At 39.5% G+C, this 144,179-nt stretch overlaps 1 protein-coding gene across 2 annotated transcripts; it reads right to left on the bottom strand.

Moving 5' to 3' along the window:
• Positions 1-78,582: 78,582 nt before the first annotated feature.
• On the bottom strand, positions 78,583-140,660 carry UBE2U (ubiquitin conjugating enzyme E2 U). 2 transcript variants are annotated; one of them, XM_053592204.1, is made up of 10 exons: positions 140,595-140,660; positions 139,017-139,098; positions 137,916-138,008; positions 134,354-134,451; positions 128,102-128,222; positions 104,561-104,615; positions 100,458-100,546; positions 92,721-92,802; positions 82,248-82,342; positions 78,583-78,752 (listed from the first exon to the last, which is right to left on the bottom strand). In XM_053592204.1, the coding sequence occupies exons 1-10, from the start codon at positions 140,658-140,660 to the stop codon at positions 78,583-78,585; spliced, it is 951 nt and encodes a 316-aa protein (XP_053448179.1). The 2 variants fall into 2 exon arrangements, with proteins under 2 accessions (XP_053448179.1, XP_053448180.1); XM_053592205.1 differs by lacking the exons at positions 100,458-100,546; positions 104,561-104,615.
• Between the last annotated feature and the right edge of the window lie 3,519 nt (positions 140,661-144,179).

The raw sequence follows: 144,179 nt of genomic DNA, 5'->3' as shown, positions 1-144,179 counted from the left end.
TACCATTACTGAGTTTCTAGCATATTTTGAAGATATAGGTAAATTAGCAAGGTCCAGGGGTCTGCACACACCAGTGAGACATGAGCTCTGCCTCAGTGAGTTCACCCTCAGAAGGGCCAGAGAACGATAGTAACCAACTGAACACATGGCCGTCATCTGTGACTGTCACATTTGTCTACCCAAATCAGCAGCCTTTTTCCATGGCCAAAAGGTCTGCATAAAATAATAAGGATTCTCCTTTCTGTGAATAATTTACCTAATGATGAAAGATTATTAGACATGAAAAAAATGGTAATAGAAGAAGGTGAGTACACAGAACAGATGTTGAGGCCACAGCAGTATGGTGCAAACCCCCACTAAATTAAATGGATAGCTTTCTTTGGAAAGTGTATTTGTGAGAATTTGGGAAAATTTGGACTTAAGTTTTCTAAAATGATGATAACAAAAAGCTTTTATTGAGTGCTTACTATGTGCCAACTACAGTGATAAGGATTTTGCATTCATTAAAAAAATCCTCTTGGATTTTGGTAGGTACTATTTATTATTTTCCTTATTTTATATCTGAGAAAATTGAGGCTCTGGGAGGTTAAGCAATCTTCCTAAAATTACACAGTCAGCAAATACTTTTGCTGTCACTTTCATGGAGATAGCCTGACACTTAGATCTGTGTTCCTAGTCCAAACACATAAATTCAAAGATTTCTTTCCCTTTAACTCCCATGTTTCTGAGTGAGTGAGAATGCAATTGGCTCAATGATTTTAACAAGAAGAATGGTTTTGAAATTTTGTTGACCAAATTTGTGCTTTGCGTCTAAACAGTTGAATGTTCAGATCAGAGCCCCTTCTCCTGGTTCTATCCTCTGAACTTGAAACCACAGGATAGAATCTCAGCATGGGAAAATTTGCCCCCAGGTACTCTAAACAATGACATCTGTTAATTATCTTCATCTAGATTCTCTTGGATACTAAATTCCTCTCATAGGAAAAAATTTTCTTTTTAAGGTTATGGAATTGCTCACTAGTCCCTGGCACAAAAATTTACTGAATGATATTGGAGTGTTTTTCATAGTCACATTTTGTTCTTATGTGGATCACCATTAATAGAATATTCCTTCCTAGACAGTATTTTAATAATCCTTGTGTAATTCCGTTGAGTAGGTATTGTTAATATTATCTCTATTTTTAACTGAGGGCCAGGGAGGCTGATAAACGAAGATGACAGAAATGGGCAGGAGAGGTGTCTCACTCTGTGGTCCCAGCATTCTGGGAGGCCCAGGTGGGCGGATCGCCTGAGCTCAGAGTTCCAGACCAGCCTGAACAAGAGTGAGACCCTGTTTCTACGGAAAATAGAAAAATCAGTTGGGTCTTGTGGCAGCTGTAATCCCAGCAACTGGGGAGGCAGAGGCAAGAAGATTGCTCAAACCCCAGAGTTTGAGGTTGCAGTGAGCTATAATGCCACAGCACTCTTTCTGGGCAACAGAGCAAGACTCAGTCTCTCAAAAAAAGAAAAAAAAAGACTTGCTTCTAGACTTCCAGTCATGCTTTATGCTAAGTGCTTTCTCTGCCCTCCTTCTGCCACGACCCCAGCATTGTCAGCTATATTAAATAACAGAGAAGCCCGGGGATGGGGTGGGGTGGCACATGCCTAGATAATACAAATACTCACACACACCTGCCTACACATAAAACAACAAGAACAAAAAAGGACATTTAGGTGAGGAAATAGGGAAATAGAATAAAAATTCAATGATGAAAAAAATTCAAACCTTTGACTCCCTATAAAACAAATAGGCAGTTTGTTAAAGTAATTTTTATTTTCAGCTGGTTGATCTGAACTTTTTACAGACAGCTGAAGTCTTGTGAAAATGTAAAAAATAGCTTATTACATTTTTAGGCTCTTTCAGACTCAGACTCCTTCAGCTCTCTGCTCACACTAATGCTTGGTGTAAAATCGGTTTAGAATGGAGTTGCTGCTGAACAAATGGATGATGGAGGCTGGAAAATTCCCAAAGGACGGCCAACTCTTTTTGCAGAACCACATGGCAACACCAAAACCCTGTGGTAAAGATGCATGTGTCTGAGAAGGCGGCACAAACTAGCACATTATGGGGAAACCGGGGGTGGGGAGGGGGTGGTGGGAACAGGGAGGGAGACCAGAGATTAAAAGAACTCCAAGGTTGGAGGCAGAACCCTAAAAGAAACCAAAGAAAAAATAAAAGCAAATTCTAAACAGCTCTCCTTACAAATGACTTTCATATGCATGGTAAGAAGTGAGCTGAAAGAAAGCAAACACCAGGAGATATAATAGACACATTATGTAACAAGGCTTACCAAGGAGAGGCTAAAACCAGAAACAGACTCAGAATAATTTGGATTTGGAAAGTTTATGCAAGAGATAGACACAACAGGCAGGGGGGAATTATGCCAGTGTGGATCAAGGCGGATGTTATGTCTGTAGGGAGAAAGAATGTCACATAATAAATAAGTTGGCAGTGGGACAAAATATGTTTGGATGGAAATAAAAGATAAAAAGGACATAGGATTAATCATAGGAAATTATTATAGACCATCTGGGTCAGATAAAAAGGCAGCACAGAATGTTTGTGCAGATAAGAATGCCCAAGAAAAATACAATATGAGCTAGGATAGCTGAGTTGTGTTATGTTACAAAAAAGTGATGTACGGGCTCCATTTCTGGAGAAGACAATGGATTTGACCAGAGCCCAGTTTTTGCATATCTTTTGGAGGCTAGAAACCTAGAAAATGGCTAACAGCGATATCCAGAACAATTTGGCACAGGCTGCGCACAGACAGAATCCATCCCTTCTTTTATAAAGCTCTCTGCCTGTGACACCGCTGCCCTGGTGACCTGCTGCAACTGGACACCGTCATCTCACAGGCTTCTCCCTACTCTAGCCACTCTTGTTTCTCCTCCCATATTCAAGTCCAGCTCTTGAATTCATGCCACCAGTGCCAGCATAAAACATGATTGGCCTAACCCAGCAGCATCTAGCCATTTGTCAAGAGGTCTGTGGCCTGGAGGCCTTAGCTAGGGTAGCCTTGGAAAAATGGAAATTAAAAAAGAGACAGCAGCTGAGATTCTGGCCCACTTGCTCTTGGACCCGAGAACTCCACTGACAATGACAATAGCAACAAACAAATTGTGTTGTTTTGTGTACAGTGACAACTCTATTTTCTTCCTGACAATGTGGCCAGAATTTTGAGAACGTTCATAGCAGGGCCAATACAGGCAGATCTTGGAGACATTGTCAGTTCTGTTTCAGAACACTGCAGTAAAGCAAATCTCTCAATAAAACAAATCACGCAAAATGTTTTGGTTTCCTGGTGCGTATAAAAGTTATGTTTACACTACAGTGTAGTCCATTAAGTGTGCAGTAGTATTATATTAATAAGACAATGAAATTCTCTATTTTAAAAATACTTCCTTGCTAAAAAGTGCTAATGATCTTCTCAGTCTTTCATGAACCATGATCTCCTTGCTGGTGGAGGGTCCTGCCTTAGTGTTGACAGCGGTTGACAAGGCAGTGTGTTGGCTGCTGAGGGCTGAGGCTCTGGTGATTTTATAAATAGGACAACAGTGTAGTTGGCTGCATCAAGTGGCTCTTCTTTTCACAAAAGATTTCTCTACAGCACACAATACTGTTTGATAGCATTTTACCCACGGCAGGACTTCTTATAAAATTGGAGTCAACCCTCTCAAACCCTGCCACTGCTCTATCAGCTAAGTGGATATGATATTCTAAACCCTTTGTTGTCATCTCTAGAAATGTTCACAGTGGGGTGGAGACAAGATGGCTGACTGAAGCCAGCTTTCCACAGAGGCTCCCATCCAGAAGGAGAGTTAAAGGACAGAAATTTAGCAAGTAACCTGGTGGATTAGAGCTGCACCAAGAGAGAAGGTTGAAGAATGCACATCAACCCCACTGAGGTGAGCTGTGACCCCAAGGATATAAACAAAAGGTACAAAATCCATCACCAAGTGGACAGGAGTCCCCTCCCCCATGAGAACGGCTTGGAGTGCCCCACAAACAAACAAGCAAAGTTCAAAAGTCCTCCCACTACACTCCACGGGAGAGACCCTCTAAAAAATGGACCTACCTCCCCTACTAGGGTGCCATGGGGTTCTCCTGCCAGGCATAAAACTGTATAAAATTGTATATATTCTCTACCTGCAACTCTGAGCTCCCAGCACTCCCCTCCGCTCTCACTCTGAGGTCTGGAGGCCTGTCCCCCAGGAGTCCAGATTCTTGGGTGATTTCTTGAGGAGTGTGGACAGGGCCTAAACTGCAGCTGGTCAGTGCTGACTCTGTGGCATGGGAGTGAGGAGAGGATAGTGGGCTGAGAGGGAATCACACTGGAGTGGCGGTGCCCCAAGGTGCAGAGCAGCAGCTGTCTTTTGGCAACAATAGGGCTCATTCCTGGATATTCTGAAGCCACACACCCTGTCTCCCTGGGCAACCAGAGGAGGCCGGGCATCTACTCAGGTGGCAACCACCATGGAACAGATCTGGGATGTAAATGCAGGCCCAGTAAGTAAAGGGTTTGCCTGAGGCGGTACCGGCCTGGGTGGAGCACGGGGACTAGAAACGCACGCAGAGCTGGGAAGCTCCCAGGGCAGGGCTGACCCAGAGGACCGCTTTACTGAGCCTAAGATGCACCCGGCCCTCAGGGCATCGTCAGCCTATAGACAAAGGAAGACAGGTGGCTAGAACTGACAGCTAACTGAATACAAACCTGTAGGAGCAAAGACAGGGCCTGAGGCGCAGGCTCTGGGAACTCAAAACAGCTTCTCTTCTGCAGGGGAATTTAGCAAGGACAGAAACAAATTCCTGCAAAGTTGTTCTGTTCTGTTCAGTCAGTAGCATCAATCAGGGGTAGGGCTGTAACTGAGTAAACACCCTCCAGCCTCCATAAAGCACCTGAGGTTGTCAGGCCTCACCTCCCCCTGCTAGATAGAGGCAGAGCTCGGTGGCTTGGCTGAGCAGAAATAGATTTCCTTGTGATTCAGGCAGGTGCAAACCCCTGGAGTATCTGTTCACTATAGGCAACTGGGTCACAGCCCTGCGGGGCTATAAGTGACTGGGTGTGACAGAGGTGCAAGGTGGGGAAGGAGGCATCAACCTTCCCAGACTGATCTATTTGCTGGGTGGTCCTCCTGACTCCATGGAGCACCAGAGCAAGCCATATCTGAGTAGTCACCAGACCCCTGCAACCCGGTTGCCAGAGACCTTTTAAACTCTCCCACCTGAGACAGGTGCTGACTGAGACAATTGATTTGGACCTTTTGAACTGAGCCAATCACCCGAGGACTATTCAGGTGGTGCTCTGGGTGTGTGGTTGTAGGAAGGTTTGATTTTCCTTTTCCAATTGTTGCCTCTGTGTGTGTGTGTGACTTAATTGCTGGTATTTCTCCACAGCTGAGACTTCAACCCAGAGTAACTGTTTCACTAGGGTTGAACAGAGACCAGCTGAAAATAACACAGAACCACTTAGCCCCACTACACCAAATAGGTCCCCAGTTTCTCAGGCCATAGCACTGTATGGGTCCTCGACAAAGCTCCAGGGGAAAAAATCAAATGGTATAAAACAATCATGGGGCAGAATCAGTGGGAAAAACTCTGGTAACATGAATAACCAGAATAGATCAATCCCCCCCAACCCCCAAGGAAAGATATGATAGATGTAACTGAAGATCCCATTCATATACAGCTGGCCGAGATGTCAGAAATTGAATTCAGAATTTGGATTACAAACAAGATTAATAGAATGGAGGAAAATTTGGAATTAGAAATTCGAGGAGCAATTCAAAAGTTGGAATTAGAAATTCGAGGGAAATTCAAAAGTTGTCTCAAGAATTTAACGAATTTAAAGACAAAACCACAAAAGATTTAGATGCACTGAAGCAAGAATTTGCAGCCCTCAAAAATCTGAAAAATATAGTAGAAACCCTAAGTAACAGAGTGGAGCAAGCAGAAGAAAGGATTTCTGACATTGAAGACAAAGCCTTTGAATGCTCCAAACTCTCAAAGAGGAAGAGAAATGGAGGGCAAAAATGGATCATTCTCTCAGAGAGCTCTGGGATAATTCGAAGAAGGTTAATATCCGCCTCATTGGAATCCCTGAAAGTGATGAAATGGCCTCGCAAGGCACAGAGGCCCCTCTCCATGAAATTATGAAAGAGAATCTTCCAGACATGCCAAGAGATTCTGAAATTCAGATAGCAGACAGTTTCAGAACCCCAGCACGACTCAATCTGAATAAGACATCCCCAGGCATATCATAATCAACTTCGCAAAAGTTAATATGAAGGAGAAAATTCTGAAAGCAGCCAGACATAAGAAATCCATTACCTACAAAGGGAAGAATATTAGAATGACTGCAGATCTCTCTGTTGATACTTTTCAAGCCAGAAAAGGGTGGTCATCGACTTATAATCTCCTAAAGCAAAATAACTTTCAACCCCAGATCCTGTATCCAGCTAAACTGAGTTTCATTTATTATGGAGAAATTAAATACTTTAATGACATTCATATGTTAAAGAAATTTGCCATAACCAAACCAGCTCTTCAGGATATTCTCAGACCTATCCTCCATAATGACCAGCCCAATCCTCTACCACAAAAGTAAACTCACTCAGAAACTTTTGATCAAACTCCAACTTCCACACTGGCAAAAGGGTTAAAAATGTCCACTGGACTTTCGAAAAACTCGATACCCAAAGTTTTACCAGACTTCTCAATATTCTCCATTAATGTGAATGGCTTAAACTGTCCTCTAAAGAGGCACAGGTTAGCTGACTGGATGCAAAAACTCAGGCCAGATATTTGCTGCATACAAGAGTCACATCTTACCTTAAAAGATAAATATAGACTCAGGGTGAAGGGATGGTCATCCATATTTCAGGCAAATGGTAATCAGAAAAAAGCAGGTGTTGCAATTTTATTTGCAGACACAATAGGCTTTAAAACAACAAAAGTAAGGAAGGATAAGAATGGTCACTTCATATTTGTTAAGGGTAAGACTAATATGATGAGATTTTAATTATTAATATTTATGCGCCCAACCAGAATGCACCTCAATTGATAAGAGAAACTCTAACAGACACAAGCAACTTGATTTCCTCCAGCTCTATAACAGTAGAAGATTTTAACACTCCTTTGGCAGTGTTGGATAGATCCTCCAAGAAGAAGCTGAGCAAAGAAATTTTAGATTTAACACTAACCATCCAACATTTGGATTTAGCAGACATCTACAGAACATTTTATCCCCCCAAAACTGAATACACATACTTCTCATCAGCCCATGGAACATACTCCAAAATCGATCACATCTTAGGTCACAAGTCTAACCTCAGTAAATTTAAAGGAATAGAAATTATTCCTTGCATCTTCGCAGACCACCATGGAATAAAAGTTGAACTCAGTAACAACAGGAATCTGCATACTCATACAAAAACGTGGAAGTTAAATAACCTTATGCTGAATGATAGCTGGGTCATAGATGAGATTAAGAAGGAAATTGCCAAATTTTTGGAAAAAAATGACAATGAAGACACGAATTATCAGAACCTCTGGGATACCGCAAAGGTAGTCCTAAGAGGGAAATTTATAGCACTGCAAGGCTTCCTCAAGAGAACAGGAAGAGAGGAAGTTAACAACTTAATGGGACATCTCAAGCAACTGGGAAAGGAAGAACATTTCAACCCCAAACCCAGTAGAAGAAAAGAAATAACCAAAATTAGAGCAGAATTAAAGGAAATTGAAAACAAAAGAATCATACAACAGATCAATAAATCAAAAAGTTGGTTTTTTGAAAAGGTCAATAAAATAGATAAACCTTTGGCTAACCTAACCAGGAAAAAAAGAGTAAAATCTCTAATCTCATCAATCAGAAATGACAAAGACGAAATAATAACAGACTCCTCAGAAATTAAAAAAATCCTTAATGAATATTACAAGAAACTATATTCTCAGAAATATGAAAATCTGAAGGAAATTGACCAATACTTGGAAGCATATCACCTTCCAAGACTTAGCCAGAATCAAGTGGAAATGTTGAACACACCCATATCAAGTTCTGAAATAGCATCAACCATACAGAATCTCCCTAAAAAGAAAACCCCAGGACCAGATGGCGTCACGTCAGAATTCTACCAAACGTTTAAAGAGAGACTAGTACCCATATTACTCAACCTGTTCCAAAATGTAGAAAAAGAAGGAAGACTACCCAACATGTTCTATGAAGCAAACATCACCCTGATCCCTAAAACAGGAAAAGACCCAACAAGAAAAGAAAATTATAGACCAATATCACTATGAATATAGATGCAAAAATATTCACCAAGATCCTAACAAACAGAATCTAGCAACACATCAAAAAAATTATACATCCTGACCAAGTCGGTTTTATCCCAGGGTCTCAAGGCTAGTTCAACATACGTAAATCTATAAGTATAATTCAGCACATAAACAAATTAAAAACCAAAGACCATGTGATTCTCTCAATTGATGCAGGAAAAGCTTTTGATAATATCCAGCATCCCTTCATGATCAGAACACTTAAGAAAATTGGTATAGAAGGGACATTTCTTAAACTGATAGAGGCCATCTACAACAAACCCATAGCCAATATCGTATTGAATGGAGTTAAATTGAAATCATTTCCACTCACATCAGGAACCAGACAAGGCTGCCCATTGTCTCCACTGCTCTTTAACATTGTAATGGAAGTTTTAGCCACCACAATTAGGGAAGAAAAGGCGATCAAGGATATCCATATAGGGTCAGAAGAGATCAAACTTTTGCTCTTCGCAGATGATATGATTGTATATTTGGAAAACACCAGGGATTCTACTACAAAACTCTTAGAAGTGATCAAGGAATACAGCAGCATCTCAGGCTACAAAATCAACATTCATAAATTGGTAGCCTTTATATATACCAACAATAGTCAAGCTGAAAAAACAGTTAAGGACGCTATTTCATTCACAGTAGTGCCAAAGAAGATGAAATATTTGGGCATTTATCTAACAAAGGACGTGAAAGGGCTCTATAAAGAAAACTATGAAACTCTAAGAAAAGAAATAGCTGAAAATGTTAACAAATGGAAAAACATACCATGCTCATGGCTGGGAAGAATCAACATTGTTAAAATGTCCATACTACCCAAAGCAATATACAATTTTAATGCAATCCCTATTAAAGCTCCACTGTCATACTTTAAAGATCTTGAAAAAATAATACTTCATTTTATATGGAATCAGAAAAAACCTCGAATAGCCAAGACATAACTCAGAAATAAAAACAAAGCAGGAGGAATCACACTACCAGACCTCAGACTATTCTACAAATCGATAGTGATCAAAACAGCATGGTACTGGCACAAAAACAGAGAAGGAGATGTCTGGAACAGAACAGAGAACCAAGAGATGAATCCAGCTACTTACTATTATTTGATCTTTGACAAGCCCATTAAAAACATTCAGTGGGGAAAAGATTCCCTATTTATTAAATGGTGCTGGGTGAACTGGCTGGCAACTGTAGAAGTCTGAAACTAGACCCACACCTTTCACCATTAACTAAGATAGACTCTCACTGGATTAAAGATTTAAACTTAAGACACGAAACTATAAAAATACTAGAAGAGAGTGTAGGGAAAACCCTTGAAGAAATCGGTCTGGGCGAGTATTTTATGAGGAGGACCCCCTAGGCAATTGAAGCAGCTTCAAAAACACACTACTGGGACCTGATCAAACTAAAAAGCTTCTGCACAGCCTAGAACACAGTAAGTAAAGCAAGCAAACAGCCCTCAGAATGGGAGAAGATATTTGCAGGTTATGTCTCTGACAAAGGTTTAATAATCAGAATCCAAAGAGAACTCAAATGTATAAGCAAGAAAAGAACAAGTGATCCCATCGCAGGCTGGGCAAGGGACTTGAAGAGAAACTTCTCTGAAGAAGACAGACATACGGCCTACAGACATATGAAAAAGTGCTCATCATCTTTAATCATCAGAGAAATGCAAATCCAAACTACTTTGAGATATCGTCTAACTCCAGTAAGATTAGCCCATATCACAAAATCCCAAGACCAGAGATGTTGGTGTGGATGTGGAGAAAAGGGAACACTTTCACACTGCTGGTGGGAATGCAAATTAATACATTCCTTTTGGAAAGATGTTTGGAGAACACTTAGAGATCTAAAAATAGACCTGCCATTCCATCCTATAATTCCTCTCCTAGGTATATTCCCAGAAGACAAAAAATCACATCATAACAAAGATATTTGTACCAGAATGTTTATTGCAGCCCAATTCATAATTGCTAAGTCATGGAAAAAGCCCAAGTGCCCATCGATCCACAAATGGATTAATAAATTGTGGTATATGTACACCATGGAATATTATGCAGCCTTAAAGAAAGATGGAGACTTTACGTCCTTCATGTTTACATCGATGGAGCTGGAACATATTCTTCTTAGTAAAGTATCTCAAGAATGGAAGAAAAAGTATCCAATGTACTCAGCCCTACTATGAAACTAATTTATGGCTTTCACATCAAAGCTATAAACCAGTTATAACCTAAGAATAGGGGGAAGGGGGAATGGGAGGGGAGGGATGGCAGAGGTGGACAGAGGGAGGGTGATTGGTGGGGTTGGTGGGATTACACCTGTGGTGCATCATATACAAGGGTATATGTGAAACTTAGTAAATGTAGAATGTAAATATCTTAACACAATAACTAAGAAAATGCCAGGAAGGCTATGTTAACCAGTATGATGAAAATGTGTCAAACGGTCTATAAAACCGTGTATGGTGCCCTGTGTTCACATTAATGTACACAGCTATGATTTAATAATAAAAATAAATAAATAAAATTAAAAAAATATAATGTTCACAGCATCCTCATCAGAAGTAGGTTTCATCTCAAGAAACCACTTTCTTTGCCATGAGATGGACATTCTCTTATACAGCTGGTGGGAGTAACCAGCTGTATTAGACTAACCTCTCCAGAAAACACTTTGTAACATGAATTGACAGATTTTAAAATATTTATAATCTTTTAATGCAGTTCTACATATATAGATTTACATGTATGTGTCTGTATACATACAAATACACACATATCCCTACAAATGTGAAATTTTAGTTTACATGTTATTTATAAAATGGTCATTATAGTGTCATTTATAATGGTAATGAAACTGGAAAAAGAGTGGCCAATTAAGAAAATTGTAAGTATGTTGTGTAACTTTAATGTAATGGAATAGAAAACATATTTGTTGAGCGGCGCCTGTGGCTCAGTCGGTGGGGCGCCGGCCCCATATACCGAGGGTGGCGGGTTCAAACCCGGCCCCAGCCAAACTGCAACCAAAACATAGCCGGGCGTTGTGGCGGGCACCGGTAGTCCCAGCTACTCGGGAGGCTGAGGCAAGAGAATCGCTTAAGCCCAGGAGTTGGAGGTTGCTGTGAGCTGTGTGAGGCCACGGCACTCTACCGAGGGCCATAAAGTGAGACTCTGTCTCTACAAAAAAAAAAAAAAAAAAGACCTTCAACTGAATGGACAAGGCCCACCTTGTCCAATTAGGGAGGGTATAAAAAATAAAAAAGAAAACATATTTGTTGGAAGTGCTTTTATTGATTTGGGAACTTGCTGTCACTATGTTAGATGAATAAAGTAAGGTGCTATCATCTCAATATCTAAAACACAGAGAAAAAGGACCAGAAACATACATTCCAAAATGTTAATTTTGTTATTTTGAGATTATGGATGTTCTCCTTCCTTTTTAAATTCTGCAATCTGTGTATTTTTGGGTAGATTTTTGACATTTACAGGAGGCATATCTAAAATCATTGTTAATCCTCAAAATACAAATACTTTCACTTTCTCAGACTTCCTTAGTTTTTCTTTATTGCAATCACTGGCTTTATCGCCTTTCTTCTCATGAACATTTTTGTTATATCACTGGAGTTATTGTAAACTTGATAGTGAGAAAGGAATAGTGAGCTGTGGATGCAGGGTGGTTCTCCAGAAGTAAATCCAATAAAGGGTAGAAGCCTCTCTTTCTAAAAGTCCCCTTCCAAGACACTCAATTAATAACAATAAAAAGGGATTCTTTCATATGAATAATTGACATTCTCTGATTCTTATGTAATGAGTGAATAAATGTATCTTTAATAAGTGTTGTTAAATTTTTCTTGATTAAAGTTAATGTCATGTTGTTCAGGCAACCCCCATAAACCAGAGTGGAGTCCCTAAACTTCTCCTATAAAGAAATTTGGGGGCCACCACTCTGTTAGGCTCACTTACCAATAATCCATTTTGGTTTTACACCATCTGCAAAGTTCTCATGATCAAAATTCATGTTAAAGCAAAAATACCAACTACCAGGTCACAGAACTTGACTCTTCTTCTTGAGTAAACCAAGGAACAACAAATTATTGAATGCCAAAGTCTATGTCAAAATTGGAGGGCAGTAGAGAGCAATGGAAATGATGAGAAAGAGGAGGTAAATTTGAGGTGGGCTAGAGCAAGTGTGATTTTCATTAAGTATTCCCAGGAGAAAAATGTAATTTTCTTTATTTCTCTGAGTCTGAAAGTAGCTATACTCAGTCTCCACTAATTCATGCCCCACAAATTTCTTAATCAGATGATAAAAATCTCAAAATTACCATGTGTTCATTTTTTATTACTATGTAAAAAAATTACTACTGTGGAGAAATTGAAATCCTTGTACACCATTGGTGGGAATGCAAAAGGATGTAGTCACTGTGGAAAAGAGTTTGGAGTTTCCTCTGGAAACAAACAAACAAACAAAAAACAAATAGACGATAGAACCACCACACTATCCAGCAATCCCACTTCTCGGTATTTATCCAGAGAACTGAAATCAAGATCTTGGATTGATATGAATGTTCATTGCAGCACTATAAACAGTAGCCAAGAGATAGAAACAACCTAAAACAAGTCCACTGATGGATGAATGGATAAAGAAAATACAGGAATATTATTTGGCCTTAATTAGGACGAAAATCCTGCAATGTGCACCAACATGGACGAACCTTGAGGATGTATGCTAAATAAGCCAGTGGCAGAAAGACAAATATTGTCTGATTCCACGTACATAAGGTATCTAAGCTAGTCAAATCATGAAGTGCAAAGTAGAATATGGCTGCAGGGGATGGGGGAGGGTGAGATGAGGGGTTGCAGTCAAGGGGTACAAAGCCCTAGTTGTGCAGGACTAACAAGCTCTAGTGGTCACAGTGCAGCATTGCACCCGTGTTAGCAACACTGTATTCTGTCAAAAATCTCTAAGAGGGTAGAACTTGTGTTAAGTGCTTTACTACAATAGAATACAAATTAAAAAAAAATCATAAACTTAACAGATTAAAATACCACACATTTTTGATCTCTGTGATCTCTGGTGGGTCAGGAGTATAAACATGGTTGAGGGGGCTCCCAGCAAGGCTGCAGGCAAGGTGCTGGCAAGAGCTGGGCTTTCCCCTAGAGGCTCAGGTGGACACTGATCCACTTGCAAGCACTCAGGTTGTTGGCAGAACACACTCCTGTGTGGTGTGAGCCTGAGAGCCCTGGATTCCTGCTGACTGTCAGCTCCCAGAGGCTACCTGAAACTCCTTGCCACGTAGCTCTCCCCATAAGCTCTGCACAACAGAGCGTCTCATTCCTTCAAGTGAGCTCCTTCAAGTGAGAGAGAAAGAGTGAGCTATTAGCAAGATGGGGCATTGTATAAGTACCACAATTACAGAAGTGACATTCTTTAGCCTTGTTATATTTTATTGGTTAGAAGCAAGTACAGGATTATGTGAAATCACATGCACCGGAAGTGGGTAAGCCTGTTCAACACCCAAGCTAACTTTGTTATACCAGTTTTAATTTAATCTGCTGGTTAACTCCAGGCAAATTCAAATTTCTTCTTCTTCTCTTATCCCTTGGCTTTGTATACATAATATTATACATTGAATTGTGTTCCTCCAAAGATTATATGCTATGCTGAAGTCCGAATACCAATACCTTCGAATGTGACTTTATCTAAAGATGGATTATTCATAGGGCTTATCAGGTTAAAATGAGGTCATTAGGGTGAGCCCAAACCCTCTAAATGGGTGTCCTTATAGAAAGAGGGAATTAGGAGACACAGGGAGAGCCCCTTGTGAAGATGGAAGCAGAGACAAGTAGAGATGCTTCTATAAAGCAAACAGCATCAAAGATTGCAGCAGATCACCAAGAGCCAGGGAGAGGCACAGAACATTGTCATGGCTCTAAGAAGGAGCCTACCCTGCAGACACATTGATTTTAGACTTCTAGCTTCAGAACTGTGAGATAACATACAGTTCTCTAGTATAAGCCACCTAGTTTTAGCTGCTTTGTTATGGCAGCCCGAGTAGATAAACGTGTGTGGTATTGGGGAGGGCGTCTGGGCTCATGTGACATTTCTGGGTTCTCTGGAGGTCCAGGTTCCTGTCTGGTCTTTGGACATTGTCCTCTGTGCCTGCTGTTGAAGTACAAGGCTATATCCTGGTTTTTAAACTTGCATGACACACACAGTCTACTGACCAGTCTCCATGTGGTGCCCATGAAATCTCTTTCATCCACTAGGCTTCTCTGCTTCCTGCAGAGTGGAAACAATTGGCTGCTGGCCTGTGCCACTCAGGACACCCAGGCACCTCTGAGAAGGCCCAGGTCCATCCCTTAGCCCTTCTTGCTCAACTGCTTTGATGGCATGCAGGTTGTGGAGCTACCCCAAGGGGTTAAATTATCCTCAGGGAGGTGAGGCACACACCTGCTGCTCTGAGTTCCCCCCAAACTATTATCTGTGGTTGGTACCTCCAGGAAAGATCCCCAAAAGGATAAGGGACCAGAACCCTACTCCCACCTCTAAGCTCACTCTCTCCTCTTTTCTTCCATATGCCAATTTCCCTACCTCCACAGCTCAGGAAGTTTTCTCATGTCCTATGTGTGACTGCATGTCACTATGCATCTTCCCACCTATTTATGGTATAAACCACATCATATGAGTCCTCTGACTGTTTCTTTTGGTATTTTGGAACTCAAGGCCAAAATTTTTGACCTCTACTGTTTGTTCTTGTTGGAGCAACAGGCTTAGTGTAATAGTGGAAGTTCTGGAGAATACAAAGGAATGACTAAGAGAAAACAAAATGAGTCTATATTTCAAGACTTCATTTCAATTGTAGTAGTTGGCACTAATTTATTGAAGAGGTACTAATTTAATTGGATGTTAGAAGGATAGGCATGATTTCAGCGTATCTAAAAATATTCCATCCATCTCCTCATGATAGTCCCACTTTCTCTTCTTCTTCAGACTTATTTTTCTTCATAGGATTTCTTTCTGCCTGACAGTGTGCTAGTTCTTTACTGCATATTTCCCCGTAGAAGATGTACACTCCTCAAGGGCAAGGCTTTTATCTTTCTTTTTTGATGCTATGTCCCCAGTGCCTACAACAGTGCCTGACACACAGCAAGTGCTCAATAAATGGGTATTGAATAAATGAATACACATGTAGTGGGAGGTACAATATATTCTTAGGATGAGAAACACTGTAAATAAAGATACAGAGTAAAAAGTGGTTTAATAAGAGTTTAAATCAACATAATTTCTCCTGTTGTATTAAATAAAACATGAACCACATATACCTTCCTGCTCTTATGTTTAAAAATACTAAGATCAAGCAAAATAAGTTAGCTGCTTTCTTAAGGAAATATTTGCTTCTGGCACTGTGAAGCAGCTAATACAGTTACTACAAGTCCTCCTCTCACTGTGCCACCAATATAAGCTGTTATGTCACAAACTCTGCCAAATCCCAGTAAGTTTCTTGTCTTACAAGACCTTTCTTAAAACCACCTAGTCTAAAGCCTATGTGCTTCTTCCCTGACTCTCCCTTTTGTACATAGATGCTATCAGGGCTGTGGGTTTCTTTTTTCTTTTGTTCTTTAGTAAGTCTAATAAACTTGGTTTTGCTTGATCTAAGTTGTTTCTGAACGGCCTTTTTAGAGAGGTGCCATATGGTTTACATAAAAAGGAAGCAGGTAGAGTGTGACTAGAGCATATGGGTGAGAGGTAGTGCTTGATTTTAGTGGTGAGCTGGAGGTAAGATTGGAAAGATAGGTTGGAGTCTATTAGTCAGGGCCCTAGTGAAGAAAATAGATTATGTCTCTAAATATTTCAAACAAAAGGAATTTAATATATGAAAATGGGTAATATGTAATAAAAATGTGGAGAGAGAGGAGAGAGAGAGAGAATTAAAAACAAAAGGTGGGTGGCTAGTAACCCACAGTGTGAAACAAGAATTGCTAGGGCTGAGAGACAGAAGGATGGAGACAGTGTTGCCAGAGCCCTGAAGTGCAGAAGAGAAGGGCTGCATAGCTGTTCTGGAACCATTCAGGAGGTGCCTGTGACTGATGCTGCTACCATGAAGAAGGTGGAGATAGCAGATGGATGTAGTCACTTGCAGAGAAAGTGCTAGAAGCAGAGGAAGAACAGTGCCCCTTTTATTTTCTATGTCCTTCCAGTGACCCCTACTGGCAGAAAACAACAGCCAGCCAGCCTCAAGGAATCCTGGGAAAAGTCACATGCAGACCCTCACACTCAGGATAAAGCAGATCAGAGAAAAGCGATTTGGGCTGAAAGATTACAAGTCTAAATTGAGAAATGTAGGTGAGGGATTTGGACTTTGAGAGAAATTTTAAGGACCTGTAATAAGTGGAATTATATGAACAGATCTGGGGAAAGAAGTGGGCTAGTTTTTCAGTTGCATATTGAGCTACCCAACTCCTTCCCTCTCAGCTCACCAAGCTACTATGGGATTTCCTTTCTTTACACCCCTGAATTGGAATAAACTTAGCTTTCTCCTACCCACCCTTTAAACTTAGTCCATGGTCAGAGAAGAAATACAGGGACTAGGAAGAAGAAACTTTATTATGGCACTACTCATTGTCAGAGGATGTGAGGACAGCTGGGACGGGAAGAGGCAGAATGCATCATTTTAGCATAATAACAGCCAGGATTATTATTGCAGAAGAAATAGGATCAAGATCCTTAATATTAGCAATGTGAATCTCCCACTTTGGGTAGAGGGGTTCATTTTCAGAAAGTAAAGTAATTTTTGTAGTTGCATGCTGTGTTGGTCTTAGCTATAATACTTCTGCAGAAAAACAGTTTCAGCCTAGTGAAAGTCCCACCATTTTGCCTTTTTTTCTACAGGTCACATTTGGAATGCACCTCTTAATCCTGCCTTGAATGTTCTTCCCAAAGCTCTGGGATTAGTTGGAATTAGAGGAATCTTTCTCTTCATCTCTGGAAGGACAGGAAGTTGTTATGATAAATCACCCTTTTCCCGGTCTGCACCTACATTTTGTATGTTGGTTGTGATATAAATGTGCAGTTTGGTATAGTTAGTTACCTTTTAAATTTAATTAATTGTACATATACATGTATATTATAGAGATGGAGCCTTGCTCTGTAACCCAGAGTGGAGTGCAATGATGTGATCATAGTTCACTGCATGTAACCTCCATCTCCTGGACTAAAGTGATCCTCCCACTTCAGCCCCCTGGACAATTGGGACTATGGATGCATGTCACTGTGCCCAGCTAATTTACAATTTTTTTTTTATAGAGATGGGGGTCTTGCTATGCTGCCCAGGCTGGCCTCAAACTCCTGTCCCCAAGCAATTCTCTTGCTGTGGCTTCCCTAAGTGCTGGAATTAAAGGTATGGGTCACCACACCCAGCCTTCCATAGTTGGTTATTTTAGACTATCTGGAAAGTCACAATTCTGCAACTAAACCAAATCTTTGGGCCCAAGTATGGTATGGATATATGCATGTGCTCCCTGCCCTGGTCTCACTGTAAAGTTTCTCCTAGTCACTTCATCGTGAATAGCACCAGGCTCAAAGGCTTGTCTCTTAGCACTAGTCTTCTCTTCCAACCACTGATAGGAGAGGGAGCCATTTAAGTCATCTTGCCTCATACACCTTAATATATTAGAGAGATAGGGGGGCAGGAAGGCGGATAGGCAGCCCTTATTTGCAACTCACATCTCCTCCTTCTGCACCTACAGAAAGAAACAGCAGGGCCATGGCATGTAAAGGTTTGGCCAGAGGTGGGTGGTGGTGGAGATGGGCTCAGCTCAGGCTAGGAAGAACACTATTGCTCCCTTAGAATGTTAGCTTTGAGACTCAGAATGTCCCACTTAGGTGATGGTTAGAAATGTTGATCAGATGAAAACTTCAAGGCTTCTTCTGGGTCTCAAAGTATCATCTTCATTTGGGGAATTTCCTACTTAGAGAACTTCAGGCCAGCATCCCTCAGATCTCTGCAGCATTGAGGGAGGGGTGTAAAGGAAGAGGAACATGAAAATTGGCCAGTCTTTCCCTGAATTTCTCAGCCCTTTGTTTGGAAGAGACTGTCGATTGTCCTTAAGGGAAAGAAGATAAATCAGCTCTGGAGAGGGGAGCAAAATCAATAAAAAAGGAAGGTGCTGCTGGTATTTCCTCCAGATCCTCCTTTTAGGCCTCAACAAACCCTCCCTAGATGCTTGAATGTTGACTGCTCACAGCTGAGAGTTACTTCCCTATTCCTGGGAATGACCCATTCCCATGTGAGATTACCCAGTAGGTGATGCTCTTCTCTTCATTGTTGCCATACCCAGTGACCAGCTGCATCAGAGTACCAATGGCTGCCACCTGGCCCCAACACTGGACAACTCTTGGTGCCATTCAGACTCCAGAGCTCCCTGTAGGATAGGCTGAAGTCACACTTCAGCTGAACTACATTTGTGCTCCATTTCTGCCTGGACCTTCACTTCACTGCCTGAGAACAGTCTGTCAATAAATCACTTGCACAAAAATCCCTGACTTAGGTTCTACTTCTAGAGGACTTTATCTAAGGCAGGTTTGGTCTTTATTATCCCAACATTTTAGGATGCAGGATGAAGGCTTGAAGAAGTTATCAATTACTAGGCATCTACCCAGAAGAAAAAAAAAGTCATTTTATTAGAAGGCATTTGCATCTGAATGTTTATAGCGGCTCAAATTATAATCACAAAGATGTGGAAATAACACAAGTACTCATCAATCCATGAATGGATTAATAAACTGTGGCATTTGGCAGCTGCGGTGGCTCATGCCTATAATCCCAGCACTCTGGGAGGCTCAGGTGGGAGAATCACTTGAGCTCAGGAGTTTGAGACCAGCCTGAGCAAGAGTGAGATCCTATCTCTAAAAATATCTGGGTGTAGTGGTGGGTATGTGTAGTCCCAGCTACTTGAGAGGCTGAGGCAAGAGGATCACTTGATCTCAAGAGTTTGAAGTTGCTGTGAGCTATGATGCCACAGCACTCTACCAAGGCTTGAAGAAGGGTGTCAAAGTGAGACTGTCTCAAAAACAAACAAACAAAAAAACCTCAACCAACTGTGGTATATGTATACCATGGGATACTACTATTCATCCATAAAAAGATGGAAACTTTGCATCTTTTGTATTTGCCTCTGTGGATTTGGAGAACATTCTCCTTAGTAAAGTATCTCAGGAATGGAAAAGCAAATATCCCAGACCAATACTTATTTGAAACTACCCTGTTTCCCCGAAAATAAGACATCCTCTGAAAATAAGACCTAGCGCATCTTTGGGAGCACACCTTAAAATAAGACACTGTCTTATTTTCAGGGAAACAGGGTAGTAGATGAACAGGCCCACATGAGGGAAAAACATAATTAAATTCAGAAGAGGAAGGGGATTCAGTAAGTTCCCAACTAATGGGCACAATGTAGGGTATGTGGCACACCTCCTGGGTGAAGGACTCAACTATAACTTGGACTTTGCCTTACAAAAGCAAACAGTGTAAACCTAATCATATGTACCCTAATGTTAAGCTGAAATAATAAAAAAAGATGTGTCAATTAAAGTATTCACAAATTATACATCTGATAAAGGCCTAATATCCAGACTCTAAAAAGAATGCAAGAAAATCAGCAAGGAAAACCAAACAACCCCATTAATAGGTGGGCAGAAGGCATGTACAGAAGCTTTTCAAAAGAAGACAGACAAATGGCCAATAAACATATGAAAAAATGCTCAATGTCACTAATCATCAGGGAAATGCAAATTAAAACTACAATGAGATACCACTTTTACCCTGTTAGAATGTATCTTATTAAAAAGACTGAAAACAATAGATTTTGGCATGGATGCAGAGAAAAAGGAATGCTTATACACTGTTGGTGGGTCTGCAAATTAGTGCAATCTCTATGGAAAACGGTATGGAGATTACTTAAAGAAATAAAAGTAAACCTATCATTCAATCCAGCAATCCCACTACTGGGCATCTACCCAAAGAAAAGAAATAATTTTATTGAAAAGACACCTGCACTTGAACATTTATTGCAGCACAACTCAGAATAGCAAAGATGTAAAATCAACCCAAGTGCCCATCTATTCATGAGTGGGTTTATAAAATGTGGTAATGTCTACCATGGAGTACTACTCAGCCATAAAAAGATGAATTAATGGTTTTTGCCACAATTTGGATGAAATCGGAGACCATTATCCTAAGTGAAGTATCCCAGGAATGAAAAATCAAATACAATATGTACTTACTATTAAACTGAACATTTATTGCAGCACAACTCAGAATAGCAAAGATGTAAAATCAACCCAAGTGCCCATCTATTCATGAGTGGGTTTATAAAATGTGGTAATGTCTACCATGGAGTACTACTCAGCCATAAAAAGATGAATTAATGGTTTTTGCCACAATTTGGATGAAATCGGAGACCATTATCCTAAGTGAAGTATCCCAGGAATGAAAAATCAAATACAATATGTACTTACTATTAAACTGAAACTAATTGATAAGGACACATGTGCACAGAAGGAAATAAAACTCAGTGGAAAACAAGGAAGGGGAAAAGAAAGGAAGGGAGGGCCAAAAATCTAGCAAACAGGTATAGTGAACACTATTTGGGTGATGAGCATACTTATAGCCATTACTCAAGCATGACAAAAATGATCCATGCAACCAATAACATTTGTACTCCTTAATATTCTGAGTTTTTTTTTAAAGGAGTGCAGGTTGGGTGTAGTGGCTCACATTTATGATCCTAGCACTTTTTTCAGTCAAGGCAAGGGGATTTCTTGAGATCAGAAGTTTGAGAACAGCCTGAGCAATATAGTGAGACTCCCATATCTACAAGAAATGTTTTAAAAAGTAGTTGGGCATGGAGGTGGATACCTGCAGTTCCAGCTACTCAGGAGGCTAAGGCAGGAGGATCACTTGAACCTAAGAGTCTGAGTTTACAGTGAGTTATGATGATGCCACTGTTCTCTACATTAAGCAACAGAGCAGTACCCTGTCTCAAAAAATATGTATAAATAAATAAAAAGGGCCCAGTATGATTGGCAGACTATAATGCCCTGGGGATGAAGGCAGGTTTCCACTGCTGGAAATGGGTTGTATTCTTAAAGATTGCCTGCTGTTCCTTCTGTATGTTTTGCAGTTTCCACACCAAGTGGGAAGGATTACTGGGCCCATGCCTCTTCTCAGGTGTACGAATACTGTTTCCTCTGTGTATAAGCCAGGACTCCCTTTTCTATGGCTTGTTACTTTAATTAAAGGTCAACATCCATGCAAGCAGCTTCTGGGCTTTGAAGTCTCTCATTCATTCATTTGTCCATTCCTACTTGCATTTATTCATTCAAAATTATATGTTACGTGTGTTCTGTGAACCAAGCACCATGCTAAGCCCTAGGAGAAAGCGGTGCACTATAACTTAGGTCCTGACTTCAGAAGAAGCATACAGTCAAGCAAATAGGCAAGGCCAAAATAATGTGATGTTCACCAGAGTGAGGCATGCAAGAAGGAGCATGCTGCCTGGAGAAGAAAAGTGGATGCCTGAGTGCAACTTTTAGTGCTTATATGGGACAGTATTGTAGACTTTTGCCCTGAAATTAAAAATAGTGCCCTTCACATGAAATCTCAAGGGATCCCAAAACAATTTAAAAAAGAAGAGTAAAGTTGGAAGACTAATTTTTCCTTATTTCCAAACACATTACAACACAGTAGTAATCAAAACACTGTGATACTGGCATAGAGACAAACACACCAGTCAAATAGAATAAGAGCCCAGAAACAAGTCATCTCATATAAGTCATCTCATATGTGGTCAAATAATCTTTGATAATGGTTCCAAGATCATTCAAGGGGAAAGGGAAAGCTCTTCAACAAATGGTGCTGGGCAAGTTGAATATCTATATTCAAAAGAATTAAGTTACATCATGCCCCAAATTTAACTCAAAAAGGATTAAAGACATAAACATAAGACCCAAACTATAACACTCCTAGAAGAAAACATAAAGGAAAAGCTTAATTACATTGGACTTGGCAATGATTTCAGGATATGACATCAAAAACACAGGCAACAAAGAAAAAAATAGATGAAACTAGCAAACTTTATAGCACACTTAAAACTTTAGTGCAGGGGTCCTCAAACTTTTTAAACAGGGGGCTAGTTCACTTTCCCTCAGACTGTTGGAGGGCTGGACTATAGTTTTAAAAAAAACAAAAACCTATGAACAAATTCCTATGCACACTGCACATATCTTATTTTGAAGTAAAAAAACAAAATGGGAACAAATACAATATTTAAAATGAAGAACAAATAAAGTTAAATCAACAAACTTACCAGTATTTCAATGGGAACTATGGGCCTGCTTTTGGCTAATGAGACGGTCAGTGTCTGGGTCCATATTTGTCACTGCTAGTCATAACAAGTGATGCAAGTGTGCATCAGTTAGTCTAGATCTGGTTGGAGATTTCAGATGTTTCATTCTGGAAAAAGTCTGTTCACAGATATAAGTGCTGCAAAATATGGTTGCCATTTTGAGGGCATGGTTCCTGAGATTAGGATATGTCTCAGAGGGGAGAGATACATAGAAATTAGGAAGGCTGCTTGACTTGAATGCATCTTTCAGAGAGTCATAATTCTGCAGTTCAGCCAGTTCCATTTGGTAAATTGTATCCAACAGAAAATGGGTTATGGAAAAGCTGTATGTCCTGTTTGTGGAGGTGAAGCTCTTTAAATCTAAATTGGAACTCCTTTTGCAACTTTTCCAGTGAATCCATGCATATTTTGTTTGGGAATGCAACCATTGGTTTTCCCGCTAATAGATTTTGAGTTGTGGGGAGATGGCAGAAATTTTCCTCCTTCACTTGTTTGATGAGGAGGCCTTATTTTACTTCAAATGCTTTCACATGCGATTGCATATCACAGATGAGCTTCCCCTTACCTTGAAGTTGCACATTGAAACTGTTGAGTAGCTCTGTTACATCCGTCAGAAAGGCAAGGTGCCATTTACATTCTGCATCATTGAGCTCTGGTACTTCTTTGTTTTTTGAAAGCAGAAAAGCAGTAATCGGTGGAAGTAAGTCATAGAAATGTTTCAAAACTTTCCCTCAACTCAGCCAATGGACTTGTGTGTGGTACAGAACATCTTCATAGGCAACATTTAGCTCAGACGGAAATTCCAGAAATTGTTTCTGGTTTAGTGCATTAGCTCTAATGAAGTTAACACAAGATACCACAATTTTCATAACAGAGTCCCACTTCACTGATTTATTACACAGCACTTGTTGGTAGAAGAGGCAGTATATGGCTATTGGATGAGAATGGTTATGTTTGTCCATCTCTTGGTTAATGCGAGCAATTACTCCTTTCTTAGACCCCACCATGCTAGGACCATCTTCAGTTGTCACACTGGCTAGTTTAGCCCAGTCTAGCTCCAAACCATTCACATTTTGGCAAACTTTTTCATAGATATCCTCTCCTGTAGTTGTTCCTTTGATGCTTTGTAGTGCAGCAAGCTCTTCTGTGACTTTGAAATAGTCATTCGTCCCACAAATAAAAATTAGAAGTTGTGCAGAATCATGAACATCATTACTTTCGTCTAGTGCCAAGGAAAAATAGGAAAGTTTTTTTCCAGAGTTTTGCAAATGCTGATACAAATTGTCTCCCATTTCTTCAATCCTTTGTGTAATTGTAGGTCCTGAAAGACTCACTGTACTAAATAAATTGGCCTTCTCTGGACACATCTCTTTGGCAACAGAAAAGAAGGCATTCTTTAACAAATTCTCCCTCCACTAACGGTCTGGCAGTGCATGTTATTAGCTTGGCAACTTGAAAACTTGCTCACAGTGATGAAATATTTAGCTGCTTCTGCTTCACAGAAGTATTTTGCTGAGTTGTCAATGTATTTTTCTGTTGAGTTGTCAATGTATTTTTCAGTTTTAATATTTTATCTTTTTTCACTTATCTGATCAAACAATCATATTTATCTTTATGTTGATTTTGATAGTGTCGACACAAATTGTATTCTTTGAACACCAACATTATATTCTGGCATATCAAACACACAGCTCTTTCCTTGTACTGCATGAAAAAGTAATCATAAGTCTACTGTTCTTTGAATATCCTACATTCTGACTCAATTTTTCTCTTTCTTGATATCATTGTTTCCTAGGGATTCCAAATTGCTATTAGTAAAATACATATATATATATATATATACACACAGTGCTACAAAAACAATATACCAGTAATAACTTTGCCCACACAGAGACATATAGACTGCACTGCCCATCAATGGAGTCTGATCAGTGCCCATCAATGCAGCTTTGCCAGTCCATATCATTTCAGCCTCACCAGTGTCCACATTGGTGGAAGTCTGCTTTTACCTCAGGCTCACACTGGTGCAGTGTGGGAACTGGCACGATTATAGAGCCGGTTCCTCCACCACCTTTCCAGTTCACACTCCCCTGTGCAAACCACACTGTGATCTATGAACTCGCACAGGAACTTGATTGCATGGGTGAGAACACCCATGCGATCAGATTCCACTGCAGGAAAAAAGAAGACATGTATGCCTTTTTTTCTTCTGAATCTAATGCGATTCAGCCTTATAAGCATATGCTCAGAGATCGCGACAGTGTGAACCAGGGTTTACACAGCACACAACATACAACATCATACACAACTGAATAGCCATCAGAATATAAATGCACTTACTGTCAGTTAAATTGGGTTTCCTACTCCTTGGCTGTCTGCAGAGCCGGATTAAGTTCCCATGGGGCCCTAGGCAGATTAACAGTTTGGGGCCCCCATGCAATAACACTGAGCACTGACCATTTGCAATAACACTAATCACTGACAATTTGCATTAATACTGAGTGCTGACCATTTGCATTAACACTGAGCACTTACAATTATCATTATCACTGAACACTGACTATTTGCATTACCTCTGAGCGCTGACCATTTGCATTACCTCTGAGCACTGACAATTTGCATTAGCACTGAGTGCTGACTATTTGCATTATCACTGTGATGCAACCCCCTAGAAACCATCCCCAACCAATTAACCAACTTAAAAAAAAAGGCTCTCCTAACTTCAAAAAAAAGACACCCCTAACTGCAAAAAAAAAGACCTCCTAACTTCAGAAAAAACGGCCCCCCTTAATTGCAAAAAAAGGCCCTACTTATTGCAAATAATAATAATAATAAACTTCCTAACCTCCAAAAATAATAAATCCTAACTTGTTTTTACCTTGGTCCTCAGGCAGCAGCAGGCTCTACACAGGCAAGCTTGAGACTTCTCCAATCGCACCCGAGACTGAGAGGAGGAGTCGAGATACAGAGAGAAGGAGAGGAGTCAGAGAGTGCAGCGCACATTCCACACATGCACACTGCTGGCCCGGGATGAGTCAGCTGCTAAGCCGGACAGGCAGTGGTGGCAAAAACACCTGGCGGGTGAGATAAATGTCCTGGGTGGGCTGCATTTGGCCTGTGGGCTGTAGTTTGAGAACCGCTGCTTTAGTGCATCCAAGAATGTAAACAACAGAGTGAAAAGGCAACTTACAAAATGGGGCAAAATATTTGTTAATTGAAATTTGATAAGGGGTTAATATCCAGAATATATAAAGAGCTCCTAAAACTCAACAGCAAAAGATAAAATAAGCTGAGTTTAAAATGGGCAAAAGTTTTAAATTTCTTCAAACATGATATAAAATAGCCAATAATCACATGAAAGGATGCTCATCATTACTAATTATCAGAGATCCAGTCTGCTTCCAGGGTTAGGTTAAAAACTGTGGAAGGGCCAGCTATTTTCCACAGCCTCAGGGTCGCCCCCACCATGTGGTTCCAAGTGGCTCTGCACTAGTGAGTTAGTCAGAAGTAAAGCCTTTCCCTGTACACAGGTTTTGGAACCCAAATCTATGTGCCTAGTTAATAGGATCTTAGCCTCAAATCACAAAACATTCCTAAATGTTTGTTATTTTGCTGAGATCATTTCCATTCTTCTAATTTTTATTCTTTTATTATTAATCTCAAATGTTCAAACCAAATGGGATCTTTGAGTTATACTAGACCAGAGCTCAAACAAACAAACAAAAAACCAAAAAAGCTGTTGACCTATGGATCTCGTCTTGAATAGCTGTCAATATTTAATTAGTTATCAATATTTGATCAGTTCCTTGTGGCTCCTACCTGAATTAGTTGTCAACATTTGGAAAACATGAGTTTTTACCACACACATACAAAATCTGGATTTCTGCTTTTCCTTGAAAAGTTTAGTTTGTCAGAGCAATGGCTGATCAGAAGTCACGTGGGAACAAACTCCTTTGGCAACACTTTCCACCCTAACTTTTCTGTTTATTTGACCAGAAAAGCCTCTGGAAAGATAAAGGCACATTTCTGAGAGGCTGTTTAGTGAATCACGATTGTGAACCATACTTAAATAGAAGTTTGCTTATGATTCCAGCCATGCTGGATTTAACTCCAGTTCTGGGACAGACATGGGCAGGTATAAGCTTATTTTTCTATGCCAGTACCTCAATTGTCAAGGAACATACCACCAATTCAATATGAATATTAGACCATAACAATCAAGGCTAACTATAACTTTGAATATATCACCAATTCAAAAAGCACAGTAGACCATAAAGAGCAAGACTAGCTATATTAGTCGGTTTGTGAGATGTGTTATGAAAAAACATATGCACAAAAACTTGCAGCTTGAAAAGTTGACCAAGGCAAAGAAATAGCTTCAGCAACCACAGAAACAATCCTTTTTCAGGCAAACATGACGCTAAAACATTTATTGAATATTTACCATTTGCTAGGTTCTGTCCTAAGCAATCTGTATGAATTTTCATATTTAATATACAAAGATGCTAATGAGGTAGACACCGTTATTGCTCTTGTTTTACAGATTAAGAAACTCAAGCTCAGAGAGATTAAGTAACTTGCTCAAGGTCACACAGCTATTACAGTAAAGTTTGACAATAGACCAGCTGAATCTCAGAGGCCACCCTTGGACCTCCCACAAGTTCAAAACCTATTTTGCAGCTCTACAACCTGACATAGTTTCTGAAATGATTCGGAGCTCCTCAGTTCTCCAACGCACTGATGACATTTGGTTTCGGAATGAAAACAATTGGGATGTGGATAACAGGTGACCGATGTTCAGTTCAGGGCTCAGTGAGTATTGAGGGTGTAGCTATCAGAACAGATCCCTGTAGGGTGAGGAGCTGGGTGCTGTCCGGTTCTGCACTTACCAGCTGCCATCCTAAGGAGGTCAGGCTCAGTTCCTACCTCTCCAGAGAGATAGTAGGATCCACCTCCCAAGGTCACTGTGAGAAACAAATACCCCAACATATGTGTAAGTTTCAACCTAGTTCAATGCTAGTTTCAACCCCTTGCATTTTTATCCTAACCCGAGTTTAAAATATTTTGCTACTAAAAATATATGTTTGGTGGTGTGTATGTGTTTCTTGCTCAGAAGAACCTCCTGATGGGGCTCTGGAAGTAGCTGTCAGCAAGTCTCAACCTGTTTCTCATGAGTAGTTAAGGATGCCTTCTTTGGCTCCTACTGGTTTCCTTGGGTGAATTTCCTGGAGTAGAAGGCTAATAATAACCCTTAATCCCTTTACTGGAGAGGCAACACCCTGTCAAGTTGAATTGGACTTGACATGTGGAAACATAGGAGATTGGACTATCTATAAAACTATAATATTACTTTGCTCCTTAAAAAAAAATAGGCTCTTGTCTGATTTGGGGTTGAATTCTGTTGTGTTTGCTTGCATTGGGAAAATTCACTCATGTACATCCCTTAGTCCACTTAGGCCCCAGGCTACCTAAAAATTAAACATGGAGTTTCCCCCCAAGGATATTAATTCACCTATAATTGTTTCTTAATTTTTCTGAGGGCCAAGCTCTGCAATTTCTTGTGTCTTGTCTGCTCTCACAAGCAATGATCATGCTTAAAGTGAACAGCAATCTGTCTGTCCATTTGTTCTATATATATATCCACCTTCCACTGACTAGTTAATGAAATTCTCACTTCTGAATGAGAGGACCCTGGCCAATCATTTTATTTTCGGGAAGGTGGGCACAGAGACTCTGAGGCCTCATCTCTGTGTACCCTAACATATCCCCGGACCGGGGACCTGGCCTCCTTGTCTCTGGCCTAGGGCTCTTGACACCCTACAGACTGTTGATGTAACACTGTTTGCTTTCTAAAAACCTTCCTACTGTCTGTACAAGAGCGATGACGATGACACTTTAGGTTATGGTGGAACTTTGATCAGACTCCAGGAGGAGGAGTCCCTGCAGGGAGAAGTCTGGCTGAGGGCGGGGGCCAGGCTGGGCCTCCAGGAGGACTGTTTTCCTGGTGTGACGGACTGATTGTAGACTGGAAGCAATTCCACACAGACAGCTTTTATTGCAGAAAAGAAAGACACTAGACAAAGCGAAAACACGGTCTAGAGAGTGAAGAAAGACGCAAGGACGCCAGCGTGGTTCCCTTTGACTGGCCCGGGCTTGCGGGACGGCGGGATGTGGTTGGTGCAGGATGGACAGGCGCTCTGCGTTTTTTTCCGCAGTCCCTTCTCCTGATTGGTCCCCGGCCTCCTGGCCTCCCCGCCCTGGGAACTGCCCTGCTGGTTTGGTCCCTAACACATACACCAACTCTAGAGGTCTTCAAGTAGGACGTTAGCTTTCTCACCAGAAATCTTTAAAAGCCCAATAAGTGGGTCTGATAATTGTCACCTCCCCATGCAAGGAAAATTACTGCCAGGTGGTTTAGGGCACCATACACATATACTGGACCTGTCTGGAAGGTATCCAGTCATATAATATGAATAATAGTATTGATAGTATCTGATACTTTCTGGACAGGCCTCACATACAGTTGAAACAAATGTACACCAAACCAATATTTCAAGAATGGAAAAGTATCTGATGTACTCAATAATAATATGGAAGCAGTAGAAGAACAACTACACACCCACAGGAGAGAAAAACAAATTCAAGAGGGAGGGGAGAAGGGAAGGAAGAAGGGGGTCCTGGTGAGCTCTCACCTACTGGGCACAATGTAGGGGTACATGGCACACCTCCTGGGTGAAGGGCTCAACTGCAACTTGGTCTCTAACAAACACAAACAATGTAACCTAATCACTTGTACTCTCATATTAACATGAAATTTTAAAAAAAATCAACACTTCCCCTTATGTAGGTGTCCTCTGTTGTCCTCTATTTTTTATTGTTGAAAATGCTGGTATCTTTCACAGAGTTGATCTCTCCAGTGGGATTGCTGCATGATTGTGACCCACTGGGCCAGCAAACCAGGGCAGAGTCAGGTGTGGCGTTGGGCAGACCTGGCTTCTCTTCTCTGCTCTGTCTCTCACAGCTGTGGGATCTGGAATGGGTCCATGACGTCTCTGAAACTCAGTCTCCTACTGGGAAATGGGAGCGGCGTGCCCAGTTTCGGTAGGGCTGTGTTGTGCAGAGCACACAAGAAAGTGTGTGTTCTCGTGTGTGTGTGCTCAATGCATGGAAATGTTTCCATAAAAATAACAACAAAAGCAAGAGGAGCTCTTGTTCCAGTTGCATATTAATTTCTGGTCCCTCCAACCTGGGTGAGAGAAAGAGACAACCTCCAAAGAACTACTGAGGACTGACAAACTCTATGGCATCATTTTCCTTTCTTGAGATCCGAATCAAACCTAAAGCTGTGTATCAACTGGCGCGGAGCAGCCCTGTGCCAAACAGGTGGAGGCACCACCCTTCCTTTCCTGCAATCCCATAGCCATTGCAATTGTCAATTATTCCATTTTGTGGGAAGGTGAGAGTTCCACTCAAGAAAGCTAAGCATACTTAGACTATCCCAGGTGGAAACAATATTTCTCTACACCCACATCCTTTGGCAAAGGAAAATTTGGTCTTACTTTCTGGAGTTTTTCACATTTGTCTCCCTAGTTGCACTTAATCCTCTCAGTGCCTCAGACTGATGCTTATGTTTGCACCTTGAAGTTTATTTCTGTTTAGTGAAGAAAGTTTCATAGCACTTCATAGAGGGCAAGTAGGACTGGATAAAAACAAATTATGGGCCAGGCACAGTGGTTCACACTTGTAATCCTTACACATGGGGAGACTGAGACAGGGGAATTACTGAGGCCAAGAGATGGAGGCTGCAGTGAGCTATGATGACCCCACTGCTTTCTAGCTCAGGCAACAGAGTGAGACAAGAAAGAAAGAAAGAAAGAAGGAAGGAAGGAAGGAAGGAAGGAAGGAAGGAAGGAAGGAAGGAAAGGAAGGAAGGAAGGAAGAAAACCAATCCCCCCCAAACCATATCATGCTCAAAATTTGTCTTTGCCCCATTTCCTTTGGTTCTCTAAAGTTCAAAGGGCATGTCTTCAAGTCCCTTGAAGACTTGAAGAAGCATGGCCTCTCTACTAGAGTTTTGTCACCCACCAATTTTCACTTTGAGTTACAGGACCCATAAACCTCACGCAGAGTTCAAAGGGAAAAGCAAGTAAACCCAATCAGAGTTAGTACCTTTGCTGCCAAACGTACTTTACCCCTTTCCCTCATGACCAAACACCCTACTCTGGGACTTCTGGAGTTGGTATCCCCACCATCCTGGGAGCTCTGCTGTCTCAGAAACAACAATCAGCCAGACTCCTCACCATGGTGACTTCTTACACCTATGTCTGATCAAAGTTCCATCACAACCAATCATTTCATTCTCACCACTCTTACATAGATAGTAAAAAGGAGTTTTAGAAAGTGGATAGTTTCTGAAGAAATTCCAAATCCTGGTTGTGGGAACCTGAATAAGCATAAAGGGAGTAATTAGGCAGCCCCTCTGTGGACTATGCTTATATGGAGGGACACCTGGGCCTTAGCCCCTACAGGACTGCTCCAAGGACTCTGCAGTTATAAGGCTTGTGGAAAGATGTTCCTTTTCCTCCTCTACCCCCCTGGCCTCTCCCTGGAAAAGGAGGAGGAACAGTAATGTTCTACTGACTGTTCCATAGACACTTGTTTGCCTTTCTGGTAGAAATGGTTTATCCCGTACAGATTCTTCCATGTCTTGGTTGGATTCTGGGCCATTGTCAATTGACTTGATACATGGAAGAGTGAATTTTTACATTGTGCAGAATAGGGTTCCAGTTCCAGCTCTGCCAGTCACTGAATGACCTGGGGCAAACCATTTCACCTGTATGGGCCTTAAGGCTCTCATAACATAAGATGCTTAGACCAGCTTAGGTTGGACACCAGTGGCAACTCCAGTTATATGGTAATGGCTGCTGGGCACATTGTATAGAAAAGATATGCTAGGCTACATTTTGGCCCAATATAGTAGAACCTCTGTAAGTTGATCACCTGAGGAACTGTCACAAACTGGTCAACATATGGAGCTGGTCACCATAAGAAACTTGGTCTACTGTACTGACACATACACATGGCGGATGTTCGATCTGTAAAAATTAGGTCAACTTAAGGAGGTGATCAGTATAGGGAGGGTATTGAAATCAGGAAATGTTAGACCAACATTGTTTTTTTTTTTCAAGGTTGTTTTGGTTATTTGGGACTCCTTGACATTCCATATGAATTTTAGGATGAATTTTTCTATTTAAGCAAAAACATTGAAATTTTGATAGGGACTGCATTAAATCTGCAGATTGCTTTAGGTGGTAGTGACATCTTAAAAACATTAAGTCCATGAGCATTGGATGTCTTACATTTATTGGTGTAGTTTTTTTGCAGTTTTTGGCTGGGGCTGAGTTTGAACCCACCACCTCTGGTATATGGGGCTGGTGCCTTACTCCTTTGAGTCATAGGCACTGCCCTTTTTCTTTCTTTCTTTCTTTTTTTTTGAGACAGAGTCTCACTTTGTCGTCCTCTGTAGAGTGCTGTGGCATCACAGCTCACAGCAACCTCAAACTCTTGGACTGAAGCGATACTATGCCTCAGCCTCCCAAGTAGCTAGGACTACAGACACCTGCCACAACATCTGGCTATTTGTTTTTAGAGACAAGGTCTCGCTCTAGCTCAGGCTGGTCTTGAATCTGTGAGCTTAGGCAATCCACCCACCTCAGCCTTGCAGAATGTTAGGATTACAGGCATGAGCCACCAAGTCTGGCAGGAATTGTTTTCTTCATTTTCTTTTTAGTTTCTCATGTTTGGTGTCTAGAAATGGAATTGACTTTATGTGTTGACTTTGTATTCTGCAACTTTGCTGAATTTATTATTTCTAATAGTTTATCATTATATTTTTGTGTACAGATGAAAAAGGCAAGTGTATGTCATTTCTCTTTTCTTTTAACTAAAGACACAACTATGAAACAGAAATGACTGATCTCTTTTTGTTGTTTACACATGATTAGCTGTGAAAGTGCCAAAGGAGTCCTTGCCATGAACCAAACTTAAGGCTAAGAATGTCCACCATGATGTTGTGAGGCTGATGTTGTTATATACTCACTTTATCAATGAGAAAGCCAAAGGCTCAGAGAAGATGAAACTACTCCTAAGAGACAGTTTAAAATCCAGGTCTTCTGCTTGGGTTAAGCCAAGGGAGCAGTCCCAGAGTTAAAACAGAAGATGGCAGATACCATCATGCAGACCAGAGAAGTAGGGAAGAAAAATACCTTAGGCCAGTAAAGAAGTAGGAGTGCTTGCATAAATTTGCGAACCACTTGTTCCCAGAAAAATTACTGACCTGAGTCTAGAATGTTCTAGATACAAAACATAAGAACAGCTGTCAGGCAAAGGTATTAATATTTGGTGCCCCTGGTGATGGAAAACAAGATAGATCATTGATCTTGACCAGATGTCTATATGGTTCTCTGACTGTAAGCTGTTACTTTTTTAAATTTATTGCAGTTGCTGTCCCTGGTTGTTAGATGGTGACTACCCTGGAAGCTAGTTTAATACTTCTAGAGAGAAGCAAGGCTGCACAAGGTTTTCATGTATTAATATCTTAGTGGCTTTTCTTCTGCCGAGTTATTTTGCTATGACAAAGCCAAGACTTTCAAAGATGGCTGATGAGTTTTGCAGAGGGAGGAATCTACCTTTATTATTTTTTCATGTCTTAAATGTAACGTGGCTGCAACATGGGCTATCCTGCCACATATCAGGGACCACAGTGTGAGTTGCAAGTCCCCAGCTGAGTATTGTAGTGTATGACTGTCATGGTCCACTTCCCACCTGTAGGGTGAGTCTCCAAGGAGGCAGCTGAAAAAATGTCCCTTATGGATTTCAACATACTACTGTGTTGACTTTTTTTTCAGCTTCGAGCTGGCAGCAACTAAAGATTACACTGAAACCTCAAAGGGAGAGTGCAGTGAGAAATAGGCAGATAGTTCCTAGCAGACTTCTGACAGGACTTAGAACTTAGGATTTGTTTTCATGATGGTCGTGACTGAGTGGGAGGAGGGAGGGAGAGAAATAATTAAATACAGATCCAAAAGAGATATTATAAGTAGGTAGCTTTAAACCTGACTTTTGTCTATCACTCCATTCCTGGGCAGCATTGTTACCCACATTATACGTAATACTGATGAAATGTTAGTAAGCCCTGGAGCGCCAGCTCCCATGGTAAAAGGTGTCAGTTGGTTTAGTTTGGTCTCGTCAGCATGAAGAAAACTGAAAAAATGATCAACTCACATGACATCATCTCTGTCCCTGTTGATAAAAGATGGCTTTCTTATAAGCATTGACTATATTTTAAGGAGTAAGTACTGACAGGTGGACTAATTCTGAATACTGGATTCTGTAACTTAGTTATTGTTTCAGAATGACAGCTGCTTGTGTATGTACATGTGTCTTCCCTGGAAGGTTGCGAGTTTCTTGAGTTTTGGATCATTTTTTTCTTTCACCTTTACATAGTGGGGCCTTGCATGTAAACACTAAGCAAACTCACTCATTTATTCAACAGGCTTTTTTTGAGGGTTAGTGAAAATTTACAGAACCAAAGATGAAAGATTATTCTGAGGTGTGAGACGAAAGGAAAACAGGCCCAGTTTGTGCAATTAAAATGGCTTTATTCCACCTGGGTGCAGGTGGGATAAGATTTCCAACCCGGTTGGGAAGAAATCCACACGTGGGTAATGGCAAACAGAGGGTGGGATGGTGGCCGTGGGTTGGGGGAGCGCGTTTAAAGGTCAGGCAGGTGGGGTTTGGAACATTCATTTTCCTGGGTTGGACATCTGTTGCAAGGGCAGGGGTTGGTCCATTTACCTTTCCCAGGTGGGAGGAGAGAGGGAGGAGGTAGGGAGAGAGGGAGGGAGTCAACTTTTTCTCCTAGGAATTTCCAGCAGTGTTGCTTTATTTAATCACCTCAACAATGCTGCTGGGAGACTTACTATTATTGCTCATTTTTCAGAGCCAATAATTCATTAATTCATAAATATTTATGGAGTGTCTCCTCCGTAAGGCACTGTGGGAGGCCCTCAGACTCTGTTGAGCCCTGGTGGGGAAACTGAGGCCTGGGAAGGCAGGCATTGTCCAGTTGCCTGGAATTCTCACCCTGGCAGCAGCATGGGGCCCTGAGTCATTACCTAGGCTTGCAAGCACATGCAAGGGAGGCATTTCTCTCCTGCATGTGAAATCCCCCCACCAGGCAGATATACAACCTACTGAGGCCTGGTCCTTGAATATCCATGGAAATGCATGTGAAAAGGGACAGGAAGTTGAGCAGATTCATGAGATTTGATTTCATTTTTATTTCAAAGCTTTGTTAGTGGTCGGGTGGGGCCTAGATAGCACTACTCCCCAACTTCCTATCCCTCTTCCCCAGCAGGGAGGAAGCAGGAGTGGGCTGGAGTGGGCAGGGCAGGACCCAGAGAGAGCTGGGAAAGATTACCTTAAGGTTTTCTTTGAGAACTGAATTTTATTTATTTATTTATTTATTTATGAGACAGAGTGCCCTGGTGTCAGCCTAGCTCACAGCAATCTCAAATTCCTGGCCTCAATAGATTCACCTTCCTTGGGCCCTGAGTAACTGGGACTACAGGTGCGCACCATAACACCTGCTAGTAGAAATGGGATCTCACTCTGGTTCAGGCTGGTCTTGAATTCCTGGGCTCAGGCAATCTACCTGCCTCAGCCTCCCAGAGCACTGGATTACAGCTATGAGCCAGCATGCCCCAGATGGCAAAGAACCAAATTTTAAATAACAAAAAAGTAAACTCAACAAATCTTTTTAGAACCAAACCTGTAGTGAATTACTTATTGGAAATGAACAGGCATTAGGATAGAGAGGGTGGCTACAAAGGAATTTATAAGCATTTAGAGCTGTTGGTGACTCTGCCTACAGGAACATCTCAGCTCAGATATGGAACTGATCCAGCTGTGAGTCCAGGTTCTGACACTTACTTAGAAAAGTTTGGGTGAATCATTTGACTTCTCTGAACTTGTTTCTCATGAAAATTAGAATAATAATACTTATTCCAGGAGATGTTATATACATTTATTGTAAATGCCTCTTAAGTGGTCTCTCTTTTGTTCACCATTCTTTGAAACTGAAATTAGATCATCATACTCATGCTGTAAAACCCCTGATGTCCTCCCATCATGCTTGGAATAGACAAATGTTCACAGCCTAACAAGCCCCAATCCTTCCAAGTTATATTTAATATTCTTCCCACCGTACCTGCTCTTTTTCTTCTTGAGGTTATCACTGCTTTGTCACTGTCTGCCTCCCTTATGAAAGTGCAGTCTCCAGGGAAGCAGGGACTGCTTCCAAGTCTGCTCTTTGACCCACCGTGTACTCACACGACATGTGAACTTAAGTGCTCAGTAAATATTTATTCAATGTATTAATAAATGAATGATAGAGGAGTGAAAAGTGTCTGGTAGATAGCAAGTAGTTAACATATGGCAGCTCTTTTCATTCTCATCATTAGTTGTAATGAGAAGTTTTATACATAGTAATTTTGGAGAGAAAGACTCCTATACATGAAGTGACTGGAGTGCAGGGAAATTCATAGCTTAACGAGTGCTTTTGTCTTTTTTTTTTTTTTTGTAGAGACAGAGTCTCACTGTACCGCCCTCGGGTAGAGTGCCGTGATGTCACACGGCTCACAGCAACCTCTTAACTCTTGGGCTTACGCGATTCTCTTGCCTCAGCCTCCCGAGCAGCTGGGACTACAGGCGCCCGCCACAACGCCCGGCTATTTTTTGGTTGCAGTTTGGCCGGGGCTGGGTTCGAACCCGCCATCCTCGGCATATGGGGCTGGCGCCCTACTCACTGAGCCACAGGCGCCGCCCTTAACGAGTGCTTTTGTAAGTCATATCTCATTGTCATCCACTTGACTCTCCTCATGACACTTTTAAGAGATAGGTAGCCCAGGTGGCATAACCACATTTGACCAACAAAAAAATTGAACTGGAATAAAGGAAAGTCCTCAGCTTCAAAGCCAGTGAAGAGTCATGTGCTGGTGCCACTGCTGCTGGGGACCCCAGGACAAAGACTGGCACATGCCCACAGGAGCCATAGTTGTCACGTGTGGGGCCACTGAGAGGGCTGCGCCCATCTCTGCCCCAGGGCACACACCATGCATACACCCTCCAGATGTACACATGCACACAGCACACACAAATGCACCATCACACTGACATACACACTGACATACACCCTGCAGTAGCACACACCACACATGCACACACATACCACATATGTATATAATCCACACATGCACACAGCGCACACACCACACACACATGGCCAGCATACCCAGGGCATGTCTCGTGTTTACTGCAACTTTCCTCCCATGGGGAACTTTCTACATCGCCATCCCAAGACAAGAGCTTCACTGGGAAATAGGTCAGCAGCTTTTCCCTGCAAGTAGGAAGACAAGAGATTCACTTGCCTGTGACCTGGGACAAGAGGCCCGTCCATGAACCATTTTCACTATCTTTCATCTCAGAACCCAAAATACTTTGGTTCAGTGCTAGGAATGGAAACCTCCACATTTCATCTTTCTCTGCCTGTCACTGTCACCCCACATCACCCCCTTTCCTTTTTTATTTATTAAAGGCTTTTCTGACAAGTAGATGGAGCACCACAGCCCTCAAAGTTCCTATCTCATCTCTAGGGCCTCATTTTCTGCATTCTGAATGAAATCACTGAGTCTCATAAAAAGTCACTGCCATGTGTGCAGATGTGGAATGATGGGGATGGTGAACAGGGGCACCCCTGCCCCACAGACCATACACATTCCAGACATGCAGGGCTGGAGGGAGCCCCAGATTCCAGAAATCGGTGGGTAAAGTGCTCTAGAATGCTCATCCCATCTCTGGTGATGTCCCTGGGCTCCCCAGATCCCTGCCCCAGACTTGCTACAGAGAGCCAGATGAGCACCTCCTTTCTTAGCATATGCCCAGGACCAGTTTCTCCTTGGCTCCTAAACCTGTCTTCCTTATTCTCCTGGTGTTTAAAGGAGCTCAGGAAATTTTACTCCAAATACTATTTTGAATTACAGACCCTTCAAGATCAAAAACCATAGGCAGGAGCTTTCCCTCTACCTGCATAAACCCATTAAAAAAAATAGACTTCCCTCTTCTTGTAATTTCAATATATTTCAGGAAAAAAAATGATCAAGAACTCAACCGGACCTGGCCCAAATCACTTTAACATAACACCTGTTTTTCAGGTTAGTTTACAAGTTGATCTGTTCCCCCCCAGCCCCACCCCATTCATTCTCCCAAGTATCTACTCATGCACCCTAGCAACTGTTCATACCACTAAACAGAATCATCTGTGCTCATCTTCCCCTTCCCCTTTAACATGCGTGTATAAAATGTCTGGACTCCACTGGGATATTGAGTAATCACTCTGATTCTCCCCATGTGTATGGCAAATAAACTTTTCTCTTACTAATCTGCCTTAATTGTGAATTGATCTTTCCGAAAGCTTTGGAGGGAAAGGACAAGTTTCCCCTTACTCCTTCACTTTATACTTGGACTTTTGATATGTAGGTTTTATCTTGGTTTAAATTTCCCCACAAGTAGAGCCTGAGCCAGTAGTTTATTTGAGAGGTACAAGGAACTTTGGAGGAAGAGTCACCAAGGGGAGGGAAGACATTTGACAGTGTGCAGAGGATGGCTGGAGACCACCCTGTGGGGACCCTGAGACAGAGCATAGCAGGCATCAGAATTACTCTCCCCAAGGAGCCAGGCACTTGGAGTATTTATCCACCAATTCCAGAAAGTCCTTGTTTGAGGGCTATTCCCAAGGGCTTAGAATCAGAACTGCTAGGTTCCACTCTCTGGGACACATTGGCCTTCAGGGGTTCAGGAGGTAAAGCCCTCAGGCACGGGGACACAGATGTTGGCAGTTGTGGCAGGTTTAAGGGTTTTGGGACCAGTGCTGACAGTGTCCACAAGGGGCTGTCAACGTTGTCTCCTTCCTTAGCTTTCCCTACCTGCCTCCAGGTGGGCCAACCACATACCTTTCCTGGGATTTTGGAACTTGGGAATAAAGAGGCAGGGCAAATGTCACTTCCAAACTTCCTCTCACTATTTGAATAAATCCAGACTATTAGGAGAAAGTGAGACAGACATATCCAAGGCAGTGGACAGAAGGGGAGCAAAGAGTTCCAAGGGTTTTAGCCATGGTTCCAGTTGCCTTGAGACCCAGCTAAGCCCCATTCTGAGCCTTTAATGAGTTCTTTTCTGCTTAAGCTAGTTTGAGTTGGGTTTGGCTCACTTGAACCCAAATGAGTTCTGACTATTGCATCCTGGCTGGTTTTGTGTTACCTCTTCCTTGCCACTATCCACAAATGATAATAAATAAAAATCACAATCACTGCTGCTAGGTGTTTTCTAAACACTTTGGTATAAAGAAAGAAGTTCTTATTCTGTGAGCAGAACCAGCCTATGATCCTAAATATTCCTTCTTTGCTCTCTCAAGCTTCTCTAAGGGCCCTTATTAGGGCAACAACCCTCCCCACTGGGCCATGTATTTCAAATGTCCAGTTCCTAGTCCACTCCTCGGTCTCCCTCCAGCACTATTAGCCAGTGTGTGATGCTGCAGCATGCTGCCCTTCCACTGCCTGCCCTCCTGTGTGTGCCTCCATTTAACAAGTAGCCTCTATAGTTCTCTTAAAATTTAAGAGAATTTAAATTAGCAAGGCATTGTGATGGGTGCCTGTAGTCCCAGCTATTTGGGAGGCTGAGGCAAGAGAATCACTTGAGCACATGAGTTTTAGGTTGCTGTGAACTGTGATGCCATAGCACTTTACTGAGGGCAACAAAGTGAGACTCTGTGTCCAAAAAAATTACATTTCCTTTGACAAAGAGAGTGAACATCCATTCAAAAGTTGAATTTGTTTCCATTATGCATGCAAACTTTTGGTCACAAAATAGAAATGTATTGGCTCATGTAATAAGAGTTTCAAGGGTAGTGAACTTCAGGCATTGCTGGATCCAGGAGTGTGGCATGGCCATTATGGCTTAGGGTTGTTGTTTCTCAGCTCTTTTTTTCTTGGGTGCTGGCTTAATTCTTGAATGAGCTCTAACCACAAGATAATCTCCTTCTTCATCCCCAGAAATTTAGGATGACATCCCGTCAATCAAAGTCCTAAGGTTGATGTTCCTTAGCTCTCAGTGGCCAGGTTGGGTCTTGGGCCAATCCCTCACCACTGTGGTCATGGGCATGTGGTGCTCTCCTTTGTCATGTCAGAATAACATGCCTATCTATAAATTCCGGGAAAAGTTAGGACTACCTTATGCATGTGGCTGGGGTTGAAGAGGGTGGGTCTCTAAAGAAAAATAGGGATGCCATTCCTGGAGAAGCTGGAACAGGGCCTGCAGTATATAAAGCTCTGGCACCTGGGGTTCGGCATCTGGCTGAGAACACATTTAGAGTGTGGGAGCTTCAGACAAAGTGTTTTCAGCCCATTGATAATGTGATGCCTAATAGTAAATCTTTCTTCGTTCTTCTAGAAGAAAGGGATGTGAAGAGGAAGACGATAGAAGGCCCCTGAAGTGTGGAGAAGGTTTCCTGGGATCAGGGAGAAGAGGGGATGGGAAAAGGCTGGCAGCGGTGCTCAGGATGTGATCTGAGGCCCAGTCTATTTTGTATAAGCTGCTGTGTTCTTTTGACAACAGGCTGGTGCAAGCAGTGTTCAGCAGTGTCATGGTCACAACTCTCAATGCTGTACCTTGTTTAGCCTGATTTTCTCAAGATAGTGTGTGTGAAGGGTGGTGTGTAACTGCTGGCATTCTGTAAAGGAGTTTTTCTCCTGGGGCTTTTTAATTGGAAGATTGCTCTGTACACACATTTGACAAGATCCCGTGAGATAAATAAGTTACCTTTGCTCTGGGAACCATTGTCCTAGGAGGTGTCATTAAGTTGTTCTGTTCACCAGAGACCCAATGGCATTTAAGCAGCTCCTTTCTTTCCACATTTCCCAGGAAAGGGTTCTGCCCAGAAGCACTGATGCTATTGTGTTAACTTTCTCTTTAATAACTGGATTTAATCAAGGTGTGGATTATTTGGCAGAGGGAGACTAGCTGAGACCTCAAGCAAGTTATGATCTGTTGATACTGGAGTAGGTGACTGTGTAGGCAATAGGAGGCACTTTCTGCCTAGGACCAGGAGATGAGAAGGGTCACTCTCCATGAAAATAATAACCATTTTTTTAAACAGTTAAACATATTTAATAGAAATATTAAAATAATCATTACATCTCCTCTTATTGCTGAAATTATGAAAGAATATGCCTTTTGTAATCAAATTAATAATTTCTTATCATGCAAAAGATATTTTTGTTATTACATTCAAATAGAGACTATTTCAAAACAAGTTTATATAGATTTTAAAAGGCTACACTCAGAGAAAAGTGAAATTCATTTAAATACTATTATAGTTATACTGTATGCTGTTGGCATACTCATATTCACAGTTTATAAAGTAAAAAAACTAAATTCTTAAAGTTAGCTCTGAAATAGATGCATTTTCATTAATACATTCACTAGTTAGGTCTGTTCTAAGACAAGAAGAAAGAAATACTGAAATATTTTTTAAAGAACAAAACTTAATATGTCAGCAGCAAATTTCAGTTAAACTAAGTTGGAAACCAATATTCTATGTAACCAAAGTACAAAGTTCTCCAGTAAGACTGAAAATCAAGAGTGTAAGTGGAAGGTTTAAGAGAACTTCCTAGAGCATACTGTATGGTGATTTATTAACAAATATTAAAAATAGAATTCTAAAAATTAAATTCTTTTGATTTAAGAGCATAATTTTGATCTAATCATTAAAACATATTCAGAGGCATCAAAGGCAAGCAACATTATTATCTAGGCTTATTCACAAAAACCATGAAAATGTGGCACTGACTTTCTAAAGTACATCTGATGGAAAGTTTTGAATGATATTATCTGCCAAAACATTAGAAGCACAAATTTAACAGTTAGATACAATGTTGAAAAATTCAGTTGCTACTGTTGCATGTTTTTATTTGGGGATATGGGGTGAATTCTTAAAACAGATGAATACTATGTAGCTTGAAAGTACTGGTCCCACACCAAAAGCCTGGAGAGACACCATTGAAAGCACCCAACTATTTTTTTTTTTTTTGAGACACATTTTTACTTCCCTTTATTTAACACAAATTAAAAAGTATGATATGAAATCACGCAGGTGGGAGAGGAGGAGGGGGTGGTGAAATCATACCTTTTGGGTACAATGAACGCTATCTGGGTGACGAGCATGTTTATAACCCTAACTTGAGCTGTACAAAAGCAATCCATATAACCAAAACATTTGAACCCCCATAATCATCTAAAATTAAAAAAAAGTCTGATAATCCCAAGTATGACTAAGAATGCCTGGCTTTTCCCTTACTACCTTTAGTCCTTTGCTTTTTTTTTTTTTATTAATATTAAATCATAGCTGTGTACATCAATGCAACCATGGGGCACCATACATTGGAAAGCACCCAACTAGGTGGTGGTCTTTTCTATTCTTAGTGTCACGCCAGCCAGTGCTAGGGCTTCTGACAACATAATGAGTTCTGAGAAAATGTATTTTAGAGGGAAAAAAACCTTAGTTCATTTTAAACTAAATAACCAGTTTTTGCTGAGGGCTTACCAAGATTTTATTAAAGGAATGTTAACTAGTGTGCAGAATTGTCACCAGGATTAAATGAGGCATTCTTGACAATTGCTGCATGCTGGGTCCTATTAGCATCACTGTTTTACAAATAAGGAACCTAAGGCACAGGTAAGTAAATGACTTTTCTAGCATTACAGAGCTAGTATAATGGCAGAGTTGGGATTTGAAACCAGCTGTCAGTCTCCAAGGCCCATGCTCTCCATTGTTAATCTATCCTCCAGAATCAAACTCAGCACACTTCACCTTTGCAAGGCATAAGAAGCATATCACCTCCTACCTGTCAACTGATTGCAAGAATTTCTGATGGAGACACCGTCATCCACCCTCACTACTTCAATTGCTCAGTGAAGGGACAGCTCACTATCTCTAAAGGAAACATTTAGATGCTGGTGAACTGTAATGATTAAGTATCTCCCTATACTGAGCTCAGACCACCCTCATTATAGTTTCCATCCTTGATAACAGTTACAGTGGCCCTAAACTGAGTATTATCTTATTATCTTGTTTAATCTTCACAACAAATTTATCTTACCTACAAATACAGAGAAGAGACTCAGAGAGGTGAAGTAACTTGCCCAATGTCACAAAACATCAGGATTAGAATCCCAGTCATCCTAATAAGCAACAATGTCTCCCAGGGGGCAGATCTTTGCCTTCAGAGCACTTCATTTTATTAAAACTGCCATTCAACATTTTTCTTCTTTTTTTTTTGAGACAGAGGCTCATTCCATCGCCCCAGCTAGAGTGCAGTTGTGCCCAGATCTTGAAATCCCCCACAAAGACCACCAGGGAGCTGAGTCCGATGCAAAAGCAAAAGGGCCATTTATAGCAAGTTTGAACTTGGGCTCCCGGGGTCTCCGCTACAACGGATCTGAGCCAGGAGCCCCGAGCTCTGGAGCAGGGGGTTTTTATGGTCCCACACAGCAGGTGGGTGTGCACAGCTTGAAACAAAGGGAGCGCTTCTGGATTGGTCAGGTGTAGGGGTCCCTGATTGGTGGGAAGTTGTCTCATGATTTCGGGGAATTGCCTAGGCTTGCCTGGAAAGTTAAACTTACTGACTGAAATGGTGGGGGAGATCAAAACTTAACTCCTAAGATGGCGCTGGTCTGGTTCTTTCACAGTGTAGAGCTCCCAGCAACCTCAGATGCTGGGGCTCAAGTGATCTTCCTGCCTCAGCTTCCTGAGTAGCTGGGACCACAGGCACCCACCCCAACAACTGGCTAATTTTCTTCTATTTCCTAGTAGAGATGGGGTTCTGCCCTTGGTGAGGCTGGTCTTGAATTCCTGAGCTCAAGTGATTCTCCCACCTTGGCCTACCAGAATGCTGGTATTACAATGTGTGAACCATGCCCAGCCTTGCAATTCAGTTTATTTACTGAGTCACTATTGTGGTGGTGGGGGGCCCTGGACCAGGCTTTGGGGACATGCAAAGATATATTTGCCAGGAGTTCCTATCTGAAAAGAGACAACAAATGAGGATGGCTGGGCCACGTAGGTGGGGACTACAGGCACCCACCAAAATGCCTGGCTTATTTTCCTGTTTTTAGTAGAGATGGGGTCTCTCTCTTGCTCGGGCTTGTCTCAAATTTCTGAGCTCAAGTGATCCTTCTCCTTGGCCTCCCAGAGTCCTGGGATTATAGGCGTGAGCCACCGTGCATGGCCTTCCTCATTATAATTTTTCAAGTACTATCTGTGTAACATTGACCTCTCTTTTAAACAATGATCTACTATTTCAATAAGCCAATGAATCAGAAAATATATGATAAAATCAATATTGAAAAAATTTAAATACCACTTATTTAGAATAGAGAAGCTTCATTGAGTATGTTAGGATGTTACAAGAGACTCTTCCTCCTTTCTTGGAGTTTCAGTAGAGAACCAAAAGACTAAAAACACCCTCACATCCTAGAGAGATGCTAGAACACCTGTGCCTCACTTGCTAAGAGGTTGTCCTGACACTAGGTCATGATATGCCTCCAGCCCATAGAAGAGCAGGTTGAAGCGATCAGTAGGAAGGACTGTTAGGGAAGGGATTATAGGTGTGCTGATCTTCACCTCTCCTATCTTAACTCATCCTGTGGAACTTTCCTCTGACCTTAAGCCATGTGAGGGAGGGTTTCCAGAAAATCATTCAGACAGATCTATGTGTTTCCTGAAATTTGGTGGACCCAGCAAATCTCAAGAGATAAACCAGAAAGCTGTTGGATATGGCTGAACAAAACACAAAAAGGTCTGCACTGACATACCAGTGACTGACACACTGGTGACTGGCACACTAAAGATTGCACTTCTGCCTATAAGCGGTATGTTCTTGTGTACTAGACAAAGGTCTCAGCAGGGGCCAGTTGGGGTCTCATTAAAAGGAATTCATCCCAAGATGACTACCTGCAGTGATGATGTGGCCGGCTGGAGGAGGTGCCCGCCTATAGAAAGGATGCCTCCAGCAGCTGGTCTCCAAGCTACCAAAGTGCCTCAGGGAAAAAGGGGCAGCAGCTGTGCCTCTGCCACATTAGGACACCCCAGAGCCTGGTACAACCATCCTATTCCTTACATTTCCTTCCTGATTCCTTCCTTCTTTCTGATCTGAGAGGGACTGAGAGCAGATTCCAGCTAGAGGGAGCAGACAGACAACGAGCAAGGAGGGAAAAGCAGTCATGTTGCCCTCTTTGCATCCCCAGCTCTAGGGCCGAGGAAAAATCCTCAGTGGGTGAGTTTGGGGCTTGATTATGTGCTGGGTTAGGGTGGCCTGGCCTTGTGTCACCTCAGAAAGACTGGAGAAGCTGAGATGTAACTTTGATACCCCCTTGAATTGTGGCCTCACTGGACTAGTGTTCCTTGGTACAACCTGACCCTGCAGCAGGGACACCCTGCTCCCGCATCAGCCTGACCATGCTGTAGTCATCCTTCAAGACAACTCAAGAGGCATTTCTTCTGCCTCAGCTGCCTCGGGTCCCACGTGCTGAAGAAGGCACCACCGTCTGTGTTTCAGTGGCACCTCACTCATCTGGTGGAGAAGGTCCACTGCCCATAGCATATCTCTTCTCTTCCCCGTAATAGAGAGGCAGTTGGACACTGCCCAGCTCATGCTGCAGTCAGATGTGTTTGTGTGACTCAGCTCATGCCAGTGTCATGTCAGAGGTGTGCTTGCTTCCACTCCTGGGCCTTAAAGTGTCCCATCACACACTTTCATAATCTTTTCCCTTCCTGCAAGTGGGGGCACAGATGCATTGCCACACAGTTTCAGGTGCAGATGAGGAGCACTACCGGGCCTTGGAGAATAGCAAAATGGAAGGAAGCTTGTCATGAATGATAGTGGAGGGCAGAACTTTCTTCCCTCGAGACTGATTATGTGAAAGAGGAATACACTGTTGCTTAAGTTTATTGGTTCTCCTTTTGAGATATTTAGACCTTTATGTAACTAATTCAAGTCATGGTTCTAAACAGTACTCACAACTATCTGTTTACCTGTCTTCTCAGGAGACTCCAAATTCTCTGAAGTTTGTTTCCCTAGAACTTAATGCAGTGCCTGTAAATAGCAGGTGATCAACATGTGCATACAAAATGGAAGAGGGCAGTTGGATTATAAAAACAACAACAAAGTCTGTGCCCTGTGAAATATCCAGTTTGGACAAGTTCTTTCTCTGATCACAGCTAAATAGCTGCCATGTTTGGCTGCCATGGCCTTGGGTGAGTAAAGGACTTTTTCAGTTCCACTTTGTAAATCTGGCATGACTCCTTTCATTGCCAATGGGAAAGGGACTTCTGTGATATGTAGTTCATATTCCTAGACAGATGTGGCTGTGCCCAATCAATGACAGGCAGCCCATCTCAATAGGTGGCAGGGGAATGCCCCAGACAAAGGAAACAGGGAGAGTGGAGGCTAGGAGGTGAGACAATAGCTGAGGAAGGGAAGAGAGCTAAGAAAGTCTCGGATGCAGAAGGACCACGGGTTGCTCAAGTTGTCCTTGGGACCTTGTCATGAATTTTGAAGCATTTTTTTTCTTAGCGAATTGGTAAGTCATTAATGGATTTCAAGCAGGAGAGGATCAGATTTCCATTTTGAAGAGATCACTCTGGCTGGGATACAGAGAAGCATTGGAGGGGGACATGAGTGATTCTAGGGGCTGCTTAGGGGGTTATAGTAGTCCTTAAGGCCAGTGATGGCATTGGTTTGGGATAGGGAGAGGGTAATAAGGATGGAGAATTGATAGGAAAGATAGTTTGTAGGTAGAGCAAAGCTTCTTGGCCATAGTTTTAAAAAGCAGCTGCTTCTTGGTTGAACCATATGAAATTGTCAATGTTTGGCCATTTTTGACCCATAAAATGGCAATTTCTCATGACTCAAGAATTTCTCTGATGCTCTATGACAATTATGTTACTGACAAACAACATCAGTGCCCACCCACAGTGGCTTCCCACCTATATCAGTGCCTGTGAAGAAACATAACCCAGGAAGTTTTCAGGTACAAGCAAGAGCAAATCTAATTTAAAAAAATTTAGCATTAAGTGGTATTTGTAGGCATGTGAAATTGAAAGGCCTGAAGTAGGGAGGACTTCAGGAACAGTTTGCTCAGGGATTTGGTTTCACTTCTCTGGCATTTTCTCCATTCTGGCCACCTGTGAGAGGCTGCATCATCATCGGTTGGCTCCCCTCAAGGCAGGAAGAGGCTGCTGGCAGCTCCCAGTTTTAGGTCCAGAGTTTAACCCTATAACCCTTAGTTAGAGGGAGAGTCACACTTACCTCACAGGGATTATAAGAACACGAATTGTGGTATAATAATCTGTCTTAGCCATATAAGTGCTGTCATTAGAACAGATCAACTTCCAGTGCAGACTAAGGCCTGTACACTAATTCAGGAAACACAGACTCCTAGAAAGTTAATATGCAGGGGAATGTTAGTGGCCGCTCAGCCCAATGTTCTCGTTTTACATAAGAGAAAATTGAGTCCTGTCAAGTTTATGAGGCTTATTAGACCAGGCTGGAGCTGGAACCCCACGTCCTGTGCCTCTCTTCTCTGGGCTGCAGTTTTCTATCAGCACTATTGCCTTCAGTGGGACTGTTCACTCAGGTTTTAGAAGGGGTGCTCGTTCTGTGGTGGTGGTGGTGGAGTCCGGTGACCAGGGTGTCCCCAACACTGGGGCTTCTCATCTCTCTACACCCTCAATAAATGTTCATTCAACTGAATCAGTAACTCAGGATGCCCCTAAGGAGATGCAAAGCTGTCAGGACTGAATAGAGCCAAGCCTTCAGCCTGGCCTTCCTTCTTTCTCACTCTTCCCTTCTGACGGAAGTCCACTGTCAGGTCCGTGCTCAGGATGCACAAGCTTGCACAAGCTTGTCAGGTGAGAGAGCAGGTGTTCCAGGGAGGGCAGCGGTGGCCCAGGCCCACATACCAGGAGTACAGAATATTGCAAGGCTGGTGATGAAGGACAAGCTCTGGCTCTGTGGCAGCCCAGCTGGCTGATGGTCACCAAGTCACTCACTTTCTCTGAGCATCATTTTCTAACTTGCAAAGGGGCAAAAAGTCCTGTATTTGCTTACTTTATGGGAGGGGGAAGCCATCGGGATTGAGTGAGTTTTCTCATTCCCTCCAACATAACCAGTATGATTGGCAGCCAGCACATAGTGGAGACAAGGCCAGACTCAGGAGCCAAGGTTCCCGGGTTCGAATCCAGATCTTGGGTTTACCTACTAGCCGCACAGCATGGGTATGTTACTATCTTGTACCTCATTTTCCTCATCTGTCATCATAAAATGGTAATGTGTTATTTATTTCATAAAGATATATCCACCTGGAACCTGTGAATATGCCCTTGTTTGGAAAAAGGGTCTTTGCAGATGTAATTAATTTAAGGATCTTGAGATGAAATAGTCCCAGATTACTTGAGAAGGCCTTACATCCAATGAAAAGTGCCCTTATATAGAGGGAAGAATGACACAGACATACAGAGGAGAAGGCCACGTGAGGATGGAGGCAGAGGCTGGAGCTCTGCCCTCAAAAGCAAGAGACATTTAGAGGCACCGGAAGCTGGAAGAGGCAAGGAAGGAGCCTGCTAGAGCCTGTGGGAGGCTGCAGCTCCATCCACAGCTTGGTTTTGGCCTCCAGAGCCATGAGAGAGTAATACCTGCTGTTTTCAGCCACCCAGTGTGTGGCTGTTACGGAGCTCTGAGAAGCTAATACCAGTGTCCACCCACACTTAGAAAGATTGTCAGCCTCCTGCACCCCACTGTGCAGACATTAAAAGCCTATTCCCCACCAGCAGGAAATGCCGAAAAAGGACAAAACATGCCCTGTCAGTCACAAAGTGCTCTACATAGAAATGTCTATCATTATCTGTTATGATGATTGATTTCATAGAATCTGACTCTTAAAGTCAGGCTGTGCATTTCTTAAATTCAGTCAGTTCTCAAAATTAGCTTTTACTTCAGCTGTTTGTGCCAGGCACTGGTCTCTCTGTGTCATTTCATATGACCTCACAGCCACCAAGAGGCAGATGTTACTAAGATCCCTGTGGCAGGGATGGTGGGTTTCCTGTGCAGGGAAATCAGACAAGTTGCCCCAATTCTACAATGGTTAAGTGCAGACACCAGCTATCACTGGGCATCCATAGTTACTCACCTGACCATTTGACCACAGAGCTTTGCCCGTTAGTTATCAAGAGCTGAGTTATGTCTGGGCCACAGACATAGGTATGAGTACAGGGCAAACTATGCCATGGACAGCAAAAGAGATAAAATATGTAAACAAAATATAATGTGATTATCCAAGTTCTTTGTGGGTAAAAGATAAGAAATGAGTCTGGATGTTGGCTGGATGCTAGGTAAGGGAATGCTAGGGGCAGAGGAGGGCCACAGAGAGCTTTCAGGCAGGGTTTTGCAGAGAGCATCTTGGCTGCAGGGCACCACACAGGCCTTCATGGAGACCTGGGGGAGGACACAGATAGAACCTCCTCTGACTCCACTTGACTTGGCCTGTGAGGATGGCTAGGGCGTAGCTGCTGCCTGGCTGTCTCCTCCCCAGCCTGGTTGCCTCATAGGCATCTCACTCTGACCCTGGGCAACACACGGTCCCTTTTCTCTGGGTTCCTCCTGGCCTCTCAGCAAGTTCCTCATAGGCCAGGTTTTCTTATAGCTGGCCTCTGAATGCAAGTCTTTTCTTCCTACCCTGTCTCTCAGCTGGTGTTCTACTCCTAACTCCCTTCACAGTGTCTTCACCCAGGACCAAACTAGTGTTCTGTCCAGGTCCAATTTCCTATTCTCTGTCTCCTTCTCCCTGGAAACCTGCTCTCGGCTGTGCAGCTGAACTCACACAGCTGTGGCATGATTTATCACCTGATTTATCACTTTTCCTGCTGGCCACCAAGAGCATGAACAGATGTATCCATCTCCTCCACTTGCCAAGGTCTTATCTTTTTCTTGTGTCATTCTGACCCCTGACTTTTAGAAGATGCTTGATAGTTGGTGAATGAATGAATAGATGAATGAAGAAATAGTTTCTGCCTTTGAAAAGCTCATCCGCTTGATAGGTATGACAGTTTCTTTCTCATCTGATGTCATTGGGGAATAAAAATTCTAGATAAATAAATTTCCCAGATAAATGAAACTTATTCCTTTAAGTATGAAACTACATTTCTTAGACATTTTTGCTGAGAAAATTTAACTTTTTTTCTTTCTTGTCTTCTTATATCACTTCGGATTCTTTGTGTTGAATCTGAATTGAAACTGGCTTCAATAATAGAATTTTCTCATCTGAAAACTACAGGTTCCCACTTAGGGTTGTGATTTATTTCAGAGCTCATGCAATGTGATCAGGATATAGTTTTCTTTCTTTTTTCTTCCTTCCATTTCTAGCCTTTCCTTCCTAAATATTTGCTTTGCCCTCAGATAGGTTCCTGAAGTACAGGATGGTGCCAGCTGCTCCCAGGGTCTGCATTTCTTATTCATATCCAGCAGGATGAGAAAAGTATCTCTGTCACTTTCAATAAAAGAGGGCAGCTTGTCTCCCCTGTGGACTCAGAAGCCAGCTCTGATTGGGCCACACACCCATCTCTGAGCCAGTCTGCAGTAGGAAGCTGGATGCGGTGATTTCTTCTGGCCAGTCACATCCGCTCCTGGGGTGGTGTCACACACTCACCAGGGCTGAGCACAGGAAGGCAGAAGCAGGAGAGGACACAGATGCTGAGAGCAGCCAGTCAGCATCTGTAGCTCCCTCCCTTTTTCCTTTCCTCTCTCTCTCTCTTCCTTTCCCTTTCTGCCCTGTGACAAGTGTTGTGTTAGGAAACATGGAAACATATCCCTGCCTTCAAAGCCCTGCTGTGCTAGCTGGGGAGTGACATGTGACAGCAGTAATGATAGCAATGGCTGAATGCTAGTAACAGAGAGATGGGGACACAGAGGACACATGGACAGCATTATTAGCCTAGGCAAGACAAAGAAGGCTTTCCAGAATTTTTACCTCTTTGGCCTATTTTGTAGGCTGAGTAGGAAGTCACCAAATAGCCCTCAAAGAGGGGAACTGGCTTTCCTATAAGAGGGAAGATAAAATGTTATAATGCAAATAGATATGAAAGACAAAGGTGAACTCTGTCAGGGGATTCTGTATGACAGGAAGAGAGGTGACATGGGGCCTGGACAAGAACAGAAGGAGCTAAGATGGACTGGATGTTTATCATCACTCTGCTGGGCACTGTATCTCCTTATCTAATTCATACAAGATCCCAATGTGTTATGTGGAAGGATAAACTTATTCACTGCTGTCTCTTCCCTTTTGTGCACTCAGCATCATTCTCCAGCCCTCTTCCCCCATCTCTATGGATAGAAAAGATAAAAATGGCAGAAACAGATTTTTCAGAGAACAGCAATGAGAACAGAAATAAAACAGTCTCTGGACAGGCTGTTCTTTGTGACAAGAGATGAAATGTCAGGCACCATGTCATGAGGGTAAAAGGGGTGCAGGTGTGACCTGATGGAGCAGGAAAAGCTGATGAGAAGGTTCTTCTAAGGGGTAAGGGCAAGAGATTCCCAGGAGTGAAGCACTGGAGGAAGGGAGAAATTGCATCATTTCTCCAAATGGAATTTTTGGGCTGATATAACTCATCTATTGGAATATAACTAATTACTGCAAAAAAAAAAAGTGGCCTAAAACAAACACTTACCTCCCCATTTCATTACGTAGCTCCCTTCTTCTCCTTTCTTCTCTATCTCCCACTTTCCCTCTCTGCTCTGTGCCAATTGTTGTGTTGCTGGGTGGTGTAGGCTCAGGGTCTGTCATAAGTTTGCAGTCAAGGTGTTGGCCCAACTCAGCTGGGCCTAGAAAAGGCCCTTCCATAATGGCCATTCATAAGGCCATGGGCAAGATGAACACCTCAGCCTATGAACGTCCCACTGAACATCCGTATGGCATGCCAACTCAATTTCCTCAGAGCCTGTAATCCAAGCAATGGCAAGGTAGATGCTGCAAAGGGGTTTGGTAAACTCCCTCCTAATGGGTACAATGTAGGGTATATGGCACACTCCTGGGTGAAAGGCTCAATTACAACTCAGACTTTATCTTACAAATGCAAACAAAAGTAACCTAATCAGATGTACCCTCATATTAATCTGAAAAAGGTCATCTCGTTAGAGAAGCTGTCCCTGGCTGCCATGTACAAAGCAGCTCCCATTACTCTAGGTCCCTTTAGCCTGCTTTGCTTTTGTCATAGCACTTATCATCACCTAGTTTATTACATATTTGCTTTTTGATTGATTTGCTGTTTCCCCTCAAACACACCACTAGAATGTAAGCAGAGACTATATCTATCCACCAGTGAATCTCAATGCTAGGATAGTGCCAGTATACAGTGGCATCCAAGACATGTTTACTGAAAAATACATGGCTATTTGTATTGATTTGAGGAAAATATGGCAAATTCTTGCCATTTGTAATTTTAAAAGCTATTCTGTAAAGCCAAATGGAAATAAACAAATGCATTAAAAAATAAAGATAGGCACTGCCATGTCAGAGAGAGCACACTCATTTTAGAAATATCCCATAGGTGCACAGATCAGCCTTCTTTGGTGTAGGAGGAGCCTGTACTGGGCATGAATACCAGAAAGGAAAGGAGAATTAAAGGGTGCCATCTGGGAGACCAGCTGTCATAGGCACCCTTAAACATATGAGGAAGACAGGAAGAAGGATAAAAAACAATCCCACTCTAGGCCACATTCTTTAAATGCTTTGCTGCTCAGGAGGTAAACAATTTTGAGCGCTGCTTTTATGTGCTAATTTTGAAACCCATTTTACAGATGGAAAATGTTACCCTTTGTCAACAACCATTAAGGATGGGCTGATCTCAGTCCATCCAAATCCAAAACCCGTGTTGACCCAGGGTGAAAGTAAAGTTATGGAAACTCACTAAAAGGCACTGCAGAGCCATGGTCACCTGCCAGATGGACTGTAGAGCAGGCCAGGAGCCCAGCAAGATCGTGCCCTCTAGTTCAGACTCATTCTATTGCTTTATCGTGTATTATTGCTTCTAAATTTCCCTCTTTCTCTCATTGTTTGTATTTATTTATTTGATGAATATTTTAGAAGCATAACAGCATAAATGCTTCAAGGGAAAGGATTATTTCTTTTCTTTTTTTTTTCTTTAGAGATGCAGTCTCACGTTGTTGCTTTCGGTAGAGTGCTGTAATGTCATAGCTCACAGCAACCTCCAGCTCTTGGGCTTAGGCAATTCTCTTGCCTCAGCTTCCCTAGTAGCTGGGACTACAGGCATCTGCCACAATGCCTGGCTATTTTTTGTTGCAGTTTGGCCGGGGCCGGGTTCGAACCCGCCACCCTCAGTACATGGGGCTGGCGCCCTACTCACTGAGTCAAAGGAAAGGGTTATTTCTTATTTATGTTGCTATTCCAACTTCAAAACAGTGTCTTGAGCTTAGGTAATCCATATATACTAGTTTTCTGATTACTTTAATTTTATGAGTAATGACTTATTACCTTGGATAGTGTACCAGTCAGATCCTGTGAGGAAAACAGAAGACACTGAAGGTATTTTAGGTTGGAAATTCATTTACTATAAGGAGTGCAAAGCTTATACAAACTTTAGAAGTGTTGGGGAGCAGAAGTTGGGAAGCATACTGCTCACCACTGACACATCTGCCAGTTCAGGAATCTCAGTAAAGCTATGAGGATCTCAGCTGCCAGGAGCACCTAGGGGCTATCTCTAAGGAGGACGCCTAAAAACCCCATAGCTGCCTCCAGAAACCAGCATCTTATTCTTGCTCATCTTCTGAATCTCATGCGACTGTATCGCTGTAAGCCTAACTAAAGCTGGCAAGGGGTTCTGGAAAGCAAGGGGTTCTCAAAAGAGAGTGGTATAGAGTGTACTCGTCATCAAAAGACATTATCAGTTTCTTTCAGATTATCATGGCTACTCTTCAAGGGAACTTGCATTTAGTTATTATAATGCAATGTTGTTTGGAGGGCTAACAAGTCAAATGATAGCTAGCTGAGGTCTTTAAAAGAATTATTAGTCTTATCTTCAAGAGCAGTAACTACTAATAGTAATTATTGTTCATAACGACAATAAGGGCATGGTCAGTCATTGTGGTTATGGGTTTCAGAATTCTAAAACCTTGGTATGAATGTTTGGTCTGTGACTTTGGGGAAGTAATTTTACCTCCTTACTTCTCAATTTCTCCTCTGTAGGATGGAGGAAATAATAGAATCTTCCTCACAGGCTTATTGTGAGGATTAAATTATGTAAAATATATAAAATAATTGCGACAAGTTGGGGGACCAAGGAAATACCTAAGAATGGAGCCCTTTTTATCTAACATAGTATATTATAAAATATTTCCACATACACGGTTGCATGACTAGCCCGGTTGGGAAGGAAAACGTGAAAAGGAGGAGAAGGCAGTGAGAGTTTAGGAAAGGGTCTAGAAGGCTGATGGGAGGAGGCCTGTGGGCAGGACCCCAAGAAGCAGGGTGGAGTGGCAGGCAGGCAGGCTATAGGGCTTGGAGGTGGCACACCTATCGTCTTGTCAGCAGCCTCCCTCCCAGTGGCTCTGTTTAAATTGGAGGACAGGAAGTATAAACAAATGCTGACAGTCTATAAAAGCTCTGAATGCTAACATCTGAATGACAGCCATAGATTTAGATGTCTAGAACAGAACTTGTAAAGGCCAATGCTCTCCCTGGGCCCCAGCTCCAGACCCGGAGGCTTCTATGGCTCCATTTATAACTAACAGATGAAGAGCAGGGACTGTGGGCTTTGTTGGGCCATTAGCTTGGCTTAATTACTTGGGGAATTTGGATTTTTTGGTAGTGATTAATCACAAATGAAAAGTTTCAACTGACCATGTGACTTTTCCCTTCACTACCTTCATGGGCGCATGCTTAGGCCCTTGCACACTTCTTTGTGCCTGCCCTTTTCTCTGGGGGCAGACCTGGAGGAACATGTGCTGTCTGAGGACAGCGGGAAGTCATGGTCACACTCCTGAGAGGGATGTACCCTGGTCCTCAGCATCTCCAAAGCCACGACTTTGGGTGTCCATAATTTCTGATATGAGCACTTGATATTTTCTTAATCTTTTATAAAAGTGAATCAAAGTATTTGGAGAAATATGTTTTTCCATTTTAATTAATCCAGACCACATTCTAACTTAAAGTAATGTGTTTATTATACACACTTGGATTCAAGTCAAGTTCCCAAGAACTCCTTCACAAGCCCTGATCCAAGATGGAAACTGTGAAGCTGGCACTGTCCTTGTTAACTGTGCAGTTGGGTTGTCTATGTCACTTTTGTGAGCCACAGTTGCTTCTTCTGCAAATGTGAAGTAATCACCCCTATTTCCTAGAGTTTTTTGTGGATATTAAATAAAGAATATATAAATCATATAGCACAGTATTTGGCACAAAGCAAATGTTTGGTAAATAATTATTATTATCATAACTAACCAGCATTAGTGCCAATGTCATATGATTAATAAAAGGAAGAATCAAGATTTGACCCTGCTTTTTTCACAAGATGGTGCCAAAAGTGAAGAAGGAAGCTCCTGCCCCTCCCAAAGCCAAAGCCAAAGCCAAAGCCAAAGCAAAGGCATTGAAGGCCAAGAAGGCAGTAATAAAAACCATCCACAGCCATGAAAAAAAGAAGATCCAGACATCACCCACCTTCCAGTGGCCAAAGACTCTGAGGCTCCAGAGGCAGCCCAAATATCCTCAGAAGAGCGCCCCCAGGAGAAACAAGCTTGACCACTATGCCATCATCAAGTTCCCCCTGACCACTGAGTCTGCCGTGAAGAAGACAGAAGACAACAACACACTTGTGTTTATTGTGGATGTCAAAGCCAACAAGCACCAGATTAAACAGCCTGTAAAGAAGCTCTATGACATTGATGTAGCCAAGGTCAACACCCTGATCAAGCCTGACGGCGAGAAGAAGGCATATGTTTGACTGGCTCCTGATTATGATGCTTTGGATATTGCCAATCAAATCAGGATCATCTAAACCAGTGGTTCTCAACCTTCTTAATGCCATGGCCCTTTAATACAGTTCCTGTGGGTTGCAGCCCACAGGTTGAGAACTGCTGATCTAAACCAAGTCGAGCTGGCTAATTCTAAATATATAACTTTTCACCATAAAAAAAAAAGATTTGACCCTACGCATCTAACTAAGAAGTTTCTGCAAAGCAAAGGAAACAAAGGATAAAATGAAAAGTCAATCTATGGAATGGAAGGAAAATATCTGCAAATCATATATCTGATAGGGGGCTAATATTAAAAATACATGGTACTCATACAACTCAAAAGCAAAATTAAAAAAGTGGGAAAAAACTGGAATAGATATTTTTCCAAAGAAGATATATAAATGGCCAACAGAGATATTAAAAGGTTTTCAACACCACTAGTCATCAGGAAAATGAAAATCAAATCCTTAATGAGACACCACCTAACACCTGTTAGGATGTCTATCATCAAAAAGTCAAAAGATAACAAGTGTTGGCTGGAATGTGGAGAAAGGGAAACCTTTATACTCTGTTGGTATAGATTGTTACAATCATATGGAAAACAGTATAATGCTTCCACAAAAAATTAAAATTAGAATTACCATGAAATTTGGTGGCGCCTGTGGCTCAGTCGGTAAGGCGCCGGCCCCATATACCGAGGGTGACGGGTTCAAACCTGGCCCCGGTCAAATTGCAACCAAAAAATAGCTGGGCGTTGTGGCGGGTGCCTGTAGTCCCAGCTACTCGGGAGGCTGAGGCAAGAGAATCGCTTAAGTCCAGGAGTTGGAGGTTGCTGTGAGCTGTGTGAGGCCACGGCACTCTACCGAGGGCCATAAAGTGAGACTCTGTCTCTACAAAAAAAAAAAAAAAAAGAATTACCATGAAATTAATCCAGCAATCTTCTTTCTGTGCATATATTGAAAGAAAATAAAATCACTATCCTAAAGAGATATCTGCATTCCCATGTTCACTGCAGCATGATTCATGATAGCCAAGATAGGAAAACAACCCAAGTGTCATCAACAGATGAGTAGATAAAGAAAATGTGGTGTGGTTATCAATTATAACTCAATAAAGCTGGAAGCAACAGTACAAAGTACATACAAACATATGTTAATACTTGTTTAGTACACAAGCCAGGGAAAAGAAATCCATATGTGGAACAGATTATTACTGTGTTAAAATGGTTATTATTTGATGGTGGAATGGTGAGATGAAGAACATTTTTATTTAATATGTTTTCATATCATATCTTAAAAGCTTCCCCACAGCTAAGGCCAACAATAAACAAAGCAAAGAGACAACCTTCAGAATGGGAGAAGATATTTGCATGTTATGAATGTGAAAAAGGACTAATAACCAGAATCTACAGAGAACTCGAGCAAACCAACAAGAAAAAAACAAACAATTCCATTTGTCATTGGGGATGATAAAGGAATAGAAACTTTTCCTAAGGAGACAGAAGAATAGCTAACAAACACATGAAAAAATGCTCATTATGGGCGGCGCCTATGGCTCAGTCGGTAAGGCACGGGCCCCATATACCGAGGGTGACGGGTTCAAACCCGGCCCCGGCCAAACTGCAACCAAAAAATAGCCGGGCGTTGTGGCGGGCGCCTGTAGTCCCAGCTGCTCGGGAGGCTGAGGCAAGAGAATTGCTTAAGTCCAGGAGTTGGAGGTTGCTGTGAGCTGTGTGACGCCACGGCACTCTACTGAGGGCCATAAAGTGAGACTCTGTCTCTACAAAAAAAAAAAAAAAAGAAAAAATGCTCATTATCCCTAATCATCAGACAAATGCAAATCAAAACCACCCTGAGATGTCGCCTAAACCCAGTGAGAATAGCCCACATTACAAAATCCCAAAGCTAAAATGCTGGCAGGGATGTGGAGAGAAGGAAACACTTTTATGCTATTGGCAGGATTACAAACTGATACAGCCTTTCAGAAGGAAGTATGGAAAATTATCAAAGAGCTAAAAGTAGACCCTCCATTTGAGCCCACAATCCTATTACTAGGTATCTACCCAGGAGAGAAAAAAAAAATCATTTTACCACAAGGACACTTGCACTAGAATGTTTAGCACAGCTCAATTCACAATTGCCAAGATGTGGAATAAACCCAAGTGCTCATTACCCCTGGATGGATTAATAAACTCTGGTATATGTATAGCTTCGAATATTATTCAGCCATAAAGAGACGGAGATTTTATATCTTTTATATTTATCTGGATGGAGTTGCACATTCTCCTTAGTAAAGTATCACAAGAATGGAAAAGCAAGTATCCCATGTGCTTAATACTAATTTGAAACTAGTAGATGAACAACTACAGGCCCACATGGGAGGAAAAATACAATTAAATTCCAAGAGTGAAGGGACTCTGTAAGCTCCCACCTGACAGGTACAATGTAGAGTGTATGGCACACCTCCTGGATTTGTTCTCAAGGTTGCTGGACAGCCTGGAGTTACATCTTCCTTTTGAACTAGAATACGGGTCTCATTTAAAGTTCTGGCTGTGTGCAGTAGCAGCTGTGAGAATTTGTGGGATCATCTCCCCTCCTGAGGTTAGGAGGGATTTACGACAAGACTCTAGGAATATGTACCTCACTTTGACTCATGAGTGGGAATGCATTCTGACCTTCTAACTAGAGAGAGAGTTGAACATTGTCTCAACATTTCTCTCTCTTTAACTTGTCCTGGTGTCTCTTTTTCTAGCTATGTGTCTGCTCTTCTCTCTTGTCTCTCTTTGCAAATAAGACCTCTCTGCTTGCTCTTCAGCACACCCTACCAAAACACCTGCCTTGGCTCTCAAGTTTACAAGACTTCACCGGAATATCTCCTTCAGTGCATGAACCCAATTTGTACCCAATTCTACTATCTTGAGATCTGATTGGCTAGCTATGGTCAGAGGTGGCTTCTTGGTCTGATAATCTGTGGGTAATGATCCAAGGGTAGAGGGCAGTCCCTGCCTCTGCCAGGATGTGGTGAGAGCAGGATAGAAAAGCCACTCTGGTGCTCATTTTCCCCAGAATTGTATTAACTTCAGTTATGTTTCTCCCAACAGACTATAAGCGTCTCATTCATCTTTGGGTCTCAAAGATTCACAGTATTTGTGGAACTGAGAGAACACAGAATAAAAACCAACTCCAGGTGACCATCTGGGCATTTACAGTTTAAACTGTAGTTTTCACACATGTGATCTCATTTGACCTTCACAGAACTGAGGACTATAGGTGTTATTATCCCAATTTTATAGCTGAAGGAAATGAGGTTAGCCCAAAGTTACATAGCTATTAAGTGGTAAAACCTAGGACTCAGATATAAATATCATGGCTGAAATCCCAACATCTAACAACATGGTTACTAAGAATCCTCTGATCCTAGTATTTGATACAAATATATTGATTGTATCATGTTTTCAAGCCCCCCTCCCCCATTCCCATGTTTCTTGGTGATTGTTTCCTTTTTTATCTTTTTCCTTTTTTTTTTTAATTAAGAGACAGAGTCTCGGGTGGTGCCTGTAACTCAGTGGGTAGGGCGCCAGCCCCATATACCAAGGGTGGGGGGTTTGAACCTGGCCCCACAACAAAAAACTGCAACAAAAAATAGCCAGGCCTTGTGGTGGGCGCCTGTAGTCCCAGCTATGTGGAAGGCTGAGGCAAGAGAATCGCCTAAGCCCAGGGGTTGGAGGTTGCTGTGAGCTGTGACTCCTTGGCACTCTACTGAGGGTGATAAAGTGAGACTCTGTCTCAAAAAAAAAAAAAAAGAAAAAAAAAGAGAGTCTCACTTTGTCACCCTTGGTAGAGTGTTCTGGCATCATAGCTCACAGTAACCTCAAACTCATGGGCTTAAGCAATTCTCTTGCCTCAGTCTCCCAAGTAGCTGGGACTACAGGCACCTGCCACAATGCCTGGCTATTTCTTTGTTATAGTTGTCGTCGTTGTTTAACAGGCCTGGACTGGGTTCAACCCTACCAGCCCTGGTGTATGTAGCACCCTAAAAACTGAGCTACAGGCACCGAGCCTCTTGGTGATCATTTCCATCTTCCTCCCAATTTTAGCTTTGTGTTATCATATGGCCAAAAAGATATTTCACTTTTCAAAAGCAACATCATAAGGTGTCTTTTTATCTGTCAAAAACACATTTCATTTGCAAGCAGGGAGAGTGGAGAGGAATGAGGAATTTCACAGTAAAAAGAGGAAGGTTCATAAGGGCTGTCTGGCTAGTCTTTAATGAGAAGCAGCAGCTTCTGCTGTTGAAGCCATCTGGCATGGGGTCTGAGACTCTGACTGAGATTTCCCTTATAACTCTAGTCACAGGCAGCCTGGGGCACCTGCAGGAGTGGCCCTTAGTTGTTGGTAGCCTTGGTAGCCTTGGTAGTGTTTTCATAAATCCTGACCAAGATGTCCCCCTTGCCGGAGTTGTCCCCTAGAGAACCAAAAACTTTTAGAGGTGCCTCCTTTTAAGAATAACACCAAACATGACAAACATACTATCATTTACTGATTACCCTACAATGCATCAGGCAGATAGTAAACATTCATTTTTTAAATTAATTGACTTAGTTTTTACTTACTCATTTAATTTTTAGAGACAGGATCTCATTCTCAACCAGGCTGAAGTGCAGTGGTGTGATCATAGCTCACAGCAACCTCAAACTCCTGGGCAGAAGCAATCTTCTCCCCTTAGCCTCTTGAGTGGCTAGAACTACAGGGGTGTGCCACCATACTCAGCTAATTTTTGAAATTTTTTGTAAGGAGAAGGTCTTACGGTGTTGCCCAGGTTGGTCTTGAACTCCTGGGCTCAAGCAATCCTGCCACTTTGGTCTCCTGAAGTGCTGAGATTATAGGTGTGACCCAATGTACTCAGCCATAAAAAATTTATATAATAATATTCATTTAATTTTCCTAACAATGTTAGAGGTAGGTAATGTTATACCATCCCCATTTTCTAGATATGATCACTGAGGTCCAGAAAAAATAGAGCAATATCTCATAGCTGATAAATTGCAGAGCTGTCATTTAGTCAGTCAACCCAGGTCTGACTGACCTTAGATTATATGGACCTTGGTTCAGGGACTCTGGACCTTGGTTCAGGGTCTCTGAAGCCTGAGATGGACCCCAAGAAGCAAAAGCTAGATATGAACCCAACTTTGCCTTATTCCAAAGCCTGTGCTTCAAAGAGAGCACTTTGCTTTGATATGCTCTATAAATTTGAGTTCCAAGCAACTATTTTTTTAAGCTCCAATGCTAAAAATGTAATAATCATGATGATAACTTTGAAAAACAAAGTTTTTGTGTTTCAAAAACACTCTACTCCATTGTCACTCAGAACTTTCTCCAGCTGCCTCTCACCACCATAGCCATCCCGGCCCCCTTCCTCACAGACATCTAGCTAGACCACCTGTTCCAGCCCTCTGTGCAGTTACCAGTGGCCATGTGGCTGAGCTCCAGCCAGCACAAGGTGGGGAGGAGAGATGTGTGCCACATCAGACCTGGTGTTTTACTTTCTCTTCTTGTTTCTGTCTGCTGGCTGGATATCCTCCTCCAAGGGGACCTCTGAAGTCACATGTTGAAGATGGCAGAGCTGCCAATAGCCTGGGTCCCTGAAAGATTGTGTAGCAGAACACCCATTCCCATGCTCTCCCCCAATTAATTAGACTTTTCTTGAGCTAAAAAAAAATCCCTCTTTTTTTTTTAAGTCAATGAAATTTCTTACTTATTAACCTTCCTCTCCCACTGGAACTTGTGGATTTAAATAAAAGGCTCCCATTTGAAGTAGGACTTGCACTCGTACCACAATATCCTGGTGGCTGGGCCAGGACTTCACTTAACCTGTATGTCATGATTAGGGACATTCTGACGATTGGGATCCCAACTCTCTTGTCAGGCTAAGTATTTGTTTTCTAGTTAAAGCCGAATTGATAAATGCAAGGTCTTCTCTCCACTATTGCTCAGAGGAAAGCTTACGTTATCTTAGCCATTTCCTTTTGGACATGTATTTTTGCCTCCTTTGTTTATGTCTAATTTTCCACCATCAGCGCTGTTGAATCAGGCTATGAGAACAAGGACCCCATTATTTAAAAAATTTTAAAACTAAGATGGGAAGTCTTAATGCTATAGTTCCAAAAATAACTCTAATGGTTTTAGTATAAATCCCTTTATATAATGGATAACCATGTAACCACATAATTGTTTTAGTATAAATTTTACCTGTGAAAATTAAGCCATTCACTTCAGAGAGCAGTAAGTGAAAGAAAATTAGCCCACTGCCTGACACATTTGTACCTAAAGATATTTATAGAATAAAATAAAATGGGTTGAAGCTGACAACCTTGTTAAGGGGATTCCAATACTGAGAAAAAGCATAATGTTTGTGTTCTGCCAAAATGAAAAGAAAAGCTGATAAAGACTGAAGATGATTCTTTTGAGTGAAAGAACAAACTACTTTGATCTTTCATTCAGTGAATAATTTTACAGAAGGATGGTCAGGTCATATTACTATAATCAAAAGGTCATGCAACTGAATTTTTCCTCTCTTATTTCATGAGAAAAGAGAAAAATGGCAAATAGCAACCAGATGGTAAGAAAAACAGGATTAATGAGTTTCAGATTAGCTCTTTCAAAATAACATGCTTTCAATTATATAGATCAGGAGTCAGCAAACTGTGGCCTTGAGATGAAATCTGGCTTACCACCTGTTTTTGTAAATAAAGTTTTATTGGAACATAGCCACATCCATTCTTTTATAAATTGCCTATAGCTGCTTTTGTGTCACAGCAGCATAGTTAATATTTGTGACGAAGAGCATATGGCCTACAAAGCAGATATCCTATTTATTAGGATAAAAAAAAGCAAACAATTTTAGAAATACTTTCATTTTTAATTCTTTGTGCCTAAAGGGAAAACTTGATCTTGCATACCTCTCCTTGCAAGCATGATAAGCATCATGCATAAAGGAAGTATCCTAATATGAAAGCTGTATGATAAAATGGAAAAAGGATGTTCTTTGGACTCATAAAGAGATCAGGTTGGATCTCAACTCTGTCCTTAACTAGCTTGGGCAAAATATTTAGTCCTTTTGAAATTCAATTTCTTCATTTCTAAAAATAGGTTGCTGAAAAAGTAGTTTTGAATAGTAATTTAGAGCACCAGGAGGTGCTCCACAGCTTTTGGCCTCTTTTCTTTTCCATGGGTTTTCCGCTTACATTAATAGGAACTTGATACTTGGAAATGCTGAGCAGACTGGAAGGTCATTGATTCTCATCTATAGAAACACACCTGGCCCTACACATACTATTTATCTCTCACAACAACTCTGCGTGGTTAAGTCTAATCTATATATAAATAATCTGTGAAGAGCCTGACAGGGAAGTACACCTTCTTCCTGCAAACACTGACACTTGGGAAACTTGTGACCATGCTCCAGTAGCAGGGCATTTGGGCTGAAGAGCATCTTTGTAAATTCTACTTCAGAAGTCTATGGTTAATGCTTTGAACTCCAGTATATTATTTAGTGTGACAGGCTTCTTTTGTGTTAATAAGAAATTACTCAACAATTCATTTCCTAGTCTTCTCAATGTAAGTCATGATGTGGTTTTAATGAGTCTGTAATATACTTTTTCCAACGGAATTCTGCAGTATCGTAATAATTAATGTGATATGATTTTAAGGCATAATTGCCTCAAGAATGAATGTAGTTCAATACTAACGGAGATAATACTTTCAGGGCCAGGAATGGGAAGCTCCCTCAAACACTTTCTACACAGTAGAAATACTGTAGAATACGGAGATTAAATTGATGAATGCTTAGAATAAAAACAGATCTGAGATGCTGGCATATGAGATGAAACAATGAAACAGTGGTTACACTGATCTCTTAACTCATCCCCTGCCCTCCCTGAAAACTACTGTTCACTAAAGAATAAAGCAAAGAAAAATATTGTTGCGTTCCACACTAATTGCCTTAAATGTAGTAACTAACCCATTCCAGATACTTAATAATATTCCTATAGTCTTTGGATTTCTTTGTATGCTTTTAATGGAACTAATTTTGTTTTGATGTTAACGGTCCTTTAATATTTTGTTTAATTGTACAAGATGGTTCATGTTTTTTGAAAGGAGAGAATGAATTCTAAACAGAAAGCCAAACAAACAAATGCATATGACTTGTTTTCCCTGAGAACATCTCAGTACTGTTTAAAATACTACTACTGAGATTTAAATCTTTTGATAGGTGTTTTTCTAATATACACATTATAAAATTAAGCAACAAGAATGATAAATGTCCACCACCATCAATTCAATTCAATAAGCATTAAACACCTACATAAAACAAGATGTAACATATCATGAAGATATAAAGAGAAATAACAGTTTCTAGTACAATAGAGAAGTAGCTGATTTCATAGTACAATAGAGAAGACAAAAGCATAGATAAATGGTATATATGGGCTCCTATGAAAACTTCTATAATATTATACAAATATATTAAGGAATATAATAACAATTTTCATTTGAATTGGGCTTTTGGGTTTATAAAGGACTTTTATATACATTATTATTCATTTGGATAAATGAATAATTTATCCAGAAAAATCCATGGAGTATACAAAGATTATTATCTCAGTTTTACAGACAAGGAAATTGTGGTTCAGGGTTGTTGACTAGCCAAGTTTGTATATAGCAAATGAGAAGACAAGGCCTTCCCCAAACTCTTTGATTGATTCTCATTATTAATCTGCTGTTCATATATAATCTTAAAGGGCAGGGCATTAGTGAGTTCTTTCTAAATAATGTTGTTAAGGACTGAATTTTGTGTCTCCCTCCCCCCATTTATATGTTGATGTCCTAATTTCCAGTGTGATGGTACTTAAAGGTGGGATATTTGGGAAAAATTATCTTTAGATGAGGCCATGAGGGTAGAACTCCATGATAGGAGTTCCCTTATAAAAGGGGAAGAGTCCGGAGCCCTCTCTCCCACGTGGTTTTACACCAAGAAGGTGCCCACCACAGGCTAGGAAGAGGCCTCACCAGATGCCTGATCTGCTGGTGCTTTGATATTGGACTTACAACATCCAGAATTGTGAGAATAAATGTCTGCTGTTAAAGCTACTCCATCTGTGGTATTTTGTTGTAGCAGGACTGAGACAGATGTTAAGTTCAGTATCATATGCCTTTGTCCGGTTAGGGAGGCTGGATCAAGTCATTCACCAGCGTCCAAAGCCCTAGGTGAAGTGAGTTCCTTGCTAATGTATGAGGCCCTCTATCCCGGGTGGTTCTTGATGGAAGCTTTGGCTTCTTGTTTGCCATTCTTGGCCTTGAACTCCTGCAACACAGTGGAAACTTGTTCTCCCATGCACTTCACATGGTTTCTTACCTTTGCCCAAGTTGTCTTCTCTGCCTGGAATGAACTTTTTCCCCATTTAACCCAAAACCTCCTATTGTCTTTAAGCCTCAGCTTTTCCACTTCCCATTGGAAGATTTCCAGACTCTACCAGACTCAGTTAGGTTTTCAACCTCCATGTTTCCGTCATATGTTAATTGCATTGTCTTCATTTTATTATCATTATGTTTATGAGCCTCTCTCCTTTATTGATCTTTAAGCAAAATGAAGATGGGAACTAGATTTTATTTCTCTCTTCTACCTGTCACAGGCTATACAAATGAGTAGATTCATTAAAAACATAACCACTCTTGAAGAGAGGTTCAATGTGTGGTAACCCTTGTAGGCATCTTCTCTTATATTTAAAGGTTTACCATTGGTAAATAAGTGGAGAAGCTGGTCCTGGTCACATCAGTCTGTCCACTCCTTAGCCTAGACTGGAGGATCTACTAATGGCAGAATATAATAAAATCACCCTAGTAAAGAAAAAGCAACTGAATCAAGATAGCCTGAAATGTTAAAATAAGTGAATTGTATTGAAAGAGACTAGTAACACGATGAGAAGTTTAACCCAAAAGTGCTTTATTCCTAGAAATAGATAATTAGAGGTAGATGGATCCCAAAAGATTGTCTAGGTCTAAACTATGGTATGATCATTATATATATGCACATACAGCTGAATTTCACTACAAATGCAAATAATGCAAAGAAGAGGAACACAGCAATCTCATTACTGTATTTCTCTATTTCAGAAGTTACCATCCACTCTCCTAGATGGCTATTAGTACATTTTCCTTTTATTTTTTCCTGCTTCATTGAGAAAAAGGGTGTTAGTACCTGGAACTTGTACCCCCTACTGGGGTGGGGAGCCGATGTCCACCTGACTCAGGCAGCTCAGTGAGAACCTCTGGGCCTATTTGGATGGGCATCTTTTCTGTCTCTTCCCAGTCTGTGCCCCAAACTAAACTTGATTTCTCCCCCAAATCCAAATCTGTTCCTCTTACAATCACTTCTATCTCAGTAAATGACAATTCTTATCTTTTCAGTTGTTCAGGTCAAAAACCTCACAGTCAGTCTTGACTTCCTGTGTTTTCACACCTACACCCACACCCTAACCATCAGCAAAAGTTGAAATCCTGTGACCACCCTCCTTACCTTCATGGTACTACCCTGTTCCCTTAGATTTTTATATTTGTCTCCTAACTCATCTCACTGCCCTGCTTCCACATCCTGCTCACCACTCAGCAGCTGGAGAGACCCTTCATAACATGTCAGATCATGTTCTGCCTTGGCTCAAAACATTCTAAAAGTTTTCATTTCACTTGGAGTTAAAATCAGATTTCACGGGGCTTTTATGGGACCCGTTTTCCCATCACCCCTCTCCTGCTCACTCTTCCCAGCCATGGGGCCTTTCCCCTTGCTCTAAAACACACCAGGTAGCACCCGCTCCTGTCTAGGCCAGGATAGCTCTTCCGTTAGACACACACTGGGTCCATTTCTATTCCTTCATTCAGGTTTCTGCTCAAGTGTCCACAGTAAGAGAAGGCTTCCTGTGCTCCTTTTACTGTTAAATTCCAGCCCTCTCTCTCTGCATTCTTGATCATCCTGTTTAATGTAGTTAAAATAAGCAGATAAAGTATGATTTTGCAAATCACATGGTGTCTTGTCATACATGGATATTTTGTTCCTTTTTGTGTTGCCTAATGTGGGGAGTATGAGAACAAATCTTCAAGGGACACACTTGAAAGATGATGTGCATTGACCATGTGGTGAGCAACTTCTGATTTTGTTAGCATCCTATTGAAGTCTAGTTGCTCAGGGTAGAAGCAGGCCTCTGTGAAGTTTGAGGTGAACATCATACGAGAGATTTGAAAGCTGACGTTTGAGGTGAACATCATATGAGAGATTCTCGGGAGAGATTTCACCAACACAGTGAGATCCACCAGGGCACAAATGGTCCACCCATGGACACTAGAGGGTGGTGGTGGTGCCAGCCAGTGAGGCCTTGTTGCTATCTGAGCTGGTCATCCTGGAGACATGGCCAACAGAGTGTAGCCTGCTGCAGCCTAAGCTCTTAGAGTCTGTCAAACTCTTGAGTTTATGTGCATTTTGGAGTTCACAGCTGAGGTCAGTAACTCACATGTGGGATCTGGTAGGCAATAACACTTTCCAGAGCACGCTTCAAGTTCTTATCTGAGCAAAATACATCACTCATGTGGCAAATTGTGTTTGGAATTATTTCAGAGCTACATTATGCACCTTACCAAGCTATATTTTTCTTCATAATTCTTATTACCACCTGACCTATTATATATACAGTATATATTTGTTATTGCATTTATTAGCTTTTTTACCTAAAGCAAATTCCTTCACTGTGTGGACAGAGACTTTGTGTTTTATGCTGAAGTGTCCATACGGTGACAGGGATCTGCTGGACACTCATCACACACATATTAATGTAGTAGGCAAAGGAACGAAGGAGCATCTTGCTTCTCACACTGGGAAACTGAAAGGATCAATAACAAACACTGAGGATGATGAGGATGCAGAGAAATAGCATGGTACTCTGTTGGAGGGGAAATTGAGATGATCATCACAGAGCGCTAATTGCCACTTGGAAATATCCAACACAATAAAAGATAAACATTCTTTTTGCTCTATCAACTTAATTTCTATGAGTTTTCATTGTAACCATATTAGCTCACAAAGGTATTTGGTCAATAATAGTTACAGAAGTATTTTTTTGAAGAACAAAATAAATCAAAACAACCTTAATGCCCATCAATACAGAATTGGTTAAATAGATTTTATTGCCTTGGAAAACAGCTTTGAAAGCGTATGAGCCAGATCTTGATGTTCATGTTCCTGGGTTACTGAATTATATGGCTAGGAGGCTCCTTCTTCCTTTCTCAAAGAAGATACGATGTAGATTTAGACACACATGTCTGCACGCATTGGATAGTATCTGGCAGGATGTTGTCAAACCAGAATGGTGATTATCTCCAAGGGAGACTGAGAAGGGAACATTGCTTTCTGATTTAAGCACTTCTGTGCTGAGTTCTTCCACCATAAACTACTTTATTTAAAAATTATTTTTAAATGCTGCATTTTTTCAAAAGCCTAAAAAGAGCAATAATGAGATCTATAAGGATTTGGTTTCAATATTGGCTCTACAACTTTCTAGCTATGTGACCTTTAGCAATCAATTTAATCTCTTAGGAAAGCAAATCTATTACTTAATAAGGAGGCAGGCAGCATATGACCCTCACCTGGCGGTACAGGACACTGAACTATGCTAAAGAATAGGAGATAACTGAACACACCATATTTCAGAGAGGAGGTTAGGACAATGCTATTTCATGTCATTGAACGTTGATGTTAATAGGTGCCATAAAGCTTCTTTTCTTTTTCACTCAGGATGTGAGCCAGACATCTCTAAAATTGTAGCAGTTAATTTTACCCATTGGAAGATGTTTATGTTTAGGATGCTAGAATGTTTTCTCTGCAGTCAGGCCCTGAGGTGCTCAACCACCACTTGTTACAGATGAGTGTTAAGACCTTGAATCCTTGATGTAAGAAACAAAAAATAACAGTGACTGCAACATTGGGCAAATATAAAGCTCTGTGAAAAGCTGTGGATAGAATACTTACGCATGCAGGATGAAGGAGAGAAACAACATAATTCTCCCAGTTTTTCTTCTTAGCAATTAGAAGTGAAAATAGCAGCTGTAATTTTGAGAGTTGAACTATTACCATCTAACTTTTTGTATACCAGTTGTCGTTATTTGTTAGGGCAAATAACAACCTTTTCTTTTCAGTCCCTATCTCCCTATTCCTTCTTCACTTATCAACCTGACTCTGCTAAAGCCACATTTACTGTTGTTACCTGTTTCTCCCTTGTGAGGCCCTCACTGGTGTCCATTTTTCATCTAATCCAGAAGATTTGACTTTTTACAACACTAAATTCAACATGCCCATGGCTTAAATGTTTCCTATTATATGAAACTTGTTTAGATTTCTTGACCTCTTTCAGCTTCAATTGTCTCATTTATAAATGGGATTAATGATTTCCACCTCTAAATCAGAGGGTGAATCAGTGCATGCTAAGGATTAGAGCCTCTAAAAATATATCATAATAGTGTTAACATTTATTGAGTACTTGTATGAATGTAAACATTGTGGCAACCTCAGAGACCTATTGCCATTTCCATGTTACAAATAAGATATCTGAGGTACACGGAAGTTAAATAAAGTATCTTAGTTACACAGTCAGACAGTAGCAGAGCAGGGGGTCAATCTCTCATTCTGACCACTCTGTAGCACTGCCAGCAGGCATGGCAACTGCCCTGCCTAACACACAACCTCTTCTCAGGCTTCCAAGCCAGTTCTCTGTTCTTCGTGTTTTCAAACACACACACACAGTAGATGGAGCCAGAACCAAAGTTTTCTTTCATCATTCAACACAATAGAAGATGCTCAATAAATATTTCTTGAAAAGAGTATTATCTAATTTGATATTCTTCAAACTTACCCATTTGTAAGAATCACTTGGTGTGATTGTTAAAAATACATATTTCTTGCAAATTAAAACTATACCTGTGGCTATAATCAGGTAGTCACTAAATCAGTTTAGTCATTATGGAAAACAGTATAGAATTTCCTCAAAAAACTAAAAGTAGAACTGCCATGTAATGCAGCAACCCTACTTCCAGGTGTATATGTAAAGGGTATGAAATCCATATATTGGAAAGGTGTCTATGCTCCCATGTTCACTGCAGCATCATTCATGATAGCCAAGATACAGAATAACCTGTGTCCATCAGTAGATAAATGGACAAAGAGAATGTAAGAAATATACACAAGGGTATATTATTCAGCCTTAAAACAGAAAGAAATCTTGTCATTTGTGACAACACAGATGAACCTGGAGGAATATACTGAGTAAAATAGGCAGGTGCAGAAAGACAGTCACTGCCTGATCCCATTTACATGGGAATCCACAACAGTTAAACTCTCACCATTTCTGATCATCACAGACATGAAAATCAAATCCACCTGAGATATCACCCAAACCCAGTGAGAATGGCCCATCATAAAATCCCAAAGTTGCAGGCGCTGGTGTGGATGTGGAGAGAGGGGAACACTTCTACACTGTTGGTGGGACTGAAATCTAATACAGCCTCTTTGGAAAAAAGTATGGCGAATTCTCAAAAAGCTAAAAGAAGACCTTCCATTTGATCCTGCAGTTCTATTACTAGGTGTCTACCCAGAAGAAAAAAAAATTATTTTATCTTTAGATTGTTATTTTGCACTAGATTGTTTATTGCAGTTCAATTTCACAATCACTAAGATGTGGAAACAACCCAAGTGCCCATCAACCCAGGAATGGATTAACAAGCTGTGCTATATGTATACCAGGGAGCACTATTCAGCTATAAAAAAGATGAAGACTTTATATCTTTTATATTTACTTGGATGGAGTTGAAGAACATTCTCCTTAGTAAAGTATCACAAGAATGGAAAAGCAAGTATCCAGTGTACTCAATACATTGTGGGATGAAACCAGTAGAATGAACAACTATAGGCCCACATAGCAGAAGGACACAATTAAATTCAAGTGGGGAAAAGGGGGAAGGAGGGAGAGAGAAGGGTGATTGGTAAGCTCTCACCTAACAAGCACAGTGTAAGGGTACACAGCATACCCCCTGGGTAAAGGGCTCAACTATATCTTAGAGTTTAAAAACGCAATCAATTTAACCTAATTGTTTGTACCCTCATATTAATCTGAAATAAATTTTAAAAAAGTTAAACTCAAAGAAGCAGAGTTGGCAGTTACCAGATGCTGGGGGTTGGGAGGATTGGAGAGATGTTGGCCAAAGGTTATAAAACTTCAGTCAGGGGCGGCGCCTATGGCTCAGTGAGTAGGGCGCTGGCCCCATGTGCTGAGGGTGGCGGGTTTGAACCCAGCCCCGGCCAAACTGCAACAAAAAAATAGCCGGGCGTTGTGGCGGGCGCCTGTAGTCCCACCTGCTGGGGAGGCTAGGCAAGAGAATCGCGTAAGCCCAAGAGTAGAGGTTGCTGTGAGCCGTGTGACACCACGGCACTCTACCTGAGGGCGGTACAGTGAGACTCTGTCTCTACAAAAAAAAAAAAAAACAAAAAAAAACTTCAGTTAGACAGGAGGGATAAATTCAGAAGATCAATTGTACATCATGGTTACTATTGTTTATAATACATTGAGTACTGGAAAATTGCAATGCTCGTAGATTTTAAGTGTTCTCACCACAAAAAATAAGCATATGAGGTAATACATGTGTTGATTAGATTGATTTAGATATTCCACAATATCCACATATATCAAAACATGTTGTACATCATAATCATATATAGTTTTTATCTGTCAATTTAAAAATAGAAATAAAAGTATGTATTTCTGTGAATTATGCCAGAATCAGTAACTCTGGAGGTAGGTGAAGTCAGGGAAATCTATAGTTTTATAAGCTCCTCAGGTAATTCTTATAATCAGCTACGTGTCAGAAGTAGTAGCCCAATTCTGTAGCTAGTAACTGGGGAAGAACGTCTGACTGCTGAAATTTGGGGTGTGTTTTGAGAAAGTTTCTTAGATAATTCTTGTGCTTCTCTTTGCACCCCTGCTTCAGTTAAACCCCATTTCTTGCTGCTTCATGTACACTGCGTGCGCCATGGTCTGCAGCCTCATACTCCCACCCACAGAGGCGGAAACATGAAAGATAAGCACCATGTCTTGTAATTTTGAATTCAGCATATGTCAAAGACATAATAATGTTCAATAACAAATTGCTCTGTTGAATTAAAAGTTCTATTTCATTCCCTTAGCCATTCCCCTTTCCCACAAAGCCAGCCGTTGGCCCTGCCATCCAATGTCTGGTTTAATTCAGTTATGTCTTTTGCCCACTTAGCCATTACTCTTCCCTGGAATCCACAGTCAGTAAGTTCAAAACCTGCCCTCATTGAAATGCTGTCATTTCAGTCTGAATACCCTAATTTATTCAGACCATCATTGACCTATGACCTGGGTGCCAATAAACCTCCACAGTTGTCCTCCTTAATGATATATATCCTGCTCAATTAGTTCTACTATAAAATGAATCATGGCTCTCCCTCTGCTATGACCGAGGACTGCGCATGTGGAGAACACCCCCTTGGCAGATGGTGGAGATGTGTCAATTCTGACATGATGGCTTACATTTTCTTCTGCCCAGAATGATGCAGACACGACCTGGAGGCATATTAACACCCCCCATGCACTAGTCTATCCAGCTAACTCAGACAGAGGCTGTCAGAGCAGAACATGGGTCTGTTCGGATGATGTGTCTGTGATATGTACATTCATAACCAAGAAGGGTGTAGAAAAGGGCAAAGATTTCTGATCAAGCTGAGAAACACAACTCATCACACACTTTTTCTGAGAATATAGGAATGAAATAGAATACTTTATGATCATTTTATTTATATAATTTCTAACTTCACAAACTCACTTTATCCAATAATTTCAGTATGCTGATTCTCCTTGCTACTCATTTGGTTTTTCATCCTCTTATTCACTCTCTCAGTCCCACTCTTATCTCTTCTCTTTGTCTCCAAGACCCTTCAAACATGCTATTTTCCCTCAGGATTTTCTTAATATTTCATTCCTCCAACTCTCCTTAGTGTGAGATGTGTTGGTGAAGAAGAAAGGGACCAGGAAAAGACTTCAAGTTGGAATTCATTATTTGCCTATTTCTATTACTGATGTGTGTGTGCATGAGCATATGTCTGTGTGCATGAGCGTGAATGCGTGTGTGTGTGTGTCTACACATGCATGCGTGTGTGAGACATGGGGACAGAGAAAGAAAGGAAACAGAGACAGAGAAAAGAGGTTAACTGATTCTATATTTTCCTTAAAGAGAATTAGGACTTCATTACATTATGTAATTATATAACATGAAGTTTTGATTTCTTTTCTTTCACTTTTTTCTTTCTTTTTCTTTTCCTCCTTCCCTTTCCCTTAAATCACTTTGAATTGCAACAAAGGCTAAACAATCTGCTATTCTAGGCAATTTGCACCCAAGCTGCTAAGCTGGCTATCAGGTTCAGTCCTGATGTGATGAAGAATGGTTGAGTTATAAAGCTACTGAAAAAACAGTTTTCTACAAGACACAGACATTTATTAAAGTCAGGCCTCCACAAACAGTCTGTGGTTAGGATGGCCGCCTGCCAGGTCAGCTGGGCTGGGAGAGAGGGAGACAGATGTGATGCACCCCCATAGCTACACTAGGCTGAGGGCATTACAGGGCCCTGGAGAGGCAGCTGTCATACAAATAAAATGGTCTCCAAGCAGCTCTGCTGGGAACACCAGGGTTTTTTCCTACTCCCCATTCTTGGGTCTCTATTTGTGGATTCTGACCATTCCTGGGTTCCCGAACTACATTCCAATTGATCTTTGATCCTCTGGCAGATTTTTCCCAGCATAATAAAAAGTTAATACCTTTATAGATTCTTGGGTTCTTATCTCAGCAGAGATCCTTAACTTCTCTGAGCCTCAGTTATCTCATCTCTATAATGGGAACAATACCTGGCTCTACTCCTCTTGAATTTTCTGAACAGCATTTAGGCCTAATTCTCTTGCTTTCTTTTTCCACCATCTTCAGACACAATGATTTTAGCTAGCATTTATTGACCTGACACTGTGTGAAACTCTTTATATGCATTTTATTATTTAATGCCAACAACAACTCTGTGGAGTAAGCATGAATACTGTCTGCATTTTACAAGGAGGAAGGTGAGGCTCAGAGAGGTTAAGATGTTGGTCCAAGGTCACAGCACATTGCCAAAAGTGGTAGAGCACAGATTTGAATTGAGTCTGGCTAATTCAGAACCCAGTTTTAAAAACGGACATTAAGTTTGACCTTGGAAGGAAAAAAATAGTCAGCCGGCATGTGAGGGTCTCAATTTATCAGCAACATCATCCTCCATCTCAAATTTCCTAATACTTTATCTCAGTAAGTGGTCCCTATCACTCATGTCAAGCAGAGTCCCTGCCCTTTCTCTTCTAAGTGCAGCACTTTACCATGTCTTGTTGGTCCTTCTGCATTTCATCTTCTCTCAGCCCTGCCTGGCAGGACCCCGTCACTTCACACCAAGGCTCCTGCCTCAAGCACAGTCTGGACCCTGCGTCTTCCTCTCCCTCATTGTTCTCACCTTGTGTCCATCCTCTCAGTACAGTTACACTGAGCTGCTTTCACGCCTTCTCATGTCTGTGTCCTCTCGCCCATCTCAGCATGTCACTAGGCAAGCTGTCCCCAGGCCCACACACTCTTCCTCCTCTTCCTTCATTGCCTGGCTAACACTGTGTATACTTCAGGGCTCAGCTCAGATGCTGCTTCCTCTGAGAAGCTTTTCCTGAGCCCTTGAACCTGGATTAGTGTGTCTCCTGCACCTGTGATGCCCAATCCACCTTGAACTTCACCTATCACACCACTTCTATTTATTCTTCTGTACTCCTAACTCTCCCTTCCCCATTCTCTTTTGGCTTTTTTAAAAAATTCAGAATATTACAAGGGTACAAATGTTTTGGTTACATGAATTGCTTTTGTACCACTTGAGTCATAGTTATAAGTATACCCATCACTCAGACAGTGTGCATTTTACCCATTAGGTACAAACTCATTCGTCCTCCTCCCCCCACCTATATGACTTTGATGAGTGTTATTTCCATATGTGCACATAAGTGTTATTGATTAGTTCCAATAGTGCATACTCCTCTTTAAATTATAAGCTTGATGAGGGAGAGTTTAATCCCTGTCCTCATCACTTAACTCAGTAATGTTTTGATGAATATGTCTATAAAGGGTGAGTAAACACAGAAATAAACCAATGGTCTCATGTTCTCTGCTGATCCCCAACTAATTCTACACTTCTGTCTTCTCCCTCCAGAGTTATTGCCACTGTCAAGCCATGGGAAAGGAAGACCTAGGCTTTTAGGTCCTCATGAACAAAAATGGAGTACCTGCTTTTCTGTATGTTCTCTGATATAACTGCCATATTCTCTCATTTGCAAACACACTTATTCAAACACCAAAAACATATGAGGCCAATCCCTCCTTCCCCATTTCAATCCCACCCCACCATCAGCTACAGCTGAGAATGGTGATCCACTTCATCTGACAAGCAAATCTACTCTGCTGCACTTCCTCTTACTAATAACACTAGAAAGAAATAAATAAGGAATAAAGAACAGAGATACCTGTGCACACCAATGAGAAAACCCAGAAGGATTTTCTCTCTACTGCAAAAGCACTATTGTCATCTACCTTCTTCTATCTCCTTTTATATAGGTTAATTTCACAGAAACTTAAAATTACAACATTTCTACAAGAATACGAGAAAATCTTTGCAAATTTGGATTAGGCAAGGATTTATTAGATACAAGACCAAAACCATAATCTATGAAAGAAAAAAATTGATAAGTTAGACTTTATCAAAATTAAAAACTTCCACTCTTGGAAAGATACTCTTAAAGAGAACACCTTTTAAGGGAGGTAAAAAAAAAAAAAAGCCAGAGAATGGGGACATGATTGGTAAAACTCTAATAGTGGCAATATTGACCAAAGAAAATGTGTAGAGAAGACCATTGGTCTGGCTCTCAAAAGAACCTTTCACCAAGGGTTGGGTAGAAGGGAAATCCTTATTGGAGACTCAGGATGAATGGCAAAGGTAATTAAATAAACTATCTTGTTCTACTGAATAATGTCTTTATTCTAAAGTCTTTTGTCTACCTACCTCCCCACCACCACTCTACCTCTATCCCCAGAGCTCATGACTGCAGGAAAATAGAGCAAAAAGTGTAAACAAGTGTAACTTCTCTGTCCTGAAACAAAGAGGTTATAGCCGATATCAAGGAAATATTGCTACATCCAAGGTCAGGCATATATCTCATGTGTGTGTGGTGTTTGTGAGAAGAGTTTGTGTGTGTAGATGGGCTTCAAAACAAGTCTGTCTGAAGGCACAGACAACAATAAACATATCCAAAAACAGGAAGTGATCAACCACATCAAATACAGATGTGAGACACAGCGAGATTAGACATCTGTTGCATTTAGGCTTGGACACATCATCTAGATAGAAAACTAATAAGGAAAACTTGACTTGAGCAACAGTTTAGGAATAAGTTTAGCCAAGGAGGTAAAAGACCTGTATACCAGCTTGGTGCCTGTGCTGAGTGGTTAGGGCTCTGGCCACATACACCGGGGCTGGCCAGTTCAAACCTGGCCTGGGCCTGTTAAATAACAAAAACAACAACAACAATATAGGTTTTTTTTTTTTCTTGTTTTTTTGCAGTTTCTGGCCGGGGCTGGGCTTGAACCCACCACCTCCTCCGGCATATGGGGCTGACGCCCTACTCCTTTGAGCCACAGGCACCTCCCAACAACAACAATATAGCCGGATGTTGTGGCAAGTGCCTGTAGTCCCAGCTACTTGGGAGGCTGAGGCAAGAGAATAGGATTTTTAGGTTGCTGTGAGCTATGACTGCATAGGATTTTTAGGTTGCTGTGAGCTATGACTGCATAGGATTTTTAGGTTGCTGTGAGCTATGACTGCACAGCACTCTACCAAGGGGGGGGAGACGAGTACACCAAAAATTATGAAACATTAACAAAGGAAATTGATAAATAAATGGAATGATATCCAGTGTTCATGAATTGTTAAAGTATCCATACTACCCACATCAACCTATAGATTCAATATAATACCTATGAAAAGTCCTATATTACTTTCCATAGATATAGAGAAAAAAATCCTAAAATTCATATGCAACTAGAAAAATCCCCAAATAGTCAAGACAGTCATTAGTTAAAAGAAACAAGTTGGAGGTATCACACTGTGTGATTTGGAAGTATCACACTTTAGATATGTTTTGGATATGTTTATTGCTGTCTGTGCCTTCAGGCAATATGGAAGCTGTTGGTGATCATGGCAGAGATTAGTGGAGTACTAGGAGCAGAAGATGGATCTCATGGCACAATCAATACAAATGTGAAGTGAAGAAGTAATGGGAGCAAATGATAAACTGCTATTAGTAAATCTGACTGAGAAAAGGAGAGGGACTAGTGTTGAGAAGTAGAGATGCAGTTCAAAGGGAGAGACATATTTCAGAATAGGAGAGACCAAAGCATATATCATACAGGTTGAGCATCATGGTGAAAGAGAGGCAGAACATGAAGATACAGCAGAACCTCTGCCAGACAACCACCCAAGGGACTGTAACACACTGGTCAACACATGGAGGTGGTCAACTTAAGGAACTAGACCTCCTATACTGACACGTACATGTGGTGCATGTCTGGTCTATGAAAATTAAGTCAATTTAAGGAGGTGGTCAGTGTAGTGAGGTGGTCAGCTATGGAGGTTCTACTGCATAAGAAGTGAGAGGATTGCTGGGTGTGATGAATCACACCTGTAATCCCAGCACTCTGGGAGGCTGAGGCAGATGGGTTGCTCACAGGTTCCAGACCAGCCAGAGCAAGAGCGAGACCCCATCTCTACAAATAGCCAAGTGTTGTGGTGGGCACCTATAGTCCCAGCTACTTGGGAGGCTGAGACAAGAGAATTCCTTGAGCCCAACAGTTTGAGGTTGCTGTGAGCTATGATGACATAGCCCTCAGTCTATCCAGGATAACAGAATGAGATGCTATCTCAAAAAAAAAAAAAGTGAAGGGATGGTTGGTCAAGGTCAGAAAGTAAACAAAATGTACTAGAAGAGGAACATTAGTGGACAGTGACAAGAAAACAAGCAGATTTGGATAAGTCTACAGATACCTCTATTTGGGTTCAAGTCCAGCCTCTGACGTACCTGGCTGCTCCCTCCATTCCCAGTCTCCTTCTGACCCATGTCTTGCCCACAGAAGCTCAAGTCCAGCAGCCTAACAACTGTGGGAGCACAGTACCATTAACTAGCACACAGGAGCAAGCCCCCTAACTTGGCCAACTTAGTTCCAAACAAAGAAGAAGAAACCTAAAAAAGTCAAAGCAACACCATCATTGATTCATACTTATACTTCTACCTTGTACTTGCAGTGAGAGGATGAAATCAACTGAAAAAAATGGAATACCAGTTCTGAGAGGCTGAACTTCAGTGAAGGCTGTTTATTCCTTAAATCCTGGAGTGCGGGGCTTAGTCTTCCAAAGTATCCATATTGAGACTACTGGTCCAGGCAACCAGATCTTCCACTTCCTCTTCCCAGTCACTTCCGTGAAATGGATCTTTACTTTTCCACCCGCCTTCTGTTTTAGAAATCTCTGTGGCAATATTTATTTCAATCTGTGGCTCAGGAGAAATGTTGTCTATGGCTAGAATGAAAAATAGACATTTAGTACACATAAAAAAGAAAAACAATGTAAAGAGAAGTGTTCCTGCACAAGCATTTTAAACTTTCTAAATTTCACATTTTACAATTAATTTTATTTGTCATAAATTACGCCTTCCATTTTGCTCAATCTTTTCATGCTTTGTCGTTCAATCATTTAGTGGGCATTTACTGAGTTCCTAGTAGGTGCCAGTGTAAGGGGAAATGTGCTTCCAGAGAACAAGAAGGCAATCACTATGTCTAAGTGAAAACAGGCTCAGACTTTAAAAGATAAGAAGCAGTTTGTTCAGAGAAGGCCACAGAGGGGAGGTCAAACACTTCAGACAGGAAAAACAGCACATACAGAGACCCAGAGATGTAAGAGAGTTAGAGACGATGGGAGTGGACGCTGGGTACTCACACTGTGCCAGGTGCTGTGCTAAGAATTCTACATGGATAATAATACTTAACTCAGACACAGCCCTCTGGATGGGCAGGTATTATCCTTATTTTCTAGAGGAGGAAACTGAGTTTGAGCAATCTACAGTAACTTGACATCCAGCTGCAATAACAACAAGACTGCTTACAGTTCTGTCTGATCCCAAAACACAATGCCACAGTGCACAGAAAGCTCAGTGGGGCTGAAAGGGAGGCAAAGGCCAGATCAGCAAAACCTCACGTTATGCAAAGATCAATAATAGCACAGCACGTATGGCAGGAGACTCTGCGATGACTCCTCAGATCTCTGCATCCTTTTGAACATCACACCTTTTAGAGTGAATGGGCCCTGTGACTTTCTTCTAATCAAGAAAATGTGACAAAGGTAAGGGGATCTCACTCCCATGACTATGTTACATTGTATAAGATTTCTATTTTTTTTTTTTTTGTAGAGACAGAGTCTTCAGCCCTCTGGTAGAGTGCTATGATGTCACAGCTCACAGCAACCTCTAACTCTTGGGCTTACGCAATTCTCTTGCCTCAGCCTCCAGAGCAGCTGGGACTACAGGCGCCCACCACAACGCCTGGCTATTTTTTTGTTGCAGTTTGGCCAGGGTTAGTAGAGGAATTGCAGGATCGAAGGGCAGGTCTATTTTCAGATCCCTAAATGATCTCCAAACTTCTTTCCAAAAGGAACGTATTAGTTTGCATTCCCACCAGCAGTGTAAAAGTATTCCCTTTTCTCCACATCCATGCCAACATCTATAGTTTTGGGTAATGCACACAGCTATGATTTAATAAAAATAAATAAATAAATAAGATTCCATCTTGCTATCAGACTTTTCCCAAAGACTCCTTGTGGCTGAATGAAGTAGGGAGCCATGTTGGGGATGCCCACATGGCAGGGAACTGTGGGCAGCCTCTAAAAGCTGAAGGTGACCTCCAGCATACACCCAGCCAAAGGCCAGGTCCCTTAGTCCTAAAGAAAGAAGATGGATTTGGTCACAACCTCACTGAGTTTGAAAGCAGATTCTTCCCCATTCAAGCCTCCAAATGGAGATACAATCCAACTGACACCTTGATCCCCAGCCGTATGAGACCTTAAGCAGCAGATCCAGCTAAGCCTTGCCTGAGCTCCAGGGATATGTAAACTATGAAATTATAAATGTATGTTGTTTTAAGCTATTAAGTGTGTGGTAATTGTTACATAGCAATAGAAAACTAAGGGAGCATGACATGGCCATGATAGCTCTAGGGAAAGTTTCCTAGAGAAGGTAATACCTGAACTGAATTTCAAAGGATGCATAGGTACTATGGAGTAAAGAAGAAGAGGGAAGAGTGTTGGGAATGGGGCATGAAGACACACAATGTACTACTCAAACTTTTAAAAATGAGACAGGGAATAAACAATCATGATCCAATACATTAGTGCAGCATTTAGGGTGTGAGGAGGTAAGCCAGAACAGATGTCACTGAAAAGACAGACAGGTATTAGAACATTAAGTTTTTTCTCTGTCAAAGAGACTAAATTTAATCCTGAAGGAGATGGGAAATGAAGAAGTTTAGACTTGGTGAAAACATAATCAGATCTGAGCTGTAGGAACCAGTCTAACAAAGCATGCATGGACAGAAATTGCTGTACTCATCAGCTTCACCAAGTAATCTCTCCCACTTGGTTAAAAAAAAAAAGGTAGGATGTTGGAAGGTTGTGATTCCAGAGTGGAGTAGACAACTTGTGGAGGAAGCAGAGGATAAGGCTGCAGAAAGCACCATTTTCTAACAATCTTCACAGGTACCCTGAAATCTAGAAGAAGGCAGAGTTGAATGGAGAAGACTGAGGTTGATAATTTGGAGGAGGAATCTGAGAGTTACAGCAAAACAAATAGGAGGAAGAGAAGTAGATACTGATCCAGAGAAAAGAAAGTTAGGAGCAGGGAGAAGAAGTTTATTGTCTGTACCTAGTATTTACATGCAGTTATGTTTAATGGCCCAGTGATGGAAAAATGGCAACTAATACTTTATAATTACTTTTAGTTTACAAAGAAATTTTACATACAAGGAGTTATTGAGTCACAAGAACTCTGTGAGATAGGGCAGGATATTTACTGAACATCTTCTACATACCTGGCACTAGCTGGGAATGAAGAAATTGAAGTTCAGAAGTGAAGAGACTTCCTCATAATTACATAGAGTGGGGGTCTAAACTCAAGTTCTCTGACCACAAATGTCATGCTTTCTTCTCTATACTGGCTGACTTCCATCATAAGTTACCAGCACTCTCTTCCTGATCAAGCCTCACCCTCAACTTATCCCCACAAATTAACACTGTTTCTTCAAAAAATGTTAACATTTAAAAGAAAATGAAAACCAGCTCAATACTGTTACTTTCTTTTCAGCCTTATTACACAAATCTCTGAATCCCCAATGCGTTTTAGGGATCAGTTTATTACTGATGTTTGTTTTGCCTGCTTTTTTACATTTTTAAATTTAGCCTTAAATTTTTGAATTGTGTATTGACCTATAAAAGGGTAATAAGCTTGGAATTCTAAGTAAATAAATTTTTCAAAGTTTCAGCCCTTATTTTGATAGTCAGAAGGAGTTAAGACAACCTTAAAGGAATACAAATGAAGTAGGCTTCATATATGCAAACTTACTTAAAGTGAACAAAAACTTAAATTATTATGAATAATATTTTAGCTATAAAAAAAAAAAAAACAGGGCAAGCATGGTGGCTCATGCCTATAATCCCAGCACTCTGGGAGGCTGAGGCAGGACAATTGCCTGAGCTCAGGAGTTTGAGACCAGCTTGAGCAAGAGTGAGACCCCATCTCTACTAAAAATAGAAAAACTAGCTGGGCATTGTGGCAGGTGCCTGTAGTCCTGACTACTTGGGCGGCTGAGGCAAGAGAATGGCATGAGCCCAAGAGTTTGAGGTTTCTGTGAGCTATGATGACACATCACACTACCCAGGAAGACAGAGTGAGACTCTTGTCTCAAAAAAGAATAAAGTAAAAAAGTAAGAAAAGGAAATCCACATAGACTGAGCTCAATTTACCTGGAGTTGGGCAGAGACGAATTTTCTCCCTTGAGTGACTGACTTTGTGAGGCATTCTGTTTTTTCTAGCAAACCCAGATTTGATAGCAGCAAACCTAGAAAGAGAAAAATAAGAAATTATCTAAATTTCCCAGTGAAATTTTGGAAATGTATATTCCATTTGAGAAAAATAAGGGGAAAAATTGTTATTAATGATTTTTTTTACTTGTTTAGGTATTTCTTCTGTTATAACTTGGGTTATTGTCTTTCTAGGGATATCAATATACCATATAGCAAATTCAGTTTGCTCTGGGGGTTCAGAAGGATTGTAGCAAACACTTGGCTCACTGTGGGGCACACATATCTGATATTGGATGTTATTATATATGCAAGTTCCTTTGGGCTTTCCTGTATATTCACCATAAGAGTAAACTAATAACACAATTTTGACAGTTTGTCTGGTTTGGGTTACCTTTTTGATACATTTTTCACAATCTTCATCATGGCTTACACCTAAGATTAAAGAAGGAAGGTGAAAATGTCCAAAGCAAAGAATCAGTAATCAGTCCCATGCTGCTGTTGCTCATCCTCAAGCTTCTGCCATGCATAGACCAGTTAGCTCCTGGTATGTGACTAGGGCAGGGCTGTCGTTCGTTTTTTCAGGGTAAGACAGAGGGGATGCTCTGGTGTGGGTGGGCTATCCACTCCCCATCACTGGCTGGTTTCACACGTGAGTGATGTATCCGGGCAGGAATGCCATTCACTTTCACTGCTGTTGGTGTGGACAGGATCACCAAGTAGGGGTCTTTTCACCATGATTTCAGTGGGTTCAGGCTGCTCCAATCTTTAATCCACACCTGGTTGCCTGGAGAGTGGGAATGGACTGGGCATAGAAATGTTTTTGCCCCACAGACATACTTCACCTACACAACTGAAAAGTTGATCCAATCAGTAAATATTCATTGAGTTCCTGCCTTGTGCCCCCGACACTATTCTAGGAGTAAATGATACAGGAAGAACAAGGCAGACAAGATCCCAACCTGATGGAGAAGAGACAAAAATGATGTAAAAGCCAAGATATACCAATAGTAATATATTCTATAATGAAAACAAACGCTCCAATCATGTGGTGAGAGGAGACATCCTTGTCTTCATCCTGTCTTTAAGGGCAAAACATTCATTCTTTCCCATTACATACGATGTTGCTTACAGATTTTTCTATATGTGCTTTATAAGATTGAGGAAGTTATTTTCCTTCCTATTCTTAATGTACTGAGAGTTTTGTTTATTTTTTAAACAGGCATGAGAGTTGAATTTTTTTTCACCTATTGAGGGTTCATATGGTTCTTCATTCTTATTCTTTTTTACATTGATTGAATTTTTCAAATGTTAAGCCAAGGTTATTTTTCTAGTATAACCCCACATGGTCAGGATAAATTATCATAATTAGTTAAAGTTATTTATCATAGTTAATTATGACCAAGTGATGTTTATACTGGCATGTAATCTTGACTTAACATTTAAAGACATCAAACAATGTTAAAACCAATATATTACATGCATATTATATACGTAGTTAGATTCAATTTGCTAAAAATTTTGCACCTATGTACATGAAGTGTATTGATTTATAGTTTTTTTTATAGTATTCTCTTTGATTTTGTTATTAAGGTAACACAGACTTCATAATGAGCTGGGAAGTATTTCTTTCTATTCTATTTTCTGAAAGAGTTTGTGAAAAATTCTCCAGTGAAACCATCTTGTCTTAGAATTGTCTTTGTGTGAAGTCTTTTAACTATAAATTCACTTTCTTTATTAAATATAGGGTTATCCATTTCCTTTTAAGTGAGCCTTGGTAGATGTTATCATTTAAGAAATTTGTCCATTTCATTTATGTGGTTAGATTTAGGCCTGAAAAATTCCTTATTTTACCTCTTCATTTTAGAAACAGATTTTCTTTGTGGGGGCAAGACATGATTGCAAGAGGGACTTTACCTAACAATTGCAATCAGTGTAACCTGGCTTATTGTAACCTCAATGAATCCCCAACAATAAAAAAAAAAAGAAAGAAAGAGATTTTCATTTGGTATAAAATTCTAGGCCTAAGAATTTCTTTTAAGGACTTTAAAGTTGTCATTTATTATATTTTGGCTTGAAGATTTCTGGCATGGAGTTATTGGTTGTTCCTATCTTACATGTAAAGTTTCTTTTTATCCTTTGCTCCCTTTAGGAATTTTCTGTTTATTTCTGAGTTTCAGCAGTTTTGATTATGATATGCCTTGGTATGGTTTCTTTATATTTCTGTTTCTTGGTTTTTGGGTTCTTTGTTTTGTTTTGTTTTGTTTTATTGAGAGAGTCTCATTCTGTTGCCCAGGCTAGTGCGCTGTAGCATCAGCCTAGCTCACAGAAATCTCAGACTTCTGGGCTCAAGCAATCTTCCCGCCTCAGCCTCCCAGAGTACTAGGATTATAGGTGTGAGCCACCATGGCTGGCCTATTTGTTTCCTGGGATTCATTCAGTTTCTGTGAGCTTATAGCTTTCATCAAATTTGGAAATTTTCAGCCATAATTATTTTTTCAAGTATTTTCTCTGTCCCCTCTTCTGGGACACCAATTACATGTACCTTACATCACTTGATATTGTCCCACAGCTCACTGAGGCGCTTTGTTTTTTTTAATTTTCAGTCTTTCATTTTTATCCTTAAGAGTTCAGATTGCTACACATTCAAGTTCATGGGTCATTTCTTCTGTGGCATCTACTATGTTGCTCTCCTCATACAATATGTATTTTTACAATTTCTGGTTTATGTTTTGTCTCTAGATCTTCCACTGGTCTTTTATATATCTTCTATTTCTTTCCTCATCATATTTATGTTTCCTTTTGATACTTGAGTATATTTTATCAGATGTATAAGTTTCTTATCTACTTATTCCCTTCTTTCTAACATTTATAGATCTGTTTATATTGATTTATTTTTCTTTTGGTTATGAATCATATTTTCCTGCTTATTTTCACTTCTGGTGATTTTTGATGAGATGCTGGACATTGGAAATTTTGTTAGGTGATGAATTTTGTCATTTTCCTTTAAATATGGTTGTTTTTTGTTTTGGCATGCAGTTCAGTATTTTGTGAATCAGTTTGATATCATCAACATCTATTTTAAGGCTTTCTTTTGGATCTAGGAGAGCCCTTCTCTTGGGGCTAATAGGGCTCTACTACTAAGACATGATCCTTCTGAAATCTAGTCACTGTTCACTAAGTTATGAAGTCTCTCCATTGTAGCTGGAAGAAGCACAAATAACTTGCAGCTCTGTGTGAACTTGTATGACTTCCAAAAATCATTAGGATCTTATTTTCTTTATATGACTTATTTTCTTCAATATGACTTCATATAACATAACAACATAACTTGATTTATGCCTTTTCTTCCCTACTGACAAATTTTTGTCCTTGAAAAATTGCATAAGTATTATTTCCTTTTTCATTCAACCATTTGCCTTTATATAACTAAAAACACAAATTATGAAAACTAAATGGTTAGCATCAATAAAGAAATGCAAACTAAAGACTGTGATATACAATGCCATAACTAATAACGTAAAAAGAGAAATGAAAATCCTTAATGCTTGTTCAGTTTCTAATTCTTATGTGGTCTTAGTGCTACCAAAATTTGCAATGTGTTCTTGAAAAGTAGGTTTACATGTTAAGTAGAACCATAAAACTTTTTGTATGTACCTTTTGTATTACCTTTCATTAGTAATCCAACTTTTGGTAACCTATTTTAAAGGAACTTCTTGACTTCCTTTTCATTCCTCTATTTTTCTGGTAAAACATAATCTAATATGCCTCTAGGGAATATAGCCCTTCTCCCTCTCACCCCTCCTCAGCTAGAGGATATGAACAAGGCCTAGAACAATCCATGTATCATGTATGTCTGATCACAGAGAGGGGAATGGCGGTGGGGGATGGGAAAGAGAAGCCTGAGAGAATACACACAAGATCCCCATGAAAGGATGGAATGGAACACCAAAGAAGAAATTCTCTTAGGAAAAAAAAAAAACCCACCGTGTCTGTGACTCTTATATTAAAAGTCTTCTTTTTCAGGAGAAAGGAAGGAGGGGAGCAATCTCAAACTGTGGTGTTTATAACAGAGAAGGTGGTGCTGAATTCTATGCTACAACTAGAAATCTATGGTAAAGTCTTGGGGCTATATTCTGAGAAACTGAAGAAATGAATTATATCCATAAGGACCAATAAAGAGTATGGAATTCACAAAAATTAGTTGAAGGAACTGAGTGTGCATATTCTGAAAAAGAGAAGATTAAGGGGAGGCTGGAAAAAGACATGATAGCTATATTCTGAGATTTCAAGGGCAATCCCACAAACTGGAACTAGCCTTATCTGTGTGTTGCTTCCAGGGATAAGTGGCAATTCTTTCTTTTCTGCCATAACAGCCTTTTTTGAATTAAGCCTTGTATCCAACCCAATGCTATCTCTGGGTCCTCAGTGCTTGACATGGCACCTGTATAGTTAAGGCACCTTGATCTGTTGTGGCATCTGGCAGCCCTGGGTTTGAATTTCACCTCTGTTACTAAGTATATAAACTTAAGGAATTTTATTATTATTTTTTGAACCTCTACTGAACATCTTATTTATAAAATGGGGACAATTTCTCTTTTTCTGGGCAGTTTTTCAGACAATCATAAAAATGCATAGTACAAATTCAATAAAAATCTGTTAAATGCATGAATTTCAACCAATTTGGATTGGTTGAATATTATAAGGGGTCAAATGTAAGCTAAATAAAGAAAAATTAGAGCTATTTAAATGTTTCTTAAAGTACCAAGCTCCCTATCTCTAAAAACATCTAAGCAGAAACTAAGCAGTTGCTTGGCAGAGATTATCTTTAAAGGGATCTGTATTTTTTTTCTCATGTCTGTATTAAAAAATACACATCGTGCTAATTCTCTATTTTAACCACATGGTGGCATTCAAAGTTTAACCTTTGGAGGAAAAAAACAAAACAACCCACTCGCATTCCTCCTTAAAAATGCATTAAATACAGGGTGAACACAAAGTTCATGTGCAATTTAAAATAGTTGCACACTTGGGGAAGAGATACAATTATAAGAGGGAATTTACCTAACAAATGCAATCAGTGTAACCTAATTCTTTGTACCCTCAATGAATCCCAAACAACAAAATAGTTGTACACGAACTTTATACCTACCCTATATATAATCATGTAAACCTATAAAAAAAATTTGAATTCCAGAACTCTGAAAAGATAGCACAAACATACATTAAGTGAATATATTTAGCATAAGCATTTTCCTGGAGAAAAGGGAATCAAACATACGTACACTAAAGAAAGATAGCTTGTGTTTTTGTGAGTTAAAACAAAATCAGAATCTAAAGGAACTTAAAAATAATATATGTTAACTCCCTAATTTAAAAGACAGGACAACTAAGACCACAGTATATTTTATAAATATAAGAAAATTTTATTGGGCGGCGCCTGTGGCTCAGTTGGTAAGGCGCCGGCCCCATATGCTGAGGGTGGCGGGTTCAAACCCAGCCCCGGCCGAACTGCAACCAAAAAAAAAAAAAAAAATAGCCAGGTGTTGTGGCGGGCGCCTGTAGTCCCAGCTGCTCGGGAGGCTGAGGCAAGAGAATCGCTTGAGCCCAGGAGTTGGAGGTTGCTGTGAGCTATGTGAGGCCACGGCACTCTACCAAGGGCCATAAAGTGAGACTCTGTCTCTACAAAAAAAAAAAAAAAGAAAATTTTATATTGGTGTTTGATGTTGCACAGATGTTCTTTTTTTATATAGGAGAAAGGAACTAACATTTTTTCATAGTAGAATTTGATGCTGAACAAAACAAACAAATAAACAAATCCACAACTTTTCCACAAAAGTAGACTTGATTTGTGTTTGGAATGGGATAGTCAATATTTTTTACACTTATCTGAATAATTTAAGCCTTTAATGAGCACATGCTTTTAGTAGACAAACAGAAAATAATTTTCGAATCAAATTTTAACAATAACCTCAGGAAAACTAGTTAATCTCTTTGTGCCTCAGTTTGTCATTGGCATGCTGGCGATAATATTTACCTCCACTTTTACAGAATTTCTGCAGAGGAAGGTCTCAGGGGTGGTAATCTAATTTAAAGGAGACTAGGAATCTTGCTTGGAAGTTATCCAAGCTATCCATAAGACCAAAAAGAGTATGGAATTCACAAAAATTAATTGAAGGAACTGAGTGTGTATATTCTGAAATAGAACAGATTTAAGGGGAGGCTTATCTTATTTTGATTTGTCCTGGCTTTGAAGGAGCTAATGGATCTTATCGATGGGTTACATGCAGAAGTGTGACTGTCAACTTCACAGGGAAGCCAATTGTTATACCAATTGTCCTTGGTATAACAAGAACAATATTCATTTACAAAGCTCCATAGGATATAAAACTCCACCAGATCTGGTAACTTTTTTTTATATAACTTGCTGGCTGCCAAAGCTTAGATCACTGGCATAGACTTTTCCCTATCACATAAGCAATGATCAGTTACAGAGAATGATACAAAATTTTGTATGTGCATAAGCAAGAACACTCAAAACAATAGTTTTTGTTGCCTTCTGATTTTATATCTTTCACTATTTCTCTGGAGAAGATAAATACAAACTACTGATTATAATACAGCCTTATATTGCCATGTCTTGGTAGAAATAAAGCATTTGTATAATCTCCAAAAGGCAGTCAAGGCAATAGGAAAAGAAAAAAAAGACCTTAGAAATGAACACCAATCTAAATGATTAACTAATGAATATTTACAATCTTATAATGACAATAGGTTTCTGTTAATAGCAACTATGTATGTTAACATTAAATAATTTTTTTGCAAAAAAATTCATGAGTTGTTTACATTTCTAGTTTTCAATTACTGTTTATAACTACACCCTAGAACTTCCAAAGTACCATAAGAAACTTAATCTCTACATTAGAATGAAACTTAGTAGACATCTGCACCTAAATTTTATTTTTCCTGAAATTAATTGCCTTCATATTTAATTCTTGCCTACTATTTGCCAAACACCCATGTAAAGTACAGAGAATGCAAAGCTACACTAATGTCCTTGTCCTGGTCACTTCATGAACAGGTGGATTTCCACACTGCAGATGCTGAAAGAGATGAGAACACAGTGTTACAAAAAGAGATGCAGGGGAACCAGGAGGGCCTGAGCACGTCACGGACTGTTTCCTTAGAGATGTTTGAGCTGGAGCTTCATGCCATTCATGGGAAGTACCTTGCCAGGTAGAAAAAATGATGGTGGTGGAGTGGAGAAGGAAAAGAACAAAGAGGGGTGGATGATGAGAAATTACTCAATGGGTACAATGTACACTATTCAGGTGATGGACACCCTAAGAGCTCCACCGCCACCACTATGCAATCTATGCATGTAACAAAGGGCGCTAGTCCCATATGCCGGAGGTGGCAGGTTCAAACCTAGCCCCGGCCAAAAAGCACAAAAAAAAAAAAAAAAAAAAATTGCACATGTGCCCCATACATTCGTACAAAGAAAAAGTAGCATAGGCGTGACAGGACTAAAATAAATGTGGTTGTGATAAGTGTTTTCTAACCTGAGAAAAGCTAGCAATTTTTACATGTTTCTGACAAAGATTATTTTTGTTCCTTGAAAAGTTGAGGGGGGCATGGGCCTTCATCTCCTCCTCCTCTCCTCAGGAGCTAATATTTATCCAATGTTCATGCACCACAATATATAATTTTATATATTTGATTTCATTCCAGAGATCAAATGCAAAACAACTTTGCAAGGTAGGCAACATTATCTCCATTTAACAGATAAGGAAACAAGCTCAGAGTGGGTAAAAATTTCTCCAACACCTGCTTGTCTGTAAAGCCTCTGCTCTTTGCCTGTGCTGCTTCCAAAGAAAGATTTTCCATCTGCAAGTTGAATGAAGGCTACAGCAGAAAAAGCATGAATAATAGCGAACCTCATGAATGCTTACCATGTGCCAGGTACTGTTTGAAGCATGTTTATATATTATTTTATTTAATCCTCGCAAATTCCTTGGGAGGTAGGTTACACTTGTTATTGCCATTTAATAGATAAAACTGAGACACAAAGAAGTCAGCTAACTTTATCAAGGTCACAGAGCTATACTTGGCAGAGCCAGAATTCAACTCCAGACAGCCTGGCCCCAGGGCCTCATGCTTAGGTCTTCCGCATTCTATGTTTTATCTCTGACCTAACCCTAACTCTAGGCCACCAGCACAGGCTCTGGGGAGAAAGATCTCCCAGGCAGAAGGCACAGAGTGGTGAAGAGATCATAGGTCTCCAATAATAGTGAGAAAAAAAAATTTGCGTGCCTTAAGAATTGAGTATTGATTGATGAGAGAGTAGAAGAGAGGAGAAGCATATAGGACAGTATCAGGAGTGACAGCATTTCCTTAACACTATTGAGATAAAAGGTTCTCAACTTGCAGTTGTTGTTTTTCTGAAATAGGAAATTTCAGTACAAGGAAAGCATTTGCAAATATTAAAAACAGAGTTGCTTAATGGTATGATATGGCATGAACATACAGACCAATTACTTACTTGCACAGATCTATCCGTAAACATTTTCTATATGAGTTTCTACGAATTGACCACTTTATCACACTTCACGTATTTTGATGAACTTAAGACTTTTGACAATTGTCTGAAAAGAAGTTGAATTTCACCATTCTTTAGATTTTTTACTATATGCCTACATATTTGCATACTCAAACATTTATACCAAAATAAAATGCAGATAAATGTAATATCTTTTTAAAACTTTATTCAAATAGTGGGATTTGGGGGGACTAATTAACTCTCAAACTTGTAAGAAGAAGCAATATCATTTGGTCTAAATATATATGGAGTCATTAACCTTCATATGGCATAAAGTGTGAGAGTTTTTTTTGACAGGGTCACTATGCACATAATAATTTGACCCATAACTTCAAAATAATGTATTTGGAAACCTGTTCTAGCACTCAAACAACTCACAATTATTTTAGCTATGTGTGGATGTAGATGGATACTTTGAAAATGGCATGGTCCTACTTTTTCTAAGGTTTTGGGTTCTGTGGGATGTTGGCATTATATAATGAATCAATGATCAAACAAATAAAACTGTCTGTTAAAGGAAATAAAAAAGGAATAAAAAAATAAAAGAGGAATCATGTCAAAGCAAAATTAACTTTGGATTCTAAGTAGATTTCTTCTTAGAAAACTCAAATAGAAACTTGGCACATGTTGTGAAGAAAAAACCTTGTACTTCTTCAAATTCCCCTTAATAAAAACTTTTATATTTCTTATAAAACATCCTGAAAACAGAAAAGTATCTAATGCAAAAGTTTTTCTCCACTTTGGCTTGAAGGAAAGTTGCAGAATCAACTGAAAAAGAAAATCCAACTGAAAAACCCAATTTTAATTATGATGTTAAAGGATAGGTAAGTTTATTTTAGGAACCTCAAGGTCTACACAAATTTAAAATACAGATTATTATTTTTGCTAATTCTGTATTTCCATTAGAAAAGAGGGGAAGGGAGGAGGGTGGGGCCTTAGTGTGTGTCACACTTTATGGGGGCAAGACATGATTGCAAGAGGGACTTTACCTAACAATTGCAATCAGTGTAACTGGCTTATTGTACCCTCAATGAATCCCCAACAATAAAAAAAAAAAAAAAAAAAAAAAAAAAGAAAAGAGGGGAAACTGCCAACAGAACACTGAAAAGCTAAAATATGAGGCAAATGAGGTAAATGAAACATATAGTATTTTTAATTCCTCCAGCTGTCTGGTAGCACATTCATCGAGTGCCTTGAAATAGCACGGCAGAATAAAAGGCCAGCACAGTGTAGCTAGTGCCACAGAACTGATGGAATGATGGGATCTTTGCTCTGGCAAGATGAAGCACAAACGCTGCCTTCAGGAGTTAAGAGACCAAAGATGAGATGAAGGTTCCTTCCTTAATATGGTCTAAGAGTCAATGATTTCAAAAGACATAATAGTTTGTATTTTACTACATCCTTCCTCATTAGATTTAATATATTTGGTTCCTGAGTGAGAAATCTGTGAAAGAAAAAACATCTGGGGCTATGAAAAGCTAATATACAGTTTTTTAGCCTTTTCCTTTGTCTACCATTTCTAAGTTGTATGTTGCTAAGGATAAAGGAAATGGGAGTAAAAGAATTACTGGGGAACTTGTGAGATTTCTTCACTGTGACTCATGTCCTATCTCTCTTTGGCAACCAATAGGTAGCAAAGATATTTTCCACCTATGTTCACATGAAAAGAAAAAAATAATACTTTCTTATCCCTGTTCTTATGCTTAGAAAAGGGCATGACTTGCTATTTTCAAGGATTTCTTCTGATGGTTCAATTGGATAATAGAAAGTGGACAAATTAATGGCATAATGCATTCAAGGCACTTAAAATTTCTTACTTTAAATTCCATTCTTTAGGACATCGCAGATCCATTTTCTTCCATTGATGATACTGTCCAGTGAAATTTGGGTCTTCAAGCACTGAAATTAGAATATTAAAAAAAGGATCTGTGCAAGTATTCCTTAAAAATAGTTAACAGTTGAAAATAATTCACTTTTTATTAAGTTGACATATGGCAATAACATACACTGTATAATTCAAGTCATGCTATGATGCTCAGAAACTTCCCCAATTTTTTCTTTTTATTAGAACTTTGTAATGTTGCATGGTGTTTGAAATAAGAAGGTTGTGACCTGGACATTTTATTCATTACAATGACATTTGTTTGTATATCATTCATAATGTTAAAGTTTATGAGAGACCATTGGTTCGGACTGAGCTTCTGCACTAGCCTTAGTGTACTGAACATTGTAATCAAACTGGAACATTAAAAAAGTAGAAAGTTCCCCAAATAGACTAGTTGTTTTTCCAAAGAAGACATTCATAGCAACCAATCCAGGAGGGCTCAATGAACTGGAACTGTTCTGATAAGGAAGTCCCCTCTGCTTTAACCCTTGCAAAGAAAGTAACCTGAAGTGTTTTGTTGACCACTCCACCTTTTGTATTATTCTGTTTCCTTATTCCTCCTCTAGCTGCCTTATAAAAACTAACAGTTCTGTAATGCTCAGAAGAGCACAAATTTATTTTTTTCGATGGGATGCTACTTGACTCATGAATTACTAATAAATACCAACAGATTTTTAAGTTAATATTTTTATTAAAATTTTATTTTATAACAATAGTAATAAAGGAAGTATTAGAATAACACAGTAAAAACCAAAGACATAGTTTAACAAAGTTCTAATTCAGAACTTCAAGTAGAAAAACAAAATTTTGGAGTTGGAAGTGACATTACCAACCTTGCTTGATCTTTCATAAAGCAAGAATCTCTAACCAATACCAATATCTCACAGGGAAGCCTCAGTTCTTTCAACTTTTTCTTAGGATATGATTTTCTAGAGACAACCATCTTTACATCCTGGTGGTGAATTTTGTTAATGTTTCTATTAAAGTTTGTATCATGATCTTAATTTAGTTTGAAGCACAAACACAAATGGGATTACTACCTCTCTTGATCTGTGCAGTATATTATCAATTCAGCTGTGATCTGCATTAATGTCTTCTGGAAATCACATTACACCACTACTGGCTCATATGTTTGTGGTTAATTTATAACCCTTACGCTGTCATGTAAATTCACACAAACCTTACGGAAAACCTACTATGCTTAAGGTACTGATAATTTTTACAGGAAATACTATGAAGCCAGGTCATATGTTCAGACACCTAGTATATTCTATCTATTTCTGTCTTTCTTACTCTTTTTCTGAATTAACAGTCTTGAACTATTCAACCAGCTAGATGTTCTCCACCAGTCTTGCCCTTATCTTGTGCTTCCTTTGTAATAATGAACAATTTACCTCTTTTTAGCTTGATGATATTTGGCACTGATAGAAAAGAAAACATTTAAATTGAATAGTTCTCCTTTTCTTAATATTGCATGATTTTCACCAGCAATGTTCCTATCTATTCTATATGTTTTTGCTTCAAACACACATGAACATTCACACATAAATACAGTATTCTTTATTGGTATTTGAATATATGTTTCTCCTTTCCATTAAAAATGAAATCTGAGCTCCCCAAAGTTCTTGGTGGGGTCTCATTATTTTCTTTAAATGATTTCAATAAGTAAGATAAATAGAATTTTTACTATAAGTTGGGCACATGTAAAGCAGGTATGCAGTAGTTATCATTATAATACTCATTTTACAGATGAACAAACAGACATAGAAAAATTGAGTAATGTCTTCTCATTGGGACTATTATCTACTCTTAGCCAAACTTTAAAATTTAATCTCTCAAAAATGTTATTTCCCTCTGAAGTTTCTATTTAAGGATAATTTATATCTTTCTTTAAATTTTTTTTAAATTGCCTTTCCTACATTTTATGTTGGAATATGTATGAGAGTCTCTTCCTTATAAGTTATGAAACCACAAATGGCATGGCCATCTCTCCCAAATGGTTCATTAGTTATGTATCATTAACTCATTTTCTTCATTGCCTTCTTGATCATCTAAGAGATGAAAATGCTGCAGTACTTTGTGCAAACTTAAATTTTAACATTTCTGATACTTTATCTCTTTAATTTTTTTATTCATCTCCTACCACCTATTGTAAACTCCTCACAAAGCTTGTCATAATACGTATCTTCTTATCTCCCGTACACAGCCAACTGTCAGATGCTCAGTGAATAACACTGAGTGTAGGGAAATAATGAGAGAATGAGGATAGGAGAGAGAGAGACAGAGAGAAGAGAAAGGATCAGTGAACTTTTAGTGGAAGTTCCACAAGTCGAAATTCCTTCATCTCTACTATATCTTGCTTTTGTGGCAGTTCTGTTGTGGGGAAGCTGCCTCCATAATATAGTTCTTTCTTCTCTACTGTTTCTTCAGAGGGTTCCTGGGCATTGCTTCATCTCTGCTTTTTCCATGACATACATTTCACCCAATGTCTGTGCAGGTTCGCTTGAAATTTCTTTCCTGCTGCTGTGATGGTCACATCAAAAGAAATATAATAGTGCCAACTTGCCTGGGCATGCTTTATTGTCACACACACTATCTTATGCTGACTACACAGCAACTTGAAGTAGGGTGGAATATTTTCATCAATTCACAGAAATGCAAAACAAGATATGAAGAGTTACATGACTAACTTAAATTCACTTACGTGTATGTGGAAAAAATAGTAAACACCTCAGAAGTTTCTAACTTCTGACATCATGCTCTTCCCACCCTTTCAGCCTTGGTTGTACATTGTAGTCACCTGGAAAGCCTGAAAAACTACTACTGCCTGAGCCTACTGCCAGAGATACTGATGGAATTGGTCTGGGGTACCTGAGATCCTCAGGTGGTTCTAATGAGCAGTCAGGAATGCTGCTATTTGTATTTAAATGTATTTTGGAGATACCTACCCTATTGCTGGCTTGAAGACTCAAAGCATGAAAGTCTCCCAGGGTGAAAATCAGGCATTCCCATGATTCTTCAGGCTGCTTGGTCTGTCTTGATGGCAGCAAACAAACATCAGGAAGCCTATGCTCAATGTCACAGAGTAGTACACAGTCTCTGTGTAAATTCTTTTCCTCTAACATAAACATTTTCCTTATGGGGACCACATTCTGTCATTAAGGTTCCTTTGTATATGTCTGTTCACTGCCAAACCTTTTACTTACCATTCTATAGCGATGGACAGAGAATACCAGATCATCAGTACATTTTCCGTATGACTGCCCATGATTATGAACTAAAACTTATAATTATCTCTAAATGTACTGCATGTACTTCAGAGTTTGAATTTAAATCTCATTTTATACAGAAATAACAACTTGCTGTTGTATTATGGAGGCGGTATAGTATGAGAAAGAGTAGTAAATGTAGTTTAAGTCTTTGGACCACAGCCTGCCTAGTTAACAATGGGCACATTATTTAAGGAATGACCCAAGAACTTATACTCTTCATCAATATATGATGTTCTCCCTGACGTGTGTGACCTTAGGCAAGTTTTTTAGCTTATGCTGGTCTTAATTTTCTCATCTGTAAAAACAGGGTAATAATAATAATGCCTAGCTCATGTGATGAATATACTGCTATGCATGACATATATTGCATGTTCAAGAAATATTGGCTGAATAAATAAATAAATATGATAGATTGCATTGGTTAAAAACTATAATATAGTTTGAGCATACTTTATAAATTGCATTATATAAGAATAAATTTACTATTATTAAGACACCAAATATTATGTATAGCTTTATGGCACAAAGATACCAAAAAGAGTTAATATCCCAAATCAAAATATAACTACTCAGCACTATTCATAAAGCTCCAAAAGTATGCACAAGAGCTTAATAATCTTTCCAATGATAAGAACGTAATGGCAGAAAATGAACTTATTAGAAGTTTCTCTTTTATTTCTAAGTAGCTGAGGAAGCACCTTATAATCTAAAAGCTTCATCTTTATTATTGTCAGGAGATTAGGCCATTAACAAAGATAGTGTTGGATCTCATCAAGCTGAACTATCAAAAGATAGAATAGTCAGTAGCACATTTAAAGTTTACATTAACTTTTCTAAGTAAGTGCTGGTTATTATTCAAGAAAACCTCTTGAAACATGCTTATAACAATTTCTTAGGGAAAAAGGCTCAGGGTGAAGGTGAAATCTTGCATGAAGTGTTAAATTTACAGTCTCAGAAATCCTTCTGGGCTAGAGATACCAATTACCAGCTATTGCCTTTATAAACAAGGATGAATTATGCATTAGGCTAGTGACAGATGTGGAAACAATAAAATTAGACATTTTGAGGTCAAACTCTCTTGAGGAAGAAACTGTGGTCAGTGGAGCCTCACTATTTCTTCCACTTTTTCTTTTTTTTTTAGAGTCTCACTCTGTCACCCAGGCTAGAGTGCTATGGTGTCAGCCTAACTCATAGCAACCTCAAACTCCTGGATTCAAGTGATCCTACTGCCTTAGCTTCACAAGTAGCTGGGACTGCAGGGGCCTGCCATAACGCCCGGCTAATTTATACATAAACACGTATATACGTATTTTTTTTCTTTTTTCTGTGTTTTTTTGATACCGGGTCACTATGTTGCCTTCCATAGGATGCTGTGGCATCACAGCTCACAGCAACCTCAAACTCTCGTGCTCAACTGATTCTCTTCTCTCAGCCTCCCACGTAGATGGGACTACAGGTGCCCACCACAATGCCTGGCTATTTTTTGTTGCATTTGTCATTGTCATTTAGCTGGCCCGGGCCAGTTTTGAACCTGTCAGCCTTGGTGTATGTGGCTGGTGCCATAACCACTGTGCTATGGGTACCAAGCATTTTCCTAATTTTTTAACATAGAGATGAGGTCTTGTTCTTGCTCAGGCTAGTCTAGAACTCCTGAGCTCAAGTAATCCTCCTGCCTCAGCTTCCCAGAATACTAGGGTTACAGGTGTGACCCTATAACCTTATTATTATTATTTTCTCTAGCAGTTTGGAGTTCCCAAGTGGCCCTATATATTTATATGCCATTCTATAAAGCACAATACTGTAACAATTTGTTTGTTTTTTGGTTGAAGGAGTTTGACTCTGAGTCATTTTTCCCCTAGAATGTACCAATTACTCTCTCTCAAAACAGTGTTTGTGTTTAGTAAGTTTTTCCTGTACCCATTCTAAACTTACTAAAGGCAGAATACAAATGTCTACACACAATAACTAAGAAAATGCCATGAAGGCTACGTTTAACAGTTTGATGAGAATATTTCAGATTGTATATGAAACCAGCACATTGTACCCCTTGATTGCACTAATGTACACAGGTATGATTTAACAATAAAAAAAAAAACAACAGTGTTTGTGTGATTGGGGTTGTTGCCTCTGGGACCAATCTGAGCTGCTCTGTGCCCCATACATGCTAGGCACACACAGTAGATGTGTGCTGAATTGACTAAGCAGCACCCAACCACAAATCTTTGAAATGAAGTAAACATTCATGTACTCTGGTATCAAAAATAATAAAATTCTTTGTACTGACAGAGTTGCTAAAAACTGCATGTGTTAATAAAGCACCTTGAATGCTTTTTAACCACTATCCTATGAGTGAGTGAGGATGGTAACATATAATCACAAAGTAATTAATAACCAACCTCCTGAAAAAACATGTAATTTCTTAAAAATTATTGATCTAATTAACTCATTTTTTTGTATTTGTTAAAGTTTACCTCTACTTTTTGTCTTAATTTGTGCCTTAAAACTAGATAGTATTTTTGGTGCTAGTTAGGAAACTATCACAATGATGAGATGAAACTTGATCACAACTTTTTCCATGCAGGAGATATAATGCAGCCTTTGATTTTGTTTCCTCCATTGTCTGGAGGACAATTTGACTCAACTTTAAAAATTATAATAGGACACAAACTAAGACAGTGGTCATGGGGGAAGAAGATGGAAGCATTTGAGTTTCAGGAGACAAAATCAATAAGGTTTAATGAGAGAGATAAAGAAGTCTAGGAAACTTGTAAGATTCTGGCTTAGGCAAAACAATGTAAAAATGGTGATCTATCACTAACCAAAAGAGGAATAAAGGAGGAAGGGTAGATTTGGGGATAAGATAGTGAATTCACTTAGGGACACCTTAAATATGAGATGCCTGTAATACATGTAGGTCAGATGTTCAATGCCCAGTTGTAAATATGCATGTAGAATTCAGAAGAGGGGTCCGGCTAGAGAATCACTGGCATGTTGGCCAATGAAAACCATGGCAGTGGATGAGGTCTTGCAGAGAGAGCCAGTAGAGGGGACTGAATGAAGAATTTATTGATGGGCCAGGTATGTTGGCAGACACCTGTAATTCTAACACTCTGTGAGGCCTAGGCAAGAAGATCACTTGCGCTCAGGAGTTTAAGACTAGCCTGAGAAACATAGCAAGATCCCATTTCTACCAAAGATACAAAAAAAAAAGGTATGCTTAGTAAGGGAGAAGGAAGACCATGGATGTATGGTGTAATGTAAATCAAGGACAGCACAGTTGATGAAAGCTCAAGTAAAAAAGAGAAAAGTAAGAAAAGGATTAAAACACAATCATGGAATCTGAGAATTAAGAAGTCACTGGTGGCTAACTTTAGAATGCATCATTTTAGCAGGAAGGCAAAGTTATATTTCACTAGATGTTTGCAGACTCGATAACCTACTTTGATCCAAACAATGAAATAATATTCTAAAGATCCAATTAAGTGGAACTGTAATGTTGTTCACCTTTCCATCCCATCTTTTTAGGTCCTAATGTATGATAGTTACAGATAATTTTTTCTTTTAGACTGATTTAATTGAACTGCCCTAGGTTTTGTGTTTGCTTGCTGAATTTCTACCTAATACTTCTACGGCTTAAAGAATTTAAAAGGTTCCTCCTGCTGTGAAGCCTTCTTTTTGGAGTGAAGGGAGGGAGCGGGAGAGTGAGGGGGCTGGGCGGGAGGAGGAGGAGCGGTGGCAGCGGCAGGAGGCGTCTAGCGGGGCCGCGCCGGCAGAACAGAGCCAGCTCGAGGCTTTCGGCGGCCGGGCTTCTGCGCGCCTGCGCCAGAGGCCAGCCTGCGGGGCGTGCGGCTGCGAAGTAGGCTTGTCTCCATTATCCCCAGCCACATCCCTCCCCCAGCACCAAAGTGGCTGCACCCTGATCTTTGAGGTTTCAGGCATACAGCTTCTTACTGATTGTGGGCAGTCAGCTCTGTCTGGAGAAGAAGCTGCTTCCAGCCTCTGGACAACAAGCTGAGGAATTTGTTTACTGTGCTTGGGGATCTTGTCCTGTGAAGAAGTTTCCCAAGTGCCTCATGTCAGTTAGCAAATCTAACCAACGAGGTCTGGAAAGAGAAGATTGTTAGGTTGTGGAGGAGTTCTTAAGATTGAGAACTTTGTCTTTTATTCTTCCAAAAGCCTATCTTTCCTTCTACCTTTCAATCAGACTTCAGTCCAGGGCTCTATACAAAAGAGGAACCAAATTAACAGTCCTTGAATGAATCGTATATAGAGCCAACAGAGAAGTTCATCACCCTCACGTAGGGTGTGTCAATCAGTCTTTGACAGCCAGACAAACTGACAATGATTAACAGATTAATATAACCAAAAGAACACAGGCTAAGTCTAGATCACCTTACATGGAGCTCTGTAGTATTCCGTGGCTTTTGATGTAGCTATTACAGACCATGTCTTGTAGTAATCACTAAATGAGACTGCTTTAATTGGCCTGAAAATACAAATAAAAATCAGAGAATGAGTAGTTTGCAAATTTGCTTTTAAAAATTATTGTATCACAGTGGCGTGTACGGATAACAATGTTGTCACAAGATATTTGACTGATTTGCAAATTCTGACATGCATTTCTAATGAATAAATTCAACATACTGATTCCATCACTAATGAATACAAATCACCAAAAAAATTTCCAAATTATTTTTCAATAATAAATGAAAATGTGCACCTGTGTATATTATAAAAATAAAAATATAGGTTTAAGTCATCTGTCTTTCGTAAATAACATTCATTAAAAAAGAATTCTAAGCAAAGCATCATACCTGTAAATTTTCTCATTTTGCAATACCCACTTTCTTGAACTTCTGTGCCAAATTTTAGTAAAATCACCTTTATTTCCTTATTATTAGGAGAAACTAAATGCATCAAAATTATAATTAGTTTAGTTTTACACAGAATCTGGTGGGAGGGGAATAACTCTCCTAATACTTTTTTCTTGAACTTTTCCTTCCTCTGCTAATATTACAATGTCCTAATGGGAGAGCAAAGTTTGTTACAAAGTATTAAATGGGAACTATAAAAGCAGTCGCTTCAATAACTGCATTTCCAATTGGTTTTCCTATAAACTTTCTGAACACAGTGATTTTAAATACTCTATAAATAAAACATTACTTAGAGATATTTTTCAGAAATGTGAAATCACCAGATAACTGGCTTAAATGGGTGCCTAAACATCAAATGTAATATGGCTATTGCCTGTTTTCCAATTTAAGTTCCTAGCTCATAGGAACAAGCAACTTTTCACTTAGAACAAGTATATTAGCATTAATTTTTATAGGTAAATCGTAGGTACCTTAAAGTAAATATTTGACTCAACTTTGAAATGTGCTAACAAATTCATTTATTTAAATAGCAATTATGGACACCTAATTTTAAAGCTAACATTTTTCAATTGTTATTATTTTTGTAATCACACTTAAGTAGAAATGTGGTGATGATAAATTAATCATTACCATTATTGCTTCCAGACCTGCATGCCATGCTTTAGACTACTAAATGATATACTAATGTAACATTAATTTGCCAATGAAATGTTTTGGCATGTGACAATGGAGGAAACAAAATCAAAGGCTGCATTATATCTCCTGCATGAAAAAACTTGTGATCAATATGCTATCACCGATCATTTAGCATACAACAACAACTCAAAAGGAAGGAAACTGTCATCACATTGTCTTGTGAAAAAAAAATACACCATATTCAGGGACAATAATCTCCATTGAAGGACTCTAAAGGAAGCCTAGAAAAAAATAAAAGCCACAGAGGAAGAAGTTTCTGTTCAATATGATTCATTTTAAATATGGTTCAATCTGACCTCAGTATTCCTCCCTTAGCCATGATCCTGATGTTTGGTCTGTGGCCTTCCAGCAATATTCTGTGGTGTAAGATGCTCCTTACACTGATCTTGTAGACCAAAGTCAGGCTTATTCTCTGTACTGTCTGCCCTTTACAGCAAAGCTTCAATCTTGAGAGATTAGGGGTTACATGTTACTCAGGTGCATCTCGCCAGGACTGGGGCACAATGTTTGGCATAGAGCATATGCTCAGTGAATGGATTTATTTTTATTTTTTTTTGTAGAGACAGAGTCTCACTGTACTGCCTTCGGGTAGAGTGCCATGACATCACACGGCTCACAGCAACCTCCAACTTCTGGGCTTAAGTGATTCTCTTGCCTCAGCCTCCCGAGCAGCTGGGACCACAGGTGCCCACCACAACGCCCGACTATTTTTTTGTTGCAGTTTGGCCGGGGCTGGGTTTGAACCCATCACCCTCGGCATATGGGGCCAGCACCCTACTCACTGAGCCACAGGCGCTGCCCCAGTGAATGGATTTCAAATACATGAACAAGCAGTTATTCTCTCAGGAGCTGAAATCCCATACCGTAAACTGGAAGTAATATCCAGTAGACCATGTACAAATATCCCAGGTGACTAGTGCAAGTTTATCACCTTCAATTACTGAATATCAGCTGGATTCCCCTGACTATATTCTACCCAGTTGGCCAGACTTTACCTGAATTTTGGCATGTCTTTTGGAAACAGGGTTTCAATAGATTGTCTGTGCCTCTGGAATACATTTCTACAGCCAGGTATCTTCCAGCTCATGAGTTAATGCAAAGTTCTAAGCATGCAGGGCTAGACTGACAATGCTATAAGCAGCATCTCTCTCTGAAAAATTTCTGCAAGACCTCATTACCTAAAAACTAAAAATTAGACATAACCGAGCTGTAGTTCACAACAAATGCACCAGGAGAAAACATTAGAGTTCACAGATACACAATAAATTACGGCCTTACATGTGTATACACCAAGAGTGTACAGTATCATTGAAGTCCAGACTGCATTGTTTCAATTTGAGTCCTAACGAAAAGCTTCTCTACAGAGTTCAGGCTGGAACAAGGTGAACACCACAGATCAAACCTGATTGTGGCATCATTTATCCTTGGTTTAGTTCAGAGGACCTGCTGAAACTGGCACCATATGAGATCTTCTGGTCTGTTTGTACTGCTTTATCAGTAAATGCTGGCACACTATCTTTATATACTGCAAATAATTATACCACAATAGAATCTGGGCACAGTGGCTCATGCCTCTAATCCTAGCACTACGGGAGGCCAAGGCAGGTGGATTGCCTGAGCTTGTGAGTTTGAGACCAACCTGAGCCAGAGTGAGATCTTGTCTCTTAAAAAATAGCCAGGTGTTTTGGCAAGCACCTGTACTCCCAGCTACTTGGGAGGCTGAGGCAAGAGAATTGCTTAAGCCCAAGAGTTTGAGGTTGCTGTGAGCCGTGATGCCATGGTACTCTACTGAGGGTGACAAAGTGAGACTCTTTCTCAAAAAAGAAATTATACCACAATAGGACATTTTCATATTCAAGGGACAGTCATGTTTTACAGGTGCTGAAATAGTACTGGGATGGCCAACAGCTTTGTATCATATTGACACATTTTGTGGGCAGCAATGTCCTTTATAGCAGCAATCTTTAACTTTTTTGGCATCAGGAATTGGTGTCATGATAGACAATTTCTCCACAGATAGAGGAGGTGGCTGGCACAGAGCTCAGGTGATGCAATGGGGGAACTGCTGTACATGCCAATGAAGTTTTACTCTATTGCCTGCCCACTGTTTATCTCCTGCCCTGTGTCCTGGTTCCTGAGTCTTATGGAAGACAGTGTTTCCATGAACAGGGGTTGAGGGGAGTAGAGGGGAGGTGGTGGAGCTTTGTAGCCTGATTCCTAGCAGGCTGCACACTGGGGGCTAGGGACTGCTGCTTTACAGAATTGCACCCTAGTGTACTATTAACTAGATTATGCTTGTCTTCCTGATATTTTTCAATATCATTTCACAAACAGGAGCCACTTAAGTTATAATTTTACTTATCTTTTATATAGAGCCAGTCAAGGAAACATAATCTAAAGTGCTCACTATTTCTATACTAGTTAATTGACTATTTTCTACATCTGATTGACTGTCAAAATAAAACTGATGGAAATGCTCATGAAGCTATAGAACCAATCTGAGATTCTAGACTTACACCCTCTTCAGGAGTTCAAGGCTGAATTAATGCCATGTTCTCAGGGTGTCTCCTAAAAGGCACAATGGCTTCAGTCCTAACTCTTTCCGTTTTTCTTTAGAATCTTATCTTTTCCTAAATTGCTTGAAATTTTGTGAACTATAATAGTTTTTGCTCATTTTGTTGACAATATGTTTTCTCTTCTTCAAAAATAAGACAAGTTCAAGAAGTTACTTTTAATTTGAATGCAATAGTCTAGAAAGAATTCATTAATTTCTCACATTCCTCTAGAAAACATTATTTTAAAAGGTATTATAAGAGGAAAAAAGATGTACTTTCTTTTTTTTTCTACTATCTTTATGATGAAAAAGATAAACAGTTTAAATTAATAGTACTTTTGGTAAATAAATTGACATAAACTTTATAAAGACTTACCCAATACATTTGTGTGAATCTTCAGGTAACTTTAGGACTGAAGATTTTTCTTTCACTGCAAAGAAAAAATATGAAAGAATTCTGGTTTACTTGGAGATTGAATATTCGGCTTTATGTGCACTGTTTACAAAGCCTCAGTGAAGTGGTGATATTGGAATAAAAATTAGGTATTAAACCTCAAGGAGAGCAAAATAAAAATGACAAGAAAATGTTTCAAGATGGAAAGCAGATGTAAAGTGGGAACTGTCTTATCAGGCCATGGAAATTTGAAACCTGTGAGTTTCAAATTAGCATGATGAGAAGATGCCAATACAAAAGCAAACGGATTTGTACTTCAGAGCCTGAGAAACAATGCAGAAATTGAAGGCAGCTGATAACTCTGAAAGGGTTAGGGTGAGCAGTAGAGTACCAACACCAAAGCCTCATCCTGTGTGACAGATGATCACTACTGTCCAGGCAGGAGGAAAGATGTTTAATCACTAGAGAAATGGAGTCAGAGAGACTCAGGACTGGAGAATATCAGAAACAAAGCAGAACAGGAGTAAGTAAGGGACTGAAAAGGAATAAATCGTAATGAACAGACATGATTTCTGAATCTCTCCCCTGTCCAAGTCTTAGAGTGTAAGCTACCCCCTACCCTTCTCTCTCTCAGCACAAGGTTAAAAGAGTCCTCTCAGGAGAAAAAGTTAAGCCTGTAGAAATGGTCAGGTTCTTATTGAATAACCCTTCAAAGAAAGGAAACTGTTAACAAGCCTATCCTGTATTCAGACCTTCCAAGCTTTTTTTTCAATGCGGTTTTTGGCCAGGGTTGGGTTTGAACCCGCCACCTCCCGCATATGGGGCCAGTGCCCTACCCCTTTGAGCTACAGGCATGGCCCCCTTCCAATCTTTTTTTTTTTTTTTTTTTTTGAGACAGAGTCTCACTATGTTGCTGTCCATAGAGGGCTATGACATCACAGCTCACAGCAACTTCAAACTCTTGGGCTTAAGAGATTGTCTTGCCTCAGCCTCCCAAGTAGCTGGGACTACAGGTACCCACCACAATGCCTGGCTATTTTTCTTGTTGTTGTAGTGGTCATTGTTGTTTTAGCAGGCCCGGGGCCGGGTTTGACCCTGCCATCCCCGGTGTATGTGGCTGGTGCCTTAACCACTGAGCTATGGGCACCAAGCCCTTCCAATCTTTTTTTAAACTTTAGATTAATATGAGGACACAATTAGATTACAATGTTTGGGTTTGTTAGGTAAAGTCCAAGTTGTAGTTGAACCCCTCACCAAGTAGGTGCTGTGTATCCTTTCATTGTGCTCATTAGGTGAGAGCTTACCAATCTCCCTCTCTCTTCTCCTCTCCCTCCTTCTTCCTCTCCCCGCCCCTCCAACTTGAACTTGTGTCTTTCTCCTGTGTAGGTATGTAGTTGTTCATCTACTGGTTTCATGTAAGTATTGAGTACATTAGATGCTTCTTTTCCATCTTGTGATACTTTGCTAAAGAGAATACTCTTTATTTCCATCCAAGTTAATATGAAATATGTAAAGTCTCCATCTTTTCTCTTTCCTTTTTTTTTTTTTTACAGTTGTATAATGAGTTTATTTGTGCTATAAAATAATGAACCATCAACATGCACCTTTCCACTTCACAAATCATGGCCCATATAGAACTGGGACCAGAAATCCTTTGGCCTTGGTGACTGTGTTTGGCCTTTGGCCTCGTAACATGTGTTTGCTGCTTCCATACTTTGTTTTTTCCAGTTCCATCTTTCCCTTAATGACGTGGAGATCAACTACCCTGGGGTCTGTGACATGGTCATTCTTCATAAACATTTCTTGGACTTTATCCCATCCCTATTTCACAGGGAATAGCTGGAATAAGTGAACAGTATTCAGCACCTCCTGATACCAAACACAGTAGAGTTCATGTACCCTCCGCTTGGCCTAGTTCACAACTGAAAATGGGCTTCATGGAGGTGCTGGTTGCAACTGCAGCCCTGCGGAAGTCTCCATCTTTTCTTGCATCTGAATAGTACTCCATGGTATACATATACCACAGTTTATTAATCCATTCATGAGTTGATGGGCACTTGGGTTGCTTTACATGCGTTGGTTATTATAAATTTAGCTGCAATGAATATTCTAGTGTAAATGACCTTATGGTAAAATTATTTGTTTCTTTTGTGTGGATACCAAGCAAAGAGATTATAGGGTCAAATGGAAGGTTTACCTTTTAGTTCTTTAAGGATTCTCCACACTTCTTTCCATAGAGGCTGTTTAGTTTGCAGTCCCACCAACAGTGTAAAAGTGTTCCCTTCTCGGCAGCCGAGTAACAGCTTCCTTGCATCTGGGCACTGTGAGTCTGGGGAGATAGGACTCCAGGCATCTCTGGCTGGTGGAATCTGCCTATCATCACCCCTGCGAGGATACAGGGAGTCAGCGAGAGACTTCTGGACCCCAAGAGGAGGACTAAAACAGTGGAAAACCGGCAAGTGGTCGCATATGTTCAATCCGTCTAAACCCGCCCGCAACTTCCACAGGCACGAGAACTTAAAGAGCAAGAGGAAGTGAAAGGAAAATTAGGCCAAGGAAACAGATAAAAGAAATCACTCATGAGGAAGAATCAGCAGAAAACTCCAGGCAACATGAAGAACCAGTCCAGAACAACCCCGCCAAGGGACCATGAGGTAACTACTGCAGACGAGTCCACCTATCCAGAAATGTTAGAAATGACAGAAAGGGAATTTAGAATACACATGTTGAAGATAATGAAAGAAATGATGGAAACAATGAAGGAAACTGCTAATAAAGTGGAAAATAACCAAAAGGAAATTCAAAAACAGAATCAAATAAGAGATGAACGATATGAAGAATATAAAAAGGATATAGCACAGCTGAAGGAACTGAAACAGTCAATTAGGGAACTTAAAGATGCAATGGAAAGTATCAGCAATAGGTTAGACCATGCAGAAGAAAGAATTTCAGAGGTAGAAGACAAAGTTTTTGAGATAACTCAGATAGTAAAAGAGGCAGAAAAGAAGAGAGAGAAAGCAGAACGTTCACTGTCAGAATTATGGGACTTTATGAAGCGTTCCAACATACGAGTTATAGGAATCCCAGAAGGGGAAGAAGAATGCCCCAGAGGAATGGAAGCCATACTAGAGAATATTATAAAAGAAAATTTCCCAAATATCACCAAAGATTCTGACACACTGCTTTCAGAGGGATATCGGACTCCAGGTTGCCTCAACTCCAACCGAGCTTCTCCAAGACACATTGTGATGAACCTGTCCAAAGTCAAGACAAAAGAAAAGATTCTGCAAGCTGCCAGCTGTAAGCGCCAGTTGACCTACAGGGGCAAATCCATCAGAGTGACCGCAGACTTCTCTAATGAAACTTTCCAAGCAAGAAGACAATGGTCATCTACCTTTAATCTACTTAAACAGAACAATTTCCAGCCCAGAATTCTGTACCCTGCTAAGCTAAGCTTCAAAATTGGCGGAGAAATCAAATCATTTATGGATATACAAACATTGAGGAAATTTGCCACAATGAGACCAGCTCTACAGGAAATACTTCAGCCTGTTCTGCACACTGACCACCACAATGGATCAGCATCAAAGTAAGAACTCAGAAATTAAAGGACAGAACCTAACCTCCACACTGATGCAAAAGATAAAACTAAGCAATGGACTCTCACCAAATAAGACGAATAGAATACTACCACACTTATCAATTATCTCAATAAATGTTAATGGCTTGAATTCCCCACTGAAGAGACATAGATTGGCTGACTGGATTAAAAAACACAAGCCATCTATTTGCTGTCTGCAAGAAACACACCTGGCTTCAAAAGACAAATTAAAGCTCCGAGTCAAGGGTTGGAAGACAATTTTTTAGGCAAATGGAATTCAGAAGAAAAGAGGAGTTGCAATCTTATTTTCAGATACATGTGGATTTAAAGCAACTAAAGTCAAAAAAGACAAAGATGGTCACTTTATATTGGTCAAGGGAAAAATACAACAAGAAGACATTTCAATTCTAAATATCTATGCACCCAATTTGAATGCTCCCAGATTCTTGAAACAGACCTTACTCAGTCTGAAAAATATGATATCTGATAATGCCATAATAACAGGGGACTTCAACACTCCTCTTACAGAGCTGGACAGATCCTCTAAACAGAAATTAAACAAGGATATAAGAGATTTAAATGAGACCCTAGAACAACTGTGCTTGATAGATGCATATAGAACACTCCATCCCAAAGATAAAGAATATACATTCTTCTCATCACCCCATGGAACATTCTCCAAAATTGATCATATCCTGGGACATAAAACAAATATCAACAGAATCAAAAGAATTGAAATTTTACCTTGTATCTTCTCAGACCATAAGGCACTAAAGGTGGAACTCAACTCTAACAAAAATGCTCGACCCCACCCAAAGGCATGGAAATTAAACAATCTTCTGTTGAATAACAGATGGGTGCAGGAAGAAATAAAACAGGAAATCATTAACTTCCTTGAGCATAACAACAATGAAGACATAAGCTACCAAAACCTGTGGGACACTGCAAAAGCAGTTTTGAGAGGAAAATTCATCGCTTTAGATGCCTACATTAGAAAAACAGAAAGAGAGCACATCAACAATCTCACAAGAGATCTTATGGAATTGGAAAAAGAAGAACAATCTAAGCCTAAACTCACTAGAAGAAAAGAAAGATCCAAAATCAAATCAGAGATCAATGAAATTGAAAACAAAAGAATCCACTGAAGAGTATAGGCATAGGTGGCACATTTCTAAAACTGATTGAAGCTATCTATGACAAACCCACAGCCAATATTTTACTGAATGGAGTAAAACTGAAACCTTTTCCCCTTAGAACTAGAACCAGACAAGGTTGCCCTCTGTCACCTTTACTATTCAACGTAGTGCTGGAAGTTCTAGCCAATACAATTGGCAATTAGGCAAGACAAGGAAATAAAGGGAATCCAAATGGGAGCAGAGGAGGTCAAACTCTCCCTCTTTGCTGACAACATGATCTTATACTTAGAGAACCCCAAAGACTCAACCACAAGACTCCTAGAAGTCATCAAAAAAATACAGTAATGTTTCAGGATATAAAATCAATGTCCACAAGTCAGTAGCCTTTGTGTACACCAATAACAGTCAAGATGAGAAGCTAATTAAGGACACAACTCCCTTCACCATAGTTTCAAAGAAAATGAAATACCTAGGAATATACCTAACGAAGGAGGTGAAGGACCTCTATAAAGAAAACTATGAAATCCTCAGAAAGGAAATAGCAGAGGATATTAACAAATGGAAGAACATACCATGCTCATGGATGGGAAGAATCAACATTGTTAAAATGTCTATACTTCCCAAAGCAATCTACCTATTCAATGCCATTCCTATCAAAATACCAACATCGTACTTTCAAGATTTGGAAAAAATGATTCTGCGTTTTGTATGGAACCGGAAAAAACCCCGTGTAGCTAAGGCAGTTCTCTGTAACAAAAATAAAGCTGGGGGCATCAGCATACCAGATTTTAGGCTGTACTACAAAGCCATAGTGCTCAAGACAGCATGGTACTGGCACAAAAACAGAGACATAGACACTTGGAATCGAATTGAAAACCAGGAAATGAAACTAACATTTTACAACCACCTAATCTTTGATAAACCAAACAAGAACATACCTTGGGGGAAAGACTCCCTATTCAATAAATGGTGTTGGGAGAACTGGATGTCTACATGTAAAAGACTGAAACTGGACCCACACCTTTCCCCACTCACAAAAATTGATTCAAGATGGATAAAGGACTTAAATTTAAGGCATGAAACAATAAAAATCCTCCAAGAAAGCATAGGAAAAACACTGGAAGATATTGGCCTGGGGAAAGACTTCCTGAAGAAGACTGCCATGGCAATTGCAACAACAACAAAAATAAACAAATGGGACTTCATTAAACTGACAAGCTTCTGTACAGCCAAGGAGACAATAACCAAAGCAAAGAGACAACCTACACAATGGGAAAGGATATTTGCATATTTTCAATCAGACAAAAGCTTGATAACTAGGATCTATAGAGAACTCAAATTAATCCACATGAAAAAAGCCAACAATCCCATATATCAATGGGAAGAGACATGAATAGAACTTTCTCTAAAGACGACAGATGAATGGCTAACAAACACATGAAAAAATGTTCATCATCTCTACATATTAGAGAAATGCAAATCAAAACAACCCTGAGATATCATCTAACCCCAGTGAGCATGGCCCACATCACAAAATCTCAAAACTGCAGATGCTGGCGTGGATGTGGAGAGAAGGGAACACTTTTACACTGCTGGTGGGACTGCAAACTAGTACAACCTTTCTGGAAGGAAGTATGGAGAAACCTCAAAGCACTCAAGCTAGACCTCCCATTTGATCCTGCAATCCCATTACTGGGCATCTACCCAGAAGGATAAAAATCCTTTTATCATAAGGACACTTGTACTAGACTGTTTATTGCAGCTCAATTTACAATCGCCAAAATGTGGAAACAGCCTAAATGCCCACCAACCCAGGAATGGATTAACAAGCTGTGGTATATGTATACCATGGAATACTATTCAGCCATTAAAAAAAATGGAGACTTTACATCCTTCGTATTAACCTGGATGGACGTGGAAGACATTATTCTTAGTAAAGCATCACAAGAATGGAGAAGCATGAATCCTATGTACTCAATTTTGATATGAGGACAATTAATGACAATTATGGTTATGGGGGGGAAGCAGAAAGAAGGAAGGAGGGAGGGGGGTGGGGCCTTGGTGTGTGTCACACTTTATGGGGGCAAGACATGATTGCAAGAGGGACTTTACCTAACAATTGCAATCAGTGTAACCTGGCTTATTGTACCCTCAATGAATCCCCAACAATAAAAAAAAAAAAGAAACAAACAAACAAACAAAAAAAAGTGTTCCCTTCTCTCCACAACCATGTCAGCAGCTGCAACTTTGGGCCTTCATGATGTGGGCTATTCTCATGGCAGGTAGGGGATATATCAAGGTGGATTTGAATTTCTCTGATGATTAGGGATGAACATTTTTTCACACGTTTTTTGGCCATTCGTCTGTGTTTGTTGGAGTTTGCTGTGGGCCCTAATCTGGGTTGGGACTTGACAGGGGAGATGATGCTGGGGGAAATGAGATGCTATACCAACTTAATGCATAAAGTCTGGAGAGAGGCATACATTGACTCATATGCTATGTAGCAGATTAAGACAATGCAGCAACTTTCTGACTTCTCAGAAAGTCACCTAACACAAAGGGTATATGCAAAATGTAAAGATGTTAAAATAGGATTAAAATAATCCTAAGTGCCCAGGAAGATTGGGTAAAGAGGAAACAGCCAGGTAATCAGGAACATAGTGTAGTGAGCTGTCAACAACAACCAATAATGTATTTAGAAATGGGAGGGAAAAAACAAGTTTCATCTCCACAGGGCAGACAGAACAACTTCTCTAATCTAACTGCTGATCAGGAGTTCCAAAGGGTTCAGCCCTGCCTGCCTGCTGATTCTCTACGTAGGGATGATCTTAATGACTTTGCCCTGTCTGAGGCTTCTCTGGGCTCCTTTCATCTTTGGTGGTCTTGATGAACCCCCGGGAATGGCACATCTGCATGCTTTGCCCTGAATTGAGGCAAGGTGCCCCACAGAGAGATCAGCCTATCTGCCTCCCACATATCTTCTTCAGAGAAGGTTTTGTTCATGTCTCTTGCCCAGTGATAGATGGGATTGTTTGCTATTTTTTATTTTTATTAAATCATAGCTGTGTACATTAATGCAACCATGGGGTACAATATGCTAGTTTTATATACAATTTGAAATGTTTTCATCAAACTGGTTAACATAGCCTTCATGGCATTTTCTTAATTATTGTGTTAAGACATTTATATTCTACACCTAGTAAATTTCACACATACCCTTGTAAGATGAACCATAGGTGTGGTCCCACCAATTACTCTCCCTCTACCCATCCTCCTCCCTCCCCTCCCTCTCCCCTTTCCCCTTCTTCTTGGGCTATAATTGGGTTATAGCTTTTGTAAGAAAGCTATAAATTGGTTTCATAGTAAGACTGAGTACATTGGATACTTTTTCTTCCATTCTTGAGGTACTTTGCTAAGAAGAATATGTTCCAGCTCCATCCATGTAAACATGTAAGAGGTAACGTCTCCATCTTTCTTTAAGGCTGCATAATATTCCATGGTATACATATACCACAATTTATTGAACCATTCGTGGATCGATGGGCACTTGGGCTTCTTCCATGACTTAGCAATTATGAATTGGGCTGCAATAAACATTCTGGTACAAATATCTTTGTTATAATGTAATTTTTGGTCTTCTGGATATATACTTTGTAGAGGAATTGTAGGATTGGATGGCAGGTCTATTTTTAGATCTCTAAGTGTTCTCCAAACATCTTTCCAAAAGGAACATATTAGTTTGCATTCACACCAGCAATGTATTCCCTTTCTCCACATCCATGCCAACACTCTGGTTTTGGAATTTTGTGATGTGGGCTAATCTTACTGGAGTTAGATGATATCTCAAAGTAGTTTTGATTTGCATTTCTCTGGTGATTAAGGATGATGAGCTATTTGCTCTTTTTTTGATTAGTTTGAGTTTTCTATAGCTTCTGGTTATCAGCACTTTGTCAGATTTGTAACATGCAAAACTTTTCTCATTCTGAAGGTTGTCTCTTTGCTTTAATTGTGTCCTTAGTTGTGCAGAAGGTTGTTAGCTTGATTAAGTCCCATTTATTTATTTCATTGTTGCCAGTGGAGTCTTCTTCATAAAATATTTCCTCAGGCCGAAATCTTCAAGAGTTTTTTCCCACACTACCTTCTAGAATTTTATTTTTATTTTTTATTTCAGATTAATGTGAGGGTACAATTAGGTTACAGAGTTTGCATTTATTAGGTAAAGTACCTGTTGTAGTTGTGTCCCACGCCCAGAAGGTATGCCATGTACTTTTACATTGTGCCCATTAGGTTGGAGCACCCCTATTCGCCTCCCTCCTCCACTCTCCCCTCCTCCATCATGCATTGAATTGAGTTTTTCTCTTGTGTAGGGGTAGGTCATCTACTGGCTTCATATTAGTATTGAGTACATTGGATACCTGCATTATTGTGATACTTTACTAAGAAGAATGTGTTTCAGCTTCATCAGGTTAATACAAACAATGTAAAGTCTCTGGGGGCAGTGCCTGTGGCTCAAAGGAGTAGGGTGCTGGCCCCATAGGCTGGAGGTGGTGAGTTCAAGCCCAGCCCCAGCCAAAAACTGAAAAAAAAAAAAAAAAAAAGAAAAAAAGTAAAGTCTCCATCTTTCTGTGGCTAAATATTATTCCATGGTGTACATATACCACAGTTTATTAATCCATTCATGAGTTGATGAGCACTTGGGTTATTTCCACATTTTGAGGATTGTAAACTGGGCTGCAGTAAACAATCTGGTGCAAATGTCCTTATGATAAAACGATGTTTTTTCTTCTGGGTAGATGCCTAGAAATGGGATTTCAGGATAAAATGGAAGGTCTATTTTGAGTTCCTTGAAGACTCTCCATACTTCTTTTCAAAGAGGTTGTATGAATTTGTAGTCCCACCAACAGTGTAAAAGTGTTCCCTTTCCCCCTCATCCATGCCAGCATCTGTAGCTTTGGGCCTTTGTGATGTGGGGTATTCTCTCTGGGATTAGGTGATACCTCAGGGTGGTTTTGATTTGCATTTCTCTGAAGATAAGGAATGATGAGCCTTTCTTCATATGTTAGCCATTCACCTGTTTTCTTCAGAGAAGGTTCTGTTCATCTCTTTTGCCCACAGACAGGTGAAACTGTTCGCTCTATTTTTTTTTTTTTTGAGACACAGTCTCACTATGTTGCCCTCAGTAGAGCGCTGTGACATCACAGCTCACAGCAACCTCAAACTCTTGGGCTTAAGTGATTCTCTTGCCTCAGCCTCCCAAGTAGCTGGGACTACAGCCACCCACCACAATGCCCAGATATTTTTTTTTCTTGCAGTTGTCATTGTTTAGCTGGCCCAGGCCAGGTCCGAACTTGCCAGCCTCAGTGTATGTGGCCAACACCATAACCACTGTGCTGTGGGTGCCAGCCTGTTTGCTTTATTTTTGTTGATTAGTTTGACTTCTCTGTAGATAGTAATTATCAACCTTTTGTCAGATTCATAATATACAAATATCTTTTCCCATTCTGAAGGTTGTTTATATACTTTGTTGTGTCCTTAGATGTGCAAAAGCTTTTCAGCTTCATTAAGTTTATTTTTCTTGTTACTGTGATTGCCACTGAAGTCTCCATAAAATCTGACCCTGGGCTGACATTCTTAACAGTTTTTTCCCATGTTTTCTTCTAGAATTTTGATCATTTCACATCTAGAAGATTTAAATCTAAGTTTGGAAGTGGTGACACATGCAGGTCAAATTTCAATCATTTACATGTGTTTACACAGTTCTCCCAGTACCATTTATTGAATAGGGATTCTTTTCCCCATAGTATGCTTTCGTTTCATTTATCAAAAATCAGATGATGATAGGATACTGGTTTCATCTCATGGTTTTCCATTCTGTTCCATATGTCTATGACTCTATTTTTGTGCCAATACCATGCTGTTTTGATCATTGTTAACTTGTAATATAACCTAAAGTCTGATAGAGTGATGCCTCCAGCTTTGTTTCTTTGCTACAAATTGCCTTGGCTATACAGGTTTTTTTCTAGTTCCATACAAATGAAGAATTTTTTCATGTTTTTCAAAGTATGCTGTTCGTATTTTAATGAGGATTGCATTAAATCTAGAGTTCACTTTGGATACTATAGACATTTTAATAATATCGATTCTTTCCAGCCAAGAGCATGTGATATTATTTCATTTGTTAATATCTTTTGCTATTTCTTTTCTTAGGATTTCATCATTCTCTTTGTAGAGATACTTCATCTCTTTTGTTAGGTACATTCCTAGGTATTTCATTTTCTTTTTTTTTTTTTTTTAATTTTTTTATTAAATCATAACTGTATACAATGATATGATTTGGGGCATCATACACTCACTTCATAAACCATTTGACACATTTTTATCACAGTGGTTAACATAGCCTTTCCGGCGGGTATTTCATTTTCTTTGAAGCTACTTGTGAAGGGAATTGTGTCCTTAATTTACTTCTCAACCTGACTGTTATTGGCATATACAAAGGCTACTGATTTGTGGACATTGATTTTATACCCTGAGATGTTACTATAGTTTTTTGATCACTTCTAGGAGTCTTGTGGTTGAGTCTCTGGGGTTCTCTAATTATAAGATCATATCATCATCAAAAAGCAAGAATTTGACCTCCTTTGCCCCGATTTGGATGCCCTTAATATCTTTCTCTTGCCTGATTGCATTGGCTAAAACATCCAGAACTATGTTGAATAGTGGCAATAGAGGATATCCTTGTCTGCTTCCAGTTCTAAGTGGAAATACTTTTAGTTTTACTCCATTCACTTTGATATTAGCTCTGGGTTTGTCACAGATGGCTTTTATCAGTTTAAGAAATGTCCTATCTATGCCTATTTTCTTAAGTGTTCTTGTCATAAAAGAATGCTGAATTTTGTCAAATGCTTTTTCTGCATCTATTGTGAGGATCCTATGGTCTTTGTTTTTGCTTCTATTGATATGCTGTATTACATTTATGAATTCGTGTATGTTAAACCAAACTTACATCCCTGGCACAAAGCCTACTTGATTGCAATGTATAATTTTTTAATATGTAGCTATAATTTATTTCCTAAGATTTTATTGAATATTTTTGCATGGATATTCATCAGTGAAATTGGTCTGTAGTTCACCTTTTTAGTTGTGTCCTTTCCTGGTTTGGAATCAGGGTGATGCTTGCTTCATAGAACATGTTGGGGAAGATTCCTTCCTCCTCAGCATTTTGGAATAGGTTCTGCAGTATAAGTCCAAACTCTTCTTTGAAGATTTGATAGAAGTCTGGTGTAAAGCCATCTGGTCCAGGGCTTTTGTTGTTGTTGTTGTAAGATTTTTTATTGTTTCTTCAGTTTCAGTGCTTGATATTGGTCTGTTTAAGAGATCTATTTCTTCCTGATTAAGTCTAGGAAGGTATTGGTCCATTTCCTCCACCTTGTCAAATTCATGGGCATAGAGTTTTTTGAGGTAGTCAAAGATAATCTCTTGTATCACTGTGGTATCTGTTATTTCCCCTTTTTTGTTTCTGATTGAGGTTATTAGAGATATTATGTTTCTGTTTCTAGTTAATCTGGCCAAGGGTTTATCAATTTTGTTTATCTTTTTGAAGAACCAACTTTTTGTTTCATTAATTTTCTGAATGATTCTTTTGTTTGCAATTTTACTTATGTCTGATTTAATTTTGGTTATTTCTTTTCTTCTCTTAGGTTTGGGAATATATTGTTTTACTTTTCCATTTCCTTGAGATGCTTCATTAGGTTGTTGATGTGGTGTCTTTCTGTTTTTTGGATGTAGGCATCCAATGTTATAAATTTCCCACTTAGGATTGCTTTTGCAGTATCCCACAGGTTTTGGTAGCTTGTAGCTTCATTGTTGTTACGCTCAAGGCAAGGTTACTCTTTTATCTCCTCCTTGACTTAACTGTCATTCAGCATAAGGTTGTTTAGTTTCCATGCCTTTGTGTTGGGATGAAAATTTTTGTTGGAGTTTGAGTTCCACCTTTATTGCCTCGTGGTCTCAAAAGATACAAAGTATAATTTCAATTCCTTTAATTTTGTTGAGGTTTTATTTGTGTTCTAGGACATGAACACACATATTCTCCATATTTTGGAGTATGATGCATGAGCTGATAAAAAGAATGTATATGCATTAGTTCTGTGATGGTATGTTTTACACATGTGTATTAAACCCAGTTGTTCTAGTCTCTTGGTTTTTTTTTTTGTTTGTTTGTTTTGTTTTTAGTTTCTGTTTAGAGGATCTGTCCAGCTCTGTCAGAGGAGTGTTAAAATCTCCAGCTATTGTGATGCTATATCATATTGTTGAAACCAATTAAGGTTTATTTCATAAATCTGGGAGCCTTTAAGTTAGGTGCATAAATATTTAGAATTGAAATGTCCTCTTGTTATATTGTTCCCTTGACCATTATGAAGTGACCATCTTTGTCTTTCTTAACTTTAGCTGCTTGAAATTCACTTGTATCTGAAAATAATATTGTAATCCCTCCTTTCTTATGATTTCCATTAGCCTGAAATATTGTTTTCTATCCCTTTACCCTGAGTCTTGTTTTGTCTTTTGAGGTTAGGTGTGTTTCCTGCAGATAGGAGATAGATGGCTTTAGCCTTTTGTCCAGTCAGCTATCCTCTGCCTATTCAGTAGGGAATTTAAGCCATTATCATGTATTGAGGGAATCAATAAGTGTGGTGGAGTTCTATGCATCTTACTTAGTGAAAGACATTGCTTAGTTTTATCCTTTGCACCACTTTGGAAGCTTGGTTTTGTATTTTAGTTTTGTGAGTGTTTACCTTACTGGTGGTCCTTTGCGATGGTCAGTGTGGAGAATGGGTCTCAGTATATCCTGTAGAGTTCATCTTGTTGTGGTGAATTTCCTCAATGTTTGCCTGTCAGTAAAGTATTTGATTTCTCCGTCCAATTTGTAGCTTAGTTTAGCAGGGCATTTTCTTGGCTGAAAATTGCTTTGTTTAAGCAGGTTAAAAGTAGATGTTATCTTCTGGCTTGAAAAGTTTCATCTAAAATGTCCACTGTCACACTGATGGATCTTCCCCTGTATGTCATTTGGCACTTATACCTGGCTGCTTGCAGATTTTTCTCTTTCATTTTGAGTTTGGACAGGTTCATTACAATGTGTCTTGAAGATGCTCTGTTCCTCCTCCCCCCACTAAAAGGAGTGTGTTAGAATCTTTAGTAAAACTTGGGTAATTTTCATTTAGGATATTCTCCAGAAGGGCTTCCATTCCTTTGGGTCACTCTTTTTTCCCTTCAGGGATACTTTTTATTTGTATGTTTGAATTCTTTCTGAAGTCCTATAATTCTCTAAATGACTCTCTGTTTCTTCATATCTGTTTTTCTGCCCTTATGCCTGGGTTAGCTTGAGAGCCTTATCCTCTAGCTCTGAGATACTTTCTTATACATGGTCTAATCTGTTATTGATACTTCCTACTGCATCTTTAAGTTCCCTGATTGATTCCTTTAATTCCTTAATCTCTGCTATATGCCTTCTAATTTCCTCATATCTTTTATTCATTATTTGGGTCTATTTTTGGATTTTCTTTTGATTATTTTCTACTTTCTCTTTTATTCCCTTCATTGTTTTTGCCATCCATATTTTAAATTACCTTTCTGTCATTTCCATTATTTTCTTGTAGGTGGAATCCTCTGCAATAGCTACCTCAGGACCTCTTGGGGGGGAGGGGGTTGGTCTGTTTTGTTTTTTTCATGTTGCCAGGATTTTTCTGTTGGTTCTTCTTCATGTGTGTTTTCTTCTTGTTCATTTTCTTTCCCTACTTTTTCATTTCACTTCCTCCTTTGCTTTATATTAGCTTCTCTCTGTGCTTAGTTATTGAAGTGTCTTTTTGGTATAAGAACAAAGGGAAGAGAAGAGTAAGGACTGAGAGAGAAAAAAGGAAAGAAAAAGGAAGAAAAATGTGAAGGAGTGAAAAGATTTTTTTTTTTTAAAGGAGACAAGAAGAACTGAAAGAGACAGGAGTAATAATGATGATTAGCAGGGTGCTTTGACCTATACTTGCAATTCTAGGATTCTGTAGGGCCAGACTGGGTGGTTACCTTGAGGTCAGGAGGTCCTTATCAGACAGAGGGAAAGCAAGACCACACCTCCACCAAATACAGAATAAAATCAGCAATATGTCACAGTGGGAATGTACCAATATTATCCTTCCCAAGGCCAAAACTAGAAGGACATCCTAGACCAGGGACTTCAGACATCCTTGATCCAGGCCAGTGCTGTGGCACTCCAACCTAGGCCTCAGAGTGAGACTCTGTCCCATAAATAGAATAGTATGAACTAGAATAAAACAAATCAAAAAAGAAAAAATATTAGAAGAATAAAAATATATAAATAAAATTAAAAATAAAATTATATAATATGAAAAAAAAGAGAATCATAGTTGTTACTTGAGAATTTTATGTGGGAAAGATGACAAGTAGAAAAATCTCTACAAAAAAGAGAGAAGAAGAGAAATAGAAAAGAAAGAATAAAAGAGGCAGAAAACCCATAGCAAAAATGGAGCCCTTGCTGTTGAAGAAAGTAAAAATGAAAAAATAAAAATACAAAGCAAAGCAAACAAAAAAGAATTAAGGAAAATGTTGAAAAAATATATTGTTTTTTCACAAAGACAGAAATGTTTTTATTTTTACAGTGTTGCAGGAAAACAGGGAATTAAAACGGACAGACTCTTACATCAACAAGAAGGAACCTTTAATTGCCATTGAGAACTCAGGTGCCTCAAGTCGTAAAACGCTAAGTTCTAAGGAATAATTCTTTCCAAACTCTTTTATACTTTCTTCTTCAGCTCAGTATCAGTTGCATAGTTACAGTTACAACAAAGAGTACAAAGAGTTAATGATTGTATTTGTCAAGAAACCAGGGTGCTGTTATTTATCAACTAGTTTTTTTCAAGGTTATTTTAGCTCAGTGTAAAGTTTGTTCTTATCTTTGGAGGAGTTCTTCTACAGCTGCCTGCTGCTTTCTCAGGATCATTCCGAAGTAAAAGATTTATTTCTCCTTCCTCAATAGCATAACAAATTCATGTACAACTATAAAGGCATATCTATTATAATCATAGATCTTAATTTAATTCCTAAATCTCCGGTAATACAGTATGCTTGAGTTAGGGTTATATAATAGAATGACTTACTAGTAGCATAGTGTTCTGTTTTTTTTTTTTTTGAGACAGAGTCACTTTGTGGCCTCCAGTAGTGTGCTGTGGCATCATAGCTCACAGCAACCTCCAACTCTTGGGCTCAAGCAATTCTTTTGCCTCAGCCTCCTGAGTAGCTGGGCCTACAGGTGCCTGCCACAATGCCCAGCTATTTTTAGAGACAAGGCCTCGATCCAGGTCAGGCTGGTCTTGAACTCATGAATTCCAGCAATCCTCCCACATGGGCCTCCCAAAGTGCTGGAATTACAGGGGTGAGCCACAACGCCTGGCCAGCATAGTGTTTTTTAAATAAAATATTTAGAAATTACCTTGATTTAAAAATTTATATATAGGGTAGGCACCTGTAGCTCAGGGGTTAGGGCAGTGGCCACATACAACGGGGCTGGTGGGTTTGAACCTGGCCCGGGACAGCTAAACAACAATGACAATTACAACAAGAACAAATAGCCAGGCATTGTGGCAAACGCCTGTTGTCCCAGCTACTTGGGAGGCCGAGGGAAGAGAAATGCTTAAGGGTTTGAGGTTGCTGTGAGCTGTGATGCCATGGAACTTACCGAGGGTGACATAGTGAGGCTCAAAAAAAAAAATTATATATGTACTTTTATGCGACAGCGTCTCACTTTGTCATCCTCAGTAGAGTGCTATGGCATCATAGCTCACAGCAACCTCAAACTCCTGAGCTCAAGCAATTCTCTTGCCTCAGCCTCCCAAGTAGCTGGGACTACAGGGACCTACCACAATGCCCAGCTATTTTTTTTTTTTTTGTAGAGACAGAGACTCACTGTACCGCCCTCGGGTAGAGTGCCGTGGCATCACACGGCTCACAGCAACCTCTAACTCTTGGGCTTACACGATTCTCTTGCCTCAGCCTCCCAAGCAGCTGGGACTATTTTTTTCAAGAGACGGTGTCCCACTCTTGCTCAGGCTGGTTTTGAACTTGTGAGCTCAAGCAATCCACTGGCCTCAGCCTCCCAGAGTGCTAGGATTACAGGTGTGAGCCACTGGGCCTGGCCTTTATTTATATATATTTTTATAGAAATGGTGTCTTCCTATGTTGCCCAGGATGGTCTCAAACTCCTGGCCTCAAGCTATGCTGCCACCTCAACCTATACCCAGCTAGAAATTACTTTGGTTTATCTTAATATCAAACAACATCACATTAAGATTGCATCACAGTTGAGTATCAGAAAAATTAGGATGACACAAGTTTAGCATTTTATACAGTAATTAGTACTCACAAACATAACTTTGACTTTTATAAATTAATAATGAAAAGAGGCTTAGCAAAATTAGAAATGCCCAGAGATCGGAAATTACTTTACTCTGTAAGAAAGGAAAAGTACTGTTAAGGATCAGGCTTCCAAGATAGGGATTTGAAATCATCCATTACAACAATGAACTTTTTTATCCTCCTGATACAGAGAAATTTAAAAGGCAGAGAAGCAAGAACTATCTAATTCTGCTTGTCTATAAGCACTAATTATAGTGCTCATTAAATTTTAATGTGGCAAAAATATGCATATGTTTTGTCATTTAAAGGCATTTTCATCCCCATGGCCATACTTATTTATACTGCAGTATATTGCCTGGACATCAGGTGGCACTGTGGTATCAGGAGATGCAATACACACAAACTGATTCTGCTGTGAAGGATGGGGGCCTGGAGCCACCCTCTAGTTGTCAAAGAGGCCCAGGCCCATCTTCCTGATTTATTTGCCATCAATCAGGGCTTGGTTGCTTTGCTAGCATTACCCCCACAAGGTTGGGAGCCTGAAGTTTTGCCAGAGTAGTTAGGAAAAATGTCTTGACTTTCCAAACAGTGCCTCCTGGCTACACATGGCTTTTCTAAGGGAGTGGGAGCTGCCCAACTCCCCCCAAGGGTGGCTGCTCAGTTCAGCAGGTGTACCATAGCTGGCCTTGCACTAGGACCCTTTGGGCTGTTCCTCCTGGTCATCCCTCCCACAATGGTGGTGCCCTGCTAGCAGCCAAACCAATGAGGGCTTCACTCTGCCTTGTGGTCCAATCCTAGCTGCCATGTGCAATTCAAGTTCTGTCGCTTGCTTAAGCCCTTCCAAGACAGCTTTAGTAAGCATTCAAGTAAAAAAAAAACAAAGAAACAAAACAAAACCCACAGGGCTAGACTTTCCTGTCTCTAGCCCTCTGGCAGAGGGCTTACTGGCCTCTGACCACCCCAGGCATTCACCATCTGTATCAATGTCCCACAGCTCTGGACCTCCGTATTGCCTTCTGGAGTCCCCTCCAGCTGCAATGTGCCCCCCGGAGTGATGTTCCTGGGCAGGACACTCCAGCAGCAGGTAACTGGAGTCCTCTTTCCCTGGTCTCACCATGAGTAGCTGCCAATGAGATGATTCTAATCCATCATCATGCTCTGCCTCCCTAGAATTTTTTTTTTTTTTTTGTGGTTTTTGGCCAGGGCTGGGTTTGAACCCACCACCTCCGGCATATGGGACCAGCGCCCTACTCCTTGAGCCACAGGCACCGCCTTTTTTTTTTTTTTTTTTTTTTATGATGGGCCAGTTTATTTCATAGTTTAATGATTAAAATTCTTTTTTTTTTTTTTTTTTTTTGGTTTTTGGCCGGGGCTAGGTTTGAACCTGCCACCTCCGGCATATGGGACCGGCATCCTACTCCTTGAGCCACAGGTGCCGCCCTAGAATTTTTATTGTTTCATGTCTTAGGTTTAAATATTTTATTCATTGTGAGTTGCTTCACAATTTTTATAAGTAATGAGAATTGTGGGTTGACATCAGTCTTTCACATGTAGTTATACAGTTCTCTGGCACCATTTATTGAATAGGGATTCTTTTTCCCAATCTATGCCTTTGTTTGGTTTATCAAAGATCAAATGGCAGTATGAGACTGATTTTATCTCTAGATTTTTTATTCTATTCCGGAGATCTATGTCTCTATTTTTGTGCCAATATCATGTTGTTTTGATCATTGTGGACTTGTAATATAACTTAAGGTCTGGTAGAATGATGTCTCCAGCTTTGTTTTTTTTTGCTACAAATTGCCTTGGCTATACGGGTTTTCCTTCTAGTTCCATATGAAACAAAGGACAATTTTTTTTCCAGTTCTTCAAAGTATGCTTTGGTATTTAATGGGGATTGCCTTAAATCTGTAGATAACTTTAGGTAGTATAGGCATTTTAACAATGTTGATTCTTTCTAGCCACGAGCATGTTATGTTCTTCCATTTATTATCTTCTGGTATTTCTTTTCTCAGGGTTTTATAATTCTCTTTGTTGAGATTCTTAACCTCCTTTGTTAGATATATTCCCAGGTATTTCATTTTTCTGGAAGCTGCTGTGAAGGGTATTGTGTCCTTGATTTGATTGCCAGCCTGTTATTCTTGCATAGGATTTGCAGGCATTAATTTTGTATCCCAAGATGTTACTATATTTCTTGATCACTTCCAGAAATCTTGTGGTGGAGTCTCTGGAGTTTACTAAGTATAAGATCATATCATCAGCAAAGAGCAAGAGTTTGACCTCCTTTGACCCCATTTGGATACATCATTCCCTTGTCTGATTGCATTGGTTAGAACTTCCATTACTATGCTGACTAGCAATGGTAATAAGGGACATCCTTGTCTGATTTCAGTTCTAAGTAGAAAAGCTTTCAGTTTTACTCCATTCAGTATGATATTAGCTGTGAGTTTGTCATAAGTGGTTTCTATCAGTTTAAGAAATGTCCCATCTATGCATATTTTCTTAAGTGTTCTTGTCAGAAAAGGATCCTGAATTTTGTCAAATGCTTTTTCTGCATCTATTGAGAGGATCCTATGGTCTTTGTTCTTGCTTCCATTTATGTGGGGAATTACATTATGGATTTGTGTGTGTTAAACCACACTTGTATACCTGGGATAAAGCCTACTTGATCAAGATGTATTTTTTTTAAATGTATAGCTGTATTATTCTATTTGCTAGAATTTTATTGAATGAATATTCATCAGTAAAATTGGTCTGTAGTTCTCCTTTTTAGTTTGGTCCTTTCCTGGTTTTGGTATCAGGGTGTATTTGCTTCATAGAATCAGTTGGGGAGGGTATTTTACTTCTCTGTGTTATAGAATAAGTTCTGCATCATAGGTACAAAGCTCACTTTGAAGGTTTGGTAGAAGTGTGGTATAAAGCCATTGGTCCAGGACTTATTTCATTGGGAGTTTTTTTTTTTTTTTTAATTGTTGTTGAAATTTTGGTGCTTGATACTGGTCTGTTCAACAGATATGTTTCTTCCTGGTTAAGTGTAGGGAGGTGGTGTGATTCCAGGTATTGGCCCATTTCATCCATATTGTCAGATTCCTGGGCATAGAGTTTTCTATAATAATCAGATATCATCTTTTGTAGTTCTGTGGTATCTGTTGTTATTTCCTCTTTTTTCTTTTGTTTTTTATTTAGGTTATTAGAGATTTTATCTTTCCGGATAAAAAAAGTTGTCCTGGTTAATCTGGATAACTAGATAACCAGTTATGTAGTTAATCTGGTCAAAAATTTATCAATTTTATCTTTTCCAAGAATCAATTTTTTTCCCCTTTATTTTCCAAATGATTCTTTTGTTTTTCAATTTCACTTATTTCTGATCTAATTTTTGTTATTTCTTTGCTTCTGCTAGATTTGGGAGTGGATTACTCTTCCTTTTCCAAGAACTTCCAATCTTTGTTCATCATATGCTCATCATCTAAATGGACAAAGATTACTAGGTATTTGAGCAGGGTCAATATTATAAATGACAATAATCAGAATAAAAAATAAGTAGAAAAATAGAAAAAAGAAACATATTTTCTGGAAATCTTCTAAAATATAAAACAAAACAAAGACATGGATAATAGGAAATATTTTATTTTAGAAATTAGAGGATCACTACAATTCCATTACTAGACATCGCATCTACCCAGAAGAAAAAAAATCATTTTATCATAAGGACATTTGCACGAGATTATTTATTGCAGCTCAATTTACCATTACCAAGATGAGGAAACCACCTAAGTACCCATCAACTCAGGAAAGTATTAACAAGCTGTGGTATATGTACACCATGGAATACTATTCATCTATAAGAGAAGATGGTGACTTTATATATTTTGTATTAACCTGGAGAGAGTTGAAACACATTGTTCTTGGAAAATATCACAAGAATGGAAAAGCAAGTATCCAATGTGCTCAATTTTATTATGAAGGCAGTAGGCAATCTAACACACACCCACATAGGAGAAAAACTTAATTCTATTCAAGTTGGGGGAAGAGGGAACAAGGGAAGGGGGAGAGGAAGGGGGCATGCTCCCACTTAAAGGGCACAATGTAAGGGTCTATGGCATACCTTTTGGTTATGGGGCACAACTACAAGAGGGACTCTACCTAACAAATTCAAAAATTGTGACCTGGTTGTTTGTACCCTCACAATAACTGGAAATAAAAAATAAATAAATAAAAATGTGATAATAATTCCTTCTATGGTTTTCCTAGATGTCTTTGTTAATATTTTAAAGTATAATATGAGACAGGATTCTCGTGGTATTCCAGTAGAGACCTTTTCCCAAGTGGTTACAAATCATTAATTCTCAATGAATGGAGTTTTTCACACAAATCCACACTGAAGTACTTACTTCCATCTAATTAATAGTGAATGAGTTTGCCACTTGCTCATTTCCAAATCACAGCTGCTTCTGCAGTATCACAGCATTTTCTCCCTGAGAAGCTTCTGAAAACCATTCTCGGCATGGTACTCTAGGCTGCACTCAGTCTAGCTGAGCTGAAACATATTTACTGTCTTGGATTTCCATATATTTCAGCAACACACCTCAAACCACATAATGAGAACTTGAAAAAGTAAAGTTTGCTTTGTTTCTTATTTTCTGGATGGTTTGGCAATTTGAATAGCTTTTCTGTCAGGTGTGATGGCAAAGTTGAACAGAGATGGGTGAGAGGTGCTGTCTCCCTGTGGAAGACAAAAGAAAGAGCTGACTCCTCTTCGTGTTTCTTCTCATCCTTTTCTCTATGCTGGGAGAAACCAACATCTGCCAATATCTGAAGAATCATTTAGTACAGAATATCCTTTAGAACCAGTTTTTAAAGTTGCCATTCACCAGAATATGGTGTAGCTGTATTATATAGTCTATTTCTTTGTAATGATAGTATTCGTCGAGCTCAATGAAAGGTTAGGTAACATGTATCATTCATTCATTCATCCCACCAGTGTTTGCTAAGTACCAGTACTAGTCCAAGTGCAGAGGATACAGCAGCAAATGCTGCAATACTCCGGTAGGTCAGAAATAGGGTGAGATTAAAGCAGTACCATTCCTCTGTATACAAATCAGCCTCAAAACTGTCAGGGGATATTTGAGGAGCTCTGAGACAATCATAGCATGTTGCAACATACAAGATAGGTGCCTGATCAGCAATGCTTGTCTTGCATTGGGGCCAAAAGCCCCTTGGGAGGAACAATTGAACTTGGTCACATGTGTACACTAAGGGATGAGTGGAGGGGGGGGGTCCTACAGGGGAAATGGAGAAAGAAGTAATGGAAATCAGAGAGAAAAAGCACCTTAAGAGCACAAGTCCACTTGCCTGGGGAGGCAGTGATACCACCTGCTATGTAAGGCTGTTGTGTGCTAGTTGGAGGAAGGACAGGATGAAGGGAAGAAACTATGTCACTAAGGGTCCTGCTGCCAGTGAGGGCAATGCCCAGGACATGGGGAGCCAATGGCTCTGCTCTGTTTACTGGAGAGAGCACAGGAGCAATGGAAGCAATGGGGTTAAGACTCACAAAGATGCTGCTGGCAAGAAACACAGGGTATCAGAAAGCATTGGTTAACAAAGCAGAAAGACTGAAGGACTTCAGGTACCATGGCCACATGGGCTCTTTGAAAGATATCCGGGGAAGAAACTAAAAAAAAAAAAAAAAAAAAATGCTGGCCTTATGTAATCAAGAAGAAAAGAGATACAAATCAGTAAGATCAGGGGCGTCATAGGTGAAGTCTGGGAAATATTCATTATAGGTTGAATAGTTAAAATTAGGTTTCACATCTTTATGATGAGTAGACTAGTTTCAATTGGCATCGTCCATTCACATGACCCTAACATTTAAAAATATAAAGATGGCTCATGCCTATAATCATGGGAGGCTGAGGTGGGTGGATTGCTTGAGCTGAAGAGTTTGAGAGCAGCCTGAGCAAGAGCAAGGCTGTGTCTGTGCCAAAAATAGAAAAGAAAATTAGCCAAGTGTTGTTGTGGGCACCTGTAGTTCCAGCTACTTGGGAAGCGAGACAGGAGGATCACTTGAGCCCAAGAGTTTGAGGTTGCCGTGAACTATGACACTACAGCACTGTAGCCTGGATGAAAGAGCGAGAGTCTGTCACAACCCCCCTCCCCCCAAAAAAAAGGATGTTTAATCTTTGGTGATTTTTAAAAAGGATCACACTGATTTGACAAAGAGTTATAGTAGTAAAGAGCCTAGTACCATTTTGTTACAGAAAATATTCAAATACGCTCTTATGTAACAATGGTTTGCTAAATCACTCACTTACAATAAATGTTTAATGTATGCTTGATTATTGCCAAATAAAATAAGTAGGCACTTCTTACATTGCAGTGGTTTGTTGAAAAGTTTTAGAATTATTGTTCTGTACATGGATTCATCTTTCATCAGTATTTGGGCTGCTTCCAAATTCACTGGGTTTTCTAGCACTGGATTAGAAAGCATAACCTACAGGAAAACATACACAATATACAGTTTTTAAAGTAAATTTTTTTCTTAGAGCAAAAACGTAAACCACTATGTACAACTTCCAACACATACTTATGGAATGCTTACTGTGTAAGGACCTGGAGATAGATATAAAGATAACATAAGACATAGTTTCTAGTCTCAAGAAACTATTGATCTATCATGTTTTTTTCTTTTTTGAGACAGGGACTCACTCTGTCACCTCGGCTAGAGTACAGTGGCTTCATCACAGCTCACAGCAACTCTCAAACTCCTGGGCTCAAGTGATCCTCCTGCCTCAGCCACCTGAGTAGCTGGGACTACAGGCATGCACAACCACACTTGGCAGCATTTTTTATTTTTTGTATTTTCTGTTTTTTATCTTACTCTTGCCCAAATTTGCCTCTAACACCTGCCCTCAACTTATCCTCCTACCTCAGTCTCCCAAAGTGCTAAGATTACAGCTATGAGCCAACATACCTGGCTCTATCATGAGGCAAATAATAGGATCAAAGCAAGTTTCAAGTTCCTTCCTGTAGATTATCATTTCCTATTATATACATTTAAATTCGATTTATATGTAAAAAGAATTGTACATTGAAAAATTTCCATTTTATAGTTTTAAGAAATAAAACTTTATAGTAGATCACAGATAAACATACACATGTACTATTGTTTGCACACACTTCAATATCTGTCTAGATCACTGAGTGATTAATTTGGTATCTGCAAAACTTTTCTATTGATGCTGTAACTAATTAGCAGCTTTAAAAAGTACAAGTTTATTATCTCAGATTTCTTTAAGTGGAAAGTCCAGTAATGATGGACTTGTTTCTCTTCCAGATTTAAAAATACTGAAATCAAGGTGTCAGCTGGTTGGGCTCTTGTCACATGGGTCAGAGAAGAATCTCTTTCCAAGTTCACTCAAGTAGTTGGCTGATTTGCACTCCTTGCAGTTGTAGGACTGAAGTCCCTTTTTTCTTGGGGGATGTTAGCTGGCAGTCACCCTTAGTTCCAAGCCTCTCTCCAGTCCTTGCATTTGGGCCCCTAAATATCAGAGCTAGCAATGGTGTGACAAATTCTCCTTATGCTTGGAATTTCTCTGATATCCCCTTCTGATGTCCTTTCTCCTTCCACTGTTTCTCTAACCAACTCTTCCACCCTCCTCTTGTATTGTTAGGGGCTTATGTGATGACTTGGGCCCACCTGCACAATCGAGGATAATTTTCCTGTTTTAAGGACAGCTGATGAGTAACCACAATTCCATGTGCAGGTCCTTTCACAGTAGTGCCTAGATTAGTATTTGAATTGCTGGAGGATGGGAGTCTTAAGGGGGGCATCTTTAAGATTATGCCTGTGGCAGTATCTCTCCATCTGGGCAAAACAAGTGATCAGTAGTAACTCAAACTGAATAGTTCTCCTAGACTATGAGCTTTTAATCAGGCATCTCAAAATTAACATTAGCCCAAACTGTAAATATTTATTCAATAATTTAGTATTTTGAATATTATATGTTATAATGTATAAAATATATAATAAAATATGGTATAAGATACCAAAATACCTAATCACTGTAGATGCAGGTCAAAGTGATTAATTGTGACTTAAGAGTCATGGAAATGATTGAATCTTTCACTAATGAAAGAAATCATCTGAAATCTGATTTTTCAAAAATAAGAAGAATTTTCTGCTGTTACTTGAATTTCCTGTTTGAAAAACACATTAGGGTATATTTCCAAGAATATTATAAATGCTTAAATAAAGATTTACTATGGGTTGCACTGTAGCTTTCAAAGTGTGTATAAAGCAGATGAAACTTATCTTCAAGAGAAAACTTTTGGTCTTTGGAGAGATAATATTACTTAAAGAGGCACATCTGGTAAAGTTTATTCAAGATTCTTCTCATTAACCTTCATGCCTAAGACCTATTTACATAATGTGTACACAAGCTGTTAAGTATATTTAATGATTTTAAAGAACTGGAATATAAGGTATGCATTAAAAAGTCAAAATCAGACATCCTGCTAAAATAGTAAAAAATAAATGTCCAATGTTTAAATTAGTCACGTGGTAGCATGAAATAACATAGAAAGCTCTCTAGGGGATAGATTAAAAAATGTGAAACTTTGGGCGGCACCTGTGGCTCAAGGAGTAGGGCGCCAGTCCCATAAGCTAGAGGTGGTGGGTTCAAACCCATCCCCGGCCAAAAATCACAAAAAAAAAAAAAAAATATGAAACTTCAGCAAAAATTGTATCTGTAGATATATTTTATAATATCCAATTAATTAAAGCCCATTAATTTGGAATTTATTCTATGGATGGGTGTTGATATTTACCTTTGCATTATATATGGAAATACAAGTTTGCAAAGAAATTAAGATTATAAAAATTTTAGGTGATGATTGATGGTAGGTTTATTTAGACTTCAAAATATTTTAAATATTTTAGGTACCATCCCCTTGGAAATATGCTTCATGTGTTGTTGAAAAGGAAGTACTCAGTAATTGTGGTTTAAACTTGTGTTGTGACTAGTAGACACTAGTTACAAGTAGCCACTAAATTTATATTTAAAATAATTAACATTTATATCTCAGTCCCTCAGCTACACTGGCCACATTTCAAATGCTCAGTAGCCACCTATGATTAGTGGCTACTGTTTGTAACAGTGCAGATACTGGATGTTTCCATCAGTGTAGAAGGTTTAGTGGGGCAGCACACTGACTTTCAAAGGACAATTGAATAGCCATTAAAATAGTGATTGGAATCACATGGAAATAACCTTTGATAAAACAAGTGAAGAAGCTCAGCGCCCGTAGCTCAGTGAGTAGGGCGCCAGCCACATACACCGAGGCTGATGAGTTTGAGCCCAGCCCGGGCCTGCTAAATAACAATGACAACTGCATCCAAAATATAGCCAGGCATTGTGGCGGGTGCCTGTAGTCCCAGCTACTTGGGAGACTGAGGCAAGATCATCGCTTAAGCCCAAGAGTTTGAGATTGCTGTAAGCTGTGACGTCACAGCGCTTTACCAAGGGTGACATAGTGAGACCCTGTCTCAGAAAACAAAACAAAACAAAACAAAAAACAAGTGAAGGAAAACAAGCCACACAACTTATGTACAGTCATGAACCATTTAACGTTTTAGTCAGTGAGAGACCACATATATGATAGCAGTCCCATAAGATTATAATACTGTATATTATAATTTAAAATTAGAATTTCTATATTCCATATTCTGTACCTTTCCTATATTTATATATGTTTATATATACAAATACTTACCATGTATTACAGTGATCTACAGTATTAAATACAGTAATACGCTGTACAGGTTTGTAGCCCAGGAGTAACAGGCTACACCATGTAGCTTTGTGTAAGTACATTGCTATGATCTTCATACAATGACAAAAGTGCCTAATGATACATTTTCCAGAACATATCCCCATTGTTAAATTACACATGGCTGTATCTGTGCCATAAATGCAACAATGTAAAAATTCAGGTTTACCCATTCATTTGTTTTATTTAGTGCCTACCAAATGTCAGCATTGTTCTAGGTACTGGGGAATTAGAGATGGACTAGATCTGGACTAGATCTGTTTCCTGATTTGGGGAGTTTGTAGTCCAATAGGAGAGATAGATAAGGAAACAGTGTGTGCATCACAGTGCTACAGTTCTCTGACAGACTGGCACAGGGTCGTGGTGGGTGTGTCACAAAGCATGCTCCCCCAATGCCAAAACCACCAATTCTACTTTGGAAAAGAAATCAGAAAATGTATCCCAGAGGAAGGCTTATTTGATCTGGCTCTTACAATGTGAACAGTGGCTTGCTGGGCAGACTGAAAAAGAGGAGAAAATGGAATATGTCAGATGGGAAACTGGACTGAGCATTTTTTTAAGATCCAAGACTTGCTTGGGTTTATAACTTTAGACTTTAGAATTCTATAAATGCTTTTGGACCTCATTTGGACCAAGCAATGTGAGTGCAGAAGAAGATGTAGATATATCTGGGAGTGGGATTGCATGATGCATTTAGGAAGAGACAAAAGTCCAGATGTGAGGAGTAGATTGTTCACCATGCAAAAAAATGTAGGATTAACCCTGTAGAGAATGTGGAAACCACTGAAAGATTTTGAATGGGAACATCGGACCAAAGATCAGAAGGAAATGGTAATAACAGCAGCATTAGGGGTTTTATTTACAATCATCAGTGATTTTCTTTTCCTTTATATTGACTTAAAAACTTGTGTAATTTAGGCATATTTGTTTTATTAATGTATTTAAGAAATAAAAAGTCAAATGACTGGCTTTCCATAACATATTTGGGAACACACTGCTGTCACTTTCTGTCTAATAGTAAGAACAATCATAATAGGAACTAACCACAGGTTGAACATCCCAAATCTGAAAGTCAGAGATCTGAAATGCTCCAAACTCTGAAACTTTTCGAGTCCAAAATGAAGCTCAGAGTAAATGCTCATTGGAGGATTTTTGATTTCAGATTATTGGATTTGAGATGCTCAACTGGTAGGTAGATATAATGCACATATTCTAAAATTTGAAAAAGTCTTAACTCTGAAACCCTTCTGGTCCCAAACATTTAGGATAAGGGATACACAACTTGTATTAACTACTGATTTTTTTTTCTTGGACCTTGCCTAGTTCTAAGTACTTTACATGCATGAACTTCATCCTCACAAGTCACATGATGATGCAATTAACAGCAGTCCCATTTTCCTGACAAAGAAATTGAGAATTGAAAAATCTTCTCCAGTGGTACAAAGGTATCATGTAGAAGCACCAGGACAGGAAGCCAAGCATTCTAATCTCATAGCTCCAATATTTTTTTAAATTTTTTTGCAATTCAAAATTTTAACCAGATCATTCTGGTTTGCCCTTACTCATTACACTTGGGAATCATTCAGTTTTACCATTCTAGAGCAGATTGTAGTTTAGGTATAAAAGATAGTGATATGTCTCCATTTGAAGGACTCCAAAGATCAACCTCAGATATCTACATATCACACTCACTCATTTCCTAAAAGTTTTTGCTCAAATGCCTCTTTCCCAGAACAGGTGGATGTTTCTCACATAGGTGGATGCTCAATACATATGGGTAGAATGAATGAATAAAGTGAATGTTGAACCTTTAAAAAATTATATATTTTCCTCAATATACTAAGATGACTACCCAGAAAATAAACTATTACTTGATTTTCAAAAGTAAGAAATGGGAGAAATAAATTCTATGTTGAGGAAACTCAATTAAGCCAGAATACTTTACCCTCTAAGCCAGTGGTTCTCAGCCTTCCTAATGCCGTGACCCTTTAATACAGTTCCTGTGGGTTGCAACCCACAGGTTAAGAACCACTGCTCTAAGAATTCAGATAATCAATATTTAATAGTTTATCTTCAGATACATTAATGATAATTAGGTCCATGAATGGAATATTTCTAAGCCAATCTAAGTGGTCATAGCAAGTGCCACTGAAATAATTTATTTTAGCATGGGATGAGAAAGCAGGGTTTTCAAGGGTCAGGAATAACCCAACACTGAGGCATGCTTCTAAGGACCGTGGGTCCAAGGGGTTAAGGTGGCATTTGGGAATAGGTATCCATCTGAGGAGAGGAGAAAAATCTCTGGTTTAATTGTTCACTGGGTTTGATGTGAGCACTTAAAAAGAGAGAGAGAGTAGCTAGCACTACCAGAAACAAAGGACAAAGCTGGACATTTTCAGTTGTAGTCACTTGGTTCACTCTCTGCGGAAGGCAAGGTCCAAACTAAGGAGGTACCTAAAGGACTGTCAGTATGAACAGGAAACAAAGTTAGGAGCCGAAAGAAAATCTAAAACTACATTTTTAGAATTGAAAATAGCCAAATGATTTATTTCTTCTTTTATAAAATTTGTACTTTTGTGTTATGAAGTGTTTTACTATCAATTTTACTTTAAAATAGTAGTTTTTATAACTTGTTCTACTTTGTAGCCTAGATATAGAACTGTTGATTTAAGTAAGCCTTTTAAAATCCTGTAAATATATAAATATGCATCACACATTTTAATCCTTATATTTTAAATAACTGGGGTATAATTAAAAGTATTAAAGAGAGCATCTTATTAAATCTGTTCTTACCTGTAAGGCAAGCAAGATGCTGCTCAGTGTATGGCTTGTACTCCATTTACGAGGGTTGTCCAAAAAATCTATACAGGGCTGACCAGTATGTGGGCTTACTGTATTAAAATAATATATTAATAGTGATGTATATATAATAAAATTAATATTTAAAACTTATGAACATCAAAATGATAAACCAGGAAAATTATTTGCAGGTACTCTTCCTTTCTTCCATTTCTTCTCTCTGTAATAAGAAACACTATGCCTGTTCCTGGTTCCCACTGTCCCCCACATTGTTTTGGCTGAGTGCATGGACTCCTTTACTGTTTTCATAGCCTCTGCTGTAGCAAGAGGTAGCCTGTGACTCAGTTTTTATCATGAGCTATAAACGTAAGTGTGACATTGCTGTATTTTTTTTTTTTAAGGAGGCTATTTTGCCATCTTCTTTTTCTCTTTCCCTTTCCCACTGGCTGGAGATGGTGACAAACAGAGTAAATAAATGCCTTAGACTCAGACATGGAGTCCTCACATTGAGGATAGACAAAACTTCCCTCTAGCCATGGTCTGTTATGTTAGGTTGGAAAGATATACCGAAGCTTGGCCCATGCCCTAGCACAGTTAATTAACTTGTTCAGTGTTTAAAAAAAAGAATGGAGTTAAATACAAAAAATAAAACTGCAAAATGAATAGAAGAAATGTAAAAAGACTATTTGGTTTTGTTTAGGGGAAGGGTCATGTAAACTTAAATACAATTGCAAAAACCTCAATAATAAATGTTACTACATAAAAATTTTAGAATCCCAGACATTAAAAATGCATAAAAAATTTAAAATTAATGACAAATTAGGGGAAATATTAAAAGAGAGAGAGTAGCTAGCACTATCAGAAACAAAGGACAAAGCTGAACATTTTCAGTTGTAGTCACTTAGTTCACTCTCTGCGGAAGGCAAGGTCCATGACTAAGGAGAGACCTAATGTACTGTCAGTATGGACAGTCTTACTGACAATATCTAGGTCAATGTGATAACATTTCAATTATATCAGACAAGTCACAAAATAGAAAATATAATCAATAAACATAACAAATGTTTACTTCACAAGTGTTGAAAGAAGTGCTCATCAAAATAATGGCAAGATTCTTACAAATTGGCAAAAAATTTCTCTAAAGTTTCAATGCCCAGAATTGGAACGTGCTAAAATGAGAACTTTAGCACATTCTGGTGGGAATGCAAATAATACGAAAAGGAGATTAGGCTTTATACACATATATCTAAAGTCTTAAATCTACACATAGTCATCTTTTGATGTTTGGGAGCTAACAGGTAACCCTCCTCTCTTCTCACATTCATATATATTAAGTTATAAAATAGACCATAGTGTTAAAAGATGGAAGTAAAAAACATCAGCTCTTGATCTGCACTTGATCTACAGCTTTAATTGTGCTCCACTGTTGTGCCCCTGGTTTTAACTTAACCAAACTGGAGGCCTGCTTAAGATTCCTGCCTGGAGAAACAGAGACTGCACTCTTTCTAAGGTCAGGATGGTCAGAAAGAAAGTGCTGAGAAAGTGTTGGACCACACCAGCTCAATTCCTCTCCCATTTTCCTAATCAGATAAGGGACTTTTTCTCCTGGGAGGTCTGAGAGACAAATACAAGCGTCATCATGAATCTTCATACTTTTCCCTCCTAGAAAAGGAAGTTCCCTCTCCTTTATGAAAGTGGGAGGAGTGAGGGCTGGGAGATAAGAATATCCTCTTATTACATTTAATCCAGTAATTGTACTCCTAAGTATTTGAAACAAATAAAGGCACTTAGATGTAATTTGTTATATATTATAAATTTCAAAAATAAGTTTTTATTACAAAATTGATGATGCAATGGGGAAAAATAAAATTACAAGAATATAAAGTAAAATACAAATGTTTCCCTTCCTACTAATTCCATTTTCCAAATTTTTACCAGTTGGTGTATACAAACATACATACACACCAATATATGTATGTACACACACGTGTGTTTATTAAATGAAATCACATTTTACATATTATTGCTCAATGTGTTTTTTCATTTAACAGTGAATTGTCAATGTACTTCCAGACATAAGCATTTATTTGAAAAAAATTGAATACCTATTATGTGTACCTACTATGTATCAGACAGTGAAGATTGTAGGGATATGGCAATAACCAAAATGTCTAGTGTCCATAGGTCTTCCTTGTTATGTTTAGAAGCAATCCACATTACTGTAGGATATTTCACTTAAAAATTCCTATAATAATGGATACTGAGGCTATTTTCATTTTTCCCATTTCCAATATTGCCATTGGAATAAGTATCTTAAAACATAACATATTCTTCCTGTATAATTGTGTTCATATTTCTACACGGTAATTTATAAACATGGTTTCATAGAGATTTAGGGCTATATGTGTTTTATATCTGATTAGAAACTATCAAATTGATTCCCCAAAGGTTACCGTCAGAGGAACAATGGAACGATGTCTACCCAACCCTACTAAAATTGTACAGTATCTGTTAACATTTTGTAATCATAAGTGATGAATCATAATATTTTCTTGCTTTAATTTGTTTATCTTCTTACTAGTGATATCAAGCATCTTTTTATGTTTATTTTTATTTTTCTTCCATCCAGTGTTTGTTTATAGCTTTTGTTCATTTTTTATTGCTTTATGTTCTTTTTCTGATTCACAATGTTCTTTATATGGTATACATATTGGGTTATATGCATCACAAATATTTTTCCTCAACTTGTGAAAGTCAATGTCTTTTATCTGTTTATAACATGCCTGGCTGTAGAGAAGTTTTGAAGTTTATGTAGTTTAATGTGTCATGCTTTTCCAAGAGTTTCTGGGTTTTATCATACTTAGAAAAGTCTTCCTAAACAAGCCTATGGAAAATTATATTATATTTCCTGTTTTTCTATCATTTAAAACTTTTAGATTTTTGATCGTTTAGGAATTCACTTTGTTCATTTGTGCAATGTAGCAATGTCACCTACATTTTTCTAAAATGTTAATTTGTCCAGTGTATCCTTTTTTATAATAGTGAAAAAGTAGATCCAACTAAAATATTGAACAATACAGGAATGGTTAGGTGTATTATTGAGCCATTTAAAATGATCTTTTGAAGAATGTTTAATAATTCAGGTAAAATATGTAATTGTAAATAAAAAAAGCTAGATGCAAAACTTTATACATAATACCTCAACTACATAGAAAAATATACACATAGGGCGGTGCCTGTGGCTCAAAGGGGTAGGGCACCAGCCCTATATGCCAGAGGTGGCGGGTTCAAACCCAGCCCTGGCCAAAAAAAAAAAAAAAGAAAAAAAGAAAAATATACACATAGAAAAAAGGAAGTAAATTTGACAAAACATTGAGAATAGCAGGTCTTTGCTTTAGGATTCAAGGTAATTGTAATTTTTGCTTGCCTTTTCATATTCTACCCAATGAACATTCTTTCTTTTATAATCATGATAGAGTTGCTCTAAAAACATGATTATCATCTATATAAGGATTAAGGACAATAGGGACAAAGCCCACGATGATAAAAATCTTACCATTTGGATGAAAAGGAATTGTTTTAAATTTCACAACTGGAGGGGCGTAGTTGTACTCTGATGTAAAATTAATTGTTAGATGGAGAACTAATCCTGTAATATAGAAATAAACTTTTTTAGTAAAGTATTGTGTTGTACTGATTAACCTGATTAACACTGACTTTCCTGATTAGCCTCGCCATAGTTACACCTTTAAGTCAATGTTTCATAGAACTCATAGCGTCCTTTGGATCATTTAAGTCATGCTTCATAGTCTCACCCATGGCATTCTCAGCCTGTGTCCCACAAGTCTTTCCATCCACCACCTCATATCTCTCTCAGCTGTGTATCTCATATTGACTGAACACTGTTTCCAGAACCCACTGATCCTTTCCTTGTCTACAGCATGAGTTTTCTTCTTCTTCTGAACCCAGCAAATTCTTACACATTCTTTAGGACTCACTTTAAATGTTACCTCCTGGGGAAGAAATTCCTTATTACCTCGGGTGTAACTAACTAATCACTCCCTCTTCAGCATCCTGTTCAAAATCCAAAAGCACATATTACGTTTGTGTAATTATCAGCTTAATTAAAAGTAGTTAAGTGTTTGTCTTCTCTACTGCACTCAAGGAATGTTTTCATAATGGGAAGAAAACATAGTCCTTAGAGTTTATAGTGACCCAGCCTTTTTGAGAACTTGATTTATGAAAATTTGGGGGGAAATTTTTAATGGAAAAATTGAGAAGTAACTGTGGGATTTTTAAGCCAATAGTAATTTTGATAGCTATTCTCTAATCTCACAGAAAACATTCAGAAGATAGTCTCAATTGATAATACTTCATTGCATCGCTTTTTAAAAAATTAATAACATTAAGATTTAACAAAAATGAAAGTACAAACCCCAAATTTTCATCTATGTTGGCAAATGGCAAAAAATAAGCCATATTATGAAATAATAACGTGAATACTTTTAGAATTCTAGATGACTGATACAATGCAAACTTTATATGCATATAAAGAAGAATTCCAGAAAATAATGCAAACTTATTATATGTATGAGGAAGATAGGCAATTAATGCTATAAGGACTTCTAAAAAATACATTGTTTTTGAAAACACAAACCATGCCAGAATGAATTTTGTAGACCTTCAATTTCAGCTTCCCATTTCATCTTATCTTCACTTACAGGAAAAGCAGTAATACCCTGTAATTTAAAAGCAGAGTTAAAGCAAATAATAAGATGAAGTATTTATTACCATTTTTAAAATTAGATACCAGGTAACACTAAATTCTAAAAATTCTCAATTTTCTTTTTTTGATAAGTTTATTTATTTGCTAATCTGAAGAAATGTCTTATTTCAAAGAAGTTAAAATAGATTCCAGAAAAAATATGCAATAGTACATAAAAATAAATCATACGTGTGGAAATCATAAGTAGGACTAGAAGGCCAAGATATTGGTGTGTGTGACTTATATACTACTGTCCATGTAAGTCAAAACAAATTTAAGATTAACTTTAAAAAAGAAGAAATGAGTTTGAAAGCATATGTTCTTCAAAGCATTTTAAAGCTGTATAAATGCTATATGGAAGGGAAATAGGGAAATTTTCATTAAGAAAAAAATCCACAACTACAATTGCAAATAAAAATAAGTTTTTCCTAAAAATTTGAGGTATTTTTCCAAAGGAGGGTTAAGAATGTATTTCATAGAAAACCTTACAAATTATGTTGAGGAATACATGAAATACACTCAATAAATGTTTCTAATAATGAGCATATTATTAAGTATGTAGGTGTTTGTCAATATGAACAGTATATCTCTATTACCTGTATTTACAGATCCCTTTATTGGATTCTCTTTGACCAGAGAACTACAAAATTTAGGCTGAGTAGAAACAACATTGAATGCTAGATCCATGCCTCTGGTATGTTTGTTGTTGGACTCAGTAAGTGTTCCTAATATCTTCAATGAATGTAGTATGTTTAGAGCACAGGTAAAAACTGAACAATGCCACTGACCTACACTTAAGCAACTGCGGGTAGCACTCCATACCCCCCTTCTATGGATGGCTTTCCGTCCTTTCCCTTAAACACGCCCTCTTTTCTCCCTCTTCCATTTTCATTCTCCATACATCAGTCCTTGACACCCACGGACATTGAAAACCTTGGTGGCATTTGGGGCAAAGGGTATTGCCTTCCTCTGTGTTAAAATGGTAAAGGGAAGGCATCTATGTGTTATGCCAGCACATGTGCATGAGATACTGAGTAATAAAACAGGGATTAAGAGCAAGGATTTTGATGTCAGAAAACACAGCATGGAATCCTGGGGCCAAATCTTCACTGAATATTTCTGGAGGCTTAGGTTTCTGCTGGTTAAAATTAATTATTACTCATTTCACAGTATTATAATTAATGGGCATATTATATATCTTCTAGTCGTTTCCTGAGAGACCGTGGTGTTTGGAGCTTAAATTCACAGACATACTCAGTACAATGTGTTCAATAGTGTCAACCATCATTACTTGTAAGTAATAATAATTTTTATTATTATGAAATGTATTACTACAGTAAAATAGATTCATTAAATAATACTGTAGTGGCAAATTAGGTTTAACTAAAGTGTGATTTATACAACAAACACAAACTGCTTCTTAAAAGTGATCACACAGTTAAATACATCCCTTCACTGCCCAGTACTTGCCTCAAAATTGTTCTCCTTGAACTCACGGAATTCTCTTTCCAGCAAGAGGCGCGCTCTGCTGTGCATGTCAAGGCACCTGTCCCCAGACTGCTGAGGGTTACTCCGAGGCAGGTAGGTGTCTGAGGTTATGGGTTACTCTCCCACACTTAGAAAACTGAGATAAGTTACTTGCTTTCTAGAACTTCAGAACATTGCCAAGATAAGTCGCTTCTAAATTTGGAATATTAACAGTGACTTTTCTCCCCTGACCCCTCCAAAGGGAACTTCCAGATGGAAAACTTGTGCACCTTCTTGTCTGCGGCGTGTGGCTGCAGTGCCAGGCCACACCCCAGTCTCAAGACACACTTGGATGAGCAACTGGAACAACCCCAAGGGGTTGGTCCTGAAATTGGAGTGACAGGTAGAAGCACAGGGCTGTCTTAGCACTGTGTTCCCGCTTCACAGAGGTAATGGCGGTCCACTCAGCTGGACAAAGCCAACCAAGCAATCTCTTGCCAAGCAACGGGTCCCCTGAAGGAAAGTAGCAAGAAGGGGGAGGGGTGCCTGCATCTGTCATCCAATCAGAGACAGGAACAGGTCGCGCGGCAGCCGATCTGCCAACACTCACTTTGAAAAGCCAATGAGATCCATGGTCAAGGTGACATCACCCCTCTCAGTCCACCCACGGACTCCGCACAGGTAGTGTAGAGGATGTGGATCGAGGTCTCAGGACCCAGTTCCTCTTTGAAACAACCCTTCCTGTTTTTTTGGATAAGTGACCAGTAGGTACAGGTCTACACTTACTCATTACAAATTATACGGTGAGTTTCCATTCACAGTACGTGTGCATAGATTCCTATTACTTCATAGAATCCTGCAATTATCCTGGGAGAGTGCTTCAGTAAGGGAACTTCTCAAAATTTCTCAGACTCCATCTCTTTTTGCAGTTTCTGCACTTGCTGTTCCTTTTATCTGGGCATTTGCCACAATCTTTCCACCCCTCCTGCACTCATTTTTCCTTCGGTCATCTTTCAAATTTAGTGACCTTTTAAAGGATCAGGCTCCCTGCTTTTGCAACGTCACATACCCTATGGTTTTGTCCTTGTAAGCAGTTGTCGTACTGTGTCACAATCGCCTGTAAGCCAGGTACCTAGAGGCGCTATTCACCTGTCATCACCAACTACTGAGCCTGGCATCTTTGTTTATATTTACTCATCAATTTTATGGAAATAGGATATCAGTTCACTTAGTTCATTCATTTCAAAAATACTTACAAAGCAGTCATCTTACATGCTGTGGAAAAATTCAAATGAAGTCGCCATCTTTATGGCTCAATGTATAATTGAAAAGTACACAAAAACAGGAACATGGTCACAGTCCATCCCAGGCAGTGCTGAGGGCTCCGATAGTAAATACACCCCCATTCCCCTCCTGCTCTTGGCTCTGTCTCCATCAGCCTTACCTCAGATGAGAGTGCTAGGAGTTACCAGCCATCTGTGTGAAGAGTAAACTCTCATGCCATATACCAACATAAATTCAAGTGTTAAATATAAAAAACGAAACCATGGCCATAATAAAAGATAGGCAAACATTTTTTTTGCTCTAGGGTAGCAAAGGAGTTTTCTACCCATAAAGGTAAATAAAGAAAATATTAAAGGCACAATGTAATAAATTTGACTACCTGTAAAACTCCTAACTGTAATGCAAAATAAATTACCATTTAAGGAAGGAAAAGGCAAATAACAAAATAAAGGGAAGTCTTGGCAAGATATGTCCTTGTAATCAAGAAAAAGAACACTTACTTATAAAATTAACAGAATGCATTTTAAGAATTTATAAAATGAGTATGTGAAATGATGTACAGTGGCTCTCCACATCTGTGGGTTCTATACCTGTGGACTCAACCAAACATGAATCAAAAATATTTGGGAAAAAAGCATTTGTACTAAACATGTACAGACATTTACCCTTGCCATTGTTCTCTAAAGAACCTAGTGTAACAACTATTTACAGAGCATGCTTATTATAATAGGTAATTATAGGTATTAGGCATTATAAATAATCTAGAAATGATTTAAAGGTTATATGCAAATACTACACTGTTTTGTAAACAAGACTTGAGAATCCTTGGATTTTGGTACATGTATTTGGTACACATTTAATACAGACACATATTAAATTATGTTGACAATTTCTTTACTACCTGTCAATGGACAATGATCATATCAGTATTAGAGCAAACATAAAACAAAATGCATATATAGAGTATTAAATAGATTGTCAAACACATAAGAAATATGATGTTATATTATTTTATACCAAATTTTATATATTGATTTTTTTCTTTAAAATATATCCCCAACTGGGGCAGTGCCTGTGGCTCTGGAGGTGGCCAGTTCAAACTCAGCCCTGGCCAAAAACTGCAAAAAAATAAAAAATAATAATAACAATAAATAAAAAAATATGTATCTCCCCAACTAAAGGAACATATTTACGTGAATGGTTCAAATTTTCAATAAAAGAAAATTGAAATAAGACCAAAATTCTCAACAATTTTCCTATGACATGCCTTCCTATCATATTTAGAGTAAATGTCAAAGTCGTTATTTTGATCTCTGGGGTCTGTGGCATTTTTTCTCACTCTTGCCTGGTCTTTCAGCTTCAGCCACACAGACCTCTCTGCTGTTCCATGCAATGTGAAGCTCCCCCCACACCCAAGGGAACTTTAATCTCTAAGAGAAAAAAGAATGGCAGGACTGCTCACTCCCTTTAGATCTTAGGTCAACTCACCTTCTTAGTGGGATTTTCTCTGTCTATCATGTCTAAAATTTCATCTTATTTTCCCATCAATCACCTCTTTCCTCTGTATTTTTCTCTTATCTAGTATCTCTATCTAACATGAAGTACTCTTTAGTTTCTTGTTAGTGTTTATATTCTCCACTAGAAAGTAAGCTCTGGGCCGCGCCTGTGGCTCAGTGAGCAGGGCGCCGGCCCCATATACCGAGGGTGGCGGGTTCAAACCCAGCTCCGGCCAAACTGCAACAAAAAAATAGCCGGGCGTTGTGGCGGGCGCCTGTAGTCCCAGCTACTCGGGAGGCTGAGGCAGGAGAATCGCCTAAGCCCAGGAGTTGGAGGTTGCTGTGAGCTGTGTGATGCCACGGCACTCTACCAAGGGCAATAAAGTGAAACTCTGTCTCTACAAAAAAAAAAAAAAAAAAAAAAGAAAGTAAGCTCTGTAGGAAGGGGCTTTAGCATTTTGTTTATGATTCATTATCATTGTATAAAGAGTGTCTGGGACATAGTAGGCCCTTGATAAATACATGTGTAGTGAGTGCCTAGAAAGGAATGCCTAGAAAATATGATGTTGAAATGGTAATAGCTTGCCATCATTATTGCCACAAGGCAAAGGACATGCTACCTAGTTCTCTATTCATACTTCTCAGTGTTTCTTAAAGATAACAATAATGACATCCACATCCTATTGCTTTGAACCTTGTCTCTTTACAAAATTTAATTCATTTAATATTTAACAACTCTGAGAGTTGTTTTTTACCCCCATTGTATAGATGAGAAATTGAAGCTAATTAACTCATCCACTATGTTAAA

This window comes from Nycticebus coucang, chromosome 5 (assembly GCF_027406575.1).
Source record: "Nycticebus coucang isolate mNycCou1 chromosome 5, mNycCou1.pri, whole genome shotgun sequence".
In the NCBI taxonomy this organism is placed as follows: domain Eukaryota; kingdom Metazoa; phylum Chordata; class Mammalia; order Primates; family Lorisidae; genus Nycticebus; species Nycticebus coucang.
Note: the sequence above shows the minus strand (reverse complement) of the source record. Positions and strands in the feature narration are given on the sequence as shown.

What these genes read in the sequence shown, in the direction of transcription:
- UBE2U (XM_053592204.1), bottom strand. Translation starts at nt 140,660, where the DNA reads ATGCACAGCAGAGCGCGCCTCTTGCTGGAAAGAGAATTCCGTGAGTTC. An exon ending in TTTCAACAAACCACTGCAAT is followed by an intron (nt 104,616 to 128,101) that starts GTAAGAAGTGCC and finishes TTTTCTTTGCAG; the next exon opens with TGAAAGAAAAATCTTCAGTC. An exon ending in CCTAAAGAATGGAATTTAAA is followed by an intron (nt 82,343 to 92,720) that starts GTAAGAAATTTT and finishes TTCTCTTTCTAG; the next exon opens with GTTTGCTGCTATCAAATCTG.